Genomic DNA, 119289 nt, shown 5'->3' on the forward strand with positions numbered 1-119289 from the left:
GGTAAACTGGGAAAGTAATAACGTACTAGGCCAAGCAGAAAACGCTTAAAATTTAGCTTGCGACCCAGGCGGTGGTTTAAGGTCTGGGCAGTGATTTTTTTTTTTTTTTAAAGTCCTTTAAAAACTTGTGAAATCTGTCGAGGCCGACGGTTGCCAGGATGGGGACACGGTCCCTGCCTCTCCGCGATGTGGCTTCTCGCCGTCGGTCGGCGGGGGAAACCCTTTCGGCGCCTGTCTGACAGCCAACACTTTGCGCATGCTCAAAACTCAGGGTCTCCGCTGCGTGCGCACCCCGTCCGAAGCCTGGGAACGTCGCGCCGTCGGTGAGCCCGGCCTGAGTGGGCGGAGCCGGCTGTGCGGCGGCGGCGGCGAGCAGACAGTGCGCAGGCGCGCCTGCTCTCTGGCCTCCGCCGGGCGCGCGGATGCGGCGGGTTCCGCTCCCGGCGGGCCGAGGGGGTGCGCGCACACGAGCGAGCCGCCGTGACGTGCTCCGCCGTGCTACGCCAGACATCACGGGGCTCTGTGGAGTGGCGGCCCGGCTGTTCTCAGCCGCATCGCCTGGCGAGGGTGGCGCGGCGTCCGCGGGTCGTGCAGCCGGCGACAAAGACGACCCGCGGCGGACGACGATCCGGTTGGCAAGAGCCGCCGCTTCCGCTTCGCTGCTCCTCCGGCCACCGGCGACGCGGGCCCGTGGCTTCCTTCTCATCGGCCCAGCTTACCCCGCCGGCCCCGGGGCTGCAGCTCTCCTGAAGCCGTAACGAGGCCCCGGGCCGCGCGCCCGCTGCCCCATGTGAAGCAGGTTGGGCCTGGTCCCCGGCCCGCGCCCGGTTTCTGCTGCGGCCCTTCGGGCCTCGGGGGCCCAGTGAGGCGCCGCTCCTGGGGGGCGCGGTGACAGGCCGTGCGGGGGCGGAGGGGCCAGCTCGGTGGCCTCCTCTCGGCCCTCGGCTCCGCGATCCCCGCCCAGCGGCCGGTAAGTGCTTCTGGCTCAGCGTAGGACTGGGCCCTGGGACGGGAATTCCACTGCAGGGGGGTCGGGGGTGGGGGATAGCCCTGCTAGGCTGGAGCTGACCTCAGAACCTCCAGGTCAGTGCGACGGGGGCCGGGAAACTGTCAGACTCGTACTCCGCGGGAATTTTATTCTAACCGGAAGGTTGCAACCAGCTGATCGCAGGGAAGCTGGGACGGACGTGCTTTTTTTTTTTTTTTTTTTTTTTTTTTTGGCAGAAAAGTGCTTGCTTTGGGTTGTTGTTGGTGGTGGTAGGATGTTGACGAAGGTTGTTTCCCCTTATCTTGGAGCGGTCGGCCAGCTCTCGAGGTGCACATACTTGTGTGTCAACTCGTCTCGTCTTCCCAGCCCCAGTATGCAGTCTGTCAGCTTTACAGATGAAAAATTGAGGCTCAGCGAGATAATGGTTTAACTTCCCAAGGTCATGCAAGTGGTCATCGAGGAAGTTCACATATGCAGATATGTTTCTGTGAGGACTGTGTTTCTCCGTCTTGCAAAAATAAGTACGTTAGAGAATGAGATTGGCTGGAAAGTTTCCCCCGGTTGTAAATTCTAAACACCTAGCTAGCTAGCTAGCTAGCTAGCGTTTACACTTTTTGACTTACATTGTTGGATGCATTTGATTGCAGCCTTGTCCCCAGTCATTTTAATTTTCAAAGACATTGATTGTGAAAAGTGGCTCTGAGCATCCTTTTATGTGCTAGGGCTGTACAGAAAAAAATTATCATCTTATTGGACAGAAGAAATATACTTGATAAAACTTTCATATTTCTTGAGGTTATATTTAATTTCTGCATTTTGCTGTTGATATACAGGGAATTCACAGGTTATTTTATTTGTTTGAGAATTCCTTATTCCAAACTTTGTTGCCGGATTGTGTGGCAATACTTAGTGATTTTGCATTGTCTTATGCAGTATTTCGGAGTTTAATGTTAAAAGTCAATGTGTAGAATATTACAGAAGTGATCATTTGTTGGTGTGATTTATGTATCTACGCAAAATGCTACTAACCAGTTAATAAACTGACATAAAGTTCTCATTTTAGCACCATTTAACACTGTAGTGTTTGATTAGTGAATAAGCAGGGCTAGAGCCCTTTACAGAAGAAAGTGCTGATAAATTCCTATCGAGTAATCACGTAACTACAAATGCTCAGTTATAGTACTCAAATTTTACTAGTGTATTACACCTTGAAGGAAACTTGTAGTTGACTGTCTTTGTAATAACTGATAGGGAAGAGGTCACATTTACAGAGTTAACAGGTGAATGGCTTACAGACGGCTTTGTTATATGGTTAGAATACACACGTGTTGAAATAAGTTGAATTTGGTATTATTGTGGAGTAGTTGTCTAGTCATGCTCCTGCTGTGTCTGTTTTGAGAGAACTAGCTGTCAAGGGCTTATCTGAATTAATTACATATTAAGATTGAATCATTCAAGGGATGTTTTAGGTGGACTGTTGCTCCCTACTTGAAGCTGCCAAAGGGCACTGCACTGTGGTAGTGTGCTATGCTTTCTGCACGTGCATGTTTAGGTTGCTTATTTTCCACTCTGGAAAAGGAGCTCGCTAGGTCCCCTTTCTCCAGCTTTCTATCGTGAAAGCAGTTTGAGCATAAAGAAAATCTGTCAGTGGTAAACAGCCATGTGATGACTCTCCATTCACATTTGTTGATAGCTTGTTGTATTGACTTTGTTTGTAAATGTATATTTTTGTTGAACCATATGAAACTAAGCTGTTGACTTATGACACTTTACCCTTGATATGTCAGTGATTAGGGCACTTTTTCCATGGATAAAATACTGTTATTGTTCATTTTGTTTAACATGATTATTCCTTAGTGTAATCTTAAAAACAAACTTATGTGCTTGTGTGCATGGGTTGGTGCCCATGGAGGTCAAAAGAGGGCATCAGATCTCCTAGAACTAAAGTTACAGGTAGTTGTGAGCCACCATGTGGGTGCTGGGAACTAAACCTGGGTCCTCTGCAAGGCAGCCGGTGCTCTTAACTGATGACCCATCTCTCCAGTCTCTCCTCAGAGTAATCTCATGTTTATATCTCTCCAATTGTCCTGAAAGATCTTCTAGAACATTGTACACAGCCTTTCTTACCCAACCAGGATTTCATCAGAGTTTATTCTTGGCTTTTGTTTAACTCTTTTTGATTTCTTCTCATTTATACTACCCAGCTCCTTCTTATAAAATGATATTGCAGAGGGAGAGAGAGAGAGAGAGAGAGAGAGAGAGAGAGAGAGAGAGAGAGAGAGAGAGAATGAATGACTCACATTCTGAATTTGTCAGAAATTTTCCTTTCAGTGGAGTCAGCTACAAGCTCTTTTCTCTGTCCCACTTAAACTAGCTGTTGATTGTAAACTAGTTTTTTTTTCGTTTTTTCGAGACAGGGTTTCTCTGTGTAGCTTTGTGCCTCTCCTGGAACTCACTTGGTAGCCCAGGCTGGCCTCGAACTCACAGAGATCCGCCTGGCTCTGCCTCCCGAGTGCTGGGATTAAAGGCGTGCGCCACCACCGCCCGGCCCGTAAACTAGTTTTAAAGAGTCCAAGGACAAGACTACCCGGTAAATGATGCTACGTATTTAGCTTAGTATTGCTTCTCATCAGGAGCTTCACATTGTCTAGTCCCTTTACTTCTTGATGCTATTTGATCATATGGTTGAGGGAGTTGTAGTAAGACCTGTTTCTTACCACAGTTACCAAGATATCTGTCTGGGCATGGTGGCATACTCCTTTATTCCAGTTCTTGGGAGACTGGCAGGTGGATCTTGTGAGTTCGAGGCCAGCTTGGTCTACATAGGAGTTCCAGGACAGCTAAATCTAACTAGAGAGGCCTGTTCTCCTTTAAAAAGAAAAGATAAATAAAAGACATCTGGGGCTATGGTAAATGAGCACAGTGGTGGTGCTAGTCTGTTGTCCAATCATCTTTTAAAATTTTTTATTTTATGTGTTTGGGTGTTTTACTTGCATGCATGTCTCTGCATCATATAGGCTCTTGGTGCCTGCAGAAGCCAGAAGAAGGTGTTGGATTCTTTGAAATTGGAGTTCTAGATCATCATAAGCCATTGTATGGGTGCTGGGAATCTAATCTAGTCCACTGGTAGAGCAACCAGTGCTCGTAACCACGGAGCCATCTCATCAGCTCCTACACAGTCTCTTTCCACATACAAATTATTGTAGTGTGATAATTCTTGCAAGCTCACTTCATTGTGAATTCATTGTAATAGTCTTGTGTCTGTCAATAGATGGAAATAAGATTATGAAAATTGTAAAGTATCCTGGGTAGCTGCTATATTAATTAAAATCTGATTTTGTGGATTTTTTAAGATTTTTAGTGATGTTCAAAGTATCACCTGTTATGAATTGGAAAAGAAACTTGGCTTGAGAAAAACTGGAAGAATTCAATGACTGCCTTTTCCTGTAATGAATACTTAGTAAAGAAATTTGTTTAAATTTTATGCAGTCAATATTTGTTGCACAGGAATATCCAGAAATATGGAGCTCTGGGTTGAAGAATTGTAAATTGTGGGCTGGGAGGAGCAATCTGTGTAGCTCACTGGTTGGGAAAATGCTTTGAGTGTACAGGGCCCTGGGTTTAAACCCTACTACCACCACCAAAAAAAAATAAATAAATAAAATGTGGTTTTGCACTTGACTTCTATATTCTCATTCCATAATGATTGTGTAAGTAAGCATTTGTGAATGAACTTCTGATAATGAGGCATATTAACTACATTTAGCGATGGGCCTCATTTTTATTAAGCCAGATATAAATATGTAATATAAAATCACATTTATTCTTCTTTTTTTTTTTTAAATTTATTTTTATTATATATACAGTACACATATCCCTGCAGGCCAGAAGAGGGCACCAGATCTCATTACAGATGGTTGTGAGCCACCATGTGGTTGCTGGGAATTGAACTCAAGACCTTTAGAAGAGCAAGCAGTGCTCTTAACCTCTGAGTCATCTCTCCAGCCCCACATTTATTTTTCAATGAATTTAGTATTTGATTGTTTTAATGGTTTCATAGTTAGATTTCTATAAGTAGCACATTCTTTCACTAAAATATTATTTAACTCTTGAAGCAATTTTGAAGTTTTTTACATGTATTTTTGTAGATCAAGATGGCTCATGTACACAGAAATAAAAAGCTTAACTGTTATTTTTAAAATGCTTTTGTAGTATATCTATATATCTACACACCTATACATGCATGCTTAAAAAAAAACAACTAATATAATTTTGTCTTGGATCCCTTGGATTTATTTTGAACATTGGCTGACTATGTTCCTCATGGTGGTAATCACATATTTGCATTGTGATATCTATTGATTATTGCTTTTGTTGTTACTTAACTTAGATTGTTGTTTTATTATTATTTTAAAAATTATGTATATGTGCACAGTGCAGTTCAGACCCTCTGAAGCTGGAGTACCAGGCAGTTCTGTGCCACTTGATGTGGGTGCTGGAACCAAGTCAAGTTCTCTACAAGAGTGATGCTTGCTCTCATGTCTGAGCTGTCTCTCCAGCCCCAAGACTTGCTTTATGTGTGTGTGTGTGTGTGTGTGTGTGTGTGTGTGTGTGTGTGTGTGTGTGTGTCTTTCAACACATGGGAAGCTAGGGACAGAATCTTTTTTTAGATTCCCTATTATAACTGGCAGACTGCTTTTCTTTCTTCCTTTTTGTTTTTTAATTTAGAATATTTGTACATCTTTTCTCTCTTCCCTATAAAGCATTCTGAGTACATGACCCACCTATAGTTGCTTGATTTTTTTCCCCCACTAGTCTTTTCCAGTTTATCTATATATTTTTTTTGGTTTTTCGAGACAGGGTTTCTCTGTGTAGCTTTGCGCCTTTCCTGGAACTCACTTGGTAGCCCAGGCTGGCCTCGAACTCACAGAGATCCGCCGGCCTCTGCCTCCCGAGTGCTGGGATTAAAGGCGTGCGCCACCACCGCCCGGCAGTTTATCTATATTAAAGTCTTTTTTTTTTCGTAACTAGCCTTTGAATCTAGTTATTTGACTTCATTTTCATAGTTTCAACTTCCTTAACTTTTTTTCCCCCCAGTGGGTTTTCTCTGTATCATAGCCCTGGGTGTCCCAGAACTCACTCTGTAGACCAGGCTGGCCTCTAACTCACAGAGACCTGACTCTGCCTCCTGAGTGCTGGGATTAAAGGCATCAGTCATCATGCCCAGCCTGACTTCCGTAACTCTTATTGGTTTATATGATTTTAATTAACTAATTATTGCAACTACATAACCATATCTAATTCTTAATAAATTGATGGGAACAGAAATAAATGTACTGGTTGATTAAAAACTGCAGAACTAGTGGTGCATACTGAGGATTTATTAAAAGGCTTCATAGAGAGAATAGAGACAGTGAATTTGTTACATTGGTTTGTTAAGGTTGAGTAAAGGATGGGAAGATTTAAGAGACTAAAGCTAGTGGACATGGGCAGCAAAACAATACTTGCTGCATGTGACAGCCACTATGCTCATGAACTTGCAGAGGCTGGAACTGTTTGCAGAGACCTGCTGAGATCAAGCCAGCCCAAACCTCAGCTCATGAAGGTCCACCCCCAGTCAAGTAGCTGTTGGCAGTTGATGGCTGCTGAGGGAGGGGAGTCCGTTTTCTCTAGGGATGTGGTTCCTGAGAGGTTAACTGTGCCCTGTAGATGGCTCTACAGCCATGCAGGTACAGGCAGTTCTGCATGAACTCAGTAGTTAAAAGCAAAACAAGACATGTGAAGTCGGGAGGGAAAAGTGATGATGGGGACAGAGGGGAGCGATGGGGGTGACTTTGATCAAAATACATAAATGCACGTATGAAATTCTCAAAAAATGGTGTGTTGACTTAAGAGTCTGTGGTGGCTTGGATGAGAGATGCTTCCATAGTCTTGGGCATTTGAACACTTGGTCACCAGTTGGTAACATTGTAAAGCCTGGTCCTAATTCTCAGGATCTCTCTCCTTCATGATACCAGTTGAGGATGTTAGTGCTTAGTTTCCTGGTCTGGCTTCCATGCCTGCTGCTTGCTGCCATGCTTTCTTGCTGTGACCGACTCTTATCCTCTGGAACCTTAAGCCAAATAAACTCTTCCTTCTCTAAGTTGCCTTGGTCATGGTGTTTTATCACAGCAACACAAAAATAACTAATACAAAAGTTGATACTAGAGAGTGATCTGTTGCTGTAAGGAATCTGACCTTTTTTTTTTGAGAATATGGGAGACTTTGGAACTTTGGATTAGAAAACCAGTTGAGGCTATAATCAGAGCTTAAAGAGTTGTCCTAGTAGAGACTTGGAAGACAGTGCTGCTGAGAGTATTCGAACTATGGAGATCGAGCTCAAGTGGTTTCAGAGAGAAGCAATATTAGCCACCAGGCTAGAGGCCATTCCTATAATATTTTGGCAAAGAGTCTGCCTGCCTTCTGCCCCTAATCTAAGAACTTGCCCAAGGCTAAATGAAAAAGTAATGGGCTAATGTCTCTGGCAGAGGGAATTTTAAGGCAGTGTGATATTGAATCTGGCAGGGTTGTTATTAATGACTGTTATGCAGCTCTTCAGAGAAAAAGAGCAAGTGGGGAAGAAAGAAACAAAAAAGTTCAGTTTTAAGAGAAAGAGTACCGCTAAACTGAATTTTGTGCCAAGACGTGTGCTGAAAGAGTATGGAGATTAAGATCAGGAGTCAGGAGAAACCTGTGCGTTGGAGTTAAAGGAGGGAGCCCCTCAGGGCAAGAGCCCCTCCCCCAGCTTTAAACTTGTGAAAGAGAATCTAAGGCATTAGTTGATCCTAGAAAGCATCCTAAAAATCTGCTGTTAATGTGGCTCAAGGGGCCCAGGCTCCATCCCAAGCTGGCAGCAGAATTTGGCAGTGTTATCCATATGCTGCTGGCTTTGGAGACATGAAGGATGCTAGAGTGAAAGAGTTGTGGGTTCTTCCTCTGTTTCAGAGAGCTGCTGAGGCTAGGCAGTATATGGAGAGGGTGTTATTTATTCAGAGGCGCAATGTTATTCATTAAGTGGCGCTATTTACCATGGAGAAAAGCCAAGAGGTACAACAAAACCCACTATAAGAGTTTATTACGGGAAGGGAACAGAAGGGGTGTGCATAGGCCTATAGGAATGATCATGCAGGAAAAAAGGGTGGAGGGATAAGTGGGACCCACTTTTATAGTTTCCATCCTCACATGTGCATATGGGCTTATGTAGCTACGCCACGCATGCGCATCGATTACGTGATCACGCAGTGCACGGATTACATAGGACGTAAGGCCCTGGGATGACTAAGCATCTTGCCTGGCTACTGGACAGCACTTGTGTGGTCATGTAGCTGGGGGAGTGGCTAGGAATTCTAGCAGGGTCTCTGCTTGAAGGCCATGAGAAGGACAAGAGGCTGTGAGAGGCCATTGTTTTAAGCTGTGAAAGTGAAGCCTGGCTTGCTGTGGAGAACTAAGACCTTGGAGATATCAGAGTCATGAGATTTCCATGAAGGAGTGCTTTATACAGGAAGTGGAAGTGGCCCAAGGGGGAAGATGTTACCATTTAAGTTTTCTGTTGATGTTTGTCCTGCTGGGTTCTGGTCTTGCTTTGGTTTAGTATTTCCTTACTGTTCTCCATTCTTCTCTTTTGTAATGGTAATGTATATTCTGTGCCATTGTATGTTGGAAGTATGTAATTTGCTTTCTGATTTTACAGACAGTTACAATTAAGAGATTGCCTTGAGCAGTGGTTCTCAACCTTCCTAATGCTCTGACCCTTTAATATAGTTCCTCATGTTATGGTGACCCCCAACCATAAAATTATTTTTGTTGTTATTTCATAACTAATTTTGCTACTGTTATGAATTGTAATTGTTTTAGTTAGGGTTTCTGTTGCTGTGAAGAGACACCATGACTATGTGGCAACTCTTATAAAGGAAAACATTTAATTGGGGCTAGCTTACAGTTTCAGAGGTTTAGTCCATTAGTGTCATGGAGGGAAGCATGGCAGTGTGCAGGCAGACATGGTGCTGGAGAAGTAGCTGAGAGTTCTATATCTGGATCAACAGGCAACAGGAAGTGAATACCACATTGGCCGTTGCTTGAGCATCTGAGACCTCAAAGTTCTCCCCAGTGACACACTTCCTCCAGCAAGGCCATGTCTAATAGTGCTACTTCTTATGGGCCTATGGGGACCATTCTTATTCAGACCACCACAGTAATGTAAATATCTGATATGCAGGATGATCTTACGTGAAAGAGTTAACCCCACCCCCACTCCAAGGGGTCATGAGCCACAGGTTGAGAACTACTGGTCTTGAGTCCCACTAGAGACTTCAGACTTTGGGTTTTTAAACAGTGTTAAGACTGTGTATTAGTCAGGGTTCTCTAAAAGAACAGCACTGATGGACTTAAAAAAATGTATGTATACATATAAAGGGGATTTCTTAGAGTGACTTACAGGCTGCTGTATGGCTAGTTCAAGATGGTGGTCTCCTGATGGAAAGGCCAAGAATCCAGTCCAGGAGCTTGTGTGTCTCAGCAGTCTTGATCTGGTGCTGCAGTCCTAGAGAATTCCTAGGGAGTTGTTGGTCTTAAGTCTGGGGTGGAATCTGGAAGAAGTAGGTTCTAAACCAGCAAAGGAATGCCTCAGACCATGATGGATGCATTTGCCAGGTGGAGTGAAGACAAGCAGGCAAAAAGCAACAGCTTTCTTTTCCGTGTCCTTTTATGTGGGCTTTTACCAGAAGGTGTGGTCCTATTTGAAGTGGACCATCTCACCTCAGATGATCCCATCAAGAAAATCCCTTCCCTCGCAGGTGTGCCCCAGCTGCCTGGGTTTTAGTTGATTCCAGATGTAGTCAAGTTGAGAACCAGCAGTAGGGATCACAAGACTGTGGAAGATTATAGGTTCTTTTGAAGCTGGACTAAATGCATTTTGGCTTATGATATAGCCATGAGACTGTTGGGCTAGGGAAGGGGATATGGTGATTTGAATGAGAAATGTCCCTTACAGTCTTGAGTATTCAGACGGTTGATGTCGGTTGATGGTGCTGTTTGGGGGCTTTGCTGGAGGAAGTCTGTAACTGGAGTGGACTTTGAGAGTTTAAGGCCTCATCCTACTTCTGCTTTGTGTTTGTGTGTTCTCTCTGCTTTGTGCTTGTGGTTGACGATGTGAGCTCTCAGTTTCTTCTGCTGGTTGCCATGCCTGCTGCTTCTACCATGCTTTCCACCTCTGGAACCATAAGCCCAAATAAACTCTTCCTTCTGTAAATTGCCTTGGTCGTGGTGTTTATCCCAGCAACAGAAAGGTAACTAATACAGAATCTTTCAGGTATAGGCCTAGGAGTGATATAGCTAGGTTATTTGGTGGTGCTGTTTTTAGTTTCTTGAGAAACCTCATATTAATTTCCACAGTGGCTACACATTTACATTCCCATTAGCAGTGTGTAAGGATTCCTCTCAACCCACACATCCTTGCCATCACTGGGTGTCAGTTCCCACCATCTCTTTTTTTGGTTGATAATTTTTCTGGCTAGCGTGGAATGGAATCTCATTTTACATTTGACTAAGGATGTTGAACACTTTCAAATATTTATTGGTTGTTTGTGTTTTTTCTTTAGAGAGCTATCTGTTAATTTAATTTATTGGATGGATGATAGGGGGGTTTTGGTGTTTGTTACAGTTCTTTATATAGTCTAGGTATTAGATCCCTGCCCAATGAGTAGTTGGCAAAAACTTTCTTCATACTGCTGACTGCGCGCGCGCGCGCACACACACACACACACACACACACACACACACACACACACACTGTGGTGATTGTTTGCTTTGCTTTGCTGAAATTTTTTAATGTCTTGTAAACTACATTTGACAACTCTTTGGATTACTTTCTGTGCTATTGGAGTCCTTTTCAGAAAGCCACTGCATGTAGCTGTGTCTTGGCTATATGTAGCTGTGTTTTGAAATGTTTTTCTATAGCAGTTTCAAATCTTCAGGTCTTACATTAAGGTCTTTGATCCATTGGAATTAATTTTTGTGCAGGGTGAGAGATACACAGACCTAATTTCATTTTTGGCAACAGTATAAGGTACCTGAATTAAGTAATAAAATAAATTCAAAATCCAGCACGTAACACATCCAAAGTATTTCTGGCAGTGCTGCTGTCCTTAATGCATTTGGAGAGACCATATTACAACCTTGTTTCTGTACATACAACATGTGCTGTCACACCATGCAATACCGGTGAACACTGCCTACTTTTAGATTCTAGATAATTATATATTAAGAATTGTAGAGATTTTAACTGCACATACAAAATTTCTCTTACAGAAGTATGTGATTCAGTTATGGAAAACAAAGACAGTGTTTTTTTTTTTAAAACTGCCATTCTCAGGATCTAAATAAACTAATATAGTTTAGGTTGTGTTAGAATGTTTGATTTTAAATGCTGTTTGAGGGTTGGGGAGACGGCTCTGTGCAAGCGTGAAGACCTGAGCCAGTCCCTGGAACCTTGTTAAAGATTGGTGTGGGTACTGGGGAGTCCTGGGGAGACACAGGTAAGTGGGACCTCCGAGACTCTTGGCCAGCTAGCCTGAACTGCTTGACAAATTCCAGACCCGTGTGAGATCCTGCCTTAGAAATAAGGGGGATGCCTCCTGAGGAATGATAAATCACACACATGCTGTTTGATTTGCTGACTTGAGTTTCATTAAAAAAAAAATTGTTGAATGAATTTTGGCTTGGGATTAAGGCAGTATTTCTAGCAATTTCTGAAAGGGCCCTAAATACACTACTGCCATTTTGTACTACGTGTTTATATGAAGTGGCATTCTGAATATTGATGATCACAAAATCAGATATTGGTCAACTCTGAAAAATTTTGAAGATATTTTTCATCCTGCAGCATGAAATACTCAAATCAATTCTTTTTTTTTTTTTTTTTAAATTCGAGACAGAGTTTTTCTGTAGCTTTGGAGACTGTCCTGGAACTTGATTTGTAGACCAGACTGGTCTTGAACTCACAGAGATCTGCCTGCCTCTGCCTCCCAGATGCTGGGATTAAAGGCGTGGGCCACCACCTCCCAGCTCAATTAATTCTTAAAAGCATTTTATAAATATAAAATGTAAAAATGAGCAAGTGCAACCATTTCACCTAATTTATATTTGTTTTCATCTTTATTAAATGTTAAAATTACATTTCTTCCAAAGAATATTTTAAAATAAAAATCTGGGAGGCAAGACAGTTCATCAAGTAAAGGTGTTTTGCTCTGTGTAAGCCTGATGATCCATGTTTGATTCCTGGAACCCTTGTATAAGTGGAAGGAGAGAACAGACTCCACAGAGTCTGTTGACCTCCACAAACATGCCATGGTATGTATGTGCCTACCCACATGTTCTCTCATACATAAAATAATAATGAAAATAATTTAAAAATCCATTTAAAATACAGTTCTTCACAGTTACCAGTAAATGTTTATGTATCTATTTTGTATACCTGGTTGTTTAAAATTCTCAAGTGAAAAAGGCTGTGAGTGGAAAAGGTTTAAGAAGCTCTGATATGAATTAATTGATTTCTGTTTTAGATTGAAACATGTGACACTAATCTGATTTTCTTATTAGATTAAAACCAAATAAAACAAACAAAAAACCTCAAATGTTCTCTATTTTCTGATGGTCAGAGGCTAGACAGGTGTGTGACATGACTTCATGGGGAGACACAACATACATGTCTACTCACCCAAGATAGGGAGCCTATTACAGACCAAAGTCTAACTTGGTGAACCATTGAGTTTTATTTATTGGGATTACTTACAGGAATATGGGTGAAGAGGTTACTTAAAGGAACAGAAAAGACTCAAAGACAGATGCATCACCTAAGTCCACCCAAGCCTGTGTGCCAGTTCACAAAAGCTAGAGCACACTGCACAGCCTGCAGACAGCTCAGCAGGTTAGAGAGTGCCCTTTATAAGTGACTCAGTAGGTGTAAACTTCTTCCAGGACCCTGATCTCACAGTTTTCTTTGGCTGAGAGTGACCCTTCGGCAGTCTTGGTTGCTTACTAGGGGATGGAAGAACCTAGTAAATCTAGTTAGTTTCAGGTACTTCCTGAAGCTATTGGAGTTATTTACCTTCTGTCTTAAGTAGCTTCCCTGGGAGGTGGAATGTTTGAATCCCTCAGAAAACTGCTATCTACACAGCTGCTGGTAGGAAATGTGCATGTAGTCTTAAATCTGCTGTTAAGGAGAACTGTGACAAAATGCTTCAACACAGGGACCACACTCAGTGCTTTGCTGTGTTAGTGTTTTACCCCAGAGCTATGTCCCCAGCCCTGACTTCTGGATTCATAAAAGTGCACTTGCCTGGACGTTCTTGTATAAAAGACTTGTCTAGTGTATGCTTCTGAGACCCACAGCTTAATAGAAATAGAGGAGAGGTGGAAGAAACTTTTTTTTTTTTGCTTGTGAGGTTACTGAACATGACAGTAGTATGAGGGTAGATTTGTTTGAAGACAGCACTTGGGAACAGGACAGATAGCTTTATTTAATGTAATTAATTGATCTGAATGAAGTTTCTTAAAAGCATTCTATACCCAGATGCTTTACTGTGCTTGGTAGCACAGAACTTTAAGCTCTCGGTGGATTCTTAAAAGAGTAAGCCAGCCGGGCGGTGGTGGCGCACGCCTTTAATCCCAGCACTCGGGAGGCAGAGACAGGCGGATCTCTGTGAGTTCGAGGCCAGCCTGGGCTACCAAGTGAGTTCCAGGAAAGGCGCAAAAGCTACACAGAGAAACCCTGTCTCGAAAAACCAAAAAAAAAAAAAAAAAAAAAAAAAAAAAAAAAAAAAAAGAGTAAGCCAGAAGTCATAGTTACCTGTGAGGCAACCAAGAAGTACTGGGTCCCAGAAAATCACACAGAATCGGATTATTCTCATTTTATGACTGGAGAAACCAAACTAGTGAAATACTTTAGCCAAAAGCGAGGGATCTTTTAAGAAAAGAAAAAAAAAGTATTGGAAAATTATATGCAATCTTTTAGGTTCAGTAGAAATTTAAAATTTTAGGGAGATACTTTGATAAGTCCAACATTACTACATAAAAAGTCATTTTTGAGGCAATTATCTACCAATATTTTTTTCTTAGAATTTTTTGTATCCCTGTTCTGTCTTAACCAAGATGCAAAAGTGCCCCTAGCTTTTATTGTTGATCTTGCTTTTATTGATGTTTGTTAATCTGGTAGCTACACTAACTGGTATTCTCATAAGTCCTGCTCTTTTTAAATAAGAGGAGCAAGTAGGGAGAAGTGGCTTCTTTGGAAGCAAAAATGAGTGTTGCAGAGGTGATTTGATTGGAGGCAAAGGGAGGACCAAGTACCTTAAGTTTGGTTATGCAAAAACCTCAGAAGGGGAAGTTGCAGACATTTCTTGGTCTTGGTCTTGGGAGGAGAAGTGGTGCTTGCTCTATGTGGGAGCTTTATCAAAGACATACAGCTACTGTGGTATATGGAATAAGAGATTTAGGAAAGGAGCAAAAGCAGATATGGTTGTGGGAGAGACTCAGAAGCCCCATCTGCAGATTTGAGAAAAGCCACTCACCAGCTTGTCTGAAGCAGTGGTTCAGTGCAGATGATAAATGAACCTGTGGGGCCACAGAGTGGAGCTGGTGGAAAGTCTGCAAGATGACATTTCTACACAGCCTCCTCTTCATTTGCTCTCTGTCAAGGTTTTACTGGTAGACCTGGATTTGGAAGAACAGATAATATGGGGAACAGGGAGACCAGAGATATGGTGGAATCTGGTGATAGCACTCACCTTTGTCTAATCATGTTTTTGAGAGTAATTTGCCCTTTTGGCCAACTGTAACCTGGAATAGGATTCTGGGAAATGTAGTTTGAATTAATCAAGTTGCCCTAGTATAACTACAATAACAGTAAAGGGAGGGGGGAAACTCCACAAAGGAGGATGTTGAAGTTGTGGATGTCTGCAGTCTACCCCCATGCCAGTCAGATAAAGCCAGTTGCTTAGCTTCTCCACACCTGTTTCCTTATCTACTTTATGGGATTGTTGTGAAAGCATTTAGCAGTGTCAGCATTATAAGTGTTATAGTTCTGAGGGGAACAGTGTCCTGGCAGTTGGGAGCCAAGGAATACCACAAAGTGACACTGCACAACAAACCTCACACAAGAGAGGTATTGGAAAAGACACATGAAGGTGGCTGGCTGCCTCTGCTTGAGTACAGCAGAGAACGGAACGAGAGGCAGGCTTTATATAGGGTTTTTTGAAGGGTGGAACTTTCCAGGGTGGGATTGGTGGGTTTTTAAACTCAGGGATTGGTGGGTTTTCAAAACCCAGAAGTGAGCTTGGACGTTTTACCCTACAAGCACAATGCAAACTATGGTACTTAGTAGCTTTTGTTACCAGTAGTAAATACAGTAGTGATGGCAAGAAAGAAATAGGGCACACTTTGGAGGGAGAGATGGGAGGAGACGAGTGGAGAGAAGAGTGTAATATGAAGTCCATATATTTGAGGATATTGCAATCTAACTGCGAGAAAACTTGGTCACGTGGGCTAGAGAGATAGCAAGTGCTGTCATTGAGAGAGCTTGGTGTTGAGTGACGTGTGTGAGCTCCTTAACATGCTGCCCGGGGTTTCCAGGTGGTAATTCTTTCCACTGTCATTTATAGATATGATCAAATACAGACATATCATTTATAGATATCTAACCCCCATATGCCATGGCACACCGATAGATCAATGTTAAGAGAATTGTCCTTACTTAACAAAAATAAACTGGAACAACCACTAGCCAACTGAAATGTATGGTTTCCCTTCATATGTTAAAATGAATGTGATGCAATGAAATATTTACAAAGTACCATGGGAATCTTTAATATAAAACACTATATTCCAAAAGCTCATAGCAAGAAAAGTAAGCATTTAAATATATATAATTATGATGTCAGTAATATTGGCATTTTGGAAATGAGGTCTGCTTAAATATCAGCCTTACCTAATGGAAATAAGATGTAAATAGACAGAAACCTCAGTTTGGCCAATAAAAATAAATTCCATATTGGAAGAGCATACCCCAAGCCTCCAGATGGGATGAAAAGTGCTCAGAGTGGCAGTAAAGTTAACTGAGAACTTTTCCTTTTGTGGGGAGTAGTGGTAGAATATGTACACAACAGAGTGTTATTTATTCATCCATAAAGACATTACACCATTTGCAGTAAGTGGACTGAACTGGAGACCATCATATTAAGTGAAATAAGAAGAAATAAGCTTGACTTAGACAAACATTGTCTCTCTTCTCATATTCAGGGAAACCATTTCTTGCATGCATCGTTACGTGTCTAGGAGTAAGGATTACTAGAGAAGAGAGGGCGATAGGCACTTGGGATGGTAGAAAGGTAGGCCCAGGAAGTAGGTTCTGGCAAGTCCTTTTGGGGAAAACCCGGCAGCATGTTATTGGTTTGTCATAGGGTTTTTGTTGGAGGTTGAGGTTTTGGTAATGTGTCTTCTGAGTTTTGGTGGAACAGTGCAGCCTTTGGTATTACTTGGGACTTTTGAATTATATAATAAGTAGCAGAAAGAGGACTGGAGTAGTTAAGAACACTTTGTTTTTGTAGAGGACCTGGGTTTGGTTCCCAGCTTCTACATGGTAGCTCATAATCATCTGTAACCCCAGTGCCAGAGGATCCAGTGACTTTTGCTGTCTGGGCACTAGGAATGCATGTGGTGCATAGAAAATGTATGATAAATAGATATCAATAATAAGCAGCAGAAAGTATTACTCCTACCAGCAAAGTATTCTCAACAGTTGAGTATTCTCAACATTAAGCAAATTTTCATGATGGGCCCAGGAATTGTTTTATTAGGCCAGTGTTAAGGTGTAGATATTATTTTGAAAAGGATTTGTTTAGTTTATTACTATTGTGTATATGTATGATGTGTGTGTGTGAATGCATGTGCCCCGGTACATATGGAGGTCAGGACATTTTTATGGAATCAGTTCTCTTCTTCCACCTTTATGTGGGTTCTGTTCTGGGGATTGAACTGAGGTCCTAAGACTTGGTGGTAAGTACTTCTAACTACTGAGCCTCTTATTGGTTCTATAAATATTACTTTTATGCTTTGGAAAGATTTTATTATTTTTTAATTAAACAATTTACTGTGTGTATGTATGTACGTGTGTCAGTGTGTCCACTCCATGGCCTTAGCAGTGTGTGCTTGTGTGCCTATGTATGTGTGTCTGTAGATCAGAAGATCGCTTGTGGGGATTGCTTCTCTCCTTCCATCAGATAGATTCTAGGGATTGAACTCAGGTCTTAATGCTTGGTGGCAAGCACCTCTAACTACTGAATCAGGCCTTCATACTGGCCTGATTTTAGAATTTTAAAAAGATATTATTAAATTTTATAATTTAGTTTTAAAAATTTTTATTAATTTTTTTGTTTGCTTTTTAAAGACAGGGTTTCTCGGTGTATCCTTGGCTGTAGACCTTGCTCTGTAGACCAGGCTGGCTTCGAACTCAGAGATCGCCTGCCTCTGCCTTCCAAGTGCAGGGATTAATGGTGTGTGTCAGCAGGCCTGGCTTTATTTTGTCAGTTTTCAATATGGGAGAGTATTGAGGTCAGTATGATGGTGTACCAAAGACACATATTTCTAGAACAAATAAATGAACTAAAGGCAGTAGTACAGTAGTGTGTATGAGTGGATTCTGAACAAGATTAGAGTCAAAGCTGAACTTAATAACTTAGATTCTTACATATGCATGATGATCTGATATTTTAAATATTTTAACATAATATTTCCTTTAATTCTTACAACATTCATGAATGGATGCGGTTCCTGTTCCCATTTTCCGTATGAGAGACCCTGAGAGCCATTATTGTAATTACTGTCAGTGAACATTGAGTAATATGTTTGGTAACTCATTTATGAAGTGTTCCTTTTTTTTTAAATACCTCACAAAAATACCCCTAGACAACAGTTAGAGTTTATATACTCTGTACATATGTCCAAAGTGACTTGGGAGTTTTGACCAAAGCCTAAATTTGTTAGAGTACTAATTTAAATGCTACCTTCATTTCCTTTAAGACTGTTTTATAGTGGGGCAGCAGAGATGGCTCAGCGGTTAAGGGCACTGTCTGCTCTTCTAGAGAACCCAGGCTCGATTCCCAGCACCCACATGATGGCTCACACCATCTGTGACTCCAGTTTCAGGAGATCTCAAACTTCCTTCTGGCCTCTCTGGCCTCTGTGGACACTGCACGAATGTACATGGTTCACAGACATACATACAGACACAACACCCATACAAATAAAATAATAAAGATTTTTTTAAGACTATCTTATAAAATACAGAAAAAAAAAAAAGATTTGTAGATACATACATTCTCACAATGGCTCAAAAACAGAAGTGGGAAGAACTTGTAAGTATATACCTCCTAGCTAGTTTTGTGCATCTATAGATCGCCACAGACTGTAAGTTACATAGAGCATAGATTGATTTCTTAGAGGTTGAAATCCAGAATCAAGAGGTTATGGCTGGTGAGAGGACCATCTCGATGTGGCATAACATGGTGGAATACATTTTATGGGCGGGTAGAGAGAGCAATAGATCAAAGTTAGAGCCTCTAGCACTTTTTTTTTTTATCAGCAGTAATCTATGCAGGAAGGCCAAGCCTCCTGCATAATCACCTCTCTAAGGTTCTATATTTCAATATTGTCCTACTGGGAAAAGCGCAGCAACATGGTTTTTCAAAGACACATTCAAGCCATAGCAGTATATCAAGTTGATTTTGCTTTAACACTTATTAGCATAATTGTTACTAGCTAGTCAAGCTTCAATTAAGTACTTTACAAATATTTACTTGTTGGGCTGGGATTATAACTCACAGGTATAGTTGTTACCTATGCATAAGAACCTGGGTTGGATCTGAGAGAAAATTAAAGCAAAAAACAAGCCACAAAGAAACATTTACTTATTTCATTTCCACTGCAATTTGGTTATGGTATCACAGTCTCCATATTTACAAGTGTGGAAACTAAACAAAGAAATGTTAATTCATTTGCCTACGGTTGTATACTTGTTAAGTAACAGATTCAGTTTCAAAATCAGACAGTTTGGGCCCACAGTCTAAGCTCTTTACTACCCTGCTTTCTGTCTTTACTTTTGAAGGGACCATGGCCATTCAAAGAGGAGATGTAGATGACTGAAAAAGAACGTTGTAGATTAAAATTATGGGCCATGCATGGTGATGCATGCCAGTACTCCTGCTGCTTGGGAGGCTGAGGCAGACAGGCAGATAGACAGACTCCATGCTACGTATAATAATTACTTTTGATTCATTCATATTGTTCACTTGTGTCAGTAGTTCATTCTTATATATTGATGAATATTATTTATTCCATTGTGTACAATTACCACAGACTTGTCTAACTGGTGATCGACATTGGGTTTCTACTTTCTAGTTGGTGACTACAAATAAGTCTGCTAACAATTTTCTTTAAATATTTGTGTGAATATATGCTTTCACAGTTTAACAGTCTTACCATGGCTAGCTAAAGTTGTTAAAAGCCCTCCCTTTTGTTTACAGGTATTTTATTATCATGATTGTTGTTATTACTGTTTTTACAATGCTAGGGATTGCTAAACCAACTACTCACCCTCATCACTAGTTCTGCCATTGATTGATCTTTGTATTGTCTCTGTATTTCTTACTATACATAATTGGAATCATGCAGTATATGACCTTTTCAGATTAGTTTCTTTTACTTATTAATCTACATTAAAGGTTCCTCCTGTCTTTTTGTGGCATTATTTATAGCTCATTTTTTATTACTTTCTAAGTAATACTCCTGTATTAGTTACTTTTCCAGTTGCTATGGTAAAACACGCTGACAAAAACAATTTAAGGGAGAAAAGATTTATCTTGGTTCACAGTTCCGGGTCATTGTCCATCATGGTAGGGGAGTCATGGTGGCAGGATGTAGAGGACACAGCTTGGTTATTTTGCATCTACAGTCAAGAAGCAGAGACTGATGAATGTTAGCACAGCCCTGTTTCTTCTTTCTATGCATTTTGGGACCCCAGCCTGTGGAATGGTACCACCTAAATGACCATGGCAACTCTTATAAAGGAAAACATTTAATTGGGGCTGTCTTACAGTTCAGAGGTTTAGTCCATTATTATCATCATGGTGGGAAGCATGGTAGTGTGCAGGCAGACATGGTGCTGGAGAAGGAGCTGGGAGTTCTACATCTGACTCAGAGGCAATATAGGAGACTGTGTGCCACATTGGGTGTATCTTGAGCATATGACACCTCAAAGCCCGCCCACTCAATGACACAGTTCCTCCAACAAAAGTGCCACTCCCTATGGGCCAAGCATTCAAACACATGAGTCTGTGGGGGCCATAACTATTCAAAACACCATACCTCCTCAGTTAATCTAATAAAGAATTCCTCACAGGCATGATGGAGGCTAACCTAATTTAGATAATCTCTCATAGATGCCCACTGAAGCTTGTCTCTTAAGTGATTCTAGATTCTGTTAAGATGACAGTATTATCACTAATCCATTGTATGATGTGCTACAATTATTTTTATTTCACTCAAAGATTACATTCTTTAAATGTAATTGTTCTTTTTTTTTTTTTTTTTACAAATTTCATTAATTTTTATTTTTGTGTATGAGTGCCTGAATAATGTGTGTGTCATATGCATGCAGTGCCTGCAGAAGCCAGAAGAGGGCGGCAGATCCCTTGGGAGTAGAGTTATGGTTGTGAGCTGCCTTATGCTGAGAATTGAGTCTGAGTCCTTTGGAAGAGCAGCTCATGAGCCTTCTTTCCAGTCCCTGATTTTAAAATTAAAATTGTATTTGTTCATTTATTAAGTTTGAGACAGGGTCTTGCTGTGTAGCCCTGGCTTAGACCAGCCTCAAACTTTTAAACTTGTGGCAATCTTGAGCCTCTTTAGTGCTGGGATTGCAGATGTGCACCACGATGTCAACAAAAGCCCCACCCCTGCACTTTTTTTTAATTCTTTTTTTGAGATAGGGAGTCTCTACATAGTCCTGGTTGTCCTGGAACTTGCTGTGTAAATCAGGTTGGCCTCAAACCCAGAGATCCTCCTGCCCCTGCCTCGTAAGTGCTGAGATTAAAGTTATGTACCACCACATCTGGCTCTTTCTTATTTTTTGGAAGTGATTCTTGGGATTAAATTTAGGATCTCATTCATGCATGCTACGCAAGTGTTCTACTACTGAACTATGTCCCCAGGCCATTTATGCAGAATCCTCCCAACATTTGAGTCTTCAGTCTTTTGGAATCTTATGACTTTGATTTATATTTGCATTTGCTTTTCTATAATGGCTAAAAGTAATGTGTTTTGATATCTATATGTAGTTGGACAGTATATAACTATCTTTTGTATATCAAGTCTTTATTGATTATGTATTGGTTACTTTTCTATTGCTGTGATAAAATACTATGATCAAGGAAATTTAGGAAAGAAAGTGTTCTATGAGGGTGGAGTGAAGGCATGGCATCAGGGATAGCTAAGAGGTCACATCTCAAACAGTAAGCAGGAGATGGAGAGCACACTGGAATGGCATGAGTCAGTGGCACACCTACTCCAACAAGGCCATGCCTCCTGATCCTTCCCAGACAGTTCCACCAACTGAAGACAAATGCAAGCCCATTGACCTTTCTTATTCAAATTTCCACAGATTTGTCTTTGTGGGCTGTAAGAGTTATGCTTTCTAAAGGCACATGTTTGGCATACTTAGGTTGTGCATGTGCATATTTTCTCCTTATCAGTGGCCTTTTTATTTTTTATTTTTATGTATATGGGTGTTTTGTCTGCATGTATGTCTGTGTGCCTGTGTTGTCAGAGGCTAGAAAAAGGGCATAAGACCTCTGGGATTAGAGTTAAAGATTGTTGTGAGCAACCATGTGGGTGATGGGAATCGAACTCGTGTCCTCTGGAAGACCAACCATTGCTCTTAATCACTGAGCCATCTGTCCAGTCCCATGGCCTGCATTTACTGTCTTACTCTAGTGTGTTTCGGAGAGCACATGTTTTTAATTTTGATGAAGTTCAGTGCATATTTTTAAGATTGGTATTTTTGTTATTCAAAAAACAGTACTGGACCAATTGGATAGCTAAGTGGGTAAAGGCACTTGCTGCCAATCCTCATCATTTGAGTTCAATCCCTGGAACTTATATTCTATAAGTTGTCTTGCACATGCATGTGGTAGTACATGAGCCCACATACATATACACACTCAATGAATAAATAAATACTGCTTTTAGAAAGGATATTATTAAGGAACTAAACAGAAATCTTTGCCAAATTCAAGGTCACTAATTTTTCCCCCTAGAATTGGATGTCTTTTACTCATTCAGGTTTACAAATAATCATGAATTATGTTTTATACATTATATGTCCATTGAGCATGGTGACACAAACCTTAAATTGTAGCACCCTGGAGGCAGAGGCAGATCTCTGTGGGTTCAAGGCCTACGTAGTCTACATAGTGAGTTTTATGAGTACTGTGTGAGTACTATGAGTACATTGTGTGTTCTAGGTCAGCTGGAACTATACAGTGAGACCCTGCCTCATACAAACAACCCCCCAAACCAAAAAACAGAACCAAAAATAACCCCCAAACCCTATTCCCCCAAAAGCCTATTGTTTTACCACTGTATATAGAAAATATTATCCTTTCCCAATTGTATAATTCTAGCACCTTTACAAAAATTAGTTGACTGTATCTTAAAAGTCTGCTTTTAGATGATCTATGCTTTTAAAAAATATTTATTTTTAATTATGTGTTTTGGGACCTAACTATCATTCTGTGAAAAGCAATCACCAGCCTTGGCAATGCCTGGGTTGTTTGGGGTTTCCATGGTGCCACTTTGGCCAGCAATGTAACCCATTCCTGGCACTTGTTGGTGAGAGATGTCGAGCTGGGACTTTGTCTCTCCTGTTACTTGGTGACTCCACTTCAGTTTCTTTCTTATTGTATATATTTTAAGAAGCTTCTACTTTAGTAAGGTCCCATAAGACCCTTCAAATAGCCCTTAGTTTTGCTGTACACCCCTGTATTCCCTCTCTCACCTCTTGTTCCTTTTCACCCCACCGCTCTGTTTAATCTTTCTTTCCAGTCCCCATCCATCCAAAGCTATACATTCTATTTCTCCTCCCTTGAGATTCTTCCATTCACCATAATCCCTTACTCTGTACCTAACCTCTGGTTGTATGGATTATAGCCTGCTTGTCGAAGACTTAACAGCCAGCATCCACATGTAAGATAATACATACCACATTTGTCTTTTTGAATCTGGGTTACCTCACTGGGGATTTTTTTAAAGCTCCATCCATTTACTTGCAGATTTCGTTTTTTCTTTAATAGCTGAGTAATATTCCACTGTGTAAATGTAACATATTTTCTTTAGCCATTCATCCATTGACAGACATCTAGTCTGTTTCCAATTTCTGGTTATAAATGATTAGAGCAACAATAAATGTAGTTGAACAATAGTCTCTGTAGTAGGATGTAGAATCATTTGGGCCTGTGTCCAGGAGTGGTATAGCTGAATCTTGAGGTAAATCTATTCTCAGCTTTCTAAGGAACCACCACACTGATTTCTATAGTGACTGTACAAGTTTGCGCTCCCACAAGCAATTGGTTGAGTGTTCTCCTTGCTACACATCCTCGACTGTATGAGCTGTAAATGGAGTTTCTTTGCCCTGCCCCATTCCGTAACCGCTTCCAAATAATCACCCAAAGGCTTATATTTATTATAAATGTTTGGCCAATGGCTCAGGCTTATTACTAGCTAGCTCTTACATTTAAATTAACCCATTTCTATTAATCTGTGCATGGCCACGTGGCCTGTGGCTTACTGGTTCTTTCACATCTTGCTTCTTGGGCAGCTCGCAGTGTCTGCCCAGACTCCGCCCTTCTCCCTGTTTCTCTTGCTTTCCAGCCCAGCCTTATTATGCCAAAACAACTTTATTATCAACCAAGGAGAGAGACACATATTCACAGCATACAGAAGGATATTCCACAGCAATGAGCTGTCATTTGTTTTATTGATCTTGGCCATTTTGACTGTTTAATAAAGGAAATCTCAAAGCAGTTTTAATTGACATTTCTCTGATGACTAAAGATGTTGAAAATTTAAGTGCTTCTCAGCCATTTGTGTTTCATTTTTTGAGAATTCTCTGTTTAGATCTTATCCCATTTTTAAATTGGATTGTTTTCTTGATGTTCAGTTTCTTTAGTTCTTTACCTATTTTAGATATTCACCAACTACACAACAACCATGTGTAGTTGGTGAAAATCTTGTCCCATTCTGTAGCCTGCCACATTGTCCAAATGTCCAAATATGTGGGATATGTCCTTTCCCATACAGATGCTTTCAGTTTCATGAGGTCCCATGTATTGATTGTTGATCTTAGTGCTTGTGTTATCTGTGTTCTATTCAGAAAGTCCTTTCCTGACCAGTGAGTTCAAGACTAGTTCCCACTTTCTTTTCTATCCGGGTAAGTGTATCTGGTGTTTTGTATTTGTCCTTATGAGGCCAATGATCCATTTGGTCCTTGATCCATTTGGAGTTGAGTTTTATGCAGGATGAGAAGTACGAATTTGCATTCTTCTCTATGCAATCATTCAGTTTTACCAACACCATTTGTTGAAAATGCTTTTTTCTAGTGTGTATTTCTGGCTTCTTATAAAAAAAATCAGAAGTCTGTAGGAGTGTAGACTTATACCTGGATCTTCAGTTAAATTCCATTGATCAGTCTGTCTGTTTTTATGCCAATACCATGCTATTTTTATTACCTCTATAATACAGCTTGACATCAGGGATAGTGATAACTTCGGCAGTTCTTTTATTATTGAGGATTGTTTTAGTTATCTTTTGTATTTTATGTTTCCATATGAAACCGAAAATTGTCCTTTGAAGATCTGTGAAGAATTGTGTTGGACTTTTGATGGGGATTGCATTCAATCTGTAGATTGCTTTTGGTAGGATGGATTTTTTTTTTTTTTTTTTTTTTTAGGTTTTTCGAGACAGGGTTTCTCTGTGTAGCTTTGCGCCTTTCCTGGAACTCACTCTGTAGCCCAGGCTGGCCTCGAACTCGCTGAGATCCGCCTGCCTCTGCCTCCCGAGTGCTGGGATTAAAGGCGTGCGCCACCACCGCCCGGCAGGATGGATGTTTTTACTATGTTAATCTTACCAATCCATGAGCATGGGAAATCTTTCCATCTTTTGATATCTTCAGTTTCTTTCTATGTCTTAAAGCTTCTGTCATACAAGTCTCTTACTTGCTTGGTTAGAGTTATTCCAAGATTTTTCTTTTTTGAGGGTATTGTGAAAAGTATTGTTTCCCTAATTTCTTTCTCAGTCTGTTTGACAGATGTGTATAGCAGTGGTTCTCAACCTGTGGGTTGAGACCCTTTCACAGGGGTCGCCTAAGAACATCTTGCACACCAGATATTTACATTACCATTCATAACAATAGCAGAATTATAGTTATGAAGTAGCAATGAAAATAATTTTATGGTTGGGGGTCACCACAACTAGAGAAACTGTATTAAAGGATTGCTACATTAGGAAAGTTGAGAACCACTAATGTATAGGAAGGTACTGATTTTTGGGTATTAGTTTTTGTATCCTGCTACTTTGCTGAAAGTGCTTATCAGCTATAGGAGTTTCCTGGTAGAATTTTTAGGGTAACTTATGTATACAATCATATCATCTGCAAATAAAGATACCTTGACTTCTTCCCCTCCTATTTGTATTCCCTTGGTCTCCTTCAGTTGTCTTACTGCTCTAGCTGAGACTTCATGTACTGTGATTAGTAAGTATGGAGGGAGTGGACAACCTTGTCTTGTTCCTGATTTTAATGAAAATGTTTGGAGTTTCTCTCCATTTAAGTTGATGTTGATTGTGAGCTTGCAGTTAGTCACTATTATTATGTTGAGGTATGTCTGTTGTATCTCTAATCTGTCCAGGACTTTAATCATGAAGGGGTGTTGGATTTTGTCAAAGGCCTTTTCTGCATCTAATGAGATGATCATGGTTTTGTTTTTCAGTCTGTTCATACGGTGGGTTATATTTATTGATCTATGTGTCTTGAACTATCTCTGGGATGAAGCCTACTTGATCATGGTGGATGATCTTATTGATGTGTTCTTGGATTTGGTTTGCAAGTATTTTACTGAGAATTTTTACATCTATGGTCATAAGGGAAATTGGTCTGTAATTCTCTTTCTGTGTTGTGTCTTTATGTGGTTTAGGTATAAGAATAACTGTGGCCTTGTAAAAAGAATTAGGCAGTGTTCCTTCAGTTTCTATTTTGTGGAATCATTTGAGGAGTATTGGGAGTTAACTCTTCCTTGAAAGTCTGGTAGAATTCTGCTCTAAAACCATCTGGCACTGGGGTTTTTTTGTTTGGGAGACTTCTAATTACTGCTTCTATTTCATTAGTAGGGATTATAGTTCTGTTTAAATTGCTTATCTGATCTTGATTTAACTTTGGTAGGTGGCATGTATGGAGAAAAGTACTCATTTCTTTTAGATTTTCCAATTAGGTTGAATGCGGGTTTTTAAAGTATGTCCTTATGATTCTCTGGATTTCCTCAGTGTCTATTGTTTTATAACCCCTTTTACCTTTAATTTTGTTAATTTGAATCTTTTCTCTCTGCCTTTGAGTTAATTTGGCTAAATGTTTGTTGTTCCTCTTGTTTTTCCCAAAGATACAAATCCTTGTTTCATTGATTCTTTGTACTATTTGTTTGTTTGTTTCTATTTTTATTGATTTCAGCCTTGAGTTTGATTATTTCTTGCTTTCTACTCCTTTTGGGTGTTATTTCTTCTTTTCTTGTGGAGTTTTCAGGTATACTGTTAAGTTAGTAGTATGAGATCTCCTTTTTTTTTTTTTTTTTTTTTTTAAGTAGACACTCAGTGCTATGAACTTGCCTCTTAAAACCACCTTCGGGTTGGGGATTTAGCTCAGTGGTAGAGCGCTTGCTAAGGCCCTGGGTTCGGTCCTCAGTTCCAGAAACAAACAAACAAACAAACAAAACCCCACCTTCATCTTGTCCCATAAGTTTGGATATGTTGTGGTTTCATTTTCATTCAATTCTAGGAAGCTTTTAAATTTTTTTCCTAATTTTTGTCTTGACTTATTTTTCATTTAGTAGTGAGTTGTTCAGTTTCCATGAGTTTGTAAACTTTGTATTGTTTCTGTTGTGTTGATATCCAGCTTTATAACATGGTGGTCAGATAGGATGCCTGGTGTCACTTTAGTCTTCTAATCTGTCGAGACTTGCTTTGTGTCCAAGTATGTGTTCAATTTTGCAGAAAGTTCTGTGTGCTGCTGAGATGAAGGTGTATTCTTTTGTGTTTGGGTGAAATGTTCTATAAATATATTAGGTCCATTTGGCTTTTGATGTCAGCTCCAGCATTTTTCTGTTTAGTTTTTGTCGGAATGACCTGTCTATTGGGGAGAGTGGGTTATTGAAGTCACATGCTTTCACTGTGTGAAGGTCGATATGTGTTTTAAGCTGTAGTAGTGTTTCTTTTGTGAACTTGGGTGTTCTTGTGTGTTTGGTGCATAGATTTTAAGAACTGCAATATCAGCCAGGCAGTGGTGGTGGCACATGCCTTTAATCCCAGCACTTGGGAGGCAGAGGCAGGCAGATCTCTGTGAGTTCAAGGACAGCCTGGTCTACAGAGTGAGATCCAGGACAGGCTCCAAAGCTACACAGAGAAACCCTGTCTCGGAAAAAACAAACAAACAACCCTGCAACATCTTCTTGTTGGATTTTCTTCTGATGAGTAGTATGTAGTGACCTTCCCTGTCTCTTCTGATTAGTTTTGGTTTGAAGTTTGATTTGTCAGATAGTAAAATGGCTTGCTTCTTAGATCCGTTTGCTTGGAATATCTTTTTCCATCCTTTGAGGTGATGTCTATCCTTGATGTTAAGGTGTGTTTATTGGATGCAGCAGCATGATGGATCCTGTTTTCTAATCCAGTCTATTAGTCTGTGTCTTTTTATTGGGGAATTGAGACCACTGACGTTGAGAGTTATAAATGAGCAGTGTTGATTCACATTATGTTGTTGTGGTAGTGTGGGTTTCTTTTCTCCCCTTCTTTTAATTAACTAGTCTGAGATTATTTATTCTTTGTGTTTTCTTGGGTGTGGTTAGCCTCTTCAGGTTGAAGTTTTCCTTCTAGAAGCTTCTGTAGGGTTGGATTTATAGATAGAGCTGCTTAAAGTTGGTTTTATTGTGGAATGCTTTTCTTTTTCCATCTATTATGATAGAAAGTTTTGCTGGATGCAGTAGTCTAGGCTTGCATCTGTGATCTCTTAGCATTTGTAGAGCATCTGCTCAGACCCTTTTGGCTTTTAGAGTCTTCATTGAGAAGTCAGGTGTTATTCGAATAGGTTTGCCTTTATATGTTATTTGGTCTTTTTCCCTTCCAATTTTTAATGTTCTTCTTTGTTCTGTACATTTAGTGTTTTGATTATTATGTATCATGGGGAATATCTTTTCTGGTCCAGTCTGTTTGGTGTTCTGTGTGCTTCTTCTTCTTTTTTTTTTTTTTGGTTTTTCGAGACAGGGTTTCTCTGTGTAGCTTTGTGCCTTTTCCTGGAACTCACTTGGTAGCCCAGACTGGCCTCGAACTCACAGAGATCCGCCTGGCTCTGCCTCCCGAGTGCTGGGATTAAAGGTGTGCGCCACCACCGCCCGGCTGTTCTGTGTGCTTCTTGTACCTTGATAAACACCTTCTTTTGGTCAGGGGAATTTTCTTCTATGATTTTGTTGAAAATAATTTCCGTATCTTTAACCTGTGCTTTTCTCCTTCCTCTATTGCTATTATTCTTAAATTTTTGTCTTTTCATGGGTTTCCAGATTTCCTGGACATTTTGCCTGGATTTTTTTTATATTTAAAATTTTCTTTCACCAAGTTATCCATTTCTTGTATCTTTTCTTCAATGCCTAAGAGTCTATCTTCCCTTTTATTATATGTGTGCGCGCGCGCGCGCAGCGCGCGCACGCGCGCACACACACACACACACACACACACACACATGCTTACTGCTGAAGTTTTTGTTTGACCAAGCAAACTTAAAAAAAAAAAGCATTTAATTGGGGGCTTGTTTATAGTTTCGTAGGGCAAGTCCATAACCATCATGGTGGAGAGCCATGGCAGCAGGCAGGCATGGTGCTGGAGCAGTAGTTGAGAGCTTACATCTGATCCACAGGAGACATACAGAGAGAGGTGGGGGGAGAGGAGAGAGAGCAGGCCAGTGAGAGAACTAACTAGGAATGACTTGGGCTTTTGAACCTCACTCCCAGTGACAACCTCCTCCAGTAAGGCCACACCTAATCCTTCCCCCAGATTTGTATCAGTTAAGGACTAAGCATTCACACAAGCCTCTGAGGGTCATTCTCATTAAAACTACATACAGTAGAACCAGAGTGTTCCGCAAGGATAAGTGGTCTTAACTGCTGAGCCATTGCTTCAGCTTTCCTTCTGCTCAAATGAACCTCTTGACTATTTTGTTCTTCATTGGAACAAACTCATTAGTTGTGAGTTCCTTTAGGTTGTTTTGTTTTATTTTTAATGTCTGGACGTCTTTATTTTTCTCTTACTTTTAAGTTATTCTCTCTTATTTTTGAAAAGGTTGTTTCCAGGTTCTAGGATTGCACAAGGTGCAAAGAGGAACCAGCTCCTGCAAGCTGTCCTCCGGCCTGTACCCATGCACTGTTATCTTAGTATGTGTGCGCTTGTACCTACACCCTTTCTGTACAGCCTAGACTTCCAGGTTGGCAGGTTTTTGTCTTCTGTTTTTCTTTCCCTTGTTGTCTTTGGGAAGGGTGGTTGGGGTTGGTAGTTTTTTAGGTGGTTTAAAGATAATTCTACTGTTCATCCTTGCTGCTGTTCCTTTATATATGATTTTTTTCCTTTGTATCACATTTACTTATTTGTGTGTGGTGTTCATATGTAGACCTTCTATTGATTTTTTTTGTAGCATGAGTGATGTAGCTCAGTGGTAGATCTCTTCCTTAGCATTTGCAAGGCCCTAGGTTCAATCCCCAGGGTGACAAAACAAAGCATATCAATACAAAACAAAACCCAAAACATAAAACAAACTTCTAAGCCACTTAACGCCTCTCATTCATCTCCTTGAATATAAGCTAGCAGAAGAATTCATGACATTGTATACTATTTCTCCAGTGTGTCACTTCTGGGCCTGTTTATATTGCTTCTCTTTAAGAATTTTAAGATTGTTAGGTAGAATTAAAACAGCATTTATTTGTTTTTGTGCAAAATTGCCCCCAAATGCTTCTGCGTACTTGCTTCAATGTCCTGTGATTATGAGGTTTTCCATTTTGATAATCTGACAATCTTGTGAGGAAATCCTGTAAATAGATAAAATTAATGACCAAGAGCCTCATCTTCTCAGCATATTGCTATATCAGAGATTATAATTGTGTAATAAATTAGATGTTAAATAAGTCAGCCTTTTCACATAATTAATCTGGAGACTCAGAGAAGCCGTCCTGGACTTTTTGGCCACCTCGGCAGGTGGCTGACAATGGTAATACTTAGGTAATGGAAAGCTGAGTTCCATCTAGACACCAGAGGTATATCTGGGGATTGTCAGTTTGCTTGTCGGTAGTGGCTGTTACAGGAAAGGATGCTTCTCCAAGTCTGATAGGATGAAAAGAACGGTAGTGTGAAGTGAAACTCGAAATGGCATGCCCATGTCACAGCCGTGCCGGAGATGAGATTCTGAAGCACATGACGGTGCAATGTGGAGAGTGATGATGAAGTGCTAATGGACATTTTGTTTCCTTTTACTAATATGAAACAACATTTCATTGTTTGTTTATATGTGTAAGCTCTTAAACTTAGTTTTACAAGCTGGTGAATACTGAGAAATTATTTCTCCCACAAAACGATAATCATACGTTCCCAGGCAATATAAATAATATGGTTGAAAAATACACATTGCTATTTTACTTATTATATAAGAAAACAAATTATCAAGTGCCCTATTACTAAGTTACATAGCTATTAGATATTTGCCTCAGTTCATTTGCAGAACCCCATCCGTCTGTCCGTCCGTCCGTCCGTCCGTCCATCCGTCCCTCCATCCATCCATCCGTTCGTCCCTCCCTCCCTCCTTCCCTCTCTCTCTCCTTCCCTCCTTTCTTTCAAGAGAGGTTGGGGAAAGAAGGGGAAAATCATAATTCAAACAACTAAGAAGTTGGAAAACAGCTTCTGATAGTATGGAACTCTTTTTGTAGACAAGGCTGGCCTCCACCTTATAAAGATCTGCCTACCTCTGCCTCTTAAGTGCCGGGATTAAAGGCATGTACTGCTATGCCCAGAACTATATAGGCTTTTTGTTTGTTTGTTTGTTTGTTTGGAGACATTATTGAAGATATGTGCTTCTGTAACAAAGTAGATTTTCAGAATGGAGGTTTCCCATAACAGCACAGAAGAAGACATAGAAAGTCATTAAATAATCATCATAAGACTTGTTAAAAAAAATTATCAGTGACTGAACAAACCTGGTGTGTATGTGTGTGCGTGTGGGAGATGTAAACATAGAGTGGTAACGAAGAGCAGCCCTTCAGTGTTTGAAATGACTGAAGGAATAGAACACAGAAGCTCTGGGGTATTTAGTTCCTGGAACTTTGGTTCTGTATGATGCTAAAAATATACAAGTATTGTGCTGGTGTTTTGGTACCTATCTTTCTAAATTTCATATATATTGGTAAGGTTCTGGCACAGTAGTACACTTAAAGATGTAACTCAGAACAGTATGGTTTCAGGAAAGGTCAGTTGATTAAAGTACTAAGTACATTTTCAGTGTTTTTACTAAGTGTCTAAATAGGTGGATCATAACCTAAACATAGAGGTTGCTGTTTTCATAGGAAGAATGCATGCTGTTAGAAAGTCCTGATCACAAAATGGCACCTGGGAGCTGAGATTTGAGGAGGGTTGTGATAAGGGCTCGTTGTGTCAAAGCCGTTTATACAAACAATATGTTTGCTGCTGATCACCTACTTTTCTTAGATCCTGGAAGTTTAGTGTGTTAGGGAAGGGTACCTACAAAATCAGGTCCTAACGTTAGGTATTCTGAAAAAAACTCAAATTATTTCTAGTGTGTACACACATATCTTTCATTAGTGTCAGTTGTACCATTATTTTCCTTTTTGTGATTGCCTCTTCTGGTTTTTATTAATTAATGTGTTTGTCTTCTTTCCTTTTAAGGCAATAAAGAATGTTGATGAGAGAACCATTTTCCTTTTTCCCAAATTATTGAGCTGGTCGTCATAATGGGTAAGTTTAAGCTAAAAGCATTTAAAAAATATTTATAACTAAAGAAATGGATGAGGGAGAAATATCTTATAATAAACTTTATTTAGACTTTGTGATACAATATATTTATATATGTGATATAGGAGATTTAGCTAATATTTTACTTAATGGATTTTAAGGCTTAGGGAGAAGTAGAATGCTTGAATAGTTAGCATATGTGAGGTCCTGTGTTCAGTCACAGGTGCCACCAAAACCAAAGCGAGGCAAAGCAGTTTTGAGTTGAAGTACTTTTTATGTTGTTATAGTTTTGGAATGACCATTTGCCAGTGCTCTTAACTGCTGATCCATCTCTCCAGCTCTACATTGTTATTTACATTGCTATTAGTCTTTGATAAAAAATACTTCTGGCCGGGCGGTGGTGGCGCACGCCTTTAATCCCAGCACTCGGGAGGCAGAGGCAGGCGGATCTCTATGAGTTCGAGGCCAGCCTGGTCTCCAAAGCGAGTACCAGGAAAGGCGCAAAGCTACACAGAGAAACCCTGTCTCGAAAAACCAAAAAAAAAAAAAAAAAAAAAAAAAAAAAAAAAAAAAAATACTTCTATTTACTTATTTTAATGATTTATTTATTTATTTTATGTGCATTGATTTTTTTTTTTTTTTTTTTTGGTCTACATATATGTCTGTAGAGGGTGAGGGTGTCAGAAGCCCTGGAACTGGAGTCACAGACAGTTGTGAGCTGCCATGTGGATGTTGGGTATTGAGCCTGGGTCCTCTGAACCACTGAGCCGTCTCTCCAGCCTGATAAATACTTTTATATTTGTAGTCTTTGGGAGGAGAACTTTCTTTTGGAGTATTAGTAGGCAGTGCAGTGTCCACAGAGGGGCCTTTCTGTTTCTTCCTCCAAGCATCAGCAACAGGAGCACATCTCAAAAGTGAAGTCTGCATTTTCAATAGAAACGCTAACGGAAGGTGGTATTTACACAAGGTTTATTTTCCCTCATTTTTATTAAGGTTTTTGACATCTGATGTTTTGTTTGGGAGTCATAGAAAAGAATTTGTTCTAGCTGGCCTGTTTTAACTCAGGATGTTAAATCACTAAATGAATTAGAATGACATTTACTTCCCTTATAAATGCCTCGTGTAGGGCTTGGCGAGAGCTCAGCAGTGAAGGAAGGGCACATGCTGCCCTTCCAGGAGACCTGAGTTCTTGTCCCAGCACCTACATTAGATGGCTCACAACCACCTATAACTCCAGCTCTAGGGGACCTGACATCTCTGGCCTCTGCACTCATATACACTCATCCACACACAAACACATACATATACACAATTAAAAACAAATACAATAAAATAATATTTAAAACAAAAATAAATGTCTCGTGTGGACACTTAGTTTATGTTGAGCTTGAGTCTTATGCAGTTTGATGTTAGTTGTTCCCAGAGGTGGGCTCTTTTTTTTTTTTTTTTTTAATTTACTTGTCACACAGCATTTTATTTTATAAAAAAGGCAGGTGGATCTCTGTGATTTCAAAGCCAGCCTTATATACATAGTGAGTTCCAGGACAGCCAGGGCTACATAGAGAGACCCTGTCTCCAACAGCAGCAAAAACAACAGCAACAGATTTATTTTATCTGTGAGTATGTTCCATATGTGTATGGGTGCCCATAAAGGCCAGAAGAGTGCACAGGGTTCCTGGAATTGGAGTCACAGGTGGTTGTAAGCCGCTCAGTGTGAGTGCTGGGAACTAAACTTGGATCTTCTTTCTGAAAGAGCAGCAAGCACTCTTAACTGCTGAGCCATCTCTCCAGTCCAGCTAACTCATTTTTAAATTAAATTCCATTATAAATTCTGCTTGATGTCTATGATAAATATATGTTGAAATCACAGTTTTGTGTATGTGTTCTTTTAAAAATACCTAGATGATCAGCAAGCTTTGAATTCTATCATGCAAGATTTGGCTGTCCTTCATAAGGCCAGTCGGCCAGCATTATCTCTACAGGAAACCAGAAAAGCAAAACCTTCATCACCAAAAAAACAGGTATCTATTTCAGTATTACTTTAAAGATTTCATTTTTATTAATATTAAATTATGTGTATTTGTGTGTCTGTGTGGGTATGTGGATGAAATTGTAGGTGCCTGTGGAGACCAGCAATACCGGGTCCCCCTAGAGCTAGAGTTAGAGGTGGTTGTGAGCTGCCTGACATGGATGTTAGGGATTGAACTTGTGTTAGATGTATTCTGAACCTCTGAGCCATCTTTCTAGTCCCAATATCATTAATATTTTAATAAGTGTATTTTGTTGTTCTATGAATTACTTTCATAGCCTGATCTTGTAAGGACTTCTTTTATACTTTGAATCACACGTTGTGTTTAGTACATTGTCTTATACATTTTCATTTTAAATTTTGTATTTACCTTTACTATGTGATACAATATAAATGCTATGTATAGGTAGAATATTGAAGAAATAATGACAAAAAATGAATACATTTTTAAAAAGCTATATGACAAGTGCTTAAGTTTCTGTTTCATCTATTCTTCAAGCATCTAAGATAAAATAAGTCTCTTCTGGATACTTAGAAATGTGGTGATTTTGATTCCTATAAACAGGATTAGTATGAGATAGCAAGCAGGGAAAGTAGAAATATTAGAGTCCCCTTAGCTGTCTTTCCTTCCCGTGGTTTCAGTTACTCATGGTCAGCTTAGGTCAGAAAACAGCAGATGTCATGTTGTAGACATAAGCAAATCATAAGTGTTAAATTCTGTGCCATTTGAAGTAGCATAATGAAATCTCACACCGTCCTGTTCTACTTGCTTCGGACATGAATTATACCTCTGTGTGTGTTGGTCCATGTTGTATATGCTACCCATCTGTTTGTTACCTAGAAGCTGTTTAACTTAGGGAATTGACTACCGAAATCTGAGAGTAAAAATACTGACGATTTGAATATGCAGAAAAGAAACTCTAAAGTTCTTCCTTTAAGAGAAAAGGAGAAAGTTCTGAACTTAATAAGGAAAAACAAGCAAACCAACAAACATGTTCAGAGGCCTTGAAACATATAGAGGAGGAAGGTCTACAGTGTAGCATTCTGTATGTCCTTAGGTTCAGGTCATTCGAGCACGAGGAGATACTGGTGCTCTTTCCTGTTGTCAGATCTAACAGAGTAATTCTCAGCTCAGTTTTTTTGGCAGATATCAGGTGATTGGAATTACACCTTGAAAGTAAAACCCCCTTTCTTCTCCGTGTTAAATGAGTAGGCTAAAGAAGAAATGACTTCAAATTTATCTGGTCTCTGCACGATTATGACTGATATCTTCATTTTATTATAGAATGATGTCCGAGTCAAATTTGAACATAGAGGAGAAAAAAGGTAAGGAAACATTACACATCAATTAAATTATATAATAAAATGTATATTCCAATTAAGCTATTAAAGAATCTTTTTAGATTTGAGTGAAGTTTGGGGTTTGAAATTAAGAATGGAATAGTCTTTGGTAATGTGTGACATTCACCTAGACTGAGGAGAAATAGAATATGTCAAAATGCCTGCTAACCATTGGAAATACTGAATGTGCTGCTTTGCAAAATCGGAAAGTAAATAAGATTACCTTATAATGCACACTTTAAAATTTTAGTGTTTACTTTTATTTTTACCGAGTAAAATTTTTGACTGTTCTCAAGAGATTTGGATGCTGTGACATGTATTTTGTAAATAATGTTGTCTAAGTGAGTTGGAATGGTGGCTTCAGGCTATTTATGTAGCAGGAGTGTAAGCCTAGCCTTCTATGTCTTGGTATCTGTACCTCAGGGCAAAGTAGCTGATAAAAAGACCTAATAGGAGTTACAGAAGGTACAGTTTGTTGTTGTTATTAGTGACTCAGGATGTTTCTGAAGGCCTGTCAGTCTTCAGGAATTTAAAATGGCTCACAAAGGGCTGAAGAGATGGCTCAGTGGTTAAGAGCACTGGCTGCTCTTCCAGAGGTCCTGAGTTCAATTCCCAGCAACCACATGGTGGCTCACAACCATCTGTAATGAGATCTGGTGCCCTCTTCTGGCCTGCAGGGATTCATGCAAACAGAGCACTGTATACGTAATAAATAAATAAATCTTTAAAAAAAATGTTTAAAAATAAAATAAAATAAAATAAAATGGCTCAGAAGTCATATAACTTGAAGATGTGAACACAATTCACCAGAGATACTGAAAAAAAGTATGCCTGACAAACTGTAAAACTAGTATCTACTGTATTCCTTGTTTGAGATTATTTGCTGGGTATTTGCTAGCTTTTCCATTCCCTTAGCTCTGTCCTTCATATGTGAGAGACCCTGAGATTACATAAAGTGAGCACGGAACTGCCTTCTTCCCCGAGAAGTGGTAATTCTAACATGGTACCCTCTAGACTTAGTGCACGTCCTCTGAGCTGGCCAGGCCGTAGGAACAAAAGAAGTAAATACCGTCATCATGTGTTTGTTTCACTGCAGTCCCTTGAAGATGTCCTAGAGATGCTTGTATAGTGTGTGTGCTAAAATGGTGACTTGATAAGGGTCCAGAAATTAAACTTTGATCTCTACAGGATGGATTCTTATTATTATTAACAATTTCATTGTGTTCTGTTACACATATGTCACATAGTTAATTAAATTTATTTTCCTAAGTGGATACTTTACACTGGTCTTAATATTTATGTGATTATAAATTTAAAACTTTTCTTTTAAAAATTATAATTAGCATAGAACAAATTTTACTGGTTCTATTCTAAATTTTATATTGAAAATTTTTGTATTTTATTAAAAGTGTGTTATAATTTTTACTTTCTTTTTTTTCTTTTTTCTTTTTCTTTCTTTCTTTTTTTTTTTCGAGACAGGGTTTCTCTGTGTAGCCCTGACTGTCGTAGAACTTCCTCTGTAGACCAGGCTGGCCTTGAACTCAGAGATCTGCCTGCCTCTGCCTCCTGAGTGCTGGGATTAAGGTGTGTGCCACCACCTCCTAGCTTTTTAAAAAAATTTATTTTTATGTGCATTGGTGTTTTGTCTGCGTGTGTGTCTGTGTGAGGGTGTTGGATCCCCTGGAATAGGAGTTAAAGACAGTTGTGAGCTGTCATGTGGGTGCTGGGGATTGAACCTAGGACCTGTGGAAGAGCAGCCAGTGTTCTTAACTGCTGAGCCATCTCTTCAGCCCTTTAATTTTTTTCATATAACAAATAGAACTGTTGTAAGTATATTGTTTATGACAAACAAAATAAAATATTTCAAAATTATTTTCATGTAGAATCCTGCAGGTTACCAGACCAGTTAAACTAGAAGATCTGAGGTCTAAGTCTAAAGTTGCCTTTGGGCAGTCTATGGATCTGCACTATACCAACAACGAGGTAAACATGTGCCATTTCACTCTTAGTAGTTTTTATCTTGGAAAATTAATGTGTTCGCGTAAGAGATTGTGTTTTTATTTGGTGGCTAGTTAGTAAAGGAGTGGTACATTAGATGGAGAAACATGACAGATTTGTAAATTTTACCATATTAAGTGGACGTGCTACTGTGCAAATGATTGATTGAGAATATGTAGTAGGAGGAAATGGGCATCACCTTGTGGCTTTCTCTTTCATTTTTTTTCCTTTTACTCTATGTACTCAGTCAATTTACTTTCTTGGGGCCCATAGAGCTCTGGGAGTCAGACAACTTCATTAAAACTTAGGATCATTGTGATACTGCTTAGGATGCTTTTTTATTCCTCTTTATATTTGAAAAACATTTTTTGTTTATTTTTATGTGCATTGGTGTTTTGTCTGCATGTGTATCGGTGTGAGGGCACCAGATACCTGGAACTGGAGTTACAGACAGTTGCGAGCTGCCATTTGTATGCTGGAAATTGAACCTGGTCCTGTGGAAGAGTAGCTAGTGCTTTTAACCACCGAGTCATCTTATTTATGTTTGGAGTCAGTACATGTGGCCTTGAGGGCTCATTATGTTTTTGGGAAACCCCTTTTAATCTTGAGATTAGAATTGTATTAGATGGTAACTGGACTTTCTTACTGTTTGTGGGATCTTAAAATTTAAAAATTTTTTTTACTCTTTGGAAAAACTTTTTATTGACCTAATGTTAATGATTTATGAGTTGCGGCCTTTTATGGGGTAGGCATTACCGATTTGCAGAAGAAGCAGACAGTAAGTGAGCTGAAGATTTTTAAAGGAGATGCATAGTCTTGTGACAATGAATAAAAGTCAAAGCTGGGAGTGGTGGTGCATGCTTTAATCCCAGTACTTGGGAGGCAGAGGCAGGTTGGAGGCAGGGGCGGGCAGGCATGGTGAGTTCCAGGACAGCCTGGTCTCTGTAGAGACCCTGTCTCAAAAAACCCCAAACCAAAAAAGTCAGTGAGTATCCTCTTGATGCTATTAAGGAAAAACTAGCTGAGGTACTATTTATGCAGAGATTTCGTATTTCAAGGCAACCCTACAGTTTCAAGGGAAGAGTGGAAGATGGATCAGCTTGAGAACAGTGTGACTAGAAGGTGTCCCAGTGGGGATGGGGTGACAAGAGAAGTCATAGAAAAACTTCGTCTAAGAAAACACATGGAGCCCCATGCAAATAAAATACTTCAGAATAGCTCAGAGATGAAAACACTCTTTTAAACATGGAAGACAAACAGCACAGTCTGAATGCTTATGTGCAACATAGAATACTTTCTCTGCCGCATACAAGACAGTTCATTGCTTTGGGAGCTCCAGGGGCTGCAGCAACACCAGCCAGCCTGTGTCAGCCCCTTCTGCCTGCATCAGCTTACAGACACAGAGTCACAGCGGACCTGCATAGGAGTCCCAAGAAGGCAGAAGAACATGTTTTCCTAAGTACAAACCTGTATCTTAAACAGGATCTCTGAACAGAGTAATCAATATTGTACTATAGCAATATCTTGACATTTTACTTTTCAGTTAATTTGGGGTTTTAATTATTCATAAGCATATGAAAAGTCTTACCCAGTCTTTTCTGGGTACTGTATCATACTGGCCAGATTTTCAGCAGCCAGCCTGGGGTTCTTTGGGTTTTCTAGATGTAGACACGGGTGAAGCACATAGAGGGGTAGATGATTGACTATCCTAAAGGAGCAGCGCTCTGGAGAATGCACTTTTCATTTGGCCAGCCCCATTTCCCCAATCTCTTACCTAGATTCTTTTCCATATGAATAACTTGACCTTGAACCATTATCTCCTAACATGATTCTCAGGGAAACAGACACCCTACCTTCCCACCCCTTTGCCCATTCCTTCTTCCCTTCCCTCTCACTCCCAGGGTATTTTATCAGCAGTAGGAAATGAGACTAAGATGATGTGTCCTAACACAAAATTAGCTGCCAATAGAAATTGGGAATAAAAATTTAAATACAAAATAGACAAATGTAAGCAGAGTATAAGACAGTTCAAAGTAGTCCTGGTTTATATTTACACTTGGCAGCTTTCCTTTTTTCTTTTTCTATTAATTAACTTTTTGGGGGACAGAATCTTGTCATGTAACCTTGGTTGATTTGGCACTCACTATATATCTTAGGATGGCCTTAAACTTCTGTCAATCTTAAAAAAAAAAAAAGACACTTTTCATAAAACGCTCTACAGAATGTGATTACATACCATGATAGTTCCTGCGTTTGGGTGCACCTCTAGTGCTCACCCTGTGATATGTACTGAACAGCATTTGCCAAGGGGCTGCCTGCTCTTGGCTATTCTGCTGGAAGAGACCCTATCTTCAGGGGTTTATACTGCAGAGGACTCTCAGCTGAGTAGACTTTACATTTAAATATGTTTCACATGCTTTGCTTTTTGAAGATGGTTACTAAGTGTGGCGGCATATGTCCATTTGTTTTCACTCTGTTCCTCTTCCAATGAAAGGATACATACTTTTATATCATTGACAATCCTCTTAAGCTGCGAGAAAGTTTCTATGTAAAACAATAAGAGATTTTGATTTTGTTAATTATGTGAATCATACTTTTTTCATAGGCCTCTTGGGTGCTTTTGTCCTTCCTAACGTCTTAGCTATGAGAGAGTACTAATGAAGGTAGATTTCACACTGAGGAGTCCCTGAGATGATTACTTGTTTAGCTTACTTGTTCTAGAGTGTAGTGGTCAGTTACCAGGACCAGAGGTGAATACAGGTGAACTGTAGATTGCAGATACGTGGCTGATGATACCTTCCCCTGGCAGCTGTCACTGATACTCAAGGTTTGTTACATTGTAAACACACCAGGCAGAGTGTAAACCTGTGGTTGCTACTAGAAAAAAGAACTAAGAATTTTATTTGTGCAGATGAAAAGTAGTACCTTATTTTAAATAATTTGTGTATGTACCCTTCAGTGTTCTTAGCATAAATATACTTACTATATCTTAAATTTAGCAATGTTATAAAATATCACAGAAAATTAATTTTTAGATATATTTACTAGAAGGTAATGATCAATAAGGGAACCATTTTGACTTTTTTTTCCACATGGAGAGTGTATTATAATAGAGAGATGAAGAGAAAGATAGGAGAGAGAGAGAGAGAGAGAGAGAGAGAGAGAGAGAGAGAGAGAGAGAGAGAGAGAGAGGGAGGGAGAGAGAGAGAGAGAGAGAGAGAGAGAGAGAGAGAGAGAGAGAGAAGTGTGTCAAGGGTTCATACCTCGTGGGAGGAAAAGTGGAACAGAGCCCATTTTGATTCTTTACCATCATTCTGAGACTTTAGTGGTATTGGAATAGAGGATAGAGATGCGTATACTCCTTAGACTTCCATTGTAGTAATAGAGTACAAGGTGTTTTGAAATGGACAGTTCCCCAGTAATGGAAGGGCTTGACCTGGTATGATGTCTGCATGATTCCTGTCTCTTTTTTTTAAGTTGGTAATTCCGTTAACTACTCAAGATGACTTAGACAAAGCTGTGGAACTGCTGGACCGGAGTATTCATATGAAGAGTCTCAAGATATTACTTGTAACAAATGGAAATACACAGGTATGAATTGGGGTTGTGTTTCTCACTGAAGATTATAAGACTTGTAATCACTGAATATATTTTAATTTATGGAATGTGAATTCATATACTTTGATTGCTGTAGCTTAATATCCTTGTTCCTCAAAACTACATAGTCAGAGTTACAAATAAGAATATATTATACATGTGAAATGAATAGAAACTGGCAGCTTGGGAAAATTATGTTAGAATTGAAATGTCCATTTTTTATTTTTGCCTTTTACATTTATTTTGTGTGGATGGGGTAAGGTGTGTGCATGCCACAGGCACATGTATGAAGATCAGTTCTCTTCTTCCCACATGTTGGGTTCCAGGGTTTGAACTTGGGTCATCAGGGTTGACAGCAAGTATGCTTTCCTGCTAAGCCATCTTACTGGCCCTGAAATATTTTATCTTGTTCATCTTCTCCCCCTTCAACCACCCACTTTCCTTTCATCCTCCCTCCCTCCCTCCCTCCCTCCCTCCCTCCCTCCTTCTCTTCCTTTCTTGCTTTCTTCCTTTCTGTTCCTGGTTGCAAGTGATCTTCTTGCTCTCACCTTCCAGCTAGCTGGGGTGGTAGGCTTGTGGCCACTCTCCTGGTAAATTAAAATTGTAAGAGTAGATTTGAAAAGACCCACCAAGAATGGAGAACAGCTAGGCTGTGTTTTGGTAAGAGGAGGGTTCCATGGAAAGCATCAATGGGAAGATAGCATTTACTGCCCCTTTCTCTTCTAGACTGCTAATTTAGAGCCGTCACCGTCATCAGAAGATTTGAGTAATACACAACTTGGTGCAGAGAGGAAGAAGCGGCTGTCTGTAGTAGGTGAGAAAACCAGGGTCTGAATAAGGAAATGAGTGATTTCTCAAATCCTTCTCATCTTTTAATGTAAGATAATGTGATCTATATCCCTGATAAATAGCACCCTGTCTCTATGCTTTCTGCAATTATGTACTTTAACTACTTTGTCTTAACTGTTGTTCCTGAGAAATTAATTTTCACATATTGTAGGACTAGCAATATCCAATTTAAAGTTCTTGTTTATACAGAGATTTTAATATTCAAGAATTCAAATAAAATCTTGAAGAGGTTTTAATGATACAAGTAAATAGAGGAAGTAACTAAGACATTGAAATGAGTAGACTGGACTCTTGTTTCTAAGTTCTCTAGGGTTTTAGATATTGCCAGAATATGCAACAGTATAAAAAGGGCTAAGAACAACTAGATTGTGTTGTTTTTGCTTCCTTAGTATCCAGTTTTATTTATCACAAAGAATGAATTCCTTATACCTAAGCTTATGATATAAAGAAATAAAGATCCCATGTGCTATATTTTGAGGTGGCCTTATTGAGCCTGGGTAGGCAGAGGTGTTCTGAACCCTCCATGCTTGTTGCCATAAAAAACATTGACAAGTTGCTGAAGAGCTGACTCAGTGGTTAAGAGTGTTTATTGTTCTTGCAAAGGACCAGAGTTGGATTCCCAGCACCAGTGTCAGATGGCTCACAACCACTTGTGACTCTTGGTCTAGGGGATCCAACACCATCTTCTGGCCTCTTCTGGCACTCACATGTGCGTGCATACATGTAGACTCACACATACACATAAATAAAGGTAACAGAATAAATTCTTAAAGCATCATTAAAAATACAAAAAAAAAAAATTGACAAGATAAAAGTGTCTTGTTGCTTAAAGAACAGCTGATGTAAATGTTCTTAACAGATAGGGCAGAGATGTAGTCTTTCCAGGTAGCGTGAGCTCTTGATTGAGGCATAGATTTGAAAGGGAAAGTAGAAGAGGGGAGACAGGGGAATAAAAGAGAAAGCAAGAGAGCAGGACAGAGTGAGACGTTTGGGTGAAGATCTCGAAGTGACTCGCCTAGAAGAAGGGTGGTAACAGCGGATGAGAAGATGAAATTAGCGTGTGAGTGACTAGAGCCCGTGTTGATGTTCTTTTGTTTTGTGGGACAGGCTGTTTTATGATCTTTCTATTTAAAATGTCTTGTCTCTCATGAGTCTATTTCAGAGAGCTAGAGATATAACCCACAGGGATGAGACATAATAGACACGGCTTGTGCTCACTCAGATGTACGTCATAGTACTAAAAACCGAAACAAAACAGTGACAGACTACCTGAGCTGACTTCAGATTCTGGCACTCTGACCGTGAACCAGTAACTTTGCCCTTGCCTTTGGACAATGGGACTAAAGCCACAAAGAGAGCACCTGTAAAGTACGCTTCACTTCTCAAACTGGAGGCACAGTTGCTACTAACTGTACATTTCTTTCTTTGTAGAAATAAAGTGAAAACAGGCACTTCATTTCAGTTGTTAGACGAAAAAGCTTAAATGCACTAGTTAAATTGCCATTTTTGAATTCCTCAATATTAACCTACTGGTAAATGTTTTTATTGTTTGACTTTGGTGCCAGGATAAGAAAAAAACTGAAAATTGTGCAGAATTTCTGAGTGTGTTAACATGCCCATCACAATGCATGTTAAGAATTAAGAGTTGTCAAGTAATCGGAAGAAGAACTTTTATAGCTGCCTTCCTTCTCAGTCTCCTCTTAGTAGTTGAGTATATTGCTCTTTTATTAAAAAAAAAAAAAAAAAAGAGTATCCAGATAGAATTAAAATGTCAGGATGCTGTGATGACTGTGGCCATAACTGTTAAAGTCTACATGAACCCTGACTCAAAACTCAGCCCACGCTCCTTGTCAGACAGCAGGTGAGGTCTCTGCACAGCTAATAGCTGTTCTCTTGCTCCTCCTCCTATTTAACAAAGGACCCCTTTACACATGCTTTTTTCCTTTAAACTTAAATAGAATTTAAATGATTACACCACTTACATATCTGTTCACTTTAAAAAAAAAACGGCAAGGAGAGAAGAAAACTCTGTTAATAAAGAATTGTTTCCTGTGAACCAGGTAAAAATAAGGCAGATTATTGTTTCATAAGAGTTGTGAGTAATTAAGTGAACTATCTAAATGAATGCCAGGCTCTCCTCCATTTTTTCTTAAAGTACAAGGGTTTTTTTGGGGTGGGGCAGGGTCTTAATTGTATAAGCTGGCTCATCTGGAATTCTCTATGTAGATAAGGCTGGCTTTGAATTTAAGAGATCTGCCTGTCTCTGCCTCTTGGGTGCTCGGATTAAAGGTATTTGGCAGCACACCTGGAGAGATTTAAATGCAAGGAATATAGCTTGCCACAAAAGCATAGTTTTAAGTAATAAAAAATAAGATCCAGGATACTAAATACAAAATAGGAGCCAAATGACTAAGAAGCAATCTCACTTCAGGTTTCTAAAGATTAAAGAGAGTGAATAGAAAGACTGTCATGGCACCGAATGTGCATAACGTGTTTGTGGGAAATGAATTTACCATCAACAGCATTCTTACCAAGAAGTGATGGAGTACATTGTTCATTGGTGTGAAAACGGACCAGTTTCCAAAGACACTAAGATGGTAACCTGCACTGGAATTTAGACCATGCCTGATTCCAGAGCCCTTATTCTTTTACTAAGACTAGCGGATACAAATTATCTTGGGAAATTCAAAAGCAGTGGTATTATTGTAAGATTCTCTTGTGTGTTATCGGCCCATGATATAGTTGTCAACAGCCAGAAAAACTTGGGTATAAATTAGCATATTCTAGAGGTTGTAGAGTGTGAATTTAGGCTGTAAAAATCTCTGAACCTAAATATTCTGATTAAGTTTTTGTAAACACTAAATTTCATTTTGCTAGAGTTATTTTTATGTGGTTATAAATATAACCTATTTAATTGAAATAAAAAATAGTTTGCTTGCTAACAGTAATAAAACTTATAATTTTTCTTTTTGAGGTCCCACTAATAGAGATAGAAGTTCCCCTCCCCCAGGATACATTCCAGATGAACTACACGAGATTGCCCGGAATGGGTCATTCACTAGCATCAACAGTGAAGGAGAGTTCATTCCAGAGAGCATGGACCAAGTAAGCCGGAACTGGATACTGTTTTTCACTATATGTAAAGAGGTACTGGTCAGGACCAGTGTGATTTGGCAGGCACCTAGGGTGGGATGTGTGTGTAGGTGCGTGCGTGCGTGTGTATGTGTGTATACACACATTTTTTTTTAATCCTCTATCTTCTTAAGTGAAAAAAAATTATTAGAAACTGCTCATTAATTATATATGCCTTTTCATGTTAGTATGTAAAAAAATACTGGAACTGTTTAGTTTTCTTATATTGATCATCCATGACACATTTGGCTTGTAATCTTAGGTTAACTAACATTCAGATTTTTTTAAATGAACATTTTATTTTGTTTATTTATTTTTATTTACTTATTTATTTATTTTGGTTTTTTGAGACAGAGTTTCTCTGTGTAGCTCTGGCTCTCCTGGAACTATATCAGACTGGCCTCGAACTCCGAGATCCACCTGTCTTTAGAGGGCTAAAGACAAGCATGCACCACCACTGCCTGACTTAATGAACACTTTAAAGATAGAGTAAAATTATAACTTTATAAAGCTGAGGTTTGTGAACTGTTCAGAACATTTTAAAAATGCTTCAGTTTTTGTAGTATTGAGATGTTTTTGTGGAGTTGCTGCTAGGTCCTTATACTGCAGTGAATGCCCACAGAACTGCAGCATTTGGCATCTCCTAATGTAGCAGTCACTGTATTGTTTATCTCAATAAAACAGGTCATTGTTCAGTTTTCAATAGGCAAAATTACTTTAGCTTCAATTACTTGACTACAGAAGAACTTTATTTTTCCATTAGAAAACTTCGTAGTCACAGCTTGTTTATTCAGGATGTTTAAAAATGAATAATTCTGGAAAGTGATTGCTATTTGTTACAGAGTTTCTTTTGAAGGTCCTAAAAAGAATTCTAAAATTGTGGGGAAAGTTATGTATATTTCTTGATATGCTAGAAGCCATTGAATCATATACTTTAAATGAATGAGGTTTATGTTATATTATGTGTCAAGCAGTTTTTTAAAAAAATAACTTGGTTATTATCAGACAGGGTCATGGTGGAACTCTTTATTTTCTTAGATGCTGGATCCATTGTCTTTAAGCAGCCCTGAAAATTCTGGCTCAGGAAGCTGTCCATCACTTGATAGCCCTTTGGATGGGTAATGATGATTATAGTTCTGCTTTTTAGTATATATTGGTACATGTACAGTTATCTTTTATTCTATATTCTGAAGAATGTAGCTGATTGATAATTGTCTACACAGACAGCAAGTAAAGTTTTCTATATTGTGAATAAGTCTTTTAACCTCACGGAGTTATCTTTTTTAATTGTCTCATTATGTTTTTTTCTCCTACTATTTCTACTTGTCAAAATCCTGTTTGAAGCAAGTACACTTAGACTTTACATGTGTTTATTTTACAGCAGCTCTTGAAATGGTTATAAAATTTCTCATGTTTGGTTTTGGCAGTTGCTTTTTAAAAATTGTATTTGTTTATTCCGTGTGTGCATGATGTGCCTTTGTAAGGTTCCCTCTCTTGTTCTCAGAAGGACATTGCTCTTTTCAGTCTTCTGTAGCACAGAATTAGTATTAGATGATTCACTTGTTTATTTCCTCTGGGCTTCTTTAGGAGAACAGATAGACATTTGGAAATTCATGTACACTTTCCTCTACCCATACCTGTGGAACCTGTCTGTCAGTGTTTGCCTCGGGAAACCTACTCTGTCTACTCACACCCACCCTACCCCAAAAGAAAGGAATTTTGTAGTTGAATATTTGTCATTGATGTTTGATAAGTTAAATTATATGTCTTTTGTATAGATTCAGAAAAAAAAATATCTTTCAACTTAAGCTGAAATGCAGGTGCTTCAAACAAACCTCCATGGTTCCAAATGTATCATTCTTACTCCTGTATGTAGTAGCTAATTTTAAGCTTGACTTTCTGTCTGTGTGTACTAAATGAGTGTTTCAAACAAGTTTCTCTTTTTAAAAGCTTACATTAGTATTTAAGTGAGCTCCTTTACACACACACACACACACACACACACACACACACACACACACACACACACACACGGTATGAACACATATACAAATTTAGATATTGCTTAAAGATTTTAAAAAATGTTTTATTACATACCCTCTTTTAATCTAATCTTATATTTTCTATTTATAGAGAAAACTATCCCAAATCACGGATGCCTCGGGCACAGAGCTACCCAGATAATCATCAGGAGTTTTCAGGTTAGATTATAAATTCTACATACTTGAATGTTTATGTCATGCTTTGGCTGGGAGGGGGAAATATTTTGAAAGAATTAAAAATGAAAAATATGCTTTTCATTACTAAAAATATTTGCCTTTTTAATGATAGCATTCTTATGTCTTAACAGACTATGATAACCCTATCTTTGAGAAGTTTGGGAAAGGAGGAACATATCCAAGAAGGTATCATGTTTCATATCATCATCAAGAGTATAATGATGGTAAGTTTGAACAATCAGACTACATGAACAGATGACCATTAGCAAATATTTAAAAAAATGACTGCATATTTAAAAAGCCTCGTATTTATGATAACCAAATAATTTATTCTTGAGTCATTTATTTTTCTGGTTTAAAAAAAAAATGAAAAACCTTTGCTAGGAATGGTAGCACATGCCTTTAGTCTTAGTACTCAGGAGGCAGTGTCAGGCAGATCTCTATGAGTTCAAGGCCATACTGGTCTTCATAGTGAGTACCAGGACAGCCAGGTACATAGAAGGACCAGGTTTCAAACAAAAATAAAACAACAAACCTTTTTGCTGGGGATGCAGCTCAGTGGTAAAGTACTTGCCTAAGGCCCCAAATTTGACCTTTGTCAACCCTCCAAAAAACATTTTTTGGAGAAAATTTGGTTATAAGTAAAGCAAAATAATATAGTAGTTTTCTACCAACTTGTGATATTTATGTTTTACTGCAAAGGAGTAATTGGAAATGGTATAAATTAGAAATATACTCCCTGAGGATGAAATTCATGTTTGCTTTGTTCTTTTAAGAAAGTAAATTGGGCTGGGCAGTGGTGGCGCACGCCTTTAATCCCAGCACTTGGGAGGCAGAGGCAGGTGGATCTCTGTAGCCAGCCTGGTCTACAAAGCGAGTTCCAGGAAAGGCGCAAAAGCTACACAGAGAAACTCTGTCTCGAAAAACCAAAAAAATAAAATAAAATAAAATAAAAGAAAGAAAGAAAGTAAATTGGTTCTGAGAAGGTAGCTCAGTCCGTAAAGTGTCTGCTGCTCAAGCACAAGAACCTGAGTTCAGATCCTCAGAACCTGAACTCAGGTTCAGATTCAGGTTCAGCCTGGTATTACATGGTTATACCCTAGTCTTAAATAAGTAAATACATACATACATACATAAGATAATAAAGGTGGGGAGTGATTGAAAAAGATACCCATTGTTGACCTTGGATCTCCACATGCATGTGCACACGTGTGTGTAACAAACTTGTTTTAGTCAGTATTCTATTGCTGTGAAGAGACACCATGATGATGGTACCTCTTCTAAAGGAAAACATTTAATTGGGGCTGACTTAGAGTTTCAGAGGTTTAGTTCATTGTGGTCATGATGGAAAGCACAGTGGCACACAGGCAGACATGATGCAAAAGCAGTAGCTGAGAGTTCTACATTCCTATCAGCAGGCCCCAGGAAGAGAGAGACATTGGGCCTGGCTTGAGCATTTGAAACACCAAAGCCCACCACCAGTGACCCACTTCCTCCAACAAAGCCACACCTATTCCAACAAGGCCACATCTCCTAATCTCTGTCAAGTAATGTCACTCCTTAATGACCAAGCATTCAAACAACTACAATATACATATATAATATCACACATAAACTATATATATGTGTCTATATACACACACACACACACACACACACACACACACACACACACACACACAGATATTTATAAATTTTAAAAATGTTATAACTTTTAAAAAGTTAGCATTCAAGCTGGGTGGTGGTGGTGGTGGCGGCGGCGGCGGCGGCGGCGGCGGCGGCGCGGCGGCGGCGGCGGCGGCGGCGGCGCACGCCTTTAATCCCAGCACTCAGGAGGCAGAGCCAGGCGGATCTCTGTGAGTTCGAGGCCAGCCTGGGCTACCAAGTGAGGTCCAGAAAAGGCGCAAAGCTGCACAGAGAAACCCTGTCTCGAAAAACCAAAAAAAAAAAAAAAAAAAAAGTTAGCATTCAAAATATAGAGTATTAGGTTTCATTATAGCATTTCTCAAACAAAACTTATTTTTATTGCATCCATCCCCAGCCTTCTTCCCTGCCCTTTTGTCCTTCCCCATTTCTTCAATACTTTTTCCTCTCTCTTGTGATCTCCTGTCTGGTTTCATAATCTGTAACTATGTTCATACCCACATATATGCATACATATAAACATTAAAAGTTAAGATCTGCATGTGAGAGAGAATATGTGGTTTTTGTCTTTCTGAGTCTGGGTTATCTTAATAAAGTTTTAGATCCATCCGTTTTCTTACAAATCTTATTTTTCTTTACAGCAGAAAAAAATTTTTCATTATATGTGTCTTAATTACCATTCTATTGCTGTGAAAAGACACCATGACCAAAGCAGCTTATAAAAGAAAGCATTTAACTGGGGACTTGCATGCGGTTTCAGAGGGTTAGTCCATGGTCATGGCAGGAGCACGGCAGCAGACAGGCAAGCAGGCATGGTGATGGAGCAGTAGCTGAGAGCTACAGATCTGCTGGCAGCAGAGAGATGAGCCTGTTGTGAGCTTTTGAAACCTCAAAGCCACCCCCAGTGACACACCTCCTAATTGTTTCCAAACAGTACATCAACTGGGGTCCAAGCTTACAGATATATAAGCCTATTGGGACCATTCTTATTCAAACCACAACAGTATGTGCATTACATTTTCATTTTTTCCATTTATTTTTAGATGGATACCTAGACTGTTTCCATTTCTTTGTTCTTGTGAATAAATTAGGATACGTCAGTATCTTAGTTTGCTCTCTGCTACAGTGATAAACACCATGACCAAAACCAACTTGGGGATGAAAGGGTTTATTTCACTTAGCAGGTTATGGTCCATCATGAAGAGAAGTCAGGGCAGGAAGGAACTGAAGCAGAAGCCATGGAAAAGTTCCGCTTACTGGCTTGCTCTCATGCCTTGCTCAGCCTGCTTTCTTATACAACCCAGGATCATCTGCCCAGGGGTAGCACCACCCATAGTAAGCTGGGCCCTCCCACTTCTATCATTAATCAAGAAAGTGTCCCACAGACCTGCTTATAGGCCAGTATGATGGAGGTAGTTTCTCAATTGAGATTTCCTCTTCCCAGATGACTCCAGCCTGTGTCAAGTTGACAAAACAAACAGAAAGAACCAACCAGGACAAACAGTATCTCTCTGCTACCTGTAACTTTCCAGTTTGGCTTTATGTTTATTTTAAAGCCATTATTGGAAATGAATTTTGTTTTTTCTTCTGTGAAAGTGAAGGGTTTCTTTTATGGCTTTCTTGTACACATGAGTGTATGTGCATTTTCCCATAGCAGAGTACTTGAATTGGTATTCACTACCACTCCTCACACATATAATCATTGTTATTTCAGCTTTTTCAGCTTACATTTCAAGGCCGGTTCCTACTCTACACTCTGGATGTTTAAATATCTCAAACGTGTAGTACATGAATAGAAGGGATAAGTGAACTCTCTTTTTGCTTTGTAGGTCGTAAGACTTTCCCCAGAGCCAGAAGGACCCAGGGCACCAGCTTCCGGTCTCCTGTGAGTTTCAGTCCTACCGATCACTCCTTAAGCACTAGTAGTGGAAGCAGTATCTTTACCCCAGACTATGAAGACAGCCGAATCAGAAGAAGGGGGAGTGACATAGACAATCCTACTCTGACTGTCACAGACATCAGCCCGCCCAGCCGCTGTAAGTAGTAGAAATGTGGAGTAGACCATTGGAGTGGTTTTGTGTTAACAGGAGTAAATGGCAAATCAGAACTCAGGGAAAAACACTTCACAAGAGGTAAGAATAGGATTTTTAAAGGTGGCTAAGCACTCAGGCATAAGTTGGTATCACAGCTAATTACTGTAGCTAATTGTTCTTCACTTTTATTAGGAAGATTGCTACTAATTATTCTTATCCATTCTGTTCTTCTTGTCCATGTGGAGCACTGAGATTTACTATGCAACTTCTAAGAAACAGCCTAGTGAGGAGATTGGTTTATGGAGAAAAAATTGCAGTATAGCATTTGTTAGACCCTAATGTGTAGAAATTTACTAATTGTATGTGTCAGACTTTCATCACTGATGAAATACCTTACCCAAACAACTTAAAGGAGGAAGGATTTATTTTGGCTCAAGATTTTAGTTTGTTGTCTTTGGCTCCATTGATTCTGGCTCTGTGATGAGGCAGAGTACCATGGTGATGGGCACATTGGTAGAGGGTATATACCTCATACTAAATGAGAAACAAGACTGGAGAGGCGGAACTCAGTTCCCACCTGGGTTAGGGTTAAGGTTAGGCTTAGAGAGATGAGGTATACCTTTCAGAGACACCCCCTCCCTAGAGATACACTTCCTATAGCAAGGCTCCATCTCCTGAAGTTTTCAGAACTTCCCAAAGTGGTTCCATCAGCACTGAGTAGCCATCTCTCTGGCCCTTTTCTTTATCTTTGAGTATATCAGCATGTGTGCATGCGTGCGTGCGTGCGTGCGTGCGTGCGTGTATTCATGTGCATGGATGGAGTGGGGTGGTGGTTGTTATACCTATAACAAAGTTCGTTTTCTTGTTGCTTGACAAATACCTGAGGAAAACAACTTAGAGTTTGTTTTGACTTGGGAGTTGAGGGGGTGAAGTCCATCATGGAGGGGAAGGCACAGTGGTGGGAGCATGGAGGGCTGGCCATGTTGAGTCTGCAGTTGGGACACAGGAAGAATGGCGGTCCTGAGTTCATTGTGTTCTTTTCTCTTGGGCTGGGGTTCCCAGCCCAGGGGATAATGACACCCACATTCAGGTTGGGTCTTCCCTCGTCAGCTAATCCTTTCTGGAAACACTCTCAAAGACATTTCTACTGACATGGAGATATCTTATTGAAGTAGTAGAACTAGGACTACAGTGGTAAATGAGATCAAATTGCAAAGTATTTGAACTTAATTATGTCCACAGTATCTTTGCCTGCTCCAGCTCAAAGACAGATGTTGCAGCAAAACTTGCCTGATCTGACCCTCCTTTTTCTGGTGTTGTCACTCCTTCCCTTTACACCTGTAACCCCACACTACATTGCTGTTACACTGTCCTTGGCAGCTGTTTTCAGAGATTGAAAATAAGCGGGGACGGGTCTGGAGAGTTGGCTCAGCATTTAAGACACTGGCTGCTTTTCCAAAGGACCTGGCTTCAATTCCCAGCACATGGCAGCTCACAACTGTCAGTAACTCCAGTACAGAGGATCCAGTGCCCCCTTCTGGTCTCTGAGAACACTAGACAAGCATATGGTGGACATACACTTGCAGGCAAAACACCCATACACATAAAATAAATTAAAAAAAAAAAAAGAATGAAGGAAGGAAAGTCTTGGATTGGTCTTTTGTATATACCTTCTGTTTATCTGTTTCTGTAGATCTTTATGTAGAGTCAAGATTCAGTCAAGTATAAAATTCTTCTTACCTAAAGAATTGAATTTAACCCCTTTTTAAATACAAGTCTATTGATAATGCATTCAATTAACATTTATTTGCTTGAAAAGGCTTTTTCCCCCCTTCATTTTTTAAAAGATATTTTTCTGCATATAGATTTCCTTTAAAAAAAATTAAAAAGAACCAATGCCTTCAGATCATCCTTTGTCTTTTGGCCTACATATTTCCAAGAGAAATTCCGTTTTCATTTGTCTTCCTGCCTCAGCGAACAGTGCAGCTTTCCTCTCGTGGTCCTGCACTCCTGCTGCTGCTCTGCACCTCACCCCGTCTTCATTCTCATCCTTGCTCTCCTTTGAGCATTTCTCTTCTGTTTTGTGATGCAGGATGCTGAGATACTTTCCAGACTGGCCTCAAATTCCCTGTGTCCCAGAAGACGACCTTGAACTCTTGATCCTCCTGTCTCCAGGTCTCCATGTCTGGGATTTAAGGGCTTATCTGTTTATGATCTTATTGAAGAAACATTTCCTTTTTTTGAAGAAACATTTTCATTTGACTCTGTATCTGTTCTTGCATGTTGCCTACCTTCTCCATCCAGACCTTTAATATGTTAATAGAGTTTTAAAAAAGATTTATTTTTATTTTTAGGTGTGTGTGTGTGTGTGTGTGTGTGTGTGTGTGTGTGTGTGTGTGAGAGAGAGAGAGAGAGAGAGAGAGAGAGAGAGAGAGAGAGAGAGAGAGAGAGCGCGTGAGCATGCGAGCATACATACACTAGTGCAGTGACAGTGGAGCTGGGAAGAGAGCATCAGATTCCTTGGGGCTGGAGTTACAGGTGACCGTGAGCCATCCAGTGTGTGTCCTGCAAGAGCAGAAGCACTCTACTCTTACTTGCTGAACCGTCTCTTCAGCCACCATTTGTTTTTTGTGTTTTTATTTTAATTTTGAATTGCTTTTGTATGTAGTTGTGGAAATTAAACCCATTGAAAGTTGTGCAATGTTGGCGCACACCTTTAATCCCAGCACTTGGGAGGCAGAAGCAGGAGAAATCTGAGTTTGAGGCCAGCCTGGTCTACAGAGTGAGTTCCAGGACAGCCAGGGCTACACAGAGAAACCCTGTCTTGAAAAACAAAAAACAGAAACCAAAAAAACCAATGCTTTGTGCACTCTACCATTGAGCTACATCCTCAGCCTATTCAAAAATTAAATTTCCTGAATGAGTTATCTTGAGTCTGGTTATGTTGATTGCTTTTTCTTGTGAGCTCTAACCCCCACCCCCGACAGGGTCTCTGTGGCCCTGGTGGCTCGAACTCCCAAGGGAAATCTACCTGACTCTGCCTCTTGGTGATAGGATTAAAGGTGTGTGTCACCATGTCCAGCAGCGACTCTTACTTTTCAGAGCGTCTGTCTATCACAGACCATTCCATTCTCCAGCCTTGACTACCAAGGGCATGATCTCTGGCTCCTGTGAGTACAGGGAGGAGGTACACAGAAAAGTTGGGCAAGTCGGACCCGTGTATGTCTTGCTTTTCCTGTGATTCAGTGCTGTCATGGCAGCTCACACTTGTTCACAGTGGAGCTTAGCTTTCCTTACTTTCTGGAATGGTTTATTCTGTTGCACGAATCCTAATTGGTCTTACAATAAAAACCCGGAGCCAGATACTGGTGTAAATGCTGAAAGATGAGAGGAAACAAGCCACAGCCACTTCTCACCTCGCCAACTCCTCAGCCGAAAGGGGAAGATCCTGTCTCCACAAATCCTCAGACCGAATGCCCCCGAGTCCTCAGCCGAAAGGACTGAGTTCCTGTCTCCTCCCGCCTTATATGCCTTTCTCTGCCCAGCCTTATCACTTCCTGTCTCAACCTAGTGCCGGGATTAATGGTGTGTGTGCTTCCCAAATAATGGGAGCAAAGGCATGAGATCCCAAATGCTGGGATTAAAGATGTGGGCCAATACCTCCTGGCTCTGTTTCCTCTTTTAAACTGGATTAATCTCGTGTAGTCTAGGGTGGCTTTGAACTCACAGAGATCCAGACGGATCTCTGCCTCCTGAGTGCTAGGATTAAAGGTGTGTGCCACCACTGCCTGGCTTCTGTTTAATCTAGTGGCTAGATCTGTCCTCTGTAGTCTTCAGGCAAATTTTATTTGTTAAGAGTGCAAACAAAATATCACCACATTATTTTATGTGCTTCACCATTTCTTTTCTTTCCTTGGAGCGCCTCCTTTTCCTTAGATTTTAGGTTAGTTGGGTGCCCTGTAATCTGTTTTCCAAAATGTTCAGCAAAGGTTATAATTTCTTCCAGGCAGGGTGGTACACATCTGTAATTCCAATACTTGGGAGCAGAAGCACCAGAAGTTCCAAGGCCAACCTGAGCTACCTAACAAGTTACAGGGCAGTCAGGTCTACGTAGTGAGACCCTGTCTCAAAACAAACGAACAAAACAAAACAAAACCCCCCACAACGATTAAAAAAAAAGTTACAGGGCTGGAGAGATGGCTCAGTGGTTAAGTGCAGTGGCTGCTGTTCCAGAGGACCTGGGTTTGATTCTCGGCATCAGGAGACGGTTCACAATCATCTGTGACTCCAGTTCCAGGATACCCCTTGCCCTTCTCTGGCTTCCAGCACTGCCTGCATGTGGTGCACACACACATGCAGGGAAAATACCATATCCATAAAGCTGTAACTTTGTTGATTGCCTGAGTTCTCCTATAGAGATGGAAAATGATGCTCTTTCCAGATTTCTGTATTATAGATGGACTGAAAAACTATTTACAGATATTTGTAATTTGCTGCAGTAAGAATTGGAAAATAGGGTATCTTATAGTTGGTGACATCTTAGATCAAGTGAAAGATGGCTGTCACTTTTGTAGTTGGAAAAAGAAAATCTTACTGGGAAAAATACGTCATGAGATACAAACTTTTAGTTAGAATTCTTGATAGGGAGAACATTTTTGAAAGATAGAGACCATTATAAATTTGGATGGTCATAATTTTCCCTTGTATCTAGAATGTTCAGTTAGGAAGTCACTGAATAGCACCTGACTACTCCATTTTAAGAAAATATTCTTTTTCAGCACCTCGAGCTCCAACGAACTGGAGATTGGGCAAACTGCTTGGCCAAGGAGCTTTTGGTAGGGTCTACCTCTGTTATGATGTTGATACCGGAAGAGAACTGGCTGTTAAACAAGTTCAGTTTAACCCTGACAGCCCGGAGACCAGCAAGGTAAAAGTCACCACTCAGATTTCTTACTTGGCCTTCGTAAAAAGCGGTTTTTCTTGGAGGGGTAAAAGCCAAAAGCAAAAATGGGACTAGTGAGATTACTCCAAGACTAGAGACCTGATTCAGTCCCCAGAACACACATGATAGTAGAGACCCAGCTCCCACAAGTTGTTCTCTGACCCCCACCCCACCCCCCAACACCCAGAGACAGACTAAATATACATAAAAAGCTTTCAAATGTAATGTAACAGTGTGGTGGGGTTTGTGGGTTGTAGTAAAGTGATCAGCTGTTTTAGTGCTTCATTTGTGGTCCTAGTTGGACTTGGTGCTCCCTTAGCAAACAACCAGGGCTGTTAAAGAAAAGACATTGGGGTCTGGAGAGGTGACTCGTGATGGAGAGCACCTGGTGCTCTGTCAGACAGCCCAGGCTCAGTTTGCAACACCCACAGTGAGGCTTACACCTGTCTGTCACTCTAGTTCCAGGGGTGGTCGTACCCCCTCTTCTGGCCTCTGAGGGCACCGCACACATGTGGTCCAGACAAATTCAGGCAAGTTCATACACATTAAAAAGTAGAGACTAAAATATTCTATGTAGAGTGAACATTTCCATGACAGTCCATGAACTAAGAGAATTTTGTGTTTACTTTGATGCTATAAAGACTTAATGTAGGGCCAGTAAAACTGTTTAACAAGTAAAAGGTGCTTGCCACCAAGCCTGTCAACCTAGGTCAATACCCAGAATCCACCTCTTGGGGACCCACATGGTGGAAGGAGAGAACTAATTCCTGCAAGTTGTCCTATGACCTCCACTTGTAGTTCCCGGTGCATGTACGAATGGACATGCACACAGACAGACAAATATAATAACGTATTTTTAAAAGAAGACTTAGCAGGAGTTCTGTCTTCTAGGAAGTAAATGCACTTGAGTGTGAAATTCAGTTGTTGAAAAACTTACTACACGAGCGAATTGTTCAGTATTACGGCTGCTTGAGGGATCCTCAGGAGAAAACACTCTCCATCTTTATGGAGTATATGCCAGGGGTAAGTTCATGCATCTTTTTGAAAAGATACATTCTTATTAAAAATAAGTTGAGAGGACTCCAGTCCAGCCCTTTTCATCTGCTGTGTCATAGATGAAATTTTGAACCTGATGTGGCTGATGTCAGGAGACGTAGGATGTCTGGTTATTCCACTGTAGCCACGCTGATTGCTCATAAGAGGAGAATGATCATAGCCTGACTCATTATAGTAAAATTTTAGTTTTTCCTGTAGCCAGTATTGTGAATATTCAATTCATTTAAAAACATTTTTCAAGATGGCAGTTAGCATTGTTACTCATTAAGAGATATGTGCCTTCTGACAGGCATGGTAACATATATCTGTGATCCCAGTACTCAGGAGGTAGAGGTAGGAGGATTTCAAGTTCAGGGCCAATTTAGACTTGACAAAGTGACTTCAAAAAAAACTTAAAAAGAAAAAAATGTGGTACATGTCTTTAATCCCAGCAAAGGCAGGTGAATCTCTATGAGTTCAAGGCCAGTCTGGTCTACAGAGTGAGTTCTTGGATAGCCAAGGGTAATCAGAAAAACCTGTCTCAAAAAAAAAAACAAAACACAACAACAAAAGAAAGAAAAAAGAAGAAGAAACGTATTCTCCTAATTTAATAGCGTAAGTTAGGAAAAAGAAGTTTGAATTATGGGTCTTCAGGGGAGTAGGGATCTGGAGTTGCCTGTTGAAGGTACAGGTTGCCCTCTGAGCTTACAGAGCTGTACCTGGCAGTGCCAGCTGTTGTTGACCACCGTCAGCGTCCTGCAAGCAGCAGTACACCTCCATTATGCACAGCCATTTGTCACGACGCCATTGCTACTCACCGGCCTTATTTGCTACTACTTTTATGTTTTCAAATATTCTGTTTCCTGGGGAAATTGGCTTAAACATTATTTTTGGAAAACACTTTGGGGTTGTATTAAAGGCCTACAAATATGGAAGACTTATAATTTGTTAGTTTCAAAGAGATCAGTTCAACATAAATAATCTGAAAGAACAGAAACTGTGCTTATTTATTTACCGAGAATTTCTGCCCTTTCCACTTAGAGTCTCCCAGCCATGAACTAAGGATTCTCTTAAAAATAAAGATTGAGTAGCGTTTTTTTTTATTTTAAACAGAAGGTTTAGTTGTTTTCTTTTATCCTAGGGTTCAATTAAGGACCAACTAAAAGCATATGGAGCTCTTACTGAGAATGTGACTAGGAAATACACTCGTCAGATTCTGGAGGGGGTCCATTATTTGCATAGTAATATGATTGTCCATAGAGATATCAAAGGTAAGTCATAAATTACTTTTTACTTTAAATACACAGTTTTGTTTGAGTGTGAATGAAAGAAATACCATTAAAGCATTGAACATTTAAACTGTAAACTGCCAGAGGGAACCAGTTCTCCAGCTTTCTCATGGACTCTGTTAGTGTCCTGTCAGACCAGTTCTGAAATTTGGGCCTACATGAATGATTAGCTTTGATGTAAGGGTCCATAGGATCAGTTTCATTCAGATACCCCTAGAATAATATAACCATGTTTGTATGAGTACTGCCTGGGCATTAGGGCAGTGAGCAGGGGTTCTGCTGTCACAGAGTTGGATTCCAACTTGGGCTTCATTTGCTCTAACTGTAACCTTGGACATGCTAATCTGTCTGTATCTTCATTCCTCATTTATCTTTCCATCCCTCTCTCTCTTTCATCCTCCCTCTTTTTCTTCCCTCCTCGTGGGAAATTGCACACCCCCAATTTCTGGAGATGGAACCTAGGAAATTGCATATACTAGGCAGCTTCTCTACCCCTGAGAGGCATCCACTGCCCTCTCTTTTAATTATTCTTAAGTTAGAATCATAAAATAGTACTCAATTTATAGGATTCTTTCAAGGATCAAATGTGTTAACATGCTGCAATGTTTAAAACAATGCCTGGTGCTCAGCACTTAAAATTTAGCTACTGTGATGACATGCTTTATGTTGTAATTGTATTTAAAGTCATGGGGATAGATGTCATGAAAGAATGAAAGGAAGGAAGGAAAGATCCCCAAATTGAGCTTTGATGAATTTCAACTAGGATAAATTCACTTTCCCCCAGGGAACAGATATAGAAATGAGTACATGGAGTGAGTTAATGGTAGAGATGTGTAAAATTTGAGAGTACTAAAAATTCTTTACTTGGGAGCCTACCTGAGTCTTTAAAAACTGGGGTATGACCCAAAATCTAGAAATCACTGAGTAAAAAAAGTAAATGTATCTGTTTAATATTTACTCATTGATCTTGTTGCCCCTCTTACAAGTTCCCAGATTTCTGCTTTTCCATGTGGTGGGAGCGCATCTTGACTATGTCCAGATTAGGCCAAGAAGAAAATTGCCAATCATTTCTGGTAATTGAACAGTACTTTCTACCATGAGTCTAGTATGCAGAATTCCTGAGGCAGGTTACATGCACTATAGTGGGGCTTATTAAGTATAAAAGCTGATACTTTAAAGAACTTCATAAAGAAATTATTCAATTAGGAATATCTATTTCTAGTTAAGCCAACTTCTCTTTGGCCCTCAAAATGAAGAAAAGAAACAAAGGGAGCCGTCTTCTGTATGGATCAATCTTCTAATCTTACCAGAAAGTGTGATGAACCATCTTGGTCAAGTGAAGGGGGATGGAAGCAAGCTGATATATAAATATTACAGGACAAATATTGATAAGAGAGAAAAGTAAGATATAAAAATAGGGTCTCAAATTTGTAAATTTAAGTCTGACAGAAGGGAAATGGTGGCCACCAAACGGCACCATAGTGGTATTTGTTTTCTGTCATGTACTTTGACTTGTTCTGTGTCTTCTGATTTTTTTGAACAGTTTATGTGGCAAATGGAAAGGTAAAGATAATTGATTTCATGTAATTTCAGACCTGTCGGATCATAACAAAGATGAAGATCATTACTGTTAGGAAACCCACTCATTTCCAAAGTTTATTCCCCCTTCTCCCTCTTCTTTCCTTCTCCCTCTCCTTCCTTCTCTCTCTCCTCCCTCTAAATTCATCACATTTTTTGTATTTGTGTAAGTGTGCATGTGCATGCGAGTGCCACAGACGATGCACAAAGGGCAGAGACCAACGTGAAGGGGTTGGTTCTCTTCTTCTACCATGTGCAGCACAGGTTTTACTCACTGAGCCATCGCTCTGGCCCTGTTCTTTTTTCTTTTTGTATTTCAGGGAACTATACTGTTGACAGGCTTGGTGGTGCATACCTTTAATTGCAGCAGAGGCAGATGCATGTGGATCTCTGAGTTCAAAGCCAGCCTGGTCTATATATTGGGGGCGGGGGAAGGAACTATATTATTGAATACCAAATAGTTAATAAAAGGACAATTTATTTTCTTAATGGTTTTATTTGTGCATATGCACACACCAGAAGAGGACAGGGAATGCCTGCTCTGTCTCTCTCCATCTTGTTTTCTTGGGTCAGGATCTTTCACTGAATCTTCAGCTTCCCATATTCTAGCTAAGTTGGCTGGCCAGGAGTACTAGACATCCTCTTATGTCCTTGCCCCTGGCACTGAGATTACAGATGCATGTCGGTACACCCAGTTTTTATGTGTATGTTGGGGATCTGAATTCAGGTCCTCATGCTTGAACAAAAAGTACCTTTACCCACTGAATCATCTCCCCATCCTGGATATGTTTTGTTTTGCTTTAGCTTTTAGTTGTCTAATTGGATGTTGGATCTGAGTAATGGGAACATAAGCAATTCTGTCTACCCTTGCCTATGTTTGAAAAGCCTTATTTTAAATTTATTAAAATACAGTTTAAAAACAAGAAAACTGTGTTGGGAACCTGGCTGCCTATTTTTTCTTCAGCTCCTCCTGTGGGTGAGCATTAGTTCAGTATTGATGCCACTTCCCAAAAGACGACTCTCTGCGTGCATGCGCATGTCTGTGTAGGGAAAATGTCCTCTGCTTGTAGCCAGGAAAATCTGGCTTATTAAACATGTGTAGTCGCAGTTACTTAGGAAAACTGAAATAAGAGGATTGTGAGGCTCACTTGAGCCCAAGAGTTCAAGTTGCCTTCCTGAACAATATGGCAAGACCACATTTCAAGCAAACAAAAAGGTCTGTTTTGCTTTGTGATTAAATAGTCTAGAGATAGTTGGATGTTTTTCTGAGTCCTTTTTTATATACTAGATAGTAGGAGATCATAAGCAAGCAGAGCTACATTAGAAAATTACTGGTGGGTCAAGCAGGCTTAATAGGTTTTGCTGAGAAGGATCCTAGACTCTCCTGTGGAATTACTGCTGGTAAGGCTGGGGAATTGTCTGGGAGAATAGAAGCTCATGGTGAAGGTGGAGAGTCTGTATTCTCTATGGTCTGTAATGTAGATTATCTGCACTATTCAGCCTCCTCCATAGAAATCATTAAAACAAAAAGTGTAGCATGGTGGTGCATACCTGTAATTCCAGTGCTGGGGTGCCGAGTCAGGAAGATCTCAAGTTTGAGGCCTTGAGTTAAAAATAACAGCAACAACAAAAGAACACCTTAAAATACAATAAAATGGAGTAGGTAGAAGTTTTGATTATGAAGGTCCTTTTGGAAGTTCCTGAGGAGAAACTGGCTTACCAGGAAAATAATCTTCAGCCATGGACTTCTTGCTTTATAGCAAATAAATGCAGTTGTGGTGGCGCACGCCAATAGGATTTGCTGAAGGAGGTGGAGGCAGGAGGATCACGAGTTCGAAGCCAGCCTGGGCTACACATTTGGGGGCTGGAGAGATGGCTCAGAGGTTAAGAGCACTAGCTGCTCTTCTAGGGTCCTGAGTTCAATTCCCAGCACCCACATGGTGGCTCACAGCCATCTGTAATCAGCAAACACACGGAGCCAGAGCCTTCCTTGGTGCTTGGCTAAGCTTTACTCTCAGCCCTTTCCCCTTTCTCTTTCACCTCACCTGGCCCTGCCGCACCCTTTGTCTGCGAAGCTCATTAGCTTCTGAAACACCCGGAGAAGTAATGGCTAAACAGCAGGTGCTTAATGCAAGGTGAATAGGACTTTCTAATCGAGGCATGCCAGGTACTGCTGCGACTAGACAGGCAACCTAATTTGGGGACAGATTAGAGTCTACACAGTAATTCTCTACCACTTATTATACATTCTAGAATGCCAATAAAATCTTTGAAATAAGACTATTTCTTATTTTTAGGAGCAAATATCTTAAGGGATTCCACAGGCAATATCAAATTAGGAGACTTTGGGGCTAGCAAACGGCTTCAGACCATCTGTCTCTCGGGCACAGGAATGAAGTCTGTCACAGGCACACCATACTGGATGAGTCCTGAGGTCATTAGTGGAGAAGGCTATGGCAGAAAAGCAGATATCTGGTAAGTTTGGATGTCAGATTTGCCTGGAAACTTACCTTCTTATTTCTACCCATATTTGAAATTGCCAGATTTAAATTATCCTGTGTACTTTGGAAGCAGGATATATGAATTGTAATGATTAATTCCATTTCAGTTATACCTTACCAAGGCTAACTTGACTAAATACTTGAGTCTTTGAAATATTTTTCCTTCTGTAGGAAGGATTTTGTCTTAAGCAAACCTCAACATTAGAAAGCTCTTATTCCCCTGAGTAACTTTTAAAGAACTCTTGGCTGTCAGTGTCTTCAAACAACAACAAAATTTAAAAAAAAAAAGAATCAGTGATTTTCTTTTTAAGTCACAAAGGTATGTATAAACATTTGAAAACCCATAATTGCCTGCATAAGATGGGTGAGACTACAAATAATAATTGGGGTAAGAGTGAGTTATGAGGTCACCTGAGGAGATTAATTCATCACTCCTGACATACCCACCCACCCTAACACGAATCTTGACTCCTCACCACCACCCTGGGCTGGGACATATCAGACTATACAAACTTTCCATTGCAGGGATATTTACTTAAAAATTGAAAACTTTACAGTGAAGCACTGCAGTTCTGAATGGGTCATCATGTAATTTCTGTTTATGTGTTTGAAGAACAAGGAGATCTCCATTAACAGCTGAATTATGTTTTGATTGCAAAGTCAGATTTTCCCAGGATCTTGAATGTCAATCATATAATTATTTACAATAAATTGATAATTGCTTTACAGAAATAAAAACTGTTGCTGTGGTGGTGGTGTGATGTGGTATTTTCATAATATGCTTAGCTCTGTTGTTTTTGGAAAATACATTATTGGATTCTGGATGATTTAAGGTATCTGCAAGTCTTCCAGGTAAGGAAGAAGAGAAATTATGCTGGTCCCTATACCAGGGTTAGGGGCTCTGTCATGGCAGGGCTGTGTGTTTAGTTGTTAGTATCTTAAAACTGAATTAATAAATCACATAAGTGAGGTCACAGAATGGCCATTGTCCACTTCCCAACCAGGGGAAAAAAATACTGATTTTTAAGAATTTGAAGGCAAGTAATTTATAATACTTGTATTCTTTGTATGATGGAGACAAAATTATTAACATCATGTTAGAAAATGATCTAGAACAAATATAATAAAGTTCTTTGCCTAACTATACATTTGTGATCATAGATAATTATGATAAATTTTCATTGAAATGTATACATTGCTCCAGCCTTTCATTCATTTTCATGTTTGAATTATATTTTTATTTAATTAACCTTTGAGTGAAACTTTGTATTTGAAATAAGTAATATTAAACTATATGCGGACTTATCCCAGTTTCTATTTTCTGGCTAATCAGCTTTCTTTCCTAAAGTTATTACTTGGGTAATGCTTCTTTTTATTTCTTTTTAGGAGTGTAGCATGTACTGTGGTAGAAATGCTAACTGAAAAGCCACCTTGGGCTGAATTTGAAGCAATGGCTGCCATCTTTAAGATTGCCACTCAGCCAACCAACCCGAAGCTGCCACCTCATGTCTCAGACTATACTCGAGACTTCCTGAAACGGATTTTTGTGGAGGCCAAACTGCGACCGTCCGCGGAGGAGCTCTTGCGGCACCTGTTCGTGCATTATCACTAGCAGCCGGCGCCCGCTTCTGTGCCTCCGCCAGCTCCATCCTCGGGTTCACCTTCTCTCTTACTGCACTTTCCTTTTTATAAGAACCAGAGATGGGAGAAAAAGACAAGAGGGAAAAGATTTCTCTTGATTCTTGGTTAAATTTGTTTGATAATAGTAAACTAAATTTTTTATATTTAATCTTTTTTTTCTTTACAAGAACTTGAAACTTCTTTTTTTTTTAAAATTTTTATAATGTACTGATGTGGTTCAGAGATATAAAGCACTTTAGTACATAGTTGCTCTTTTTAGTACAAACAAATCATTTGGAATATATAAAGATTGTAGTCTTGCCCTGTATCACTGACATGGAAGACAAAGAAAAAAAAGTGATGTACAATTTGTAGTTTTTAGTGATAGTATTTAAATAGATCCTTATTTGTGGGGTGGAGCCCTAAACTTGAGTTTAGGGTAGGTACTCAACTTAAAGAATATAGGTTCCTTCTTATATCTGTATTCTTTAGATCCTAACCTCTGTCTATCAAGCTTTTTTGCTCAGTAGGAATCTTGATTAGGAGATGCGAATCTCTAAGAGGTATGTTCGTTAATCCTAAGCAGTATAATAGGCAAATACATTATAGTGGATCCATGTTACTGGAATCTGTAAGCCTTGAGAGACAGCTTTCTGCTTAAAATACTGTTGTATTTGAAAGCAGAGTATGTGAAGCCAATGAGTAAATTCAACTAAAACACAGACGACTGCTCATTAGATGTATGAGCGGTAGAATAGACCACATTTGCCAGTCAGTAGAAATAATGGAAAAAAGAACCAAGTGTCATTTAGTATATTTTAAACATTATTTACTTGATGGGAAAGTCCCCAAATGAAGGGAACTGAGAAATAATAAAAATTGTATATACTATCTTCCTATTTCAAGCCCCTGGTTTCCTATTGGTAACCGTCTTTAGCTCACATACCCACTTGTTAAAGTTCCTGTCATGAAATAAACCCTTGTTCTTGGGATCACAGAGTACTAAGCCAGCGGGACCTCAGAAGAACAAACATCAGGTAGACCTGAGATCAGTGGTGGGGAGTCATTCACTTCACCTGACATCTGGCAGTGCTTGGAGACACTCTGTTGCCGTAACTGACAAGGTACTACCAGCATCTAGTGGGTAGGGTTGGGGTGCTGCTAAGTAGACTAGTGCACAAGGACTCTTCCCAGGAATCATCCTGCCACAGAAGGCAGAAGTGCCTAGAAGGAAAACCCAGTTATAAGCCGAAAGCAGCCATTCACAAAGCAGTAAACACAGATTTCAGAGGCAAGATGCAGGGCCATGAGGGTCCTGAGAGATGACGATTAGTCAGGGGTGCACAGCTCAACACAGCAGGCAACAGTCGGTCCTTTGACAGCTGCTGGTTGTGCTTGAATCACTATCTCTTTAGAAATAATGAATTTGAGTATTGAACCTTTTGAATTTTGCATCTCTGTATATTGTTTCCTTAAAAGTCAGCTCATCCTTCTAGGCCCAGAAAAGTATACCAAAACAAAGTGTTTGCTAGCAGTGGGAAAGTTAAAACACTGCCAGATAGTTCCAGTGTAAGCATCTACTTAGAGCCATGTCATTAAATGGAAAGACTAAGCTGGGGAAGATCCCGCTGTCTCTAGTAGAATTATGAGACTTGAAAAACATGAAGGTGTCAGTAATTTGGCCATTGAAATTTTTCAGCATATTAAACCAAGTGCTAAGTAGTTTATTTTTAAAAGTCTAGACGATAACAGTCTTCCAGGAGACCCTGAATGGGATACTTTTCATCAGAAGGGACTAAAGAGTCTGATTTCATTGTTGTTGTTATTACAAGGTATGTTTATTTAGATATTTTTTAAGTACTTGGCTTCTGAAGTTATGTAGATCTGACTTTAATGTATCAAGATCCTATCTAGCATACCTTGTAATAATTTTTGAAATTCCAATAGTCTAAGAGTCAGCGCACAAAATGTTAGTTAACACTTCTCCTGTACACTGTCAAGCAAAGGAAACCCCTTACAAAGAACAAGCATTAGGTGTCTCCCACCTCAGCAAATCTTAATCTTATGCTGGAAACCTAACGTGTGCGTGTGTTCTAATTTCTTTATCTTTTATGAGGGAGGGCATCTTTTCTACTTGAGCAAAATTATGGTACCTGGATTGCTGGGGTTTTATTTTGTTTGTTTTGTTGTTTCTTTGTCTGTAGTCTGGTTGTGATTTCCCTTTGGCTCATATTTGGTCCATCAGGGTAACGTGCAGTACAGAAGAGAGACAAACACTCTTCAAAAAGATACTTGCACACTGGAACTCAAAGCAGTTGTTAGCTTTTCAACAGTCTCCTATTTCTTTTCTAAATTCAGTAGTAAATAGCTGCATCAGAATACTTTTGCTTTATAAGAAGAATAAAATTATAAAGACTTAAAAATAGACTAATAGTTTACAGAGTTATTATATTGAATATGATGTGAATTTATTTCAGACCAGTTGTGAAGGTACCAAAAACACAATAAAAGTTTATATACATACATATATATATACATACATATGTATATACACATATATATGTATAAAAGTATACACACACATATACATGTGTGTATATATAAAAGCGCAAACCCTGCTAGAGCAAAAAAGCTTGAAGTAGATAGGGGTATGGGACATGGAAGGTCAATAGTAAATTTAAAAAAAAGAAATTTTTGAAAGGAAACAATTTGTCAAAGGAAGTAAAATATTACACTCCATTTTTTTTTCTGCCTAATAGTATGGGCTGACCGATGAAGTTTGAATTTTTAAAAATGACTCTAAATGTATTTTGTTTTTTTAAATGCACAACTAATTCTTTGGTACTGCAATGTTTCTTTGTGGCTGGGAAATGGCCAGACTTCTGACTTTGTGCCTTTACATGCATTCTGCATTGCCAGTAGCAGACTTCCGGTGCTGGAGCTAGATCCACTAGCAGCAACAGATGTGCTTTCAGGAAGCACCTTCTGCCGAGGCCCTGAAAGAGTCAAAGTGGTGTGACAGGAGTGAGTCAAGTGGAGACCTTGCACAGTGCAAACAAAGGGTTGAAAATGTAACTAGTCCAGTTTTTGATGGATTGGTATTTCAATGTATTGAAGTTATACATACTTTGAGGTTTTCAGAATGAATGCCTTGAAAATTTTCAGCACTTTTCCTTGTTTACAAAAATATATTTCTAACTTTAAGAACATCTATAACTATTGCCTTAGAAAGTATTAAGAGGCACAATCTACAACATATGAGAAGTCAAATATTAATGCACATGCTGGACTATAAAAGAGAAATTAAAACTGTTATTTCAGAATAAATTGAATTGGCTTTCATTTGAGTCTTACCTTGTTCCCAATAGAAATTACATAAAAAGTAAAAATATATCTTTAGAGTAGCTTTCTGCTACTAAGTTCTGACATTGGTCATGTCTGATCTGTACTACTTCTGAAATAGAGTTGTTATAAAATATGTGAAATCACTAAGAAAATAAAATCAAACCTGAATAGATTGGCAGATGACCCAGCATGATGCAGACTCCTTGGCTAATGGCAGAGTTCACGCCAAAGGTTTCATTTGGGGTCTTGAGAACCTTCATATAAATTCAGCTGGAGTCAACCAGGTACACAAATATATGTCTTATTTTAATTTGTGTTTTTGGAGTCAGGGTTCTCACTATGTGTTTCAGGCTGGCCTGGAACTTAAATGCTCCTGCCTTTGCTTCCCAGGTGCTGGGAAAACAGGCATGCGCCACCACACCCAGCTTTGTCCATTTTTTTAAAAAATAGGGTCAATCTTTTTCATTTTCTAACTCAATAATTGTGATGTGCTATGTCACATAAATTAATATCCTTCAGGAAGTTATAGTTGAGGAGGAGAATGGGCAGACAATTACTTAATGGCATACCCTAACTCTGAAAGTTTAGCAGTGATGTTTAAAATACTAGGATTTTTATATGAAATAATAAGGAAGAAATTTTGGATAATTGTTGGCTATTGTAGACTCCAAAGACATTAACAAGAAGGATTAGAGTATAACTATCCCAATATCCCAGGTTAGACAACCTCTCTGTTAGAACCTGTTCTTATTGCACCACGCAGCCCCAGACTGTTCTGTGACAATGGAGCATTTATTCCTTAGCACACTGTATTGGGGTTCTCCCTGACCCAGCTGTTGTTACTGTTTTAGTTTGGTTTTTAAGGGGGAAAATAACCCCAAACTTTATTTTAGTTTTTAGGTGTTAAAATACCCAAAATATTTGATAGAGGTTGAACTCCCACCAAGTGTTTCTTATGCTAAGATCAGGTTTTTTGAGACTCTATTGTTTTATCATTAAATTTGGCATTTACTTTTAGATGTAACATTCATATTTATTTGACTTTAACACTGGTTAAACTTCAATGAAAAGCAATTTGTTAATTTTTAGTAGTGCCTTTTTCTCTGTATGCCTTAATTTTATTTTATATTTGTAATTCAAATTACCTAACAAAATGAAGGGTTTTCCAAAAGCACTAGGCCTCAAGAGTTTATTTGGCCTTGGACTGTGTGCTGGCCCCTATGTGTTTCTTATTGCTTATTTCCTCCTCTTACCCTCTCTACCTCTTTTTTTTAAAAGTCGGAGAAAAACAGTAGTTCTGATTGCAGTCTCCACTAGATGTGAAGTCCTAAAATAACTATAGAAAGGTATTCTCATTCTAAAAGACATAGTAAATTGATTTTTGAGTTGATTACTTGATTTTTTCAGTCATATTGGCACTGTCCAAGTTCTTTGTGTCTTATTATTCGGTTATGGTTTTCATAGAACTAGGATTGTTGCCTTGCCCTAAAGAGCTCCTTTCACAAATGTTGAGGCAATGAGCATGAAATCCAGGGACAGCGAATTCTAATCCTTAGTGTTTAACACGTTAACTAATATTCTAGCTTACTGTTCTGTGAAGTGTGTGTGTGTGTGTGTGTGTGTGTGTGTGTGTGTGTGTGTGTGTGTGTATATTTGTGTTTGGAGCTGGGGCAGGGGTAGGAAGGAAGGTGTAGTTGTTCAGTTAGATCTGTCTCTGTTCTTGGAAGAACAATTGAAAATATATGATCTACTAATGTGGGGTGAGAATGGTCATCCTCAAGTAGGCATGCCAGTATATTTTCCGTAAGTAGCTAGTACAAATGATTGTTTAATAAAGGTATTTATTGTAAATTGCCGAGCTCTTAGTTGCTAAAAGTAGGTTAAAATCAATTTGTGTGTTTGTGTGTATAATAATTAGCTTATATATAATTCTTAAATAGAAAGTATTCAATCTTAGCTATTTCTCCATGAACTTTGTGGAATAGAAATTCTGCCAGACATTATCTAACCTAACCAACTTCCTTAGCTTACCAAGTCATCAAAAGGAAATATTGGTATACCTCTTATTGGTTGGTTAAGGAAGGTGTGCTGTGATGCCACTGTTCCTACTTCTTAGTCATCTTTCGTGTTGCTTTGACTCCTCCCATTGTCCAGACAGGATGCCATAAGAGCTGTGGAAATACCAGGGCCATCCTTCTCTCCATTCTCACTGTTCAGAGTTGGAGAGGATAAGTTTTCAGGGGAACCTAGACATTTCGTTTCTCAGAGGTACTAAAAGTGGTCAAGGTTGAGCTTCAGGAAGGTAAGGGAGGAGTTATAGCTATAGTAAAGAAATGAATAAATTGTATCCATTGCCTGTATACAGTCTCATATAATTCATGGTTTTTGTGTTTGTGTATTTTAATAGACAGTCATAAAGTATTAGTCATAAGGTATTGTTTCCTAACAGCGAAGACATTAAATAAGAGAATACTCCTGTCCTTCTGCCTGATGATGTTTGTATCTCAGTCTGTATTACCAGAATCACTTTAAACCAAAGCTTTTGTATTCCCTGCACATATAGCCAAAATGACTAGCCCTGTTAAATCTGCCCATGTGTAAGCTAAGAGTACATAAATGGTAGAGCAGATGCTAGTAGAATTTGTATGCCAATCTATCCTTCAAGGAAAAGGACAGGTGCTCAGTGTTTGCATTTAGACATGCAGAATTTCCTTCAACTATTGTGGAGCTATATAGATTTGCAGACTTAAGTTTGTATGTGTGCCAATCTTACTGATGTCTTTTGACCACTGATGTATGTAGATTCACATTGACATCTGATTCCTCAGATTGGTGGCTTATTTTCTTTCTAGTGTCTTAACATTAATGAGCTGTGTTTGACTTAAGGGACATTTAGACAATGCTGTGAAGAAAAGTAGGTCATGAACTGCAGTCTGCTTTGTGCCATAGACATTTGGAACGTACAGAAGCATCTGCTCTCTAGTTCTTTAAAGCTTACAGAATCTGTCCCCTGCTTAGGATTTCTGAATCTTGTAATGCCAGTTGAGAAAAGTTTATGACTGCTTTGAAAAGCACTTTTGTGTTTATTATTTGTATCTTTTATAACTTTAAAAAAAACCAGTGTAATCAGTGATTTTAGCATTAGCGTTGCTTAGAAGGGAAGATAAGTAATTATATGTTAAACTCTAGTAGATGCTTTATTTGACATGTTCTTATTTTTCCAAAGACTGTTTTTTCCACTTGCAGTAAGGAGAGTAGACAAGTGGGAAGCTAGAAGCCAGAAAGGCGCATGGGCAAAAGAAAGTGGGCCAAACCCTCATGAATTAAAACCACATTCTCTAGGGAGGAGAATACTTCTTTAAAGACAAACAGTTGTGTTTTGTTTTTTTTTATAATTAGTAAGTAAAAGGTTTACATTTCTTCTATTGCTGTTGGTTTTTAAAATTAGCCTGCATTCTGAAATATTGTAACCAAGTTAATACCAAAAATACTTTGAACGTCTGACATCTCTTATAGTTCATGTGGTTGTTTTTACTCATTGTAAATAAACTTGGATAAATTTGAAAACAAACTTTTATCTTACAAACTATGATTATCAATTTGTAAATTTACCCTTTGACTTAATGTAAATTTAAAATGTATCCATTAAATTCTCTATATTTAATGTATTATTTTCAGCAAATGTTTTTAATCTCAGTTGAATACTGGGCAGTTTGTAATTATGTATAAATATTTTTTTGTTTCTTACCAATGTTGACTTTTTTGCACATTTTCCAAACATTTAATTTGTACACTGATTTATATGACCAATAGTGTTGAGTGTCTGCGAATCATGAGTGTGTGCATTGAACTACTGTCTTCGTGTTTGCACTTCTTCCAGATGTAGCCCTCAGTTACGACGCTGCTACAGTACTTAGTAGGACCTTCTTGCTTTTGCAGAGTTACCTTGTGTGGTTCTGTCTTTGTTGAGGAACTCAGGAGTTCAGTGTTGGATTCTAAGTTTATCCTGTATTCTGAATCAGTTCCTAGGTTGAAAGTATTCTGTATCAAGAGCTATGGGTTTGTGTGGAGATGTCCTTTTCCATGTATAGGTACATGTATATATCTTAGTAAATTCTTGTTTTCATTTCATTTCTACAATTTAAAGAACTTTATGATAATTAAATATATGTAAAAGCTTTCTGAAAGATTATTTACTATATATAAATATACTATATTTTCATCTGGCTGGTCAAAATTATTTTTTAAATTTTGGTTTTAACCATTTAAGCATTTGTAGTTCCAGAATTGGATACAGAGTTTGCTTAGAGCTCAGTTAAAATACTCTTGCAATTAACATCCTTTTTTGGGGGGTGGGATGCAGGATTGTTAAGCAGTAGCAAAACACACTGTCCACTAACATGGCATTTGACTTCTCAGAGCTGTTAAAAAATGTGAGCAACTAAATTGTCTTGAAGACATGTCAAGATTTTTATATTTCCATTACTTTAGACCTGTCTGGCTATTATTTTTGAATATTTCCTTTATTTCCAAAGTTTTCAAGTTTTAATTTTTCTCTTACTGAGCAAAGTTAGACTGAGTTTATGAAACAATGCATTGGCATTGTGATTCTTCACAGTTGACTACCATTGTGTTAGGAATCTCCAAATACACAGTGTGTCTTTATACTGTACTGTGTGTTTTAAGCAGCCGGCAGAAAGAGTTGGAAATTAGGTTTCCCGTCTGACAATGTTACTGTATTCAATGTTCAATGGAAGCCTTCTAAAAGTATGTGGTGTTATAAATGATTTGTGTTAGGAATAAAGTCTACAGTTGAAGTTGACTATCACTAAGCTTATTAGGTTGAAAGGAACCCATGTGATTAGAACCTACCAGAAGCCAGACACAGTGTATGTAGTATGTGCCACATTTCACACACTTTTTGGGTTTGTTGTTCATTCAAAATTGTGATTGTAAAAAAATGTGTAAAACTTCTTGAGTTTTATAATTTCTATGTATTTTTCTCTTGCTGGTAAATAGCTTTTTAAAAATTTAATATAAAAGAAACCATGTTTATATTTTGTTAGTGATTATGAGTTTGTTTATATGGCAATTTGTGTATTATTGACACATCTTTATTTAGATTTGTCATGCATGAAGGCCTGCGATATTTAGTACAGTGAGACATACTTTTTCTTTCCTGTTCATCTTTGGACGGATCGTAGTACAGAGGCTTACTATCAGTAATCTTCTGGACAATAGGATGGACATAAATGATGGCACTTTGAGTGTTAATAAAGCTGGTATTTATTCCCACTGTGATTTGTGTGTACAGATACGTTCTTCGACATAGTGTGTTTACGGACGTTTCTTCTTGCTTGCTTTCTCTTTGGAACACCTAGCAGTTACCTAGAAACTCTCGATGTCTAAGCCTATAATGTCCATAAAGACTCTTTAGTAAATCTTTGTGTGGACATGATGGCCCAGGTTGAATGTAGTAGTAATTAAAAACAAGCACAGGGCTGGGGGATTAAAGTGCTTTAACCCACAGGGTTCAGTGGGTTAAAGTGCTTGGCACACAAGCCGGGGGACCTGAATCCAATCCTTAGAACCCATGGTGGAGGGAGAGAACCCACCCCTGAGTTGTTCTCTGACTACATTAAGAATTTAAAACAACAAAAACCATCCAAGGCATCTGGTAAAAGAGATTCAGAGTAAGAAAAATACTTTATTCCAAGGAGAGAAATAGAGGGGAAGCCACGAAGGACACAAAAAGATGGGGGGGGGGGGGAGCAGAAGGGGACAGATTCAGATGCCAGTTCAAAAGGAAAGCTAGATGAAAGCCAAGCAGTCCTGTTAGGACAGTCCTACATCCCTCGTGAGTGTCAACTCCAGTTGTGGGGTTTGGTGAGAGAGTGATTCCTCTGGTAGATGGGCCAGCAGAAGAGAGAATTCCCATTTTTGTCACAATATCTTGTGAAGGGACTCTTGTTAAAACCTGAGGTTCTCTAGGGGTCATTTGCTTGGCATAAGGGAAGGTCCAGAGAGGCAGCTGTGGTGAGTTCTGGGGCTGGAGACTGATAAACTGAAGGGTGCAGGTAGCAGGGGGCTGACTAAGGTGGGGAAATGCACAGGGAGAGGCAGCTTTGTCCATGCTGGTCTGAGAACAGATCTCAAATAAGAACCCTGGAGTTGGATAACTCATCCTGAGGTCAGTGGGTACAATCAAATTCTGGAAGCCATCTATGGTTCACTCTTCTAGAGTGAAAGAACTCTGAAGGTCCAGGGATGCATTTGACAGCCACAGCTGAATCCCTCCAGCAGTGTGATTAATAATACTCAAGAGGCTTGAAAGTAGGAAGACAGTCCTCCATCTGGACTGATTTCAGTGCTGTGCTTGCTTCCACACTCCCAATGAATGTAGGATCCCCCCACCCCACCCCGCCCCAGGGTATGATCTGCAAAGTCTTTAGAGGGTGAGAACCTACTTAGCCCATAGAATGCAAAGCTGGGTGAGACCAGCAGAGGCACCAAGAAGGAAAATGGCCACTATGGAGACAGCTCTCAGACACTGGACACATTTTTAGTACAGACTTAGCAGCAGTATAAACCAAAGGAAACTGAGTCTGCAAATTCAGCTGACTTTCACTCTCCTGTGCTTGCTTGGTGTGTGTATGTGTGTACCCACTGATGCAAGAGGCTGATGTCAGGTGGCTTCCTCTAGCACTTTGCTCATTTGTTCTGGTGTGTGTGTGCAGTTGCCCTTCTCATTTGCTCTCCACCTATAGAGGCAGGGTCTCTCATTTGATTCAGAGCCCAGTGGTTTGGCTTGCTCCAGGAACCTACAGTCGGCTTCCTGCATGTCATCATGAGAAGCAGGTTACCTGGCCCACCTGGCTTTGTTTTGTTTGTTTAGATTTATTTGTATGAGTGTTTTGCTGAATGCATGTCCACGCCATATGTGACTGGTGTCTGAGAGGTCAGAAGAAAGCCTTGGATCCCATGGAACTGGATTTAGGGATGGCTGCGGGCCACCACGTGGGTGCTGGGAAGCACACCATGGACTTCTGGAAGAGCAACAAGTGCTCCTGGCCATTGAACTATCTCTTTGGCTTTTACATGGGTGTTCCGTAGCTCTAACTTCTGATCCGTACACCTTTGTGGCAAGTGCTTTTCACTGAGCCATCTCCTCATAGCCCCACTTCACCTTAGCTATTTATTTTACAACAGGATTTTTCACTAAATCTAGAGCTCATTGACTAGACTGGCCAGTCAGCCCCAGGGACTCTCCTTTCTCTGCCTCTCAGCTCCAGGACCACAGCTATGTAACACCATGCCTGCCCCATTTATGTAGGTTCTGGGGATCCCAAATTAAGTCTTTAAGCTTGTGCAGCAAGTACATTTACCCACTAAGTTATCTTCCCAGCTCCCTTAAAAAAAAAAAATCCAATTTTTTATTGCTTGTTCGCTTTTTTTTTTTTGTTAGCATAATGGGTTTCATCGTGAAATTTTCATACATATGACATGTGTGGCTGCTTTCCTGCTGAGCTACTCCTGGCCTGGTTCCAGAGAGTAGCACCTAGCCCTAATCCATCCTTTGTTTAACCTTTTGTTTCTCTTATGGCCCTATGTGAATCTTGTCTGAGAGTCAAGGATCAAAGAGTCAGTCCCAAGGATCAAAGGCCTATGCAAAACTTGGTTCAGGAAACCTGGAAAACCGAGGTACCTGAAAAATCAAGGAATTTGCACTTGGCATTTTATCTTTGGGAGTGCCTTTCAGGTTGCTTTGAAGGTACGGGAATTACCTGGCTAAACTGTATATAGAAGGAAAATAAAAATGCCCTAGGCAAAGGGAAAGTGCTTCAGCCCTTCGAGGCTGGACCCCATTGCAGCCATGAAAGGCTACATTCATTCTTAAGATGCCTCTGAGTCCTCTTTCCATGGATCCCTGTGAACCCACAAACCCGTGTAGCTACAAACAGCGACAGACATGCTTTGTTTTTCCTCCCTCTTTCTGGTCCCCTTCTCACACCCTTTTACTTTCTTATCTAAGTTTTGCTGTTTAAATCTTGCCCCACTATGACATTTTATTATGAACAGCAAACAGACTTACTACAGCCACCTACATCTTGTTCCAAATCATCTTCCAAACCTCAACTTTTCCTATGTACAGTAAAAGGGCCAGCCAAAGAAACCCACCCTGGCCCTGAAACCAGAGCCAGTGAAAGAAACACTTTATCCCTGAACCCAAACCAAAGAAATACATCTTGACCTGAAAACAGTGCGAAAGAAACATACTTTGGCCCTAGAATCAGAACCAGTGAAAGAAACATGCTTTGGCCCTGAAATCAGAGCCAAAAGGCTTAAAAGGGCCAGTGAAAGAAACACACTTCCGCCCTGAAACCAGAGCCAAATCTGGCTCCTGACCAACTAAGAAAACTAGCCAATCCCTGAGCAGAAAACCAACCAATCTCTGAGCACAAGATCTAGCCAATCTGAGCTCAAGGACTGAAATCTGACCATTTCCCACTCTTAAAAACTTCTCCTTGGAAAAAACACTGCCCCTAAGAAGCCCTATATAAGTCCTGTACCTGTTCAGTTTGCTGCTGCCCTTTTTCCACCCTGGCAGAGGCAGCCACCCTCCTGGATTCTTCCCACCCAATAAACCTCTTGCAAGAGGTTTGGGTGAGACCTTCTTTCCTGGGAGCAGAGTGGAGCAAGGTTGTAACACTTAAGCTGGGGAAAGCTTCCCCTAGGAAGCAGAACTGTAACAGTTTCTCTGGGGAAGCCCTCCCCTGCCTGGGCAGAGCTGTTTGCATTGGGGAAACCTTTCCTTGGAGCAGGAATGTAAACTGTTACGTTTACTGTGACTTGTATTCCTTGGCTTCCAACTGCCAGAATACTTTTCCATCCGAGCTGTAACACTTAGTATTCCTTGACTCCTGATTGCCAGAATCCCTTTCCATCTGAGCCGCAATGCTTACACCCTAAGGTACATCATTTTAGTAGCTGTTGAAACCAAAAATCTTGGGTGTTACTTTTTCTTCCTCCACACTTGCCATATTATCTCAGTCAGCAAATCTCATCTATTTCTCTTTCAAAATAAACAGAGTGAAACCAGTCTTCATTTATTTTACTTGGAGCTATTCAAAGGCCATTTTTTGGAAACATGTAATAGGTATTTCAAACAGGTATTTCAAGCTAGCCTCAAACTATTAGGTAGCCAAGTATTGCTCTGAACTGCTTTCTTGCTTCCACTTTCCTGGTGATGGGATTACAGACATGAGCTGCCACACTTGGTTTATGTGGTGCTGGGGCTGGAACCTGCTAGATGTTAGGAAAAAAACTGTGTCACACACACACACACACACACACACACACACACACACACACACACACAAAGCATGCACGCACACATATATGCTGTTGACCAGAATTAGATGGCTCAAAGCAGTTGACCTGATCCTTTCCCCTTTTTCTTCCATTCCCTTTGTGCCTTGTTTTAAAACTGGACCACTGTAGCTGGGCGGTGGTGGCACACGCCTTTAATCTCAGCACTCGGGAGGCAGAGGCAAGCGGATCTCTGTGAGTTCGAGGCCTGCCTGGGCTACAGAGTGAGTTCCAGGAAAACCACAAAGCTACACAGGGAAACCCTGTCTCGAAAAACAAAACAAAACAAAACAAAAATTGGACAACTGTCAACAGCTGTGAGGTCTGACCCCAGCCAATGGGGAAAAGACACAGTCACCAAAATTAAAAACCACGTGAACCGCCTGCTCTGATGTGTTTGTTAGTCCCTTTGGGTTCTGGTGCACCCTTTTTCAAAAAGAATTGCCTTGCCGAGTTATTGTTCGTGTATCCTTGGTGAGGCACCAAGACTATTCTTTGGTTTCTGGTATAGGCACAAAAGGAGCCACACCCCCATCCAAGGCCACTCCATTTAGAATGACACGGCTCATTTTAGTCCCCTTAAAACAATGTGTATCTCCCACCTCTGTCGTTTATAATTTAACTTCCAGAAACCAGGTGTGGTGGAACACGCCTGTAATCCTAGCTCATGGGAGGCTGAGGGAACCATTCAGGTTTGTTCACTGTCCTACCTTAGATTTCTAAGCAGTGGCCACAACAAGAACCAGAGCGGAGGAAAGGGCATAGTGAATCACAGCACTCGGGAGGTAGAGGCAAGCAGACCCCTGAGTTGTGGCTCCGCCTGGTCTATAGGGCAAGTAAGCGCAGCTACCAGAATTCCGTAAAGTTCAAAACAATCTGGTCGAGCGGAGGATGACTACTCCACGCACGCGCAGCTAGCTCCCTTTAGGTCGGCTGTGGACAGTGTAGCTTCGCTCTTCCGGTCCAAGGCTTCAGAGGCGGGATTTCCGACGTTCTGGTGCTTATTTCCGGTGTGGACCGGAAGTTCCTCTGAAAGTAACTCCTCCAGAGTTTACGCGGTGCGGTGCGGTGCGGTGCGGTGTGGTGTGCTGTGGCTGCCTGGTCCTGGAGCCGATATGGGTAAAAGAGACCGAGTAGACCGCGGTAAGGAGTCCTGGTAACGGTCATTGTCTCAGGGTTCCAGGAGATGCGGTACCCAGCCGGGTGGGAGGATGCCGGGATGCAGAGCGCCGGCTCAGGAGAACTTAGAAGTTCCCCTGTGCAGTGCGGAGGGAGTCCGAGAATCTTGCTGGGCTCACTTTGGTGTCTTCTGTCGCAGACAAGAAGAAGTCCAAAAAGAGGCAGTATGAGGAGGAAGAGGAAGACGAAGACGACACGCCTGGGAACGACTCTCAGGAGGCGGTGCCCTCAGCCGCTGGGAAACAGGTGGACGAGTCCGGCACCAAAGTGGATGAGTATGGAGCCAAGGACTACAGGCAGCAGATGCCGCTAAAGGGCGACCACTCTTCCCGGCCCCTCTGGGTGGTAAGCATGGCCGAAAAGTCTGGGTGGCAGCTAAGTCTTGGACATTATAACACCTCCAAAATCCAAGAGTCAGAAATAACTGCTTTCTGAAGCAGCCGGGGCCGTGCGTGCACACTGGAATAGCTGGTGTGACCTGGGCGTTCTCCATTTCTCTCCGGCCCACCACATAGTGTCGAATGCCGTTTGCCTAATAGATAGCATTATGGATCGGCCAGATAACTCAACAGGTAAAGGCTCTTGCTGTCAAGAGTGAGACCTGAGTCTGTACCAGTACCCACATGGTAGGAGGCGAGAACTGACTCTGGCAGGTTGTCCCCTGACTTACACCATTGGAACTGTGGCCTGCGTGTCCTCGCACATACACCACACACGATCAGACAATAAATGTATAAATAGCGTTTATTTGTTCTTTGCGTCTGTGGTGTATGTGCACACATTGTTCAGGTGTGCTCATGAGATTGATGTCAGGACGTTTTCCTCAATCACACTTCACCTATTTGCCCAGCTTCCTGTTTTGGCTAGATTGATTGGCCAGTGACCTCCGCCTCCCCCATCTGCCTGTCTGCCCACCTACCTATCCCCACCTCTTCCAGCTCTGGTTATAGGCATGCATTACCATTCCTGGTTTTTTACTTGGGTGCTGGGGTTCTGAACTCAGGTCCTCATGCTTCATAACAAACATTTTACCCACTAAGCCATCTCCCCAGCCACTAAATAGTGTTAGGTAACCATTTACTTGCTCGTTTTTAAAAAGATTTTTTTAAACTTTATATGTATGTATGAGTACCTGCATGTATGTACGCCACGTGTGTGCCTGGTTCCCGAGGAGGCCAGGAGAGGAGAGTGTGTCAGATCCCCTAAAACTGGAATTATAGGCTGTTATGAGCTACCTGATGTGGCTGCTGGGAATGGAATCTGGGTTCTTTACAAGAGTAGCGATGCTCTTAACCACTGAGCCATCTCTTTAGCCCTTTTCGAGTTAATGGAAGGCATGTATTTGGTAGCTGAGTTTGCTTGACTTTAAAATACATAATGTTCTACACTCATTTTCATTCTAGCCAAAAGGTGATTTGAGAATAGTAAGTTAGGGAAGATTTATCTTTAGCACTGGACAGCTCATCCTTTTTGATAGTGATATGAGAGTCTAGTGGTCTCTGCAGCTCATTAATATTCTTGCCTCTTGTGTTCACTTGATGTTTTTAGGCTCCTGATGGCCACATTTTTTTGGAAGCCTTCTCTCCAGTTTACAAATATGCCCAAGACTTCTTGGTGGCAATCGCAGAGCCGGTGTGCCGGCCTACTCATGTACATGAATACAAGCTAACTGCCTACTCCCTCTATGCAGCTGTCAGCGTTGGGCTGCAAACCAGTGACATCACTGAGTACCTCAGAAAGCTCAGTAAGACTGGAGTCCCTGATGGAATTATCCAGTTTATTAAGGTGAGTTGCTAGCAATTCTAACTATCTTGATAGTGTGGCAGTGGTGTGCTCAGGTACTGTATGTTGCCATGAAAATGTCTGGTTTGTATATCCTTTGTACAATAGCCTGTGGCCTAGCTGCTGCTACTTTGGATCCAGCCATAGTTCTGGCTGAGGCTGTTTCCCGTGAGTTGCTCCTAGCCATGGGGTAATAATTCAGATCCATGCTAGCAAGAGTTCTTTGGAAAACAGCTCTGAATGGGTGGTCCTATAGACTACATTTATAAATATACATATATATATATATATATACATCTATAGATGTATATATATTGAAATCTTTACCCCAATATACCCATATTTGGTAAGACTAAATGAGGCTATAAGAGTGAGACCTCCTTAGCCAGGGGGTGGTGGCGCATGCCTTTAATCCCAGCACTTGGGAGGCAGAGCCACATGGATCTCTCTGAGTTTGAGGCAGGCCTGGTCTACAGAGCGAGATCCAGGACAGGCACCAAAACTACACAGAGAAACCCTGTCTCAAAAAACAAACAAAAAAACAAACAAACAAAAAAACCCAAAAAAGCAAGTAAGAGTGAGACCTCCCAATCAGGAAGATACTTGTCTTTATTAGGAGGCATCATACAATTGTCATAAATTCCTTCTTCACGGGACTATGTATGTAGAGAGAAGGTGGCTATCTACCAGCCAGGAGACCTGGCTACAAAATCAGCTGGTCCTGGTCCATTGATTATGAACATTTAGAACTCTGAGAAAATAAATCTCAGTTGTGGGGTTTTGGTGGCTGGCTATTACAGGTAGTGAGCTCCATTTAAGGTTAAATATTTACCCAAGACCCATGGTAGATAAATTCTACTGGGGAATCAAAACTTCAAATGTTGAAGTGAGGAGGGTTCCATGGGACAGCAGTTGAATGTAAGTGAATGTTATTCAAGGATGGGACAGCAGTTTCTGCTAATCTGAAAGGACTACAGATCAGATTTGACATCTGGAGGCAGAGTGCCATGGGCATCCACTCCCAGAGAAGCTTTGGAGCTGTGCAGAGTTCTCTCTTGTTGTGATGTAGAAGGATGCCCAAGGAGAAAGCACCGGGGCTAGGTCCAGTCTTGGTGGGAGGCTGGCTACGAGGATGCTGGTGTTGGGGCAATGCTGCGGTGGTCTGAAGGCAGCTCAGATACTGAGTGTTGAGTTGTCATTGCCAGCACACAAATGACTGGGTTCCTTCCAGCAGGTGGGGAACCTGAGAGGATTTAAACTGTATTCCCTGTCACCAAGACGCTTACATTGTGCTGGGCATGGTGGCATGTGCCTCTAATCCCAGCTGTCCAGGGAGGAGGATTGAAAGTTCAAGGCTAGGCTGGTCTGTTTATAAGAACTTGTCTCACAATTTAAAATACACATGGTAGTAGTTAGGGATGTAGCATCATGGTCTGAGTTTATTTGCCAATACAATAAATAAATAAAGCTTTTTTTTTTTTTTGAGACAGGGTTTCTCTGTGTACTTTTGGCTGTCCTGGAACTCACTCTATAGATCAGGCTGGCCTTGAACTCATAGAGACTGGCCTGCCTCTGCCTCCCAGGTGTTGGGATTAAAGGCATACACCACCACTGCACAGTTTATAAAGTTTAGATTTTTAGTTGGGGAAATGAGAACATTGGTGGGAAGGCCCAAACAGTTATGATGTTTGAACTTTCCTTGTGTAGCAGGTACTGCTGAGCATCACTGTGTGCCTGATGACTTCTGGGAGCTGTTGGAGTTCTGGTGAGGCAGGATGAGCCTCCAGATCAGGATGGGTGCTGTGGACATGCAAGGGAAAGTAAAATGGAAAACACAGCAGCGATTTTTAGCAATGTTTTCTAAATAAGAAGTTAGGTGTGCGAATTAGGCAGGAGGAAGGTTTTTGTCCGTAAAAAAAATCGAGGTCAGTGGATAAAAGCTCCCTTTAGGCAGCTCTGACTGCACATGGAGTTCTCTTAAAGCAAACTCAGCTCTTCACTTGGCTGTGCTAAGGCATGCCAAGTTCTGAGAACTGATTCTGCCTGTTGGTGGTGTTCTCTCTGCTTGCAGCTGTGTACTGTCAGCTATGGGAAAGTCAAGCTGGTCCTGAAGCACAACAGGTAAGAGGAGGCAGTTCCCAAGCACTACCCTCTGCATGCCTGCTAGGAGGGAGGGCTGTGGCTGGGGGCTGGAGACGGAGATGGAAAGTTGAGAGGACATGGGAAGGGAAAGGAGTCCCTCACCCTATAGTCTAGTTGACTCCTTCCAGCCGGTAATCGAGAATTCTAGCTGGTCCTGGTGGCCCACACCTTTAATCCTTAGGAGGCAGAGGCAGGTGGATCTCTTGAGTTGGAGGCCAGCCTGGTCTACAGAATGAGTTCCAGGACAGCCAGAGCTACACAGAGAAACCCTGTCTCAAACAAACAAACAAACAAACAAAAAACAAGAAGAATGATAGAAGTTAAAATTTGCAGTGCTGCCAGATGGTGGTGGCGCATGCCTTTAATCCAGCACTCGGGAGGCAGAGCCAGGCGGATCTCTGAGTTTGAGGCAGGCCTGGTCTACAGAGTGAGATCCAGGACAGGCACCAAAACTACATGGAGAAACCTTATCTCAGGAAAAAAAAAAAAAAATTGCAGTGTTGTTTACCTACATACAGTTAGTAGTAGCTTTTTTATAGAGATGTTTCAAAGAAGAATGTTAAAATAGCAGTGATCACACAAACTATAAGCATTTATGACTTGAGTTCAACTGTACTTTCCCAGTGCAGACCTTCACTAGGAAGGTTATTTGCCCTCCTGCTGCTGACAGGCCAATTTAACTTCCAAATGAGCATCTCCTATGACTCTTGGCATGTTATTTCTTTGCCTATAGCTCCTATCTCTGATTTGACAAAAGTATGGGACAGTCATTATGAGACTATAATTTTCAGATCATCTAATTGAGTTACAGTTGCAGAATGTTCTGGAAATATTGTGCTGGCCAGTAGAGACTTATCTTCTTCCCTGCTTGTAGGTACTTCGTTGAAAGTTCTCACCCTGATGTCATCCAGCATCTTCTTCAAGACACTGTGATCCGAGAATGTCGCTTGAGGAACGCTGAGGGGGACGCCACGGAACTCATCACAGAGACTTTCACAAGCAAATCTGCTGTGCGTGAGCTCTTGGGTTACCTGGGGTCCGGGAATGGAGGAGCTCAGTTCTCCTGTAACCCAGCACTGGCAGTCTAGCTGCCCTGCTTCCGTTGCTCCTGACAGCTTAGTTCACGGTTGATGACAAGGTTCAGTGTTGTGTGGAGTCCCAGACTACCTTTCTCTTACAGATTTCTAAGACAGCAGAAGGCAGTGGCGGGCCTTCTACCTCCCAGGTGGCAGATCCACAGGCCAAATCTGACATCCCCAAAGACCTGTTTGATTTCTATGAGCAAATGGACAAGGATGAGGAAGAGGAAGAAGAGACACAGACAGTATCCTTTGAAGTTAAGCAGGTGAGTGAATGCTTCCTGGTTTGTTTACCAGTCCAGCCTGTGTTAGCACCCTCTACTTAGAGAGAAAGGGATCCCTGTAAGTTTCCAGTTTTGTTCTTACCAGTGTGGGCCATGAGAGTCTCCTCGGGATTTTGGTCTGAGTGTCCTTCCTTGGGCTAGGAGACTGGTTTCCACAGGATCCATTTTGGTTCTGATTAATGTTCATTTTGAGGAGATGTAGCTCTGTTGGTAGAATAACTTTCCTAGCATTTGTAAGTCCCTGGGTTCAGTCTCTAGCATCACATAAACTGGATGTGGTAGTACATACCTGTAATCTGATCCTGATCCTGGAAAGGTTGAAGCCAGGAAGAATCAGCAGTTCAGGGTCATCCTTGTCTACATACACAGTGAATTTAAGGTTGGCCTGGGGTAGATGAGGTCTCGCAAAAATCGAAACAAGAAAAAAAAAACAACTAAACAAAAAAAATTTTTTTTGACCATGTTGCTAGTTTGTGCTGCTTTTCTGTGCTAACCTTCTTGATAGCAAGCAAGATCTAACATTGTATTCATCCAGGTAAAACTCCAGGTTTTGATCATGAGGCCTTTTTGAATGTTGTCTTGAATACTTTTTGGAGTTGAGATTATCAAACATCCTTCCTGCTGGCTCCTAGGAAATGATCGAGGAGCTCCAGAAGCGCTGCATCTACTTAGAGTACCCTCTGTTGGCAGAATATGACTTCCGGAATGATTCTCTCAACCCTGACATCAACATTGACCTGAAGCCCACAGCTGTGCTCAGACCCTATCAGGAGAAGAGCCTGCGGAAGATGTTTGGGAATGGACGAGCACGCTCCGGAGTCATTGTTCTTCCCTGTGGTAAGTGAGGCCTGAGGGAGGGAGGCTCCATCTTTGTCTGCCGACCGCCTCCTGCCCTACTCGGTGTGTTTCCCTGCTAGCACATGGCCTGTGAATGGCCAAGGGCAGAGTACTTCCTTATTCCGGCCTTGACTGAGGTTTATTGAAGCGCTGCTTTGCGTGGCCCTTAGTCTAGGCCCTGCGGGAATGTCAGAGCTCTTTCGGTTGGGGTCGGGAATAACCACAGGTGCCTCAGCTCAGGGACCTCTGAAGCCTTGACTGATCATGGAGGTGATGAAGAAAACTGGAGCGTGGTATGTGAGGAGACAGCAGTGTAGGTGGGGTGCTGCTGGACATATAGCACAGTTCCTTGGCCAGTGAAATCAGTCTTGTGAAATGGGAATTTGGAGGCTGCCTAGCCAGAAATGTTGCTTGTTTCTAGATGGCTGAGGAAAGACAGCAGACACACGCACTTGCACACACGCACACCCTCTGTCAGACTTCACAGTTCTGAGTAGTGGCAGGTCTACCTAGGTTAACAGCCAGAGGCCACAACAGACTCATCTGGGATGGGAACTCCAGCCTGGACACAGTTTGTAGAGACGGCCTCTGCCTTCAGTTCTCTTCATAAAGCTTCATGTGCTGTATCAGAGGGAAAGGCAGAATCATTGTTGAACAGTTTGATTTTTTTTCCACTTTAATCTTCTAATGGAAGGTGAAAGTAAAGTAAGAAATTGAAAGAATTTCATATTCTCTGACTTTGCCAGGAGCATGCACACTTTGTGCATTCCTGAGCCTTGATTGTCCTGTTAGTTAAAAGTTGCCATTTGCCTACAATGTATTCTGGGTACATATGACCATAGGCAAAGTGCTCTTTGCTTCAGACTTCCTTTCTTTATAAAGAAAACAGCCTGAGGCAGTAAATGCCTTACAGATACTGGTTGTGAGGACGAGTTTGTGAATTTTGCCTAGATTCTGGTTCTGTTGATCCATTCTGTCCATTCCTGACCTTTGTGTCAGTCTGCTGGTGGGTAGCATCACCCTTTGGTTGCTTGTAGGTGCCGGGAAGTCCCTGGTTGGTGTGACTGCTGCATGTACTGTCAGGAAGCGCTGTCTGGTCCTGGGCAACTCGGCTGTGTCTGTGGAGCAGTGGAAAGCCCAGTTTAAGATGTGGTCAACCATTGATGACAGCCAGATCTGCCGCTTCACCTCGGATGCCAAGGACAAGCCCATTGGCTGCTCGATTGCCATTAGCACTTACTCTATGCTGGGCCACACCACCAAAAGGTCCTGGGAGGCCGAGAGAGTGATGGAATGGCTCAAAACCCAGGAGTGGGGCCTCATGATCCTTGACGAGGTGCACACCATCCCAGGTAAGGGGGTGGAGGCTGTCTTTATATAGATAAAAGCTGACTTCCACTAAGGGGCCTCATGATCCTTGATGAGGTGCACACCATCCCAGGTAAGGGGGTGGAGGCTATCTTTATATAGATAAAAGCTGACTTCCACTAAGGGGCCTCATGATCCTTGACGAGGTGCACACCATCCCAGGTAAGGAGGTGAAGGCTGTCTTTATATACATAAAAGCTGACTTCCACTAAGGGGCCTCATGATCCTTGACGAGGTGCACACCATTCCAGGTAAGGAGGTGGAGGCTGTCTTTATATACATAAAAGCTGACTTCCACTAAGGGGTTGCATGATCCTTGACGAGGTGCACACCATTCCAGGTAAGGAGGTGGAGGCTGTCTTTATATAGATAAAAGCTGACTTCCACTAAGGGGTTGCAGATGGCTTCTCTATATTCTACCCACTGGCTAGCAAAGCTTGAAATAATCATTCAGCCTGATGGGATGGAACTGGGAGGTAGGTGTGCACATTCAGAGCCTCCTCAGTCCCTGGCCTAGAGAGTGGTATCCTCTTCCTTCCTACACCTTCTAATTGTTGAAACTTAACCCTTAACCCATTTTTATGGTCCTGTGAAACTGAGCCAAGAGCACTACATAACCCTTGATACTGTTGTGTTTCCTTTAAATGAAGGCTGAAGTATCAGTTGTCAGAATGTAATATAAATCCTACTTCTCCAATTGCAGGCATATCTTTTTTAAAACAGCCTCAGTGATATAATCTATCTGCTGTAAAGGTCACCCATTATAAGAGTATAATCCAGCAGGTTTTAGTAAACTTCTAGAGCTGTGCAACCCTCACCATGATCTGGTTTTAGAACCTCTCCTGCATCTCTATTTGTAGTCAGGCCTTGTTTTCCTCTGCATTCTGAGGCAACCCACCTATGTTCCCACCTTCCTAATGTTGTGACCCTTGAACACAGTTCCTCATGTTGTGGTGACTCCAGCCATAAAGTTATTATTATTACTGTTTTGGAGGAAGGGTTTTTCTATGTAGCTCTGGCTGTCCTGGAACTCATCCACACTGTAGACCAGGCTGGCCTGGAACTCAGAGATCCCTGTCTGCCTTCTAAGTGCTGGGATTAAAGGCATGTGCCCCCACTGCCTGGCCTTAACATTATTTTTGTTGCTACTTCATAAGTGTAATTTTGCTCCTGTTATGAATCATAATGTAAGTATCTGATATGCAGGATATTTGATATATAACCCCTGTGAAAGGGTCATTCGACCCCAAATGGGTCACGGCCCACAGGTTGAGAATCACTGTTCTAGATGTACCCTTTCTGGGTGTTTTCATATAAAAGAAACAATACAGTACTTCCTTTCTTGTATCGGTCATCTTTCACTTTGCATAGTTGATCGTCTGTGTCATAACAGTGATGTGTTCCTTTTATTGATGCACAGTGCTCTAAGCCAATGGTTCTTCTGAGTTGTCATTGGTGGTGCTGTTGTACTGTTCTGGTTTTTGATTTTTGGAGATGTGATCTTTTTGTGTTGCCCAGGCTGGTATCACACTCCTGAGCTCACATGGTCCCTTTACCTCAGCCTCCTTGAGTAACTGTGATTTTTAGGTATGAGTTAACATGCCTGGCTAGGCAGCTCTTCCTTGAAAAGAGAGATTAAGGAAGATCCTTGGTCTAAAGCAGAGGTCCTTCTACTTTAGAGAGGTGTTTTTTCTTTTTTCTTTTTTTTTTTACAGAGAACATTCAGAACACTGAAAATACCCTACCATTTGGGCCTTTTTATATGATGAGAGCTCTTCCAGGATCTGTATATGTCTGAGGATAACTAGAGATGTTAATAGAGGTGTTCATAGAAGGTCCGGTAGAGATTGGATGTCTTTGAGGAGGAAAAATGACAGGGTACTGGCCTTGTGGTACTTGGCATTCATCAGGCAGTGTGGCGCACATCTTTAATCCCAGCACTCGGGAGGCAGAGGCAAGCGGGTCTCTGAGTTCGAGGCTAGCCTGTTCTACAAAGTAAGTTCCAGGACATTACACAGAGAAACCCTCTCTCGAAGAAAGAAACAAACAAACAAAGAACTTGGCATGCTCAGACAACTCAGGGCAGCCAAGTGTCCACAGAGAAGTTCTGAGAGAGCAGTCAGGCTGGCACTGATGCAGGTGTCAGAGCATCTTTAGGACCCCATAGGCTGTGGTGGAGAGGTGGCTTATACTCTTCATCTCCAAGTAAGAAGCCATCAGAAACAGGCTAACCTGGCTGACCTACAATAGGAATCACTCTGGCTGCTGAGCGTAAGCACTTTGGGAGCAGTGAAAGAAGTGGGCTTATGGAGTCCCAAGAAAAGGCTTGACCCAGGGGAACACAGGAAGACAAAGACAGCCTGAGTGGACAGGCCACAGAGATCCTATGAACAGGTTAGGCATGAGAGTAGAAAAAGGCGAAATCAAGGATGAGACTAAGGCTTTGGTTTGAGTGAAGGAAGGGCAGCAGGGCGTTGGTTGAAATGGGGAAAGCTTTGGAAACAGCGTGCTTACAAGGGGCAGCCAGGAGTCTGTCAGACTTGAGACATAGTGATTTACATTGTCAGATGAATTCAGGCAATGACCAGAATGTGAGGAAATGACATTAGCAAGGATATACACATGCTGTGCTAGCACTTAGGTGCTAAGCATCATTAGCCATCAGAGAAATGACTATTAAAACACAAGATGCCGCAGCTACTCCATATAGAGTGGCTAAAATGAGAATACTGGCATTGCCCGTGCAGAGGAGCTTTGAGAGCAGAGGGATTGCCGAGTGGATGGTTGCTCTGTAGGACAAACGGACATTCACTGTAAAATCACTATAAAATCACATGATTTGTCTATACCACTCCATAGCAACTCTGTTCATAATCTCCAACGTCCAGTGGTCATCTGGGGATGTTTAGATAAGTAAACTATGGCACATCTATACACTGGAACACAATTTGGCAATAAAGAGGAATGAACATGCGACAGCTTGTCTGAGTTTCAGGGCCATGGTGCTGAAAGAAGCCTGTGGTTACACATACGTGACATTGTCAAAAAGATAGCATCGTGCTAGTGAACAGGCCAGTGGTTGCTAGGTCAGCACTTAAGGACACTCTAAAGGACAGCATTAGACAGTTTTGAGGGAGTGATGAGTTGATCGATGTCTTGATTTTGATGTAGACATATAAATCTATACATGTATTAAAATTCATAGAACTAATGCCACCTTCCCTAGAGTTAGATTTATTTTGTGATAATTTAGAAACTCAACATTAAAGAGTATAGGTATCAGGTCTGCCAGGATTAAAGGTGATGGTGAAGAAAGTCACATCTTATAAATGAGTTTGAGATTGTTGTGCAGTAGTTCTTTGGAGGCTGAGTATGAAGCGTGGGAGGGCTGAGACATTCTTCCTGAGAGTGTACTTAATGCACGCTGCTGTTCTTAACTGAAATCTGAAATTCAGGTTTGTGGGAATCTTGTATCAGGTGATAAGGATAGAGCTCATAGTGTGGTCTCTGTTCTCTGATCTGGTTAACAACATCACTGGTTTGTCTTTGGGGGTAAAAGTGAAACCAAGATTTGAGTTCAGGCCTTTGAGTGTGTCGCATAAGAGTTCCTATGTTGAGCCAGGCAGTGGTGGCACATGCCTTTAATCCCAGTACTTGGGAGGCAGACACAGGCGGATCTCTATGAATTTGAGACCAGCCTGGTCTACAGAGTGAGATCCAGGACAGCTGGGGCTACACAGAGAAACCCTGTCTTGAAAAAACAAACAAACAAACAAACAAACAAACAAACAAACAAGAGTTCATCTGTTGGAGGCAATTCTGAGAGATGATGGGGTCTTTAAGAGAAGGCTTTTGGTCATGTGTATCACCTGCAGAAGGCATCAATTCTGTTCTGGGATGCCAGTTAGGTGGTTACAAGAGAGCAAGCCTTCCTGATTCCACGGGGGCTTTTCTGTGTGTGTGATGCTATCTACTGTGAGGCTTGTCCACACAAGTGGTGCTACCTGATCTTGGACTTTAATGTGCATTTTGCTATGACAGCAGAGGATGAACTACTAATCCTACAAGCCCAACTGACTGGCAATCAAGCCCCAAGCGCTGCTATTAAATAGAGATGTGAGCAGATCAGTAAATTTCCTGACATTCTACATTTACTACATTGGATCGGCAGAGTGCTACATCTTGAGTTCTCAAAAGATAGAGATTTGCTTTTCTTTTATAGGTGTTTTAAAAGGAACCTTGTTGGGCCTATTTATTAATACATCTGTGTTGTAATGAACTGGAGAGAGAGCTCAGTTAGTACAGTGATTGCTTAGTACACATGAGCCTCTAGGTTATATCCCCAGCCTCATATAGATTAAAAGTGTTTCTACTAGCTTTATTAAAGGCTACTTCTACTGTTTTTGTTTGTTTGTTTTTTGAGACAGGGTTTCTCTGTATAGTTTTGGTACCTGTCCTGGATCTCGCTCTGTAGACCAGGCTGGTCTCGAAATCACAGAGATCCGCCTGGTTCTGCCTCCTGAGTGCTGGGATCAAAGGTGTGCGCCACCACTGCCCGGCCTTACTTCTGCTGTTTTAACAAGTATTAAGCACTTTTAGAATTCAGGCGCTGTGCTTGGCTTTGGAGATACAAAGGTACAGTTGAGTCATCCCAATGAACTTGGGGCTTAGCTTTACATAACAGTGATGTAAGCTCCACCCAGAGTGAGGAAGGTGACTCCATTTATGTGAAGGTCAAGGAGAAGGCAGACTCTTCTTTGACAGCACAAGTCAGAGTGATGGTCTCTGTTGACAGAGGGGTGATGGGAGACTTGTGGGATACTGTGCTGAGTGCTCCATCTGTGACTGCGATGTGTCCTCTCTGTACAGCATGCCTCACTTCCCGGGGCAGTTGTGGTGGCTGCCAGAAATGGCCTAGAGGGATGCAGAATTGAAAAAAAATCTGGGTCAGGTCCTACTTTGTCCTTGTTACCTCCTCTGCCTCCCAGGCCCACACTGTGTTGTACTTGTTGCCTGGGCCTCTAATGCTCCTCCTAGTAAGGGAAGCCTGGATCCTTGGCTGTTGCTTTTTTGGGCCAGCAATCGTTGCTCAGAGATAACCTTGGCATTAACTTTTTATTTGCTTGTACCTCCTTTTGTGTTTTGGTATAATTTTTGTTGTGTTTGCACACTAAGTTTTCAAAACTTGTTTTAGTGTGTGATATTCAAAACTGGCCATTTACTTGGAGTCTGACCTCCTTGTTTTTCTATGGCTCTTGTGTTTGACTTGTCTTTTGGAATGATCTGGCTTCTTCCAATTGGGTTTCTTTTTGAAGTATCATTGGCCTCATCTTTAATTATAAGATAAGAATGACTCGTGTGTGTGTGTGTGTGTGTGTGTGTGTGTGTGTGTGTGTGTGTGTGTGTAAAGGGTTATTGAGGATTGAAACCAGGGTTTCATGCATGTGAAGCGTATACTCTTCCATTGAGTCACACCTCCAGCTCCATGACTCAAATATTTTTTTCCTCCTTTGGGAAGGCAGACAAGTCAGTAGAATAACAGGTCCCTATGGGGCCTGGGGATGGGCTAACCCCCAAAATCTGTTGCCCAACCCAAAACACTTACAAATTTTATATTTACTTTTGGGGAGGGCATGTATCTGCCGTGTCAGGGAGGAGGTCAGCAGGGGTTGGTTCTCTCCTACCATGTGGATCCTAGACTTTGAACTCAGGTCGTCAGGCCTGGCAGCAAGTGTTTTTACCTGCTGAGCCGTCTCATTGGCCCCCAACTTAAAACATCTTAATATTCTTCCAAAGTATTAAAAGTTTTTAAAGCTGTGGCCATGGAAACCTTCACATTGGAAGACCAGAGTTCAAGTCTCAAGAACCCACATAAAAGCTGGACGTGCTAGGGTACATCTGTAATCCTAGCACTCCTGTCCTGTGGGAAGATGGAAGTGTCGACAGTAGAACCCCTGGACTCTGCTAGTCATCTAGCCTGGCATGCAGCAGTGCACCACAAAAAGACCCTGCCTCAAACAAGGGGGGAGATGACCATCGATACCTGAGGTGGTCTTCTAATGTCCACACGTGCTGTAGCATGTGGGTACCTGCATTCACACACAGAAGCATGCCCACGAAGATGTTTAAAAGGTGTTTCCCATTTATGTGTTTATTTGATAAAATCAGGAGTTATATCAGTCAAGCAAAGAAAGAAAATGAAAGTTGCGTGTTGATGAAAGTCAATCTCATTGGTATTGTTGGGTGTTTTGTTTTGTTGAGACAGGATCCCACTCTGCACTCTTGACTGTCTTAGAACTAACTATAATAGGCTGGCCTCGAACTCTCAGTGATCCTCCTGCCTCTGCTTCCAGAGTACTGAGATTAAAGGTGTGCACCACCACGTCCAATTTAATTGGTATCTTTGGGAAGGGAGCCAGGTAATCAGGATGCTTAGGCAGACTGGTGGCTGAGCTTCATCACTCCCATGAGCTCTGTTTGCTCTTTGGTTTGAGGGAGATGGTAGGAAGCAAGCAGAGCTGACTTTCTCTCTGTGCTCACATTCCAGTGTCCCCAGCTGTAACCTGGGGACAAGCTTCAGGGTGAAGAATGATTTGTGTGGCTTGGAGTCAAGTCATATTTGCTGCTGCTGTCTGGACTCCTGACACTGTTGGTAGGAGGATGCTGGCATTTGTGAACTTGGAACTCCTTGAAGTCATTTGTCCCTTGTTCTTCTCCTTTCCATCTTTTGAACAGGTCTAAAAGCCATGAGGAAATACTCTTGCTTTGTTGTTCTTGTCTGGAACCAGCCTTCAGCTCTCTAGTCCCAGGGTCAGCCCATATGGTACCACAGATCAGTGCCAAGTTTCAAGCTGTGTGTGGGACCTTCTCAGTGTAGAAAGTGATGATGTGAATGTTCCCTTTGTTCCTCCAGCCAAGATGTTCCGGCGGGTGCTGACCATTGTGCAGGCCCACTGTAAGCTGGGTTTGACTGCGACCCTTGTTCGGGAAGATGACAAAATCGTTGACTTAAATTTCCTGATTGGGCCCAAGCTTTATGAAGCCAACTGGATGGAGCTGCAGAACAATGGGTACATCGCCAAAGTCCAGTGTGCCGAGGTATTTGCACCCCGGGGTGGTCCTGAAGTAAGGACTCCTCCCATGGGAATGGAAGGGATCTATAGATAAATTCCTCAGGGGCAGACAAGCAGGTCAGGACCCTGTCTAAATGAGCATGCTGTATTCACCTTGAAAGGTGAGCCAGACCTCACAGCAGAGTGCAGTGGAATCCTCTGTCTCTGCCATATGGTAAAGTCAGTAAGCCAGTACAGACCGTGCTCCTCCTGCCATGGGCTTCTGGGTACTCCGTCCACTTTTGCCCTGAAGGATTGCTACAGCGGCCTATATGGGCAACCACTTAAACTAATTCCAGTGCCAAAGTCCTAAGAAAATAGGTTGGTCCTTATGGTATTATTTCTGAGAACACTGTTTTCAGTTGACTACCTGCACAGGTATGTTTTAAAATCCATAGTCAAAGGTACATCTTTAACGAAAACAATAAAAGGTCCAACCTTTATTGTTTTCTCCCAGGGTCTGTGGAAGAGTCTAAGAACCAGCTGAGGATTCTAATCTGAGGGATATTCAATGAATCTAAGCACACTGAGTTCTTTAGTCCATTCCTTTATTCTTCTAAGTCAATTCTATCTACACAGTTTCTTTTCTGTTCTCACACTTAGCTCCTCTCAGTCCCTCCTGCTCTCAGTCCCTTCTGCTGTTCTCTCATGTCTACCTAGTTCTTTCTGTCTCCGTCCTCATCTTTGTTCTTCTCAATCAATTCTCTCTAGTGCTCTCAGAGAACCAGTCTATATACCCACACAGTAATTCTTTGACAAAGCAATTGGAGGCCTGAAGTTTTCAGGATCACAGAGAGAGGTGATAAGGATCCACACATAAAGCAATTTTCCATTTACAACCCAAAATGGGGAGTGACTGAAGGGGAGTTCTCTGGTGAAGTCGACTAAAGGCTAAGATCAATTAGGGAATTTATGTGCTCAAACTATAATCTAGAAATGGCTAGGTAGAATGTTAGGGGTCAGTATGTCACAGGAAAGTAAACTGTCTTTGGCGCCGCTTTTCCCGCTATTCCCGGCTGCAGCTGCTTTCTGATAGGGAGGGGGACATACGCTAGGTGGGTAAGCAACCTCTGTCTGAGCATGTAGCCTTTGGTTAGTAAAAGCGCTTTCACTCAGAGTAACTGCTGAGGAGAAAATCTAGGAATAGCACCTGGCTGAGGAGGAATAAAAACTTAATTTGCACAAGAAAGAAGCTTGGCACCTATCCCCTGCCTGGCCTTGACAGCAGTCTCCTTGGGTCAGTGGGAAGTAACTGCCTTAACTCAGGAACTAGCCAGTGGCTAAAACATCATCCAGGAATGGGAGCAGTAAATCTCTTAAATTAGGGTCTTGTGTAAATAACCTGGGGTGAAGGTAAGAAGTTGAGGATTTAATTGCTAGTTGTTATTTTCTCTATTTGTAAGTGAGATGAGCTAATGTTTATCTATGAGCAGTTTTGTCCTTGAATAAAAAGGTATCTTTGCTGAAATACTTTTGTCCCGAGAATGGCTCTAGCCAGATTTATGTTAATGAAAAATAAACACAGCTGGGGACAGTTGTCCAATCACCCCAAATGTATAGGGAAAGTTGTGCCCAAGATTGAGATGCAATCAAGAGATTATATGTACACATAACATGGAGATGCACGGTAAATGGGGAGACTCATAGCTGTTATTGCACAAGAAGTTTACAACAAGAGACAGTTCATTCAAAAGGCAGGAATTCCATAACGCCTTGCGTGATGGTTTCCTCTAACAGAATCCTTAGTTCTGATAGGTTGACCTTCTGAACTCTAGTTGTCGCTGCTGTATACTCTCATGGACTTTTACTACCAGCAGCTTCAATACATCTTTGAATGAATGACAAAACCATCCATCTTAGTTTTAGCACTTGAACATGACTGCCACTCAATAGCTAGAGTGGGGTGGCCCCTGTGAAAGGGCAGGAAGGGACTCATCCCTTACTGAGATGACCGTGAGAAACCTGGTACGTATTTGCTGTGTTGAAATAACCCTCCCGTTAAGTTGTTCTGACCACCCGTCTGCAGTGTAGTGTTGCTGCTCATTGCCTGGCACACTTCCCTCCTCTCCCTCTGCCCAGCAGGGCAGTCACTGGTATATGGAACCCGTGTTGTCCCTGTCAGGCACCCCGCCACTGAGTCATCCTGCCAGCCCTGCACTATTTCCTGGATCATGCATGTAGCTGTAGTTCATTCCTTTGAATTACTGTGTAGGTCTTTCATACGATGTACCCCAATTTGATACATAACTAAGTACTGCCTAGCAATAGAAAACCCCTTCTAATACTGACTGATGTTTTGACTTACTAAGTTGTTTTTATAAGGGTTTTGTTACTTGTTCAGTGACAAAGCTCTTGCCTAGCATGTACGAGAGAGACTCTGGGTTCATCTCCAGCACATACACACAAATAAGCAAACACATTTATTAGAGTATAATTTATGAGTGTGGGCTGGGGTTCAGGAAAGAGGGAGGAATGAAAGCCCCTAACACCATGGCGCTGTACAGTTATAGTGGCAGAGGGCTTTGCACCCCCGAGCGTTTCTGGAGCAGGACTGATTGGTGTGTGGTGGTGTGGTCTAAGTGGAGAGGTCTCTGAGGTCTCACACTAGCAGCTCCATGATACTTCACCGGATATGACCATATCTAAACATCTTTGTTAAGTTAGTATCCAGTTCAGTATTGAGTATTCATTTTTCTTTTCTTTTTTAAATTATTTTGTTTGTATGAGTGTTTGCCTGCTTGTATGTCTGTATACCACTTGCATTCAGTGCCCTTGGAGGCCAAAAGAGGGCATTGGGCTGGGCGGTGGTGGCGCACGCCTTTAATCCCAGCACTCGGGAGGCAGAGCCAGGCGGATCTCTGTGAGTTCGAGGCCAGCCTGGGCTACAGAGTGAGTTCCAGGAAAGGCGCAAAGCTACACAGAGAAACCCTGTCTCAAAAAAAGTAAAAAATAAAAAAAAGAGGGCATTGGATCCCCTGAGACTGAACTTAGACAGTTGTTAGCTGCCATGTGGGTGCGAGGAATTATTTTTAATTAAAATACAGTTAGATCATTCTTTCCCTCTTCTCCCTCCAACCCTTCCAATCCCTACCTCCAATGACTCCCTCTAAAATTCATAGCCTCTTTTTCTTTAATTATTATTGTGGGGTATGTGTATAAATAAATACTTGCTTATCCTGCTTAGTGTTCCTTGTTTTCAGGACTCACCACTCGATCCTGGATAATCAGTTAGGGACTTACCCCTGAGAAAGATTAATTCTCCCTCTCTTAGCAGTTCTTAATTGCTTACAGCTTGTCATCTGAGGCTCGTGCCCCATGAGATTTCCCCTATCCATGTTGTCATTTTTCAGGTCTTGTTTAAGTAGCCATGTTGGTAAGGTGTTGTGGGTACAGCTTCCCTGTCCCCTGTCCTATCTAGGAGACACAGTCCCACAACAGCTGTCCTGGTCCTCTGGTTCTTAGTGTTTCTACCTCTCTACCACTGTGTTCCCGGAGCCTTAGGTGGAGGGTTGTGTTGTAGATGTATCAGTTAGGGCTTGGGACCCCACAGTTAGCTGTTCCTTGCACTTGACCAGTGCCTTTCTGTAATAGTATCTGTCTGTCTGTCTCTCTGCTTCACAAAGAAGCTCCTTTGGTGAGGAGTGAGAGCTGCACTTACCTGGGTATAAGGGTAAGTATTTAGAATGCAGTTAGAAGTTACACTGGTTTGGGGAAAGTGGCAGCAGTAAGGTCTCCTGAGTTACATGACTTTACTAGCTTTGGTGGCTCTGATTTTCAGTACTAGGCGCGATTTCCCTCCTGTTTAGTGGGCCTTAAATCCAATTAGACAGCCAAGATGAAAGCGTCACCTACTGTGTACCTTTAGGGATTTTGTTGTGGTTCATAGGCATCCCACCTGGGCATTTGATTACTTCCCTCCCTTTGCAGATGGTGTATCACCTTCTGGTACTATGAAAGATAGTCCTCGTGATACACACATATATGTGTGTATACACATATACTTATTATGTGTATATTATATGTGATTTGTTATAAATATAAAATAATTTACTGTTGCTTTTTCAAACATCCTCAGTGTGATTTAGCCTTCTTCCCTCTCTTTCCTGTATTGTCTTGTAGTTGGGATTTTCTTTGGGCCACCAACCAGCTCCCAAATAAAGACACGGAGACTTATTATTAATTATGAATACTCGGCCTTAGCTTTGGCTTCTCCCACTAGCTCATAACTTAATCTGTTTCTGTTCATCTGTGTTTTGCCTCAGGGCTTTTTACCTTTCTTTCATTCTGTATATCCTATTTTCCTGCTTCCTCTGCATGTGTCTGGCTGGCCCTGGCATCTCTTTTCTTTCTTCCTCGAGCCGAAATTCCTCTTCTTATTTACTCTCCCAGCCCAGAAGTCCCGCCTATAACTCCTCCATCACTATTGGCCATTCAGCTTTTTATTGGACCAATCAGGTGCCTTAGGCAGGCAAGGTAAAATAGCAACACATCTTTGCATAATTAAACAATTGTAACACATCTTTGTGTAAACAAATATTCTACAACATTGTCCTTCTTCTCTCCTCTTCAACTAATACCCCCCTCCTATTTCTCCAGTTTCCACATAGATATCACCCATATCCTGCTGTTTTCCTCTCTGTATCTCTTTCCTCTCCTCCTCTCCCCCATCGTCCCTTTTTACTTTCCTGCTTTCTGTGGTTATTCCAGGTTATTTGTTTACATCCGAAGATTTGGAACTATCACAAATGAGAGAGCACATGTACTATTTGTCTTTCTAGATCTGGGTTACCTCACTCAATATGACCTCTTCTATCCATTTACCTTCCAAGTTCATGATTTCATTTTTCTTTATAGCTGAATAGTAGTATCCCATGTGTTCCACATTTCCATTATCTGTTCACCAGTTGTAGAACATTTAGGTTGTTTCTGTGTCATAGCTATTGTGAACAGAGCAGCAATGAGCATGGCTGAGCAAGTATCTGTGGAGTGTGATGTCAAGTCTACCATATACCAAGGAGTGGTATAAATGGGTCATATGGTAGATTTACTTTTAGCTTTTTGAGAATTCTGCACACTCATTTCCACAGTGGCTTTTGCAGCCCTTTTGCAGTCACAGTGAGTTAGGGTCCCCTTCCACACACCCTTTCATCATTTGTTGTCATTTCTCCCCCTTCCTTGTTTTTTGAGACAAGGTCTCTTTTTGTAGCCCGGGCTGCTTCAAATTCACAGAGATCCACCTGCCTCCTCCTCCTGAGTGCTGGAATTAAAGGTGTGCGCCACCACACCAGGCACATCTGCTGTTTTCTTGATCCTAGACATTCTGACTGGGTTAAGATGAAATCTCAAAGTTGTTTTGATTTGCATTTCCCTAATTGCTAAAGATGACAAATAGTTCTTGCTATATTTCTAGCCATTTTTATTTTTTATTCCTTTTAAGAACTCTTTGTTTGCGTCCATACCCATTTTTAAATTGGATCATTTGTTTTCTTGAGTCTTTTTTGTTTTTTTTTTTATACATTCTGAACACTAGATGAGTTTCACACAAGTGACCAGCCCTGACTAGCTCGAGCTGTCTTTATTTATACTTCAAAAACAAGCATGTCTCCCCACCTCCCAGCATTAGCCTCCAGAAAAAACAAACGCGACTTTTGTGTTTTGAGACATGGTCTTACTATGTAGCCTCATCTGGCCTGCGGCATGCTATGTAGGTTCTAGGCTGGCCTTAACTACAGAGATTTGCCTGCCTCTGCCTCTGCCTCTGTAGTCCTGAGATTAAAGATATGGCCCTAGGTATTAAACTTGATTAATAGTTGTACAGTCATTTTCCCTTCCTGTCCATGGTGATTTCTTCTAAGACCCCCACTGGCTGTCAGATACCGGATAGTCTGGATCGTCTAACTTAATGGCGTTTGTACTATACCTGAGCACTTGTCGTAACTTCTGCTCTGTGAGGCTTGACAGAACACCCAGCTGGAGTTTCCTGTCCTTCTTCACGTTTTAATGGTAGAGTAGTCACTTGCCGTGGTTCTTAGCAGCCTCAGCATGAGTTTGTCTTTTCTTTTCCTCAGTCAAGGACTTTACCTTTTGGAGTAGAGGAAGAGCTCTATGGCATCTCTCTGGACTATTTAAGTTGTCAGCATCGCTCTGCTTATGCTTTAAGGCTGTTAAGTAGTATCACTAAGTAAGTGTCACTTAAGTACAAGCTCTGCAACACTGGGCCAGTTGGTACAGTAATTAAGACAGCGCTTAATGGCAGGGATTACGTACAGTGCAGATAAGCTAGAGCAAGAGATGATTGACAACCTAGGCATAGTAGGATGGGTATGCATAGGATTTCATTATCAGATAGTGTGCAGGTTAAACTTCATGAGTTGTGTAGTTGGTGGATTTTCCCATTTAGTCTTTTCAGATCACGTTTGATTGTATGAAACTGAAGTCATGGGTGAAGGATGACTACTATATTGAGATAAAACTCACCTACCACTGGTTTTGTTTTTTAATTAAAAAAAAAATTCTTGTGGCATGCGTGTGTGCGTGTGTATGTGTGTGTGTTTTGTGTGCCTGTATGCGTGCCTGTATGAGTAGGCATACACATGCCTCAGTGTGTCTGTGAAGGGTGAGGCCAACTCTCAGATTGTTTCTCCCTTTCTGCCTTGTGGAGTCCGAGAATCAAACTCAGCTCACTAGGCCTTTGCAAACCCAAGCACCTCTGCTTGTGAGCCATTCAGCAACTGGCACTTGAAATGTTTTTTCTAAGCTAGTTCTGCTAAATGAAAGAGCATCCAAGGTCCTTAATGGTGTGGTGTTTTGTTTTGCAAAGTGATCCCTTATTCCTTATTCTTACTACACCTCAGGTTTGGTGTCCGATGTCTCCTGAGTTCTACCGGGAGTATGTGGCAATCAAAACAAAGAAACGAATCCTGCTGTACACCATGAATCCCAACAAATTCAGAGCCTGCCAGTTTCTGATCAAGTTCCATGAACGGAGGAATGACAAGATTATTGTCTTTGCTGACAACGTATTTGCCTTGAAGGAATATGCCATTCGGCTGAACAAGTAAGAGTTGAAATCCTCTTGCCATTGAGAGTGTGGGAGGTGCCTGTCTCTGTGAGCCCTCAAGAAGTCTCTGGGATCTAAAGGTCTCTGTTCTCTCCCCTTGTTCCAGTAACTGACAAGACACAGAAGCATATAGTCAGGTCAGAGCCTAGAAGATGTAGAAAAGAGGCGCTTGGCCACCTGAACTGGACTCCAAAGGCCAGTGAGTCACGTTTCAGGCTAAGTGAGAACTGGGGTTGGCGTTGAGGCCAGATTGTGTGGTCCCGGGGCTAGTAGGGCAAGATGGAGTGCCTAGTGTCCCAGGTATGCTCGCATTTCTCATCACTGTGACCAGATGCCTGAAGGAATCAACTGGAGGGAAGAGAGGCTCGTTTCAGCTCCTGTTTCAGGGCTGTAGTCTGTTGTGATGGGTGAGCAGTTCTTGTATCTGTTTGCTACCCAGTTCCCTGGAAGGAACCACTTCCAACTCTCGTTTATTTACTTGTTTACTTTTTAACTGGTACCTTGGTGACAACTTTTGGTTTGTCGTTGTAGAAATTGCCTGTTAGCTTCCTGTGGCAGTTAAGGTTTAGCTTTCTGACATATGACATTCTCTACTCCTCCCTCCTAACCTGATAACAGTCTGAGCTGGGGGTTACATTGTTCTGACCATCCAGCATTGTCCAGGCAGAGTTTTGTAGTATACTGTGATTGCATTTTCTTTTATGAACATTTCGTTTCTCCTGAGAACTTTACTTGCCTTGTTGCTTTGGTTTTCTACATTTCAATTCTCCCCCAGATTCCTTTTTTAAGCATGAACTCCCTCTCAGTAGTGTCTGGGACCTCTCAGTTGTTTTTTCTTTTCCTGTTGACTCCTGCACATCATTCTCTCATTCTACTCCGGCCTGTCTAGGACTAGAGCTGTCCCTGCTGCCATCACGGGGCTTTGTAGACACCATCTTCTAAATCTCCATGGCCAATTTCTTGCATCGGAGCCTCCATTGCCCAGTCTCAAAGTGCTTTTGTTGGGGCACATGACCTGGCAGTTTGAAGGAGGGAAAGTTTGTTTTCTTTGAATTCTCCCATTTTCTCTCTCTTTCCTGTCTCCCTTTGTATCTTAGTTGGGGTTTCTATTGCTGTGAAAAGACACCATGACCACTGCAACTCTTATAAAGGAAAACATTTAATTGGGGCTGGCTTATAGTTCAGAGGTTTAGTCCATTACCATCATGGTGGGACATGGCAGCACGCAGGCAGACATGGTGCTGGAGAAGTAGCTGAGAGTCCTACATCTTGCCGGCAACAAGAAGCGGTCTGAGACACTGGGTGGTATCTTGAGTATGTATGAGACCTCAAAGCCCGCCTCCACAGAGACACACTTCCTCCAACAAGACCACACCTACTCTAACCACGCCACACCTCCCTGTAGTGCCACCCCCTTTGGCACTCCCATTTTCTTCAAACCACCACACTCTGGAACCCGTCTTCACTCTCCGAGTCCCTTCTCTTATCTCCCCCATCTCACGTCTTCTTCCCAACATGTTTTATTTTCTTGCTTTTGAAATCATACTGTGGACTCTGGGTCTTGCTTTATTCGTAGCTTGTGGTAGAATCCCTGGTGTGTGGCAGAGGATCTCCAGGTGTCTGCTTTTCCCATCTTCATTGCAGTGCCTTGCAGGATGCTGTGATGGGCTGTGTGACAGTGGGAGTGGGCGGAGGGTCCATCGTCTTTGGAGTCTGACAGGCCAAATTCCCAGCTGTGTGACCTCAGGAAGGTGATTTGCCACTCTGAACCTCTTTCCTCTTGGTCACATTGACCTGCATCACTTATCACAGAGGATGCTTGTGCCTGGTATCTCTCGTGTTCACCAAATGTGAGGTTCCCTTCATGGAGGATTAGTACCTTCTGCTCCACTTCCTGTATGGGAGAAGCCTCTTAATCCAAGGGCCTGCAACTGTATGAGTTATTTTCCAGATGGATAGAGGCCTTTAAAAAGGAACCCCTAAAACCTGTTCTGATGAGTGTGGCTTCCCAACATTTTTCCTAGCATGGTATGCAGGAAATGATAGCGTTATGCAGGGTCCTGGATTCTCATAGTGCCAGGGACAGCAGCTCACATCTGGGCTGTCCAAAGACCACCTATCTGAATGTGCAGCTGTCCCAGGTCCTGCCCAGCCTCCCACAATGAGAAATTTGATTGCAGGCATACTGTGCGACACACGACATTGGTAGAGCCACCTGGAACAGAAGAACCAGTGGTGCTGTGGGCCCAGGCTTTGGACGGCTTCTCTTGGGCTCCTGATCTTCAGTTGCCGTGTGTAAATTGGGAACCTGCAGTCTGCCTTTTGCATTGTTTTAGTATCCAGTTCCGTGGTGTGTCCAGAGTACCTGGTGCCTGTCTAGTCATTACTGTCACTGAGAAGCCCCGGAAACAGGCCACCAGGATTATCAGAAAGAACGCAGAGGCCTGGCTCCCATCTGTGTGGGAAGTAGGCAGCAGGGTTACCTGCCCTCTGGTGGAAGCTGAAAACAAAGGAGATGTTCAACTAAGTGTTAAGGAGACCAGTAGAAGCCGCTCAGGCTGGTTCCTCTTTTCTGCTCACTTGGAGGGCGGGCGCCTGCGTTTGTCATCCTCGCCTGCAATCAGCTTGTGGTTAGGATGCGGCTGTTTTCCTGGTTGTTCCCCCACTGCCTTGTGAATCAAGGATTCTGCTTGCTGTGGACTCTGCCTAGAGCCACAGACACTGAAGCAGGAAAAATCAAAGCTGAAAAACAGTAAGTGCCAGGACCCATGATGCTCACAAGTTATCTTGGTACCCAGAAGACAGGCAAGAGAATCATGAGTTTGAGGCCAGCCTGTAGTACCTATGAAGCCCTATCTTAAAACAAAACAAAACACAACCAAACCAACCAGAAAGAAAGAAAGAAACAAGAGAAGGAATTGTGAAGAGCGGTGAGCCTGGGCCTATACTGCAGGGGGAAGGATTGGGGAGGGCGGTGTTGGTGAGAGAGAAAGGTCTGCAGCATTCAGTCACGGCTCTTCATGATGACATGGCAGGGCTCATCAGATGTGCTTTAGCACCTGGACTTTGAGGACAAAAGGCCAGACCTCAGCAGCCCTAACAGGCAAGGAATGATGAAAAACAGACATAGGTTTATTTCATCAATGTGCTTTGACAAGAGAAACAGGAGGAAGGGTCCAGTGGCCCCGAGTCCATCAACCTAAGAGTTTTATGCATTGAGACAAGGGCTAGGAGGTACACATAGTGAAGCAGTTCTGGCCGAGGTATGGCCCATCATCCTTGTGTCAGCTGGGATCCTATAAGATGGTCTGATAAGCGGTTAACAGCTGTCACATCTGGCTCCTACAAGCTGACCAGCTCTAGGATCTATAGTCTTCCCAGTGTAGACCATTGTCCTCATATGATGTGTGGAAGGAGTTGTCTGTCCTTCTCAAATCCAAGGTGACTGAGTATAGGACAGTGATATCTTGTACTTCATCCTTTTTTGTTATCGTTTTTGTTTCTTTTGTTTCGAGGTTTTCTTCATTTATTGAAGTTAATTTTCTGATAGAATATATTTTGATTACAGTTTCCCCTCCTTCTACTTCTCCTAGTCCCTCCCGACCTGCCTTCCTCTCCAGATGCACTCCCTTTCTGTCTCTCATTAGGAAAGAACAGGCTTCTGAGAGAATAACCAAACAGGACAAAATTAAATATAATAAGATAGACCAAAACCCATCACATTCAGGGTGGACAAGTGTGCCTTCATCTTTCACTAGGATGAGACAGGTCCGAGAGGCAGACATTCCTAAACCACTGTCATGTTGTCTTAGTTACTGTTCTGTTGCTGTGAAAAGATGCCATGGCCAAGGCCACTTCTAAACAGGAGTGTTTAATTTGGATAATGACTCAGAGAGTTAGAGTTCATGATGGCGGAGCGGGAGGCATGGCAGCAGGAGGAGCTGAGAGCTCCCATCCAGTAGGAGGCAGAAAGAGCATTGGGAATGACAGGAGTCTTCAGAAACTTAACAGCCCATCCTAGTGACATACCTCCTTTGACAAGGACACATTTCCCAATCCTTCCCAAACAGTTCCACCAACTGGGGACCAAGTATTCAAACATGTGCACCTACGGGGCCATTCTCATTCAAACCACCACATACGTCTCTGCAGAGTCAAGCAGGCGTTCATCCCTAAGAAAAGGACACAGACACACAATGTAGGCAAAGATGCCAAGCTTGCACCCTGCTTTAGTTACCTTGTGGGCCCACGTGAGAAGTCAGTGCTTTGTAGCAAAGGTAGTTTCTAATCCCCATGTGTGATTGTGTAATGTCTCTAAAACTCCTTGCTCTTCTCTAGACCTTATATTTACGGGCCCACATCCCAGGGAGAAAGAATGCAGATCCTCCAGAACTTCAAGCACAACCCCAAAATCAACACCATCTTCATCTCCAAGGTACGTGTCGCAGGCTGGCGGTGCAGTGCCTCCCTCTCCTGAGGGCCTAGGAGGTGCACTGAGCTCCTAGACATGGTTCATATATGCTGAAGGCCTCCTGTGCATGCTCACACTCCTGGCCCAGGCCCAGGGTTAGGGAGTGGCAGGTCTGGGTAGTGTGAGAAGTAACTTAGGGTTCTTGTGCCTTGCAGGTTGTCTGTAAGGGCTTTTTGCTCCTCAGGTTTGTCCCACCTCCCTGGAAAGTAGAGATTTAAATTTTATTTCCTTTATAGAAGGCAGTAATGTGGGTTTCCTGCTCTGAAAAAAGTAGGTATTTGGATGAAGCTTCCTTTTTGGAACTGGTGTTCGGGAAGCTTCTGTCCTGGTGCCTGATGTGCTTTGATGGTGGGTGGCCAGTGCCATAATGGACTTGGTAGGCCAAGCTTTAGCATGGCATCACTGCTAACATATGACCCAGTGGGTTTTGTTTTGTTTTTCTGTTTGTTTATTTTATTCTGTTCTGGTTTTCTCCCTTTCTTTCTTTCTTTCTTTCTTTCTTTCTTTCTTTCTTTCTTTCTGTCTGTCTGTCTGTCTGTCTGTCTGTCTTTTTTTCAAGATAGGGTTTTGTAGCTTGAGTTTTCCTGCCTGGCCCACAGTCAGGACAAATCTCTCTCACCTGCCAGTCCCACAGCCACTCAGACCCAACCAAGTAAACACAGAGACTTGTATTGGTTACAAACTGTATGGCCATGGCAGGCTTCTTGCTAACTGTTCTTACAGCTTAAATTAATCCATTTCTATAAATCTATGCCTTGCCACATGGCTCGTGGCTTACCGGCACCTTCACATGCTGTTTCTCATCATGGCAGCTGGCAGTGTCTCTCTGACTCAGCCTTCCACTTCCCAGCTTTATTCTCCTCTTTGCCCCGCCTACACTTCCTGCCTAGCCAATGGCCAATCAGCGTTTTATTTATTGACTAATTAGCAACACATTTGCCATACAGAACATCCCACAGCAGGGTTTCTCTGTGTTTCTCTGGTTGTCTTGGAACTCACTCTGTAGACTAGGCTGTCCTCGAATTCATGAGGATCTGCTTGCCTTTGCCTCCCAAGTACTGGGATTAAAGATGTGTCCCACCACCGCCCAGCTTTATTTTTATTTATTTATTTATATGTTTATTTATTGATTTATTTTGTTCTTTGAGACAGGGTTTCTCTTTGTAGCCCTGGCTGTCCAGGACTCACTCTGTAGACCAAATTGGCCTTGAACTCAGAGATCTGCCTACCTCTGGAGTGATGGGATTAAAGGAGTATACCATCACTGCCTGACCCAGTGGTTTAAAACAAGTCTTTTTAACCTTTTTTCACTCTTGATCCCTTCACCCAAGAAATTTTTATGTGTGTGAAAGGTCTGGGGCTTGGGGTTCAGCAGGGCACTGAAGTGGATGTTATTTTGAGTTAGATGTTTGTTAGGAGAGTTCCCTCCCTAGGTAGACAGCAGCAGCATGGCGGGAGCTCTGAGGAGAACTGAAGCCCACAAGGCAGAGTGGGAGTCCTGGAAGAAGGTTTCCAGCACAAGCCTACAGCCGAGCTGTCCCTGATTCCGGGGAGTTGTGGGCGGGTACAGTTGCTAGGGCTCGGGAGCTGTATCCATTGTATCAGTTAGCTGGCTCCTGTGTTCAGAGTCTGACAACCAGTCCCTCTTCTGTCACTGGGTACCTGGTGAGTCTCCTTACAGACTGACAGCACGTAATGACCTGTCTCTGTAGCAGCAAGGACCAGCTGTGGAGGTGGAGACGTTTGTGAAAGATGGAAGGGAGTTCTCCCATCAGTGTGATGATGGACTTGCTTGCTGCTTTTACTAAAGAATTAACTCTCAGCTGATACCACAGGCTATAGAGGATCCTACTGTATACGTAGAGCATTGTCAGCATTGATGATTTTTTTTTTTTTTACATAATTGTCAATGCTGAGAATGCAGTCTCGCATAAATACATCAGTCAAAATAACAGTTGTATGCTTGGGACCATTCCAGAAATTGTTGGAAATTCTATCCTAAGCTCAAGACCAAATTTATTGAATGATTTTTAAAAAATGAAACTCAAGAGTTAACTGTTGAAGCAGCAGTTTTAAAATTAAACATTCTAACACAATATAATACAAAGATATACTAATTCAATACTCACATGCTTAGGAATGATTTTAGGAAAAGACTTTGTTTTCCATAATTAAACCATTATATAAGAGCAGAAAAGTTTGTCTGTGGAATTGAGATATTTTAAGCAGCGTTTGTTTGTGTTGCGAGGGTGAAGTGTATGTGTTGTGCATTTGGAACCAAGGCTGTAGTGAGATTATGCATTTGATTAAACATTCAGAAACCCTTAAAATTGTTTAGTTACATTTATTTGCTTGTTTGTTTGTTTGGGAGAGGGCTGACACAAGTGTGCCATGTTGTATGTGTGGAGGCCAGAGGACAACTTGCGGGAATTGGTTCTTTCCTTTTACTTCATGGGTCCCGGGGATTGAGATTAGGTCTTTGGGCCTGGAGGCAAGCACCGTCACCTGCAGGGTCACCTCAGACACCATAGCCCTAAGAAGCTGTGAGAAGAAGAGTGAGGTGAAGCTGGAGCTCAAGTCTTAAGACCTGAGTCTTTACAGTCTGGTGGTTGCGACTGGGTTTGCGGCTGAGACCCCCAGCTGAGGAGTGGCTCTAGTGAGGTCTTGGGGGTAGTGCCTTTCCCTGTGTGCACTGTCCACCTGTGCTGCTGCAGGTGTCCTGGTCATCAAGTAAGATGGGCTTTGTACAGACCCATTTCTGTGGCAAGGAGAAATGAGTTGTGCCTAGGTTCTGGGGTCATTCTGAGGTCCAGTGTGTCCCCACTGCCTGTAGTGGCAGGACCATGACAAGAAGAAGAGGGATATTTCCCTCTACTATCTCCACCTAGGGATGAATAGGGAGGTAGTTTAGTGGGAGAGCACATACTTAGCATGCCTGAAGCCCTGATTCCACCCCTAGAACCACAGAAAGTTAAAAATTTAGATTCTGGACTAGTTGATAGTTTTGTTGTTGTTCTTACCGTTCCCTACATAAAAACTCCCAAACTCCTAGCTGCTTTGTTTCTGTAGGTCGGTGATACATCCTTCGATCTGCCCGAAGCAAATGTCCTCATTCAGATCTCCTCCCATGGTGGCTCCAGACGGCAGGAAGCCCAGAGACTGGGGCGGGTACTCCGAGCCAAAAAAGGTAAGGCCACCTTTCCTCTGCTTCCACAGGCTGGCCGACGGCCTCTTACCACATAGGTTAGGAAGAGTGGAGGTGGGCTGCTGGCGTGTCTAACCACAGTGTGCCTTGCTTCAGAGCTGGGGAGCCATTGAGGGGAAGGGCCCAAAGCAGGGCTTAGAGCCTACAGTCTTCATTACTTCTCATGCCACAGGGATCCATGTTCTCCATGGTCTTTGAATGGTGCGTGCGTGCGTGCGTGCGTGCGTGTGTGTGTGATTTTTTTCAAGACAAAGTTTCTCTGTGTAGCCCTAGCAGCCCTGGTACTCATTTTGTAGACCAGGCTGGCCTCAAACTCAGAGATCCTCCTGCCTCTGCCTCCTGAGTGCTGGGATTAAGGCATGCCCAGCTTGAATGGCAGTTTTTACCAGTAACTTCAAATTCACTGGGTCGTAACACCCTCTTCTAGTCTCTTTAGGTGCGCACACATGGTATACACTCAACAGAGACACGCAAACACACACACTGAATCAGAAATAAAATCTGGAGATGAACACTGCTCTCTGAAGAGGCCCCTGTGGCCTCCCTCCACACTGCTGCTCCCTCCATGACAGCTGTCCACCTCTGATTCCCACCCTCCCTGAAGTTCTTCTCCGGCTGTAAGGGAGCAGGCCTCTCCTCCCTCTAAGGCCTCCTGTTTCTATCACTGTGTACGTACTGTAGCGTTTCTCTCTGAATGCTTTCCTCCACCTGTGTAAGTGCCCGGGCTTACTCACCACTCCAAGGTCACCTGATACGGCCCGGTTGGAGGGGCCACAGCACCACCAAGCCTGGGACATTTTTTTGAGAGCAGTCAGACTGTTTATACCTTTATCAGAATCAGAATACAGCGCCAATTGCCAAGATCAATACAGTTGTAGTTGCCAGGATACAGTGCCGTTTGCGAGCCGTACGGGGTACACAAGATTAATGTCTAAGACCAATTGTCCTGTCAAGTTTCCAGGCTTCGTTGACTAATAAGGGAACATACAGAGAAACACAAGGCGGCCTGAACGCTTCACTGCCTGAGGGACTATGTGGTGTCTCAGGAACTGGAAGGCACACTGTGTCCCAGGAGTCATGGACTCTAACCTGAAAAACCTAGATACATGCCTCTCAAGGCAGCTAGGCCAAGCCAACTCCATGGTCCCTGCACACCTTGACACTCAGTCATGGCCTTGAGGCTCTCATTATACCAAACCTTATTCCTTTTTCTTTTTTTTTTTTTTTTTTTTCGAGACAGGGTTTCTCTGTGTAGCTTTGGAGCCTGTCCTGGATCTTGCTCTGTAGACCAGGCTGACCTCAAAGTCACAGAGATTTGCCTGGCTCTGCCTCCCTAGTGTAGGGATTAAAGGCGTGCGTGCGCCACCATCGCCCAGCTCCAAACCTTATTCCTAAGAGGAACTTACCTGCTTGCTTTCCTTTGTAGACTGTCACTGCAGCCTTTTCATGGTGTCTTAACAGATTCCCAGGATCAAACTCAGATTACCAGGCTTGGCATCTGCTTAACCATCCTGCTCGTCCTCCTTGTTTCTTTTTAAGTTTGTTCTGTTTATGTTTGTGATGCTGGGGACCAGACCCAAGCCCCCTTTGACATGCTAGGACAAGGTCACTTGATCGTGCTCTTCAGAGCAGACGGAGTGTTAATGTTGATGCGATCCCATGCAGTCGGGGGGTGTGTGTGCGTGTGTGTGTTACACACAGGATGAGGAGCTTGCTCACTGCAGTGCGTGTTTCTGGTTGGGACCCTGGTGTTTCGGTGACTACTGTGGGTTTTCCTTGCCTTTTCTCACCTTTTCCTGTAGGGATGGTCGCAGAGGAGTACAATGCCTTTTTCTACTCACTGGTGTCCCAGGACACACAGGAAATGGCTTATTCTACCAAGCGACAGAGATTCTTAGTGGATCAAGGTTACAGCTTTAAGGTATGTATTTGTTTACCTCTGGTTAGGCTCTGACAAAAGTCGGGGCACCAGCCTAGGGCAGCACTCAGGCAGGCCGCATGCTCTTTTGTCTCTGTAAATTGCTGGGGTAACACTGCCAGCCTGGCAGTTCTGAGGTGCCGAAGCTTTGTAGTCACTGAGAGTCTGAATCCTGAGGTTCTTCTTGGGGGTGGCCCTCCAGGTGGCTTGGAGATGTGTTCCTTAGCTGGAGAGGCCTGATCCGAGGTTCTGTTCTGAGGGAGGAATGGAATAGTTTTAGAAGCAGAGAAGAAAACTCCTACTGTGGCCTACCAATAGTATGTCATCAGGATGCCAAGTTCGAGGTTCTTAATTTGTAAAAGAACTATACATGGGTCCCTGTGTTAGAGTTCTGTAAATGAATGGAGCTGATGTAATAAATGTGTTTACCAGAAGGACACTCATTAGAGTAGTTTGCTCAGTGTGGTCTGGGTAGTCCAGTCATGACGGCCTCACACTAGAGACGAGGCGGGGTATCTCAGCAGTCTCAATCTGGTCTGCATGGCCTGCAGGATTCCTGGAAAGTGCTGGTTTGCAGTCTGTGCTGGAGTCCTGCATAGGTTATTTAATACTGACTGCAGAAACAGGGTAGGTGAACTTGCCAGTGAGAGTGAGGGCAAAAAGCAGTTTCCCTTTCGCATGCCCTTTGATCTGAGCTGCCACCGGCAGGTACCGGGTCGTCTGGGTGTAGTGTAGGTCTTCCAGCTTCACATAATCTTAGGTCAAGAGAGTCCTTCCCTGGAGTGCCCAGCAGCTTGCCTTTTAGGTGATCCAGATCTAGGCAAGTTGACAACCAAGACTAGCCATAACCGGTCCACCCTGTGTCAGCTTGACACCCAATCACACCTCCTTATGCCATGCTTAAGTTCCAGAGGAGTAACTCCACCTAAAACGATCAGCTGTCCATGTATGACCACACACACACACACACACACACACACACATACATACACACACACAGAGTGGTTTTTTATTTATTTATTTATTTATTTATTTATTTATTTTGAGGCAGCAGTCCCTTTAGGAATGTTGAGTTTTTTCAGTGATTCATGACAAATGTGATGATACAAATTTACAGCTCTTTAACCACTGCTGTTATCTCAGTTCATGATATATTACATGAGAAAGAAAGAAAGGAAGGAAGAGAGAGAGAGAGAGAGAGAGAGAGAGAGAGAGAGAGAGAGAGAGAGAGAGAACGAACCAATATCTGCTTAGTGTATGTGTCTGCGTGCTCTTAAAATAGGACAGAAACAGCCACCATTCAAATATATTCCACTGGTCTCTTTAAGCCTGGGTGATAGTTCCATTGTTAGCCTTCAGCAGAGCAGTCCTGCCACACTTCTTTAGCTGTGAAGTGAGTTCTTTGGTCAGAGTTAACGCAAGTAGGCCAGCCTTTAGGTTCCTACCCTGAGTTCTGCCTCGACTTCCCTCAGTAATGGACTGTAGCCTGGAAGTGTAAGTCAGATAAACCCACCCTCCCCCAAAGTTGCTTTTGGTCAGGGTATTTTATCATGAGACTAGGACATTTTGCTTCTGAGAGAAAAATCTGGTCAATTATATTTAAATTTTCACTATGAATGTTTTGCTTGCATGTGTGTCTGTGTACCACATGTATGCCTAGTGCCCACAAAGACCAGAGAGGGTTTGGGGTTCCCTGGAATGGAGTTATAGATGGTTGTGAGCCACGATGTGAGTTCTGGGGACTGAATCCAGGTCCTCTGGAAGAGCAGCCAGTGGTCTTGTCTACTGAGCCCTCTCTAGCCCCTGGTCAATGAATTCTTGACATCTTGTATGAATAAAGTACTTCTTGCTAGAAGCCCAGGACGCCAGGTCATGGGGTGGAGTGTCCTTGGGTGTCCTTTCCATGTTTTCCTTCCCTCCTGGTGCAGGATGGGAAAATACAAGGATTGTTTTATAACACAAAGGCTCCTCTTCTGATGTGCCCCATCGGGAGTGCCCTAATCTCTGTCTTGAACCAGTAGTGAAGCTCTGGTTGGACCAGTGGAGGTGGGAAGAGGTGCCCAGGAGCAGGTGCAGTGGGGATTTGGAGGTGAGAAGAGCCTGTGTCTGCCATTGCTCTTGTAGGTGATCACAAAGCTAGCTGGCATGGAGGAGGAAGAGCTGGCATTCTCCACCAAAGAGGAGCAGCAGCAGCTCCTGCAGAAGGTCCTGGCAGCCACTGATCTGGACGCAGAGGAAGAGGTGGTGGCTGGGGAGTTTGGCTCTAGATCCAGCCAGGTGAGTGAAGAGAGAGGGGTCTTTCTGTAGGACGCCCACTATACGTAGGCACATGTGTACATATATGATGTGCTCGCACTTGCACACATGCGCACACACACATATATATACAAATCTGTGAGCATGTGAGCAAGTAGGATTGGGGGGAAACTGAAAATTCTGCAGAAACACCCCCATTATTTTTAATGTGGGTGCCTTGTAAATATATCACCAGACAGAGGGGATTACTACAACAGTAACTGGGATCCTGTCTGTCCATATGACAAGCTGGTAATATTGGGGCCCAAAGAGCTAATAAATGCTGTGTCTGTTGGTTTGGGGTTAGCTGGCTCACCATGCTTTCCACCTCAGTGAGAGAGCTCTGTTGATGCTCCATCTTTGGAGCAGATTTGGTCATCCCCATTTTACAGACACTCAAAACTTGTCCATGGCTTTGGAGCTGAGTCAAGCCAGGATTTCCTGGCTTTCCCATTGGTTCAAATCCTTGCATCAAGTCTTAGGAGATTTTAAGGGACTCCCACCCTACCTTTCTTTTTAATTATTTATTTTATGTGTATGGATATTTGCCTGCATGTGTGTCTGTATACCACATGTGTGCCTGCTGCCCACGGAGGCCAGAAGAAGGCATCGGATCCCTTGGAACGGGAGTTACAGACAGTTGTGAGCTTCCGGTGGGTGCTGGGATTCAAACCCTAGTCTGAAAGAGCAGCCAGTGCTCTTAACTGCTGAACTATCTCTCCAGCCCCAGTCCATCCTAACTCTTAAGATTCTGTGCAGGGACTAAGGATGTTGCCTGGTAACAAAATGTCTGCCTGGCGTGTGCAGTGTCGGGCCCTGATTTTTGGCCTCAGAACCACAAAGAAAGGAAAGAATAGGTGCTGTTGAGCAGTTGTCATTAAGGGAGCCATTGTAGTGTTCTGTCACATCAGAGTGCCGGCAGTGTTCTAGTCCCGTTTTTCTTATGAGCTGGAGCTGGCCCAAGTGAAGCTCTTGGGCCTCAGTTTCCTGCTGTGTAGGTTAAGGTTATAATTGTGAGGGTCAGGGGAGGTAGTATATACACAGTGCCTAAGACACAGAAAGTGGTCAGAAGGATATTTTAAAATTTATTATGTGTATCTGCATGCACAAGTGTGTGTGTGTTTGTATGTGTAGGGGGCACATTTATGGAAGTCAGAGGACAACTTTTGGAGTCTTTTCTCTTCTTGTGCCTCTTTATAGGTTCTGGGGATCAAACTCAAGTTGCCCTGTTTGCACTGCAAATGCGTTTATCCAACTCACCAGCCCAGAGAGTGTTATTTGAAAAACAATGCCTGGGGGTTCAGCTTGGTGGTAGAGTACTTGCCTAGCATGCACAGTGCACTGGGTTCAATTGCTAGCACCACACATGTGTGTAAACACACACACACACACACACACACACTACAGAATTTGATTATGAATGTTGTAAGAGGGTCGTTCCTTTGGAGATTAACCTCAGCCTGGCTTCTTCCTCTCCCCCACAGGCATCCCGACGCTTTGGCACCATGAGTTCTATGTCTGGGGCAGATGACACTGTGTACATGGAATACCACTCCTCCCGAAGCAAGGCTTCCACAAAGCACGTGCACCCACTTTTCAAACGCTTTAGGAAGTGACGCCTACCATGTTGACTCGTTGAAGCTGGCTGCCTAGATTAGGGTTGAAAGAAAGACTTCTCAGTGTGATAGTTCCTCTCCAAGTCTATGTACTTTGCTAGTGTTGATCTAAATGCAATACCTGTTGCCGGACTGTGCTGAAAAACAGTCAGCATTAGGGTTCAACTCTGCCTTCATGGGGTGCCCAGGCTTTAAAGAGGACAGAAAGACGGTGTTTGTTTGTTTGTTTGTTTGTTTCAGACTTGCTGAGAGTGGATCATTCCTGTATATAAAAAGTATACCACTTAAGGCACGTTTGTCTTTGTTCTACCTGATAAATTAAAGAGTGGAATTTGGAGGGCCCTGGAGCTGAAAGGAGAAGTGGACGCATGTTCCCATCCTCACCCAGAGGCAATCTCCAACTGATAGCCACTTGCAAATGAAAATGTAGTTTTCTCCAAAGGAGTCTTTCGGGGGAAACAAACTCCTCTTAAGGGTAGGCCTCATGCCCAGCAGTAAACAGCCAACAGGAAACAGACTCAGTGGCATCTTTGGAGGTTCCTTGTCTCATAATTTCATGTCAGGGCTTTCCTTTTTGTATTATTAAAAAAGTGGAATTTGGGCTGGGTGACAGTGGCGCACACCTTTAATCCCAGCACTCGGGAGGCAGAGCCAGGGGATCTCTGTGAGTTCAAGGCCAGATTGGTCTACAGAGTGAGATCCAGGACAGGCACCAAAACTACACATACAAACCCTGTCTCAAAAAAACAAACAAACAAACAAAAAAAGTGTAATTTAAGCTCTGTATAAGTCAGGACTCTCTAGAGGACCAGAACTGATGGAAATTTACTAAGCTAGCTTACTTTGAAATGTTAACAACCTGAGAGGTTTTAATATTTCTCACCTGAGAGTCTGCGAACTGGTTGGTCCACGAGGCTCAGTGCCTCAGCACCCAGTCTTGAGCCAAAAATATGGAAGAGTCCTGGTTCTTAGGGATGGAAGCCTGGAAGCCCTGGTTCTCGTGCCGGCAAAGGAATCGGCGGCAGCTGGGTAAAGAAGGCTGGTGGCAGGAGAGGAGGTCAAGCCAGCAAAAGGTGAGTGATCCTCTGTCGCCAGCCACACCCCCTGTTAGATCCAGGCCCATACCAGATGTGCCACACTTGGGGGTGAATATAATTTGAGGCAAGTTGACACTACAACCACTGCATGCTTAGTATTGATCATGAATTTGAGAGGATCTAAAATCACCTAGGAGGGCTGGAGAGATGGCTCAGCTGTTAAAGGCTAGGCTCACAACCAAAACTAAAATCACCAAGGAGACACACCCATGGGCTTGTCTATGAAGAAGTTTCTAGATTAGGGGAATTGAGGTGGGAAGACCCACTCCAAACATGTGGCGCCGTCAGGTGGGCTGGGATCCTGGACTAGAAGACAAAGGAAAACGCTGGGCACCCAGCATTGCTCGACCTCTACTTCTGACTGCAGCTGCAAAGTAAACAGCTGTCTCCTGGGCCCGCCACCATGACTGACTGTTCCCTTGAACTGGGAGACAAAGTAAACCCCTTCCTTAACTTGTTTTTGTTAGGTATTTGTCGCAGCCATGGGAACAGGAACTAACAGACCCTGAGACCCAAGGCCTGTGGAGTGTCAACACCAGGGGCTGCTGTTTGCTGTTCTTTCTGCCTGTGCTGCTCCTGTTCACTGCTGCCAGATACTGAGGGGTGCAGAAGCTGCCACATGCCAGGGCTGCAGGAGTTCTCACCTCCCTGTGATTGCTGTCCTGTTTTAATGCCATCGTGTGTGTGTGTGTGTGTGTGTGTGTGTGTGTGTGTGTGTGTGTGTGTGTGTGTGTGCGCGTGCGCACGCGCACAAGCCAGAAGTTGGTGCCAGGTGTCTTTCTTCAGCCACTCCACCTTTACTGTTTGTGACAGATCTCTCACTGAACCTGGAGCTCACTAGGCTGGAGAGCCCTAGGGACTCACCTGCCTCTGTCCTGAGCCCAGCCTTGGGGTTGTAAGCGTGCACTGCCATGCCCAGCTACTTAATATAAGTTCTGAGGATCAAACAGGTCCTCCTGCTGCGTGGCAGGTGCTGTCTACCGAGTCAGCTCCCCAGGCTGCTTTCTCTCATTGCCTAACTTGAGCTCACATTCTTAACGTTTAAGGGTTTTATATTCTTATCTATTAGTTAGTCTTTTGATCTATTATGAGTTAATTTTTCTCAGTGCTGGATGTTGAACCCAAGGCATTGAACATGTTAGATAAGTGCTCTACCACTGGGCCACACCCTAAGATCTTGAGTTAATTATTGTAGTGGATGGGGTAAGGTCCTGTTTTATTCTTGTGTGTGGATATCCAGTTGTACCACTTATATAGGGTATTCTTCCTTCATTAAAATTGTGCTGGTTCCTTTTTCCAAAAGAAGCTGACTGTGGATCTCCAGGTTTATTTTTACTCTTGATCCTCTTCCACTGATAGAGGTGTCTATTTTTATGCTAATACTATACTTCTTGATTATCAAAGTGTGCTGGTTGTTTTTTTTAAATCAATGTGAAGTCCATTAAAGTTATCTGGGAAGAGGAACTTCAATTTAAGAATTGCCGGGGTTTGGGGATTTAGCTCAGTGGTAGAGCGCTTGCCTAGCAAGCACAAGGCCCTGGGTTCGGTCCTCAGCCCTGAAATAAAAAATAAAAAATAAAAAAGAATTGCCTCCTTCAGATTGGCCTGTGGGCATGTCTACCAGGGATTGTCTTGATTAACGGTTGATGTGGGAAGGCCCAGCCTACTGAGTGGTGCCACTCTGGGCAGATGGTCCTGGATTGTATAAGAAAGGAAGTGAGTAAGTGATAGGGAGCAAGCTGTGTAACACAGATTGCTAAATGGTCTTATTAATAATAATAAAAAAAAAAACCGGAGCCAGATATTGGGGCGAAAGCTGAAAGATCAGAGAAACAGAACAAGCCACAGCCAACCTCACCTTACTAACTCCTCAGCCTCCAAGAGCAAGACTTCCTGTTTACTCACGCCTTATATACCTTTATGTGCCCTGCCATCTTCCTTCCTTCCTAGTGCTGGAATTAAAAGTGTGTGTGCTTCCCAAATACTTGGTAGCAAAGGCTGAGATCTCAAGTGCTGGGATTAAAGGCATGTGCCACCATGCCTGGCTGTTTCCAGTATGGCCTTGATCCAGACTGATCTCTGTCTCCCGAGTGATAGGATTAAGGGTGTGTGCCACCACTGTGTGGCCTCTATGTCTAGTCTAATGGCTGGCTCTGTCCTCTGATCCCCAGATAAGTTTATTAGGGTACACAATATATTGGGGTACACAATATATCACCACAGAGCCGGTAAGCAGCATGTCTCCATGGTCTCTGCTTTGGTTTCTGCTTCAAGCTCCTCCTTTGAGTTCCTGCCTTGGCTTCCCTTGATGACAGACTGTAACCCATAAGCCAAATAAACCCTTTCCTCCCCAGTTCACTTTTGGTTAGTGTTTATTAAAGCAACAGGAAGGCAGACTAGGACATTTCCCCAGGAGATGGGTTTGGAAATGAAGCCTGGCTTTCAGCTTTTCAGGCCTGTTTTGGTTGTTCTGATTTAAATTTAAATACAGTTTAGAATCAGATTGTCAATTTCTGCAAAACACACCTTTTTAATATGAATCACATTAAATCCATAGATAAATCTGCAGGGTATTGCTGTCCTAATGATATTAAGTCCTTGTGAATGTGGATGTCTGTTTAATGGGTCTTACAGAATGTTTTTCAACAGTGTTTCATAGTTTTCACAGTCCAAGTCTTACAGTTCTTTTGGTAAGTTTATTTTGTATGTGGTTCTCTCCTACCACCTTTATCTCTGTATACATACAGATGAGTGTGTGTGTGTGTGTGTGTGTGTGTGGTGGGGAGATTAACACTGGGTGTTTTGTCAGTTTCTCTCCACTTCATTTTTTTAATATTTAAAATTTTTACTTTGACTAGTTGATGCATTTTTTTTTTTTTTTTTTTTTTTTGGTTTTTCGAGACAGGGTTTCTCTGTGTAGCTTTGCGCCTTTCCTGGAACTCGCTTTGGAGACCAGGCTGGCCTCGAACTCACAGAGATCCGCCTGGCTCTGCCTCCCGAGTGCTAGGTAGTTGATGCATTTTTATAATGTCTCTTGATCATGTCAGCCCCCAGCTCTCCCCAGAACCCTCCCACCTTAATGCCTCCTCTTCTTTTACAGCCCATTGGGTTCACTTAGCACCCCCGCTTGAGTGCACATAGGTAAATGACTCCTTCTCTGGCAGCCATCAACTGCCAACAGCTCTTCAGCGAGGAGGGCCCCTCATCGACCCCTCCCTCATCCACGCTGGAATGTTGACTCACTCGATCTTGTGCACACCACTACTGCTGTGGTGTGGTGACATGCCATGTCCACAGACAGCATTTCAGAGCACCCTTCCCATCCTGCAGCTCTCACCGGCTTACTCTTTCTTCTGTGACGTTCCCTGAGCCTTGTGGGTTGTGTGCATGTAATGTAGATGTCCCGTTGAGGAGTAAGCACTTACTAGTCACTGTCTTAGTCACTGTTCTATCGCTGTGAAGACAGCATGGCCAAGGCAACTCTTAGGAAATAAAGCATTTAATTAGGGGTTTACAGTTTCAGAATCCATTGTCATCATGCGGGGAACATGGCATTCAGGCAGGTACTAGAGCAGTAGCTGAGAAGTACATCCTGACCTGCAAGCTGAGAAAGACAGGAAGAGAAACAGGGCCTGGCATGGTGTGGTGGTATTGTGTACCCCAAAATATTGTGTATCCTAATAAACTTATCTGGGTCAGAGAACAGAAAAGCCACAAGATACTTAGGCTAGAAAATGTTAGCACACGCCTTTAATCCTAGCATTCCAGAGGCAGAAATCCATGTGTTCAAGGATACAGCCAAGCATGGTGACTCACGCCTTTAATCCGAGAAAGCAAGCCTTTAATCCCAGGGAGTGATGGTAGAAGGCAGAAAGGTATATAAGGTGTGAGGACCAGAAACTAGAAGCATTTGACTGGTTAAGCATTTTGGCTGGTTAAGCTTTCAGGCTTTCGAGCAGCAGTTCAGCTGAGAGCCATTGGGATGAGGACACAGAAGCTTCCAGTCTGAGGAAACAAGACCAGCTGAGAAGTTGGCCAGGTGAGGTTAGCTGTGGCTTGTTCTGTCTCTCTGACCATCCAGCATTTCACCCCAATAACTGGCCCCGGGTTTGATTTTATTAATAAGAACTTTTAAGATTCCTGCTACACATGGGCTTTTAAAACCTCAAAGCCCACCCCCAGGGACTCTTCCTCCAACATGGCCACAGTATATGAGCCTTTTGGGGGTCATTCTTATTCAAACCACCAGTCACTTATTCTCAGCAATTTGATCAGTTATTAGTCTTTCCATTTACTGCTGCCCATGGCAAAAGCTTCTCAGACCACTATTGAAAGCAGCACTAAGTTGTGGATATAATCATACTTAAAAGGCAGTTTGGCAATTTGTCCGTTTAGCAAAACAATAGTAATAGGTCACCCAATAGGGTCTATGACCTCCCTTGTCACAGACTTGACCAGGCTGGCCAGGCATGGACTTCCTCCTCTGGAGCAGGCCTCACATCCAGTCAGGATGGTTTACTGCCCTAACAGCCATGCTACTGTTATACTAGTGGGTACATCTTATCTGGCAGGTCAGTGTCAGAGCATGCAGGGTCCATCCCTAGATAAGACCGTTGACTTCCCTCCAGTGGCCTGCAAAGCACCTTCCAGCACTATGAAAGCCAGCTAGCATTCACCTTAGTTTTTGGGACAGAGTCTCACTGAACGTGGAGCTCACAGATTCAGCTAGACTGTGTGGGCAGCAAGACCTTGGTATCCTCCCATCTTTTGCCCCTCAAGTGTTGAGATCACAGAAATATGCTGCCACATTTCTTTTTACATACCTGTCAGGGTCTGAACTCAGTCTTCACAGATGCACAGTGTGTTAGCCAGTCTTGTGTCAACTTGACACAAACTAGAGTTATCTGAAAGGAGGGAGCCTCAGTTGAGAAAAATGCCTC

General features: G+C 41.9%; 2 protein-coding genes across 4 annotated transcripts; both read left to right on the forward strand.

Moving 5' to 3' along the window:
• Positions 1–512: 512 nt before the first annotated feature.
• Positions 513–72836, forward strand: Map3k2 (mitogen-activated protein kinase kinase kinase 2). 2 transcript variants are annotated; one of them, XM_052741788.1, is made up of 17 exons: positions 513–970; positions 32318–32386; positions 34286–34404; positions 35698–35738; positions 37637–37736; positions 41229–41342; positions 42075–42162; positions 45172–45302; positions 46368–46447; positions 47463–47530; positions 47680–47772; positions 51022–51228; positions 56004–56152; positions 57059–57190; positions 58344–58473; positions 62367–62544; positions 63957–72836. In XM_052741788.1, exons 2-17 carry the CDS (start codon positions 32383–32385, stop codon positions 64180–64182), a joined length of 1860 nt encoding a protein of 619 aa, XP_052597748.1. In that variant the 5' UTR covers positions 513–970; positions 32318–32382; the 3' UTR covers positions 64183–72836. The 2 variants fall into 2 exon arrangements, with proteins under 2 accessions (XP_052597748.1, XP_052597749.1); XM_052741789.1 differs by lacking the exons at positions 513–970; positions 32318–32386 and having other exon boundaries at positions 34288–34404; positions 35698–35737; positions 37635–37736.
• A 5079-nt stretch (positions 72837–77915) lies between these two features.
• Positions 77916–113540, forward strand: Ercc3 (ERCC excision repair 3, TFIIH core complex helicase subunit). 2 transcript variants are annotated; one of them, XM_052741790.1, is made up of 15 exons: positions 77916–78047; positions 78223–78428; positions 79632–79868; positions 81937–81986; positions 82882–83017; positions 83188–83352; positions 84003–84207; positions 85245–85559; positions 92489–92673; positions 99542–99744; positions 104086–104182; positions 107288–107405; positions 109226–109344; positions 111466–111618; positions 113121–113540. In XM_052741790.1, exons 1-15 carry the CDS (start codon positions 78020–78022, stop codon positions 113250–113252), a joined length of 2349 nt encoding a protein of 782 aa, XP_052597750.1. In that variant the 5' UTR covers positions 77916–78019; the 3' UTR covers positions 113253–113540. The 2 variants fall into 2 exon arrangements, with proteins under 2 accessions (XP_052597750.1, XP_052597751.1); XM_052741791.1 differs by lacking the exon at positions 85245–85559.
• Positions 113541–119289: the final 5749 nt, after the last annotated feature.

This window comes from Peromyscus californicus, unplaced genomic scaffold (genome assembly GCF_007827085.1).
Source record: "Peromyscus californicus insignis strain IS unplaced genomic scaffold, ASM782708v3 Scaffold_17__1_contigs__length_78620276, whole genome shotgun sequence".
NCBI classification, from domain to species: domain Eukaryota; kingdom Metazoa; phylum Chordata; class Mammalia; order Rodentia; family Cricetidae; genus Peromyscus; species Peromyscus californicus.

Coding starts and splice junctions, on each gene's coding strand:
- Map3k2 (XM_052741788.1), top strand. Junction 45,303..46,367: donor TTCCAGAGAGCATGGACCAA/GTAAGCCGGAAC, acceptor TTATTTTCTTAG/ATGCTGGATCCATTGTCTTT. Junction 62,545..63,956: donor GGCAGAAAAGCAGATATCTG/GTAAGTTTGGAT, acceptor ATTTCTTTTTAG/GAGTGTAGCATGTACTGTGG.
- Ercc3 (XM_052741790.1), top strand. CDS start 78,020: ATGGGTAAAAGAGACCGAGTAGACCGCG. Junction 78,429..79,631: donor CTTCCCGGCCCCTCTGGGTG/GTAAGCATGGCC, acceptor TGATGTTTTTAG/GCTCCTGATGGCCACATTTT. Junction 84,208..85,244: donor AGTCATTGTTCTTCCCTGTG/GTAAGTGAGGCC, acceptor GGTTGCTTGTAG/GTGCCGGGAAGTCCCTGGTT.